The sequence below is a fragment of the Amblyomma maculatum genome, chromosome 10 (assembly GCF_055883805.1).
Source record: "Amblyomma maculatum isolate TAMU_Amacu chromosome 10, ASM5588380v1, whole genome shotgun sequence".
Taxonomy (NCBI): domain Eukaryota; kingdom Metazoa; phylum Arthropoda; class Arachnida; order Ixodida; family Ixodidae; genus Amblyomma; species Amblyomma maculatum.
The window spans coordinates 72,362,072-72,506,250 of record NC_139353.1 but is presented as its reverse complement, the minus strand read 5'-3'; the positions used below and the strand labels follow the sequence as shown (position 1 = coordinate 72,506,250).

Here is a 144,179-nt window from a genome sequence, read left to right as displayed (position 1 = left end):
CATTGCACCTATGCATCACCCGCTTCCTTTTCAATCAGCGCGGCATGGTGCAAAACACAACCGCCCGCCCCCCAGCGCAGCTCATGTTCGCTCGCGAGCTGCAAACCCACCTGAGCGCCATCCTTCCAGAGCCAGCACATAAAACCGGGCAGAAGGGAGACGATCTTCTCCGCGGTAAGACAATGCAAAAGGAGCAAGGCGTTTGCACTCGAAAATTCCACAGACAGCAGGCATGGGCCCAGCTGCAATAGACAGACGCACTGGCAAGCGATTCTGGCTCGTACACATGGAGGGAGGCATTCCCCGCCGACACCTTCACCTACTTCGTCTTCTGAAGACAACTCCGCAAACGACAAATATGCAAAGAAGCAGCTCTTCGGTCTCCGGTACCGTGGCTTGGAATATCGAGGCGGAGAGCGCATTGCTCCAACACGCAAGGTGTACGCCAAATACAGAGACGGCAAGCGCCTATTCTGGTGCCACGGCCGTTCTACAGCGCACATCCACACGTGCACGCTGGCCTCCTGACCGCTACCAGGCCCCTTTCTAAAGACGGAGGAAGTGTTGTGTCTTGCGCGTAGACACGTAGACGGGGGACAATGAAGCGTTCAACCAGTACGCGATTTCCGCCGCGGTGTTGTGTTTGCAAATTTTGCGCGTGTAAACGAAGGACCAAAGACCCTCTCGACGTTCCCTTCCTCCTTTCCTCCAACGCTATCCTGTTTGCGCCGGCCAGCCATGTCTGGGGGAGATGATTCGGACCGCTCTGATAAGCACGCACTGCTAGCGTCGAGTTATAATACGTCGTTTCTTGCGTTCGCAAACGCCTTGGTTCTTCAAGTAAACCGCGGACATAACAGAAAGCGACTGAAGCTCTGACAGACGCCATAGTGAAGTGTTCCGGAAGTTTCGACCACATTTGTCAAACGCAATGCCATCATACAGTGCACCGGTATCTCGTGTTTCGTCTGCCTTAAAACAGGGCCGCCTCGCCCCGGACTGCGTCAAATTAAATGAAAACAGAAGCGTTTTATGTTCGAGATTTTCATGTTACGTAAAAAAACGTACAGGATATCTATAGCCAGAAAAGCCTGGTTTTTTCAACACCTAACGTTTTATTCTATAAAACGTGAGCTAACAATGGTCTCATTTTTGTGGTCACCAATTTTTCGGGTTTTTGTTGACTTAAAATTGCATGGCTAACGAGAAAATCATTTCTTGTTCGAGGAAATAGTGATTTAGAATTAAGCGAATGACGTTTCTTTTTTTAGGGCAGCTCTGTAATGCTATTTCGACTTAGAAATAGAAATTTTACGGCCTCTCTTATGAAAAATGCGCTTGTTCAGAGGTTTTACTTTCTCTATAAAGTGCGTTATGCACTGGAGAATTTATCGGCAGTTTCAAAGCTCTTCTGCGTCGTCGTGTGCTGCGCGCCAATATTGTCGCCGCTGACGAGCAGCTTTCGAAACGGAATATATTGAATGGCAGTATATATATCCGGGAAAAAAATTATCCCTCCCATTGCCCTCCCGCTGCAAACTTTATTGCCCCCGATCGCACCAATGGGGGAATATCGGATATAAATTTAAAATGACGATCAGTAATCAAAAGTTCAACGAAACATCGTCTGGTCAGGTGGTGACATAAAGAAAATTATAGGGTGATTGACCAAGTAAAAGTTTAATAAAAACGAAATGACGTTTCGGAAGCCCTACAGCTTCCTTGTTCACAATGAGAAAACCAGACATAAAGCATGCATTTATAGCTTCTTCAAAATGAATCGTAATGATCTTGCATAATCAGATGGTAGATTCCGTTGCGTCCCATTGAGCGTGCCATGAGTGGTCTGAATCACCAAAGACTCTAGATACAATCGTCTAGCAGCGATCCTTTTTCTGGCAAGCACACGTGCCCCGTCCCAACTGATGGCGTGTCCAGTTTCTTGCACATGTTCGGCCAGAGCGTTAGTAGTACTGTCTCCTTTCGCCACATCATTTTTGTGCTGCTGTATCCGTTTTCACCAGTTTCCTGTTTCTCCGATATACCTGCGGTCGCAATCTGCGCACGGAATCTTGTACACGACCCCACGACCTCTTAAGGGGGAGGGGGTCTTTCACATTGACAAGCTCGTGGCTAAGTTTGCTCGCTGGAACGTGGGCAACTTGCACGCCGTACTTTTGGAATACCCGACCAAGCGCTTCACTAATCTGTGGGATCTAAAGGATGCTTGCTCGTTTTGGCCTAGAGGCATCGGAAACGTCAGAAGGTGCCGGTCGCTGTAGGAGTTTCTTTTTTGTGTTTGCCACAAAGCTTCTTGGATAGCCATTTCTCGTCAAATCTTTTTCGACAGTCTTCAGCTTTTCCTTGAGGGATTGCTCGTTAGAGCACGTGTTTATTGTCTTTTGATCAAGGAGCAGACAACAGATCGCTCGTGTGCCATCGGGTGTACAGAATAAAAGTCAAGATAACGGCCTGAGTGTGTAGGCTTTTTGTACACAGTGAAACGTCATTTCGTTTTTATTAAACTCTGACTTGGTCAGTGACCCTATACTTTTCTTTATAATGATCAGGTATGCATGAGACTGCTTTTTTCTTGTTTGGTGGAATCGCCCGATATTCAGTCTTACTCATCCAAGATTTATTGATTAAAGGATATTGTTCATCCATATTGCCGCGAGCCATTGAAATCTGTATTTTCAGCGACCACCGGCCCACGGTCTTATCACTGTAATTTTGAGCACGAAATCATCTTGCTCAAGATTGTTGTCGCGATACGCGCCTTTATCCCTTCCTTTTTACGCTAGTGAGACGCTGAGGTTTTTCACGCGGGATCGTAGCGACGCAGGACTGTTTTTGCATCGTTCCATGTGTTCCCAGGTTAATTTGGCCGATTATCTAGATTATTCTTCGCCGTCAATAACTTTAGCGCCACCAAATTGTGCGGGAATTGCTAGTTTGGCGACCGCCTAGCACGACTGCTGATATCGATGCTGCCGTGTCTCTTCGATAATGTGGGCGCAAGTCAGCCCAATGAAGAGTTTATTCCATTCCTACACCTGTCTGCACATTTGTCATCTACGGCATTCACACCACCACTTGACATCTAGTGAAGGTGCTGAACTGCGTCGACGTGGAACGGTTCCGCAGATGCCTGACGAACAGAACCCACCCTGGTCTTCGTGCAGCCCGGGAGACACCGATATTCCAAGGGTTGCCAATGAAGGCACAGAAGGCTGGATAGATTTTTCTACCATGTGGCAGGATTCAGTGGCTGGAACGGCACAGTAAAACTCGGGGAAGTTTATTTCGCTCTTCAGGGACCTGTGCTAACCTAGTATGAAAACCATGAGATTTCTTTAAAGGAGTGCGACACATTCAAGAAGACATTTCAACGATCACTAGTGGCTTCAGAAAAGAAAAATTACAGTCCCTCCTGAAATCAAGGATTCAACAGCCCTATGAACCGGTCATTGCTAATATTGAGAAAATCGAGTGCCACTTCCGCTGGGACGACCCTGGCATGACCAAATCAGATAAAGAGCAATTTTCGATGCGAGGCGTTAAAAAGCCGTTTTTTTTTTGGAATCGTCAGATTTACATCGAAAAACGTGGCCGAATTCAAAATGTGAGTGTCCATCATCGAGATAACATTGGACGCCCAGTGCAGTACTGCCATCGAGAAGCAGTGTCCACGAGCCATTGCAGTGGCGTATTTGTGAGTGGATATAATCTGTGAGATCTTATAGGCGATGCCTCCCGAGAAGAACATCACTTATATGGTGGACGAAAGACGAGTGACAACACTGCAATACACCTCCGCTACACACGACAACGTCGGCGACAACGTGATTAGACCCCATGCTATCACCGCTGCCCAACTAAGTGACAACGATGTACCCTGGCCGCTACCTCTGTAAACGGAGCCGAGATCGAACACCATGCAACGCGTCCCCAACAAGTGACCTTGACCTTGCTGTCGACGGTTGCACAGTAACTACCCTAGTAGACACCGGAGCAGATTATTCAGTCATCAGCGGTTTGTTTGCATTTCAGCTCCGGAAAGTAACAACCGCTTGGAATGGCCTGCAGATTCGCACCGCTGGTGGAAACCTCAATACTCCGTCGGAGCGATGCCACACAAGAGTAACCATACGTTTGCGTACTTACCCAACGAGCTTCCTGGTTCTACAGCAGCGTTCTAGCGACCTGATTTAATGCATGGCAATTTCCTAAGGAACATCAGGCTATCTGCTTCCCACAAGCTCTCTACAGGCCCCGCCATGCTTACTACGACAACATCGACACATCAGATCATTCAAAATTGTATGGACGGAAACGTATCCGTGCCACCCCAATCCAAAGTCGCCGCCACTTTGGCAACGCATACATCGAAACCACCGTTGACGTCATCGAGGGAAACACTTAGTTGCTTCTGGATGGATAACTGGCTATTGCGAGCGGCATCATCTGTTTCCGCAATAGACAAACTCAGGCGTTGGTGTAGAACTTCACTTATGAATGTCGCAATCTCAACTAGGGCTCAACGGTCGCTTTCTTCGACAAGCTAGCAGACATTTGAGACGTATTCGTCCTTCCCGACGAACACGCAGAAGACCAACTTGACCAAGCCCATTATCCCAAGTTCGACTTCAACCCAGCCCTACCCGAAATCCGAAAATATCAGTCACGCACACGTTTTCAAAGATACAACGAGTGTTTTTAGCCAGCATTGAAGGTGCGTCAGGCACGGCTCGCCAAACTCGACACTATCGCTGAATACCATGCCCGACACCTTTGTTAAAGCATCTACCGGGTAACGCCACTACAACGCCAAGCCATTCGGGACCAAGTAGAGGAAATGCTGTATGATATTTATAGAAGAAGCAGGAAAAAATATAAGGCCGCCTCTGATGGTTTTTAATTTCCGGTGGTCCACTAAATTCTCCATATGCCAACATGGTACTGCGTCACTACCGCGCACTTCGGTCCAAAACCTCTTTTTCCTCGTCGCTCCGCTTACAGATTTTGCCGAATCTGCAACACGCTCCGCGACCTGAGGTAATAGGTAGCTGGAGGCTTGAACGGTGTCACCTCAGTGGCATGTGATGACCACCATTATGAAGTGGGAACTGATATCTGGCTCGTAAAGCTCGTCCATGATGACACTAGATACTCCACGAAGACGCGCTTCTAACACCCGCAACAGGAGCACAAAAACTGCGGAACATGGAGGAACATGGCAGCACATATTCGAATCGTACACTAGCCCATACTCGGAGTCCATGTTCTTCCGAACCTTCTGCTATACGCGCAGCAAGAGACTGCGCTGATTCGTCGGCTGAGTGACCACAATGCATTAATCCCTTAGTTCATGTCAGAGTCCACTTTGTACTGTGCCACGTGAGTAGACTTGTCGCAGCCGGTGGCACTCCTTATGATGACTACCTGCGAATAATACCTGCCATAGACCAGATGGCGTCCAGGGTGCTGTCGTAAGAGCTGCAGACCCGAAGTTCATAGCGCTCTTCCTGCATCTGCTTCAGCTTCGCGTCATAGTCCACTAGGTGTTTGTAATTGTTCGAGATGCCAGATTCATCGCTGATCTGCTTGAGCGTCATCGTAGCCATGGACCCTCATGACCGTTGCACGATGTATACGGGTTCCGGTTATGTTGGACGATAAACAAAGCACCACCTCTCCAGGTATCGGCTGCCACATAACTTGCCCTCCTTCCAGATGACGTTGTACGCTGAGAGAAAAGAGTTCACTTACTCACTCAGCTGCTTGGATGACATTGCTCGTTAGAGCCCTGCTCTCCGACACGAAGGTCTTGTTCTTGCTTCTTCCCACTTCCCTGTAAACATAATCAGCGTTGCTCTTTTCCTCTGCATAAAATGGTGAGTTCAACACTGGAAGATCACAGTTGCATCTCGAAGTTCTAGACGCAGAGCCTTGATGTCAGCACTCTGACACAACTCACAACACAACAGAACCACACACTCCATATCAAACTTATTAGCACAATCCCCCTCACATGTTCAAAATTCTAGCACACGATTCATCGCGAGCACCTTCTAAGCCATCATGCGCAGCGTCAATCTCAGTCCCTCAGACGTTCTGAATTTCGTCTCGTTGTTCTTCACATTCTGGCACAACTGCGTACACAACGCGATCAGACGCCTCGCCGCTCACAATCTCTGCAATGTTCGCCGAGACCTGGACTTTACTCGGAGCGCTGTGGATATCTACCGGCTTCAGTCTGTCGCGTATTATTCGCACATCTGTCTCATCGCACGGGGCTTCGCTTGTATCTTTTACTCCGGGAGGAAGTGAACGACAATGTTCCTGCTCTGGCGCTATTGCTGTTATTTCTTGCTCGACTGTTGTCTTCATAAAGCGACGGATATCGGCAGCAGGACAAGGCGTCTGAAGGCCCTCGATGCGGTTGCGGAGGAGCGTCAACAATGTGTTGTCTTCTGCACAGACGTCGGCTTTAAAACCAAGCCTTTTCTCGTTTAGTACTCATAGGCCGTCGTTGCACGTTTACAGCCTCGCGTGAATAAGCTTTAACGCAAAAATATCGCCTATTCCGGCATTCAAGACTCCCCTTGCCTCTTGGAACAGCCGAGTCAAAAAAGCGGAACGGAGGTTTGGGCTAGTTGGTGATCATCCATGTTTAGGCAACAGCGCAAAAGGACAGAGACCTCCTTGTGTTCCTCCTTCCACTTGTCTCTGTCCTTTTGCGCTGTTGCCTAAACATGGTCAAAAAAGCGAACTGGAATACGCGCTTCCTTTCGATGCTGTTCTTGGTGTCTCAATGAAGCCCTCTTCATCTCTGTCCACCGGAGTGCGTTAACGGAACCCCTGGTATCTTCCTGCAGGGTCGTTGGCGTTCCTCTTGTAAACTCTTGGAATGATCATTGGATCTCACATTACGCTCCCGGGTTTCGTTACCAAAATATAGAAGCAGCAGGGAAAACCACGAGGCCGCCTCTGACTGTTTTGGATTCCCGGCTATACACTCGATTCTCGGTATGCCAACATGATGCTCAGTCTCTGACGCGCGTGCTTCAGTCCAAAACTTCTTCTTCCTCGTTGTCTTGCTTGCAGATTCTTTCCAAATCTCTAGCAATATCAAGTCCCTGAAGAGTTCCTATGTTGCACCAGTCATTCTAAGAAAGACGGCATACTTCGCTTCTGTCGCTGATTTTGTTCCCGCCGATTACATAACGGAGGATGTTTAGCATCTCTCTCTCGTCAAAGACACACTGAAGAGACTGTGCAACGCAATGTACTTCTCATCGATGGGCTTGAAAAGAAGCTAATGGGGAAGTGGGGTCGACGGAAGAAACGATGAAAAGACCGCGTTCATCAACCGAGACGGGCTCTTCGAGTTCAAGGTGGCATTTCTCCTCAGCTCTGCACCAGCGAGTATTGGATAAGGTAGTGGCAGGCTTGAATTGGCCGATTTGCCTGGTATACTTAGACGTTGTCGTTGTCTTCCCTGCGAACTTTGAAAACTACCTCAAAAGGCTGCGGGCAATACTCAACGAAATCAAGTCGTCAGGCTACAGTTTACAGTGGAGAAATGCAAATTCGCCTACGAGGAACTGTTGTTTCTGGGCTACATAGTGCGCAAGGACAGAGTTCACTCAGACCCACACGAAATAGCTGCGCTCGCGCAATTTCCGCAGTTTGGTAACACGAAAGCTGCACGCTGATGTCTGAGGTGCGCGTGTACTACCCGCGATTTGGGAGGAACTTCGTGCGTATCGTGGAACATTTGACGCAGCTTACAAAGGTTGATGTACATTGTAAATGGAAAGCACCTCAATCAGAAGCCTTTCACGAACTTATAAGCCGCCTACAGTAACCGCCTGGCCTAGGCCACTTTCATAAAACATGCTGAGGCTGAAATTCGCACCAACGCAATCAGTGTGGGCATATGCGCCGTTCTCGTTCAGATCCTTCAGCAGGTCCTTCTCAAACGCCGAAGCAAATTAATCGCAACCGAAGATTGCCTCACAATTGCCAGGGCTACTTCAGTGTTCCGTTGGTATCTATATGGCCGACCATTGGAGATGGTAAGCGATCACCCCGCGCTGTGTTTTCGACCGCCCTTCAACCCTTTCCACTACCTTGCAGATGAAATTTGCATGCTCAATCATTTTGCTTTCTTTAGTCTACAAGTCTGGCTGAAAGCAATTTAACGTAGACTGCTCATGCAGAGGCCCCTTGACGCTTTCCCAAAAGACGACGGCGACACCTTGTGCTGCTGTGCTGCTTAGTTGCTTAGTTAGATGAGAAGATATTCCAATCAGCCCAGTCCCAAGCACTTCTTAACTTTGTCCTGCGTTGTCAGTAGTCGAATATACCCACAAATACTGTGCCGATTAGGGAGGCCAGAAAATAAAAGCAGTTAAATAAAATAAACTGGCTCGCATTCGCATTCGATCCCGGACACTTCGCGGCTCGGGTGTACAAACAACGCCTAGGTCAGGTAGAGCAGCTGGTTCATGCGTATTAGAGGAGCGCCTAGCGAACGCATTGTGGTGCGTGGAAATTACGGACGAGTATTCTGCATGCGTACTGAATAATAATCGTCGAACCTAACAGGGAAGCCTAGTGACTGTACCTGCTCAGTGATTGATGATGGCCTGTCTCGACACATTGAAGTATTGTTCGAAATAAACAAAGCAGAAGCCTGCTCTCTAGAGACGTCCGGAAGTTTCGGAACCCATAGGCTGCACGTGTGGCCTCCTCCAGGACACTAAGTGAGGAGGACCAGGACAGCGCGGTGTGATGTATATGCGTGGGCCAGCGTGCCTTTTCGCCCATGTGGTCGGTGGCGAGGGGAAGCAGCGTAGTGGCCGGGATTGTGCAATTGGATGCGCTTATTTCTGGTTGCTACTGGGCCTTTCCATCTGCGCCGCTTTCTCCGACGTGCGCGCCGAAACGTTTGAGAACAGACCATTGTGGCCTTACACAGAAACCTCATACGCAGTTTGGCTACCTCTAGCTACAACACCATGCAAACTCGGAAACTGGCATTTATTTGTAGCAACAAAGATGTAAAATCACAGAAGGGCTGTCATGTGCATATCGAATATACATGTATCTTCGATACTATGTTTAGATACATTTTGTGTATTGGTATCAGGTATCGTGTACGCAAAATGAAAGTATCGAAGTATCGGTATCAAAAATACATTTTAGAGTATCGTGTATTTTGAAGATACTCGATACCAAAGAATACTTCAAATAATGAAACCACTGTGCGACTTTGGGGTGACGGCGCTCGCTCAAACTGTAGTCAGGCCCTGAGACAGCCCGGCTTGGAGTACCACCTGAGATCCCTACAAATGCCGCGGCCCCTGAGCGGCAACTATTTTTTTTTTTCAGATCCTCTTTCTTTAAAGCTGAAGGAGTCAATGGTAACTAGGTGCTCAAGAGGTGATTTACGTATGAGCACCGAGTGTATACCACGAAGCTGCTAAGCCTTTAACAGACACACAGAGATATGAACGAAGCGGAAACGCAGGGGGGAACATGCAGTAGGGGTCTCGCACACTGCTGTACTCGCTCGTCTCGCCCTTCGCCATCCTCTCCCGTCAATGCGGCGCTTGATTCTCGTCAAACAGTGCCTCAGTGTGCTGTCGGACGCGCTAACTTATGGACAAGTCAAAACTCCTGGGCTCCGCGTGCCGGCTCTGCTTCGCGGCACGACCACAAGCTTCTAAGGCCTCAGTCCACCACGATACAATCGGCTAACCATGTTCTTGTAGTTACGGCGTTTGACGGAAAACAAATTCATCTTTTCTAACTGCACAGAGAATAGGCTTCAATTAGACATTTTCTGGAAAAAATATTACGTCCAAGGTTTTTGAAATGCACGACATGTAATCTATGAATGCAATTTTCCAGCACACTTCGAATAACAATTTATGCGTTGTCAAACATTTTTTTTTTTGCGAAAAACATTTGAGCAATCCTCGAATAAACTTTTAAAGATATCGCTACATTAAAAAAAGAAAAGCTTTACATTTAGAAAAAGCGAATCGACTGACACCATATTAGCCACTTTCTGCAAAAAAAAAAAAAAACACTTCTATCTTTTATCTATAACCAACCGTAGTTCTCCAGCGACGCTAGTGAACCTCGAGTTTCCTGACTACCTCCAGGATGCTTGAGTCAACGCGGCTATGGTTAAATCTTACACGCTGACAAAAGGCATCTTCACCTAATCCAACACTGCGGTGTCCTCGTATGCGTGTTTAGAGAGGCTTTTCTCACTTGTGTCGCTTTTAGCACGCCCACATCCGGACTAAATAGCGTTCAGCCATTTTATTTTTCATGTTTTCCTTCTAGCTTTTAACACTATGCACAGCTTCAAAAGTTTATTATCGTACTAATTGCAGTATAACTGCCCAGTTTTCCAAACGGACGCAGGTTGCACCTTTGTATTTGTATGTATAGCCAAGTGCTCAAAGGTCGGTTCGCATGAGGAGCACTAGTTCAATGCAAAATTTTGCTAGGCTGCTTGTGGAAGCAGTCGCTTAACTGTAACCATAACTTCAATTCGATGTGATGTTCTTACAAGGACAGCTGCTCAAACAATAGTTTCATGCTGTAGTATTCGCTAAGTCCTTTTAGAAAAACTACGCCATAGGAATGCTCCAAAAATTCCAGGATGCGCGGTAAGATTTCCCAACGCCGCTAATCGTATGGCAGCATTTATTATGTTAAGATTTCCATGATGTATCGAAGTATCAGCGTTACAGTAACGAGTATCTGTATCGAAACGTGATTTTGATTCTTTATCTCGCATCGGCATCGGAAATGCCATTTTTCAGAGTATCGAGTATTGGTATCGAAGATACTTTTCCGAAGTATCCTGTACAGCCCGGACCATTAGACGGCAAAACTGCTCGCACTGTCCATTAGTATATTTTTGGTAAAATTTTATCACAAATGTAAAACGTTTTTTCCCTCTAACCTTCCCTACTCTCCACTTGTTTTTTATCGCATGTGCCTTCTTGCTTTTACTGTAGAAATTTATACTGGATAAGAGACCTTGAAAAGCATGCACACGGCGTGGACACACTGGAGTGACTGTCCTTTGTGTAGAACAGTGACTTATTCTCGGGGAACTGCATGTTAATAATGCTTTGGCCAGAGATACGAAAACTGTTTTCAAATCTAGATGGAAAATAAGCATCGGTCAAGTTCATACTTAGAAATGAAATGCTCGTTAAGAATCATCGTTTACCATCGTTGAAAGAACATTCCTTCAGAAGTTCGATTTTCCCATTTTTTATTTAAAGCGAAATTGGTTTCTGGCGTTATACCTTTGTCGAGAAAACTGTAGTCATACGAGGCTTCTTGCTTTTCAAAGCAGTGCGTCGTCTAAAATAAACTGGGTAGAATTCACGCTGAAAAATACAATTTGTCGAAACCAGTGTGTCGAGTCTGCACATAGGCGATTAGAGAAGTGCATTGCACTCGATCTTGAAAAAGACAAATGTCAGGACTGGACAAGAGCGCCAGCGTAGAACATCTGGAAACTGCAGCATAGTACGCTAAAAAATGTCACCACTCGACCGCGCATCAAAGTTCTTTACGACTGCTCCGTGCTTAGTGTCAGCTTCAACAACGCTTCGCCAAGAAATAAAGTTATTTAGCCACGTTGTGGATTGAAGCGTGTATATTCGCGAAATTCATAATTTGTTTCAGCCAGCATTTATTTAATGGTGTCTATATATAGAATACTGGTCAGTTTTCAATAACGCAGTGCTTACTAATGTCGCTCCCTTAATATACATGACGGCCGTTTAGTCTGTGGGCTGTATTATGGCTTCCTCTATTATTAACACACTCCAGGATGCTATGCAATTGTACGAAATGTCATTTCGCGGCATTAGATAGTACAAACGATTGTTATGTTCGATATGGAATGGTATCGCATGGTATGGCATGGTTTGGTATGCTATCGCGTCGAATGGTACGATAGGGTACGGTATGATAAGGTAAGGCGAGAGGCATGGTATGTTATGCTATGACATTATATGGCATAGTATATAACATATATTATTAATGGAGGAACGGCATTGTATATCACCTTTTAATATCGCATATTATTGCACCGTAAAGTTATCGATGCTACAAGATACAATAATAAATTTAGTCGAGAAAGTTGTTCTACTTGAGTCCTTTACCATTTTAGTACAAAATACTTGCGTACATTGCCCAATCGCATAACCGACGTACCATGAAGCTATTAAGTTTCCGATATTGCCGGGCCTAATTTGGTAAATCGTTATAGGCTTCTTTTGGCTTCTAGTGATTTTTGTTTTCCTATTTCTTCGTGGCTATTAATATTAATATTACTGTCATTCGTACCATTGATATTCTACAAAGATTGCTTTTTAAAAGAGTGGATGCATCGCGACATGGTTGTATTTATAGTTAGGAGCGAATATCGGCAGATCATTGATTATTTTCTGGTTCTGTTTTACAATGCAATGTTGTGTTAGCTGGAAACACTTAGTCTTACGGGTTTTACTCATTAGTAGGTGCGAAAATTCATTTTCACGAACACCCCGAAAATACGTAGCTTCGTCGTCCTCATCGTCGTGTATCCGCCTGCAGAAAAACTCCTTCGTCATCCGCAACAGCGTAGCGTAACAATGCTTACAGAGCTTCAGCTTCACAAAACAAGCAGACAGCTTGACAGCCCTCTAAATCGACAGCATTTAAGATTGAAACAGCTTGCATCTCCATTATGATTTTATGCCCTTGTCATCACACGAATGGATTCGCAAATTTTACCATCTAAATTCAAACTTCCTAATGCGCCCTATTTTGGTATGGTGTGTTCGCCTTGAACACCCTTTATGATGTGCCTTACGAACCCTATCAGCTTACACGAAACCTCGACACATTTATTATATGACCGAATGTCCAAGCTATTGACATTTGGCTATAATTTAAATTTCTTCGTCAGCTCTCATCGCGATTTCACCCGAATGATCGCATATTTGTTTGTTTTTTCTCAATCAAATCTTTGCAACAGCTTTAAACGCCTTCCAAGCATAACTGAGCGAACTAAAAAATGAAAATAAGCGCGGCTCTAAGCAGAATATATTTCTCCGTAAGAAATAGGACATTTAGTTACTCCCAGTGCTGTAGCTTTCTTTTGTCATTCTTTGTGAGCCAATTTCACCGCAGTGTCTCGGTCCTTCAGGTTCATTCTAGAAATTTTTGGCAATTTAATGTGGTTTTAGGATTCCATGTTGCCCATCAGTGCGTTGATTCTAAAAAAACGAATACATTTTCTGCAAATGATCATTTACTACGTTTATTTATTTATTTATTTATTTATTTATTTATTTATTTATTTATTTATTTATTTATTTATTTATTTATTTATTTATTTATTTATTTATTTATTTATTTATTCATTTATTTATTCCACTTTTTTGACAGCACACAAATGCAATGCCTAAGGCAGGAACTGGAGATAAAGGCAACTTGTGCCTGACGAGGCCTCTGTTCCTGTACAGTTCGGACTGATGCTGCAGAATATATTTAGATAACAATCTTTTCTTTAACAAGACCACTTATGTACCTGGACGCTCTTCTACAATAAAAATCTTTACACAGGTACAATAGCAAAAACAACAAACCACACATTATATGGTATTAGCTTAATTTTGATCAATATTTTTTGACAAAAGAGCTGCTCTGTAATAGCACAAATTAAGACGCAATGCATTTGTAAATTGTGAAAAAAATATGCACATGACGTAAAATGGACTCAAAAATAAGATCACGCGACAAGATGCATAGCAAACTTTCTGTGTTACACAAGAATCATTTTACAAAAAAAAGGAAGGAAGTTCAGGTCTGTGCATATTTTATACCAGAAGACAACAGCGTATAAATAGTATGGAATATAAAGACACGTGCTGTACATTCAGCATTTAACATTCCTTGAAGTTTATTTCGAGTCGCAGGTGTTTGGTAGGTCATTGTTTGCTTCCCATAGTTTGTCCTTACTTTTAGTGTGCGGAGGTTTCGATTAGTTAAAAGATATTAAGCATTACTGAATTCTTTATTTGCATGAAAAAAACTTCTGGTGTACTCTTTGCAACAGCTTTAAATAAGAGAATTGATCCGCCCTCAGCATGCTGCATACCTTGAACAGAGGAGCTGTTTTTAAGTCCTATACGCTTCTATGAAAAGATTCAAAGCATCGCAGTACTTTGTTTTGAAAGTAGTGAGTTTCGTATATTCTTCTTGCATAGTGGTCCCCCAAACCACTAAAACTATATGTTAATCTGGAGTAGAAAAGGGCATAATAAAAATTCTTTTTTTAGCCAGAGAGACATCATATGAGATATCGTGTGCAGACGTCGAACTGCACAGGCTAATTTTATGCTTATGTTTATATGTCAGTAGACCACCTCAGATCCTCATGAAACCAATCACCGAGAACCTTTTGCTTCGCTACTCGATTTATTAAAGAGTGCACAGATTTTAAAGTCGATTTGTTAGGTAAATTGTTGTTGATATAAAGAAATATTATATATTGTAGCAGTCCTGGAGAAGATGAACCTTAAAGCACAAGCTTCTTACTCGCTTCTCACGAACCTATTGTCTCAGCATTTCTTTGATTTCGCGCAGTCCGACGACTCGCAACGATTTCCTCTCTCTCGCGCATGCCTTAGGATTGGCACGGGATCTGCCGATTCCATCCGTCAAAAGCCGTACCGTGTGTCGCCATCAGAGCATATGGTCATCAGCGAGCAAGTCCAATATATGTTGAACAGAGGCGTATACAGGAATTGTCCAGTCCTTGGGCTGCTCCCGTAATAATAATAAAGAAAAAAGACGGAACATGGAGTTTCTGCATCCACTACCGTCGCCTCAACTCCATCACTAAAAATGATGTGTATCCTCCCCCGCGCGTAGACGATGCCATCGATTGCCTTTTCTGCGCGTCCTATCTCTCTTCGGGTATTCTGCGATCAGGGCATTCGCAGATTCCGATGGACCCTGCTAAGAAAAAAATACTACATTTGTTAAGCCGGTTGGCCTATTTTAGTTTATTGTGATGCCCTTCGGCCTATGTAATGGGCCGGAAACAATTGAAAGATTTATGGACACAATACTTCGTGGCCTCAAGTGGAAAATCTGCATGTTCTATTTTGACTATGTTGTTATTTTTGGAGGACTTTTCTATGATGGTATTCTCTACAAAAAGGCTTTCTCAAGCACCGGCACAAATTTTCAACTTGTGGTTCCCGAGCTCCACCGATCGTGCATCCTGCGTGATGCACGACGACCCCACTTACGGAACCCTGGGCTCTGCACGAACGCTCCACTGTGCCCGCGACTGGTTTTATTGGCTAAAGATGTGCCTGCTGACTGAGCGATATGTGGCGAGCTGCAGTTAGTGCCAACGACACAAACGTCCTACGTCCACGTCACAGAGCCTGCTACATCCTGTGAAATCAACTCGATGCGTTCTAAAAAGTCGGAATCGACCCTACTGGTACCTTCCCGAAATCTTCCAAAGGAAATCGTTGAATCGTAGCTTGTGCCGACTATCTCACCCGCTACTGCAAAGCGACCGCTCTTCCTTCAGCCACAGCTCACCACGTGTCGCGGTCCTTGTTCCGTTCTGTCATCCTCCGCCGCAGATCTCCGCAAGTGATTATCAATGATCGAGTTCGCCAATTTATGGCAGATGTTGTGGAAGGGCCTCTCCGTTTGTGCGCGACGCATTTTCGACATTCCAAACCATAGCATCCCCAAACCAACGGTTTGACCGAGCGCACAAGCCGCACACTCGTCAGCCTGCTGTCTGTGTACATCGTATAAGACCAATAGCACTGGAATACCACACTGCCATTTATAACATTTGAATTCAACACTGCAACACATGAGACAACCGGCTATAGCCCATTCTTTCTTTTATATGCCCGTCCTCCTCGGCATTGCTTAGACACCATTCTTCCTTACTCCGTCCATAACAAAGCGTGCATCGCCGAAACTCTTCGCCGGGCCGAAGAAGCTCGCCGTCGCGCCAGTTTGCGAATTCTCGCTTCGCAAGAGCGTGCCAAAGCTCAGTACGACAGCCGGCATAACCTTGTGTCTACGCCCCTAGAGACTTAGTGTGGCTTTGGCGACCTCTCCGCAAGCGTGGTTTAGCTCAGAAAATGTTGGCTCATTACGGTGGTCTTACGTTGTGCTCGACCACGTCAGTAAAGTGAACTGCCGAATAGCCTGTATGACATCAAATTTTAGGCGCTCAGTCATAAGCGAAGTTGCCCATGTCGCCAGGATGAAGTCGTATCAGTACCATAGGAACGAATAGCTGCCTCGCCCGGAGGGCTTCGTCTGTCCAGGGGAAGAATGTAGCAGTCCTGAAGAAGTTGAAGCTTATAGCACAAGCGAAGGAGAAAGACGTTAGAAAAAGGCTCTCATGCTGGGCGCGCGGCCGTTAGCCAGCTGAGCTCCTTTCACTCTCGGCCTTTTGTTAAGCGCTCCTGACGTCAAACCCCGTCATAAATATATGTTCTCTTAGAGTCATTTAGTCGCAGTCTACCGTTCCTTAACCAGTTTGATAGGTGCCCAAGGTAGGTTTTTACAGAAGCATCTAATGTCCCTAAATTATGAGAAGGAAATGTTAGTGTCATCTGAATTCGTTACAACTTGAGCGGAACGGCAAAGTCGTTATTATAAATTAAAAACTATAATTGACCTAATATAGATCTTTGCCGTACATATTGTTTTAGCTTCTCAAGCCTTGATACTGCGTCGCTTGTCTTACTCACCTGATATCGATCGATCACATATATAGTTAGTAGAGCTGAGGCTGTATCTAGCCCTCCATATCTGTGTAACTTCCCGACTAATAAATCAAATTTATGGAATCAAAAGGTTTTGGAATGTCTATTACAAACCTAGTGTATATTTTCTACCTTCCATGTTTTCAGTTATTTTTTCTTTAATGTTCCATTGACCGGTGCTTCCGAAAGCCATACAGACTGTGTGTTATGACCTAATACTTTTCAAAACATGAAGGTAATCGGCCATGAATAATACTTTCAAATATCTTAGATATTGCAGGAAGTGCTAAAATGTGTCTGTAGTTAAAGAGTTGCCATCTGCACCTTTGAATATTACAGTCACTTCTGCGATATTCAACTGTTTACGAAACATACCTGTTATCAAAGTGAGCTTGATTATACAGCTAAGCACATCACGTATCAAAGGTAATACGAGCTTTATTTTGTGTGACTCCAGTTTGTCGAAACCAGGAGCTACGTTATTCTTTAGTTCGCGAACTTTATTTGAGATTTCATTTGGGTCAGTAGGTCGCAGAAAAAGAGGCTGCTTCAGCGTTGCACCAACAGGCATTGTGCCATCGCACATTTTTATATTGAAATTTGACATAGGAGGAAACAATCACAAAATGTGTGCTTATATTTATTAGCTAGCCTGGTCCCCGTAAGGGCTTCACCATTATCTACGAGTTGAGTCATTTTATTCCCTGCTTTCTCTTTTGAAATTAACGATTTTACGTCTCCAATTTGACATTGATTATTGTATACCCCGTCAAAATGATTCTAGGACTAACACTCTGCTTTCCCTAACTAGGATGTTAAAGTATTTCAGCTCTTCTTGAATACTGCCAATATATTTAGATCTAGAGAACCAATAAAGTCGTGGTGTAACTGGCTTTGTTTTGATACGCTGATAAGGGTGACAATTAATCCATGGCTTCCTCTATTTATACTACGAGATGGCAAGACGTGAATACGTGTTGGTAAAGGAAAAAGGATCGGGTTGCTGAATGAATGTAAAAAGGGGCGAATTAAATGAAGGAGAAAGGGATGATGTGGTCCCGACTTCAAGGCAATGTTTCAGAGCGGATTATTAGGCAGGAGAGCAGCTGCTGACAGATCGTGATCTAACATTGGCTTAAGCGCCAGGCAAACCCACACGAAACGGTGAACATCGGCTCCTGAGTATTGGTACTTGCGTCTTCAGTATCATCTCCACTCGCGATGTAAAGCAGTAGCCATGCAAAGTGGATAAAGCATCCAGAGGATGGCCCGAAAAGCAAGAGCAAAACAGAGGCTTTATGTGAGAACACATGGACATCAATTCAGTTCAGTCGTGTCCGACTCTCCGTGACCCTATGGACCATATCACGCCACGCTTTCCGCACACTCACTATACTCGTAACATCACATAACTTCATCTGCAGCGCCTCGGGGATGCCATCTAACAACCGCGTTCGCGGCCTACCCTTTCTCCGGTGACCCTCAACCTTTCCCAAGATCAAATCTTTTTTTGTACCACTCAAGTGTGATGATGCGAATGTATGTGTTTTAAACTGCGCTGATTTCTTCTCTTTAATGCGTCTGATTCTGCATGTTGTGTGGTGCCATGCTCAAGGAAGAACGAAATCAAAGGGGCAGCACTCACGCCTGAATCGGATGCCCGGCGGTGTCAGAATTGTATATGCGTGAATAATGTGGTTATCTTATCGGTCATGACCGGACGTTACATCACGACAGGATTTTACATTGTGATGAAGTCAATTCCGGTTAATATACGTTACCAGATGGGACATCATGCTGAAGTCATGGTCATGTCCGATAACGTCACAATCTCGCGGTGTCCCCCGGAGTCTCGCGAAAAAGCGTGACACCATTCGCGGACGGATACATGAGCCTATTAAGGCTTTCGCATTAATATTTTTGTCTGTGCCGAAATCGAACCATGAATTCTTTGAAGTCATAACGAGAAGTCAGACGAGAGAAAGTAACAATAATACCAAAGCAATTTATTTGCTTCCCAGATAAGCTGTTGACCTAGTGCTGACTATAGTTGAATTAAGCTTGTATGGTTTCTATTGTAGCGGCTGAGACCATAAGGAAAAGGAAAAAATGTAGCGGGATATCACAAGCCCCAAGTAATGTTCGCCTTTTGGGCCAAAATAGATCAAGGCGAGAAACTAGGAGAGTTATACACTTTTGTCCTTTTCGATCAGTTGATTCACATCTGGAGAGTATTTTGTTACGATGAATGCCATTCATGAGCAAGAACATTTCTTTAATTCAAGTTCTAGCCCTTCTACTTCAAGGCACGTCGCCTGGCAAAAAAGCCCCTCTTCTTTATCTCGATGCAGTGAATCCAGTCCTTCAGAATTAAGGGCAGTATGGCAAACCTCAAGCTTCAAAATTTGCGTCGTAGGACTTCATGCTGGAAAAGTCTGCTTGACAAAATTGTAGTGGTCGATTGCAGAATTCCACCTCGAATTCTCTTGTGCCACTCGCATCTATGTTGAAAAAGCCTTCAAGACAGAAAATTGGGCTGGTTGGTGTATCAACATTAATTAAAAAACTAGCGCTTGTAACAAGGACACAGACAAAAAAGAATGGATGAGCGCTAAAATCAATTAAGGTTTTACTACGACAGAAAGGTACAAAAAAAGAGTTCATTGGCGCATGCGCATACTGGGTTACCACAATACAAGCAAAAACTAATCAAAATTGGACGAACTGCCCACGAGGTAGGACAAGGCAAGTGAAGGCCTGCTGACAAAGTTATCACCTTCCCTGGTAATGAAGTAAGGCTCACATATCTCATTGCCTAACCTTGTGCCACCCCTACCAAGCACGCATGTGGCATCTAACATCGGCACGCACCCCCAACGCTTGCAATGTTTGGCCAAATGGCCACCCCGCCAATTAATCCACCAACGTACAGTCGTGAGCAAAAGTGATGTGCAACACTCAGGCGGTGGCGGAGCTCGAGAAAACTGCGTATAAATGCTATCTAGTGACAACGACAGGGAAAGACAGAGCAGCACTTGCATCTCGATCAAATGGAGCGCTATCACAAGTGTCGTGATCTCAGATAACGATTGCTCAATGGCGTCGAAATGCAGTTTTTCCGAGCTCTGCCAGAAGCTGCCTGTTGTGTATCACTTTTGCTCACGACTGTACATTGCTCTAATAGCCGTTCCTTTAGGAAGTGTCCAGACTGCCCCACGGAGCATCTACTGTAGGAGAGGCTATGCGTATACGACGCCAGCAGTGCAAGGTACAGACTTGCGTTCCTGGTTTATGCTACATATCAGCTTCTTATGTCGGCTTTTCACATGCGCGCCAGCTTTTCAGGGGCACTGAATAAAACGTGCACACCACACCTCTCTACAATTTTGTCAGCCGGTGCGATAGCTGGTGAACGTATGGTATGGCTGTGCGCCTCAGCCATTTGCAGGCTTTGTTGGCTGCCATGACAGGACCGCCACCTGCCCTCTTTTCTTTCATGAGGCATTCCACCACAGCTGTCACTGTATCGTTAGGAGAGCCGACCGTCTGCACTGCGGGCACTGGCCTCTACAAACTACCCTTAATTTCATGACCTCTGAAGTTCTCCATGCAGGCGACGTTTTGCAGTGCCCTGCTTAACCAATTTAGAATGGGCATGAGGCACATGTGGCACGAGCAGATGTGGTACGAGCACACCTGTTAGTCGTAGCAGCCTCTAACAAAAAAAAGAAATTTTGGCGTATAATTTAGACCATTCCCAATGATTTGGCGGGACATTGCAAAACGTTGCCTGCATGGTGTTCTTGAGAGGGCATGTAAGCATAACATTGAAGGGCAGTTCGCAGATGCAACTGCACCGGTTGCAGGAAGCCAGCATAACGTCATTACAAGTCACGCTGTCACGACTAGTCTTATAATGCTCACAATATGTCATGCGGAACAAAAATATTGCTGAAAATGGCTCATATAGCGAGCTATAATTTCTATACAACACTAAACTAATTATGTGTCATCAGGACTCACTCACAAAAGGGCTATGTGATTCTGGGCGAAAAAAAGCATCACCTTTAAGGATGTCTTGGAAAAAGTGATAACATCACACCCTAGTGGCGTGACAACGAGGAATGGTAGGGTTTGAGTTCGTTTGCGAAAATTGGCACCACAATGAAATCGCGGGGCAAAGAAATGATATTTCATGGCAAATGATTTGCAGAAGTGACGACGCACAGTGGAGTGACGTGACTCACTTGATCCAGGATGACTTCGATGACACCATATCAGACTCACGTGGCGAAGTAATACCTGATTCGGAAAAGCTTGCCAAACAGTGATAACATCAAACTGCAGTCCCGAGACAAAAAGTGTCACGGGATTCATGATGACTTGAAATATGTGTTGATTTCATACGAAATTTATCAGAGCGATTCGGCAGGATGGTGATGAAACAACGCAAGGAACAGGACACAGAAACGAGGAAGAGTCTGTGTTTCTGCTCTCTCGTTTGCCTTTGTCCGGTCCCTTGCGCTGTTCTGTCACCGTCGTACGAACTTGAAGTGGCACATGCGACCGGCCCGATATTGGAAAATGATTAGCGTCTGGTCCACCAGTGGCCTGGCGTTGCCAATGTGCTACCAATATTGGTACAGCCATGAGATAACATTGACCACTCCTGGACCAGTGATTTACATGTTCCGCCCATGATTGGCATTCATGAGCTATTAACGGGCAATAATGACCTTGGGTATTGAATTGCTTGTCAACATTGTATACATAATGGTATATGATGGCCAATATTACCCTTCCATTGGCAATGTTTTGCTCATAATTCACGAATCATGGCATAGATTGGTAAATGTTTTCCTGCCAGTATATATAGGTTGTCGACATTGAATATAGCTTGGCATTCATTGGTCAATATCATCCCGCCAGTATTAGTAGCTTGCCAACATTGTATGCATATTCCGTTCCAGTGGCCAATACTGCCCAACGAGTGGTGGCCGCTGGCCTACATTGAACATATCATGGCATGCATTGGTAAATATGTTAGGGACGAAGGAGAAAGAAGAGGGCAGTGGCGCGGGCAGGAGCGCGCGCGCTAGGCCCGCTCACTGATTCATAAAATGTCATCTCACGGTCATCCAACATATTCTCCCTGTTCTCTGTCCTCCTGCTTGCATCGGCTTGCAGCATCATAACATTTGGTTGGAGATGCCGCGTACGTCATCCCCATCCTCGCCTTGGAGCATCGACGCCATCTGTAAGCCGGAACCATCGACCGAGGGCCCAGGGGCATCGCCGAGCAGTTTCTACCCAGCCCTTCAAGCACACACCTGACCAACTACCACCTCCCAGCCCCAGCCCGGACCTGAAGACAAGAACAAACACACCAACCAGAACCGGACGAAGAACACGAAAGACCTAAATGACCCGAAGGACCCGAAGGAACCGATGGACACGAACACGCAACCCCCGCTCAAGCCGCCCGACGTGACCTCGAGCCATCGGTTCCATGGACTTTAGTGACGGATGGTTGACAGCTCCAGGGGAGGCGGATCACCCACGCATCAGACATCGTACCGGCAAGCCGTTCTATTCTGAGCTCTTCCTCTTCTACAAGCATCCAGACACGCCCATCATCATGCCATGGAATCATCATCGGTAAACTTCCTCGTCTACGATCGGGACGATCGCTCGGTGGCCCCGGGTCATGTTACGGACGAAGGAGGAAGAAGAGGGCAGTGGCGCGGGCAGGAGCGCGCGCGCTAGGCTCGCTCACTAATTCACTAAACGTCATCTCACGGTCATCCAAAATCTCCCTATTCTCTGTCCTTCTGTTTTCATCGGCTTGCCGCATCGTAACATTATTGTCTAGCCAGTATTGGCGGCTTGTTAGCATCGCATATATATATATATATATATATATATATATATATATATATATATATATATATATATATATATATATATATATATATATATATATATATATATATATATATATATATATATATATATATATATATATATCTTCAACAGGATATTTAAGCTGACGAGTTGGTGATACATCATCGAAAAACAGCACGAACAAACGGGTTTCTTCCTTTCGTCCCCGTTTGTTCGCGCTGTTTTTTGGATGAATATATCTTGGAGTACATTGGTCAATATTCAGACGGCATCCTTAGCGCAAAAAAACACACGCACACGAGAGAAAAGGCGGGACATTGGTCAATATCCCCCTGCCAATCGTAACGGCTTCCCAAGATTTGTATATCTGCAGATAAAATAGTCCACGATGGCATAGAATGGTAAATATTGTCCTACCAGTATAGCTGGCTTGTCGACATTTATTATATCTTGGCATATAATGGTTATTGTTATCCCACCAGTCTTAGCGGCTTCCCGACAATGTATACTTGTTGGTTGTTGTGAGCAATATTGCCGAGCTGTGGCGAATGGCCAGCATTGCACCTATCATGGCATACATTGGTGAATAATGCAACGCCAGTATTGATTCCTTGTCAGCATCGAATCTATCTTGGCATACATTGGTCAATACCCTCCCGGCAGTCGTCTTGGCTTCCTAGCATTGCATATCGACAATTACAGTGGTCGATGTTGCCTCACGAAGTGTAATGGCGTGCCAAATTACCATACATCTTTACATAGGGTAATCAATATTCTCTTGCCATCATTGATGGCCTGTCAACTCGAAATATTTACTACTATATGATGGTCAATATGTTACAACTAGTTGAGATGGTTTCTCAATACTTTATCCAGCATAGGTTATAGTGGTCGATATTACATGGGCAGCTGCGATGGCTCGCGAAGAATGCACGCATCATTGTATGCATTAATTGACATTATCCTTTTAGTATAGCTGGCTTACCTGTAGCGTGGTGTAGCGGTTAGAGTGTGTTTTTATTGAACGTGAAGTCTGAAGTTCGAATCGTGACTTGTAAATATTTAATTTTTTGCTTTAAGAGATTTTTGTTTCTTTTTCAAATGTAGTTGAGTTATTGCATTGCTCTGCATGCTTTTTCCAGCCTGGCGTCTAGTTTTTTTTTTCTGAAACGAGGTCCACGGACCATATAGAAATTTTCGAAATCAAAGCTCTGCACGGTTTCATGCCGGTTAGGCCTGTAATATTACCCAGAAACCAGACGAACCCGTCATTTCTAGAACTAACACCGGGCAGAGTATTTCCGCTTCCGAACAGAAGATGAAGCTCAACCAGAATGAACATGCAGAAACGCCAGCGCACTGAATAAGCATGAAACCAAACATCATCATCATCATCATCATCAGACTGACTATACCCACTGCAGGGCGAAGGCCTCTCCGATATTTCTCCACTTAACCCGGTTCTGTGCTAGCTGCATCCACTTGACCCCTGCGAACTTCTTAATCTCATCCGCCCACCTAACTTTCTGCCGCCCCCTGCTACGCTTTCTTACCCTTGGAATCCAGTTTGTTACCCTAAGCGACCATCGGTTATCCCCTCTTCGCACTACATGTCCTGCCCATGTCCATTTCTTCTTCTTAATGTCCACTAGAATGTCGGTAACTTGAATTAATTCTCTGACCCACTCTGCACGCTTCCTATCTCTTAATGTTACCCCTACCATTTTTCGTTCCATAGCCCTCTGGGTTGTCCTCAACTTAAGTAGAACTCTCTTGGTTAGCCTCCACGTTTCAGCGCCATAGGTGAGTACAGGTAAGATGCAGTTGTTATATACTTTCCTCTTTAGCGATACCGGTAAGCTGCTAGACATAATCTGCGAGTGCTTGCCAAATGCGCTCCATCCCAATCTTATTCTTCTTGTTATTTCCTTTTCATGGTCCGGATCTGCGGTTACTACCTGTCCTAAGTAGACATATTCGCTTACTACTTCCAGTACTTCGCTACCTAATGTAAATTGCTGTTCCTTCCCGAGGCTGTTGAACATTACCTTAGTCTTCTGCATATTGATGTTCAAGCCTACCTTTCTACTTTTCCTGTCTAGGTCATCAATCATTATTTGTAGTTCATCTCCCGAGTTGCTTAGCAAGGAGCAAGGCAATGTCATCAGCAAATCGCAGATTACTGAGGTATTCTCCATCTACCCTTACCCCTAACTGCTCCCATTCCAAGTCTCTGAATACTTCCTCTAAGCAAGCTGTGAATAGTACTGGGGAGATTGTGTCTCCTTGCCTAACACCTTTCATTATGGGAATTTTGTTGCTTTCTTTATGCAGAACTATGGTTGTTGTGCAGCCACTATATATATCTTCCAGCACTTTCACGTACGGCTCGTCTACCCCCTGAATGCCTGCATCACCGCCGAGGTTTCAACTGAGTCAAATGCTTTTTCGTAATCAATGAATGCTATGTATAAGGGCTAGTTATATTCCGAGCATTTTTCTATCGCCTGATTGATGGTATGGATATAATCGATAGTAGAGTACCGTTTCCGAAACCCTGCTTGATCCTTTGCTTAATTGAAGTCTAAGGTTGTCCTGATTTTATTAGCGATTACCTTAGTAAATACCTTATACGTTACAGACAGTAACCTGATTGGTCTGTAATTTTTAAGGTCCTTAGAGTCCCCCTTCTTATGAATGAGGATAATGTTTGCGTTCTTCCATGGTTCCGGTACCATTGATGACACCAGGCACTGCGTATACAAGGTGGCCAGTTTTTCTAACACGATATCCCCCCCGTCCTTCAGCAAATCCGTAGTTATCTGATCCTCTCCAGCTGATTTCCCCCTTTTCATAGTTTCTAATGCTTTCTTGACCTCGTCCTTCGTCACTGGTGGAGCGTCTGAAACCAAACATATCATACAACTATTCTGTATATGAAGAGCATGCGTCGTTTCACAAATACCTCGGAAATATGAAGGATAATATATGATGGGTATAATATGATGAAATATGAAGGATATACGCGCATTGCGTCGCCGTTGCGCTTGCAACAGTCGCTCCAGCTCGTACGGTTTGTTCAATCGTGCGGTGCATCTTCATATCTGCGACTGACTATCTGCCGCCTTCAACTCGAAAGCGCAGTCACGAACGTATTGTTTCGCTGGCGAGGGCAAATCTATGCTAAAGAAAAAATAAACATCGCTGACCATCGAAAGATGCACAGATAGCCGCACACCTTGCGACGCTTTCTCGAATGTATGCATATTCATACCACTCAGTCGGAAGTGTATTCACTGACGTCGCTCCTCCAATGGTAGCACGTGAAGATAAAACGCGGAGTATTACAAGTATTAGTGCATCAGATATCTCTATATGAAGCAGAACTTGCAAGACAAAACACATCAGCCTAGTAAAGTGTGAAATTTTAAGGTTTGCCTCCAATAAAGCGACGCATTATAAAGATACGGGACATTTGTGAGCCCTCTTAAAGCCTGAAAAAAATATATATTAAACGTGTTTAAAGGGCTATCGGTGAATTACGGCCGCACATTCCACATCTAAGAAAAATATACAAAGTACAAAGGAGAAAAAACCTACCTATACTCAATCAGAACGATTTCAACTATAATCAGCCGTGGAGTGCATTGTCGAGATACTCCACGGATGATTATACTTGAAGCCATTGTCCGACTAAGGATCGCACTCGTATTAAGCAGCTCGGTATATTCAGACATGGACAAGTTTGACTAAGTGGAGTTTTTTTCTTTTTTACGGATGTTTTCTCTTAAACAAAAGAAAGAAGAACAGCCGTGTAGTAGTGGTTTAAGCGTCCGTCTCAAGACCGGCAAGACCGAAGTTCGAATCCAGACTTGTCGCTGAAACTTTTTTTATTTTTTGTTTACATTATTTTTGTTTCTTTTTAACGGTAGTTGTGTTATTTTATATGGCTGCATGTTTTTTCAATCCTGGCACGCGTTTTTGTTTTCGGAAACGAGGGCCATCAACCATAAAGGACATTCCAGTATCAGATCTGCGCGCGCTTTAATTCCTGGCTTTCATGGGCAGTACAAGAATTTCTAGAAATAGCCTACAATCCTGTATCCCAGATCCTGTACAATATATTTAGATACGGTTTTCTGTATGAATTTTATACAGGCGTTTTCGTAGTGAGATATGTGAAAAATAATATTATATTCATTAATAAGAAAGAGGACGATAAGGACATTAAAAATTACATAACCAATCAGCTTACTGTCTCCTGCGTATAAAGTTTTTACCAAGATAATAGCTAATAAAATCAGGACAACCTTACATTGCAATCAAGAGAAAGATAAAGCAAGTTTTGGAAAGGGTACGCTACTATCGATCATATCTATACCATTATTCAGGTGTTCGAAAAATGCTTGGCATATAAGAAGCCCTTATCCATAGCACTCGTTGATTACGAAAAATAATTTGACTCAGTGGAAACCACGGTGGTCATGCAGGCATTGCGAAGTCACGGTGTATACGAGCCGTACGTGAAAGTACTGAAAGATATATATATATATATATATATATATATATATATATATATATATATATATATATAAATATATATATATATATATATATATATATATATATATATATATATATATATATATATATATATATATATATATATATATATATATATATATATATATATATATATATATATATATATATATATATATCGCCCCGCCGGGGTGGCGCAGTGGTTACGGCGCTCGACTGCTGTTCCCAAGGACGCGGGGTCGAATCCCGGCCTCGGCGGCCGCTTTTCGCTGGGGGCGAAAAGCAAGGCGCCCGTGTGCTGTGCGATGTCAGTGCACGTTAAAGAACCCCAGGTGGTCGAAATTTCCGGAGTCCTCAACTACGGCGTCTCTCATAGCCTGAGTCGCTTTGGGAAGTTAAACCCCACAAACCAAATCATATATATATATATATATATATATATTTGTTGCATCGTACCTGTACTTACCTATGGGGCTGTAACGTGGAGGCTAACGAAGAGCGTTAAAATTAATTTGAGGAAAATGCACAGCTTGCTTAGCGGAAGTATTCACAGACTTCGAATTGGAGCAGTTAGGAATAAGGGTAGATGGAGAATACCTCAGTAATCTGCGATTTTCTGATATCATTGCGTTGCTAAGCAACTCGGGGGGATGAACTGCAAATAATGTTTGGTGACGTAGAAAGGTAGGCTTGAAAATCAATATGCAGAAGACTAAGGCAATGTTCAACAGCCTCGGGAAGGAACAGCAGTTTACAGTACGCAGCGAAGTACTGGAAGTATTAGACGAATATGTCTACTTAGGACAGGTAGTAACCGCAGATCCGGACCATGAAAAGGAAAGAACGAGAAGAATAAAAATGGGATGGAACGCATTTGGCAAGCAATCACATTTTATGACTATCAGCTCACCGGTATCGCTAAAGAGGAAAGTATACAATAGTTGGATCTTACCTGTACTCACCTATGGGGCTGAAACGTGGAGGCTAACCAAGAGAGTTCTACTTAAGTTGAGGACAACCCAGAGGGCTATGGAACGAAAAATGGTAGGGGTAACATTAAGAGATAGGAAGCGTGCAGAGTGGGTCAGAGAAATAACTGAAGTTACCGACATTCTAGTAGAAATTAAAAAAAAAAAGAAATGGGCATGGGCAGGATATGTAGTGCAAAGAGAGGATAGTCGATGGTCGCTTAGGGTAAGAAACTGGATTCTAAGGCAAGGAAAGCGTAGCAGGGGGCAGCAGAAAGTTAGGTGGGCGGATCAGGTTAAGTTCGCATGGATCAAGTGGATGCAGCTAGCACAGAACCGGGTTAAGTGGAGAAATACGGGAGAGGCATTCGCCCTGCAGTGGGTATAGTCAGGGTGATGATGATGATGATGATGATGATGATGATGATGATGCAGAGGGGTGTGGAACGAGAAATGTTAGGGGTAACCTTATGAGGTAGGAAGCGTGCAGAGTGGGTCAGAGAAAAAACACATATTACTCACATTCTAATCGAACTGGAAAAGAAATTTGTGTGGGCCGGACATGTATTGCTAAGGGAGGATAACCGATGGTCGGTTAGGGTAAGAAACTGAATTCTGACGGAAGGCAAACACAGCAGGGGATGGGAGAAAGTTGGGTGGGCGGATGAGGTTAAGAGGTTTGCAAGGGTGAAGTAGAGGCAGCTAGCACAGGACCGGGTTATTTGGATAAATATAGAAGAGGCCTTCGCCTTGCAGTGGGTATAGTCAGGCTCAAGATAATGATGATGGCCCTTATTTCTTTTTCAGTGGGCTCAAGGAGCAATTTTTTTCGCACGCTAAATAATATTAAAATACGCTCATGCAACAACGGATACAAGATTTCCCAAACGGTATCTTGCAAGTTATGGCATAACTTGCGCTCCGATGATTTGTCAACAGCATCAGCGACCAGATGCCAATATTTTGTTTCCTGCCTGGCGCACGTCAAAGTTAGGCGCTTGAGTGGAGCAGGTATGGCAAGTTTTTATGACCATTTTTGGCTATCAAAGTTTGGAAGTTATTTTAAATGCTCCAATACCAATGACCAATATAATTTATTCCTGACTGAAGTCAGTATATAATATGGCCAGGCTTCTGTATATACCCATTTTCAGGAAAGCAAACAAATTAGAAAAAAATTTTGGATTACCAATAAAGCCAGTCATGATGAACATCCGAAAGTAAATGTTCAATACATTTATTAAGCTCACAGATGCCGAATAACATTAGAATACATAAGAGAACCGCGAAATACGTTACGTGGTTATCTAATCAAAACCTGTGCGTCCTAATATATGAAGCTTACTTTTGTACACTACTTAGTTTAAAAGGTTTCAGCCTCGTTAAGCTAAATTATTTGCCTGAACATTGACACTTAACTACATTAGTTTGTCTCGGATGGTGTATTTCACAGCACCAAATCATTAGAGAACACGTTTAACAGACATCTGCTTACGTATGGCACACCTAGTAGTTGCTCGACTAAGCTAGGTCTAAATCAAGCAATAATCTGGGTTTTCTATTTCGTCTCGAACCACACCAGTTGAAATTGAAGCAGTGATAACCCTCCACGTTGTCTCTTTAGTTTGGTATTTCAAATGTTGATCTTGAGGACGCCGACTCGGTCCGTGCCGCGGCGGCCGTGTATTGACGGAGAAGAAATTGAAGCCATTAGTCTACTGTGCGAATGGAGTGGTCGAAATTTTCGGAACACTAAACTATGCCCCGAAGAGCTTGAGATTCTTCGAGACGTTAGACCTCGTAAATGAAACGAAGCAGATGTGAAAATTATGAAAGATTTTTCTGCACCTAATCTCGCTGACACTTGTGTCCGTTGAATGAGTAAAATTATAAATACCCTAAAACAAAACTTCACGCGTTGTCTGATTTCAGCATAGTAGATTCGTTTTGAACACCCTACCAAATGTGTCCTATAATATATATATTTACATATATACATATAAGGAACCGAAAGGTCTAAGCGACCTATGCTCAGATGTATACACTTGCATATTCTTAGAGTTCTCCTTATGTCTCCGTGGGCTTAAATTAAAATATCCCAACAAAATAGTATTCCATTTTTTTTCATATCTGATTCTATGCAAACGCTTTGTGTGTAGCTGCTGCACAATCGTCTGGAACGAAAATATGCTATGCAAAAAGGGGGATTTCCATGTTGAGTTGTACTTTCTCCCGCTCATCTGTGAGCCAGCTTCACCACAGGGTGCATCGGTGCTTCGGGTTCATCGTCGAATTAGATGAGCAGCCAAAGATCTTGCTGAATGCTTGCATGTTTTGCATTGGTACGTTGACTCTGGAATAAAAAAAAACTAAATCAGCACCTCAGCGTTTGCTGCATTCACCAGTAGTGCGTTCTGTACAATGTATACTGTTGCTGCTTTAAATTTACATGGCGTTTCCAACTTCAGAATTATATTGACGCAATAAAAGTAAACGAGCAGCTATGTAAGATAGATGAAGCAGCGAAATGGTTAAGAAATAAAGCAAAAAGAAAACTGATTCAATGATAAACAGGACGGAGATTGCATTTATTATTTGACCGCCAGTGTAAATGTCTCACTAAGTATTATTTCAAGTGACAATGAACGATGAACTTCGCCCGTACTCAGACTAGATACCTTGAACAGACCTTTGCGTGTTTTTTTTTTTAAGCTTTAACAACTGCATTTTTTCCTTTTCTGAATTATTGATTCAGTGCCCAAAAAACGCGCTCAAATGCATAAATTGCATTGTAGGGAACAACGAGGTTTAAAGAGTGAATTCGCAAGCATGAACGCAATACTCCAGCCCTGTTCGTCGTGTAAAGAGAGAATAGATAATACATCGGTGCAGGTACACCATTCGTTTGTGATACACTTCTGAAGGGAATGCATTTTTGTTGTCTCATATAGCTCAATAAGCTGGTGGGTGAATAAAAGGTTGAATAGGAAGCTCAGGGCATGTTTATATCTATGAACGGTCAACGGATGGATGGACGGATGAAAAATATTGAGGAGTGCTTTTCGAGAACTAGCAACTCCTTGCTTCGTTTTAGATTGCACAGTGCCTCCAAATGCTGCTGGAACCGTTCACTAAAGAAGTTACATAAGCTGGTCAAAAAAGAATGCTGTTTTTCCGTCGAATTCCTTCCGTCTTGTCAACAGCTATGGTGGTCATAAGTACTTGACATTTCACTGCAATTACTCCGCTCAGATCCTTGCTCGCACTGCCTAACAAAATGCTATGAAAAGACGTCCGGGAAAATACGAACAAGTCGGTAAACCTATGGAAAAAACATTTGTGCAGCTTTGCAAGATAAAAAGACAGTTTTGAAATTATGTCATGGCTAATGGCATCTGTTATTACCCAGACGTGAAGGAAAAATGTTATTTTCACCATTTCGTGTATCACCGCCAACTGGAGAAATATTTTATATCTCGGATAAAGGAGGGTAGCGTATACTGTACACGAATGGAATCACAAAGTTTTAATTGTGTCAACTGTAGGTCCCCTCGCGAGCCTGCATTTTGCCATAGAGCCGTCAAGCCTTACCTGTACTGGTGTGGGCTGTGCGGATCGTACTGGATCACCTGCTTCACATACTCTGGGCGGCTGTTGCTGCACCATACCTGTGCATATAAGCAAACCCGTGTTATATGAGCCTCGGAATTTCATTCTAGAAATAATCAGTACAGTCATTGTGTAATAGTGCTGCGCAAAGAAAATTAGGCCTGAGAAATTATATGCACCATTGCGTTTCCAATGAAGAACAGCTGTTTCGCTGTTATGTTCTCCAGGCCCCATAAGCGGGTGTCGTTTTCACATTGCTCTTCGAGTAGCTTGTCAAAAGCCTGCAAAAGAGTTTCACATGACGTGCTATATGACAAGTTGGATGCTAATGTTTGACAATAAGAGCGCAAAACAGGCATATTGCTGTGTCCGCTTATGGACACAAACATACATACATCCATACACCATGCATACATACGTACATGCATACATACACACACGTGCATACATACATACATGCATACATACATACATACATACATACATACATACATACATACATACATACATACATACATACATACATACATACATACATACATACATACATACATACATACATACATACATACATACATACATACATACATACATACATACATACATACATACATACATACATACATACATACATACATACATACATACATACATGCGTACATGCGTACATGCGTACATGCGTACATGCGTACATACATACATACATACATACATACATACATACATACATACATACATACATACATACATACATACATACATACATACATACATACATACACAGATACACACATACATACATACATCAGCATCATCATCATCAGCCTGATTATACCCACTGCAGGGCGAAGGCCTCTCCCATATTTCTCCCTTAACCCGGTTCTGTGCTAGCTGCATCCACTTGACCCCTGCGAACTTCTTAATCCCATCCGCCCACCTAACTTTCTGCCGCCCCCTGCTACGCTTTCCTTCCCTTGGAATCCAGTTTGTTACCCTCAGCGACCATCGGTTGTCCTCTCTTCGCACTACATGTCCTGCCCATGTCCATTTCTTCTTAATTTCTACTAGAATGTCGGTAACTTGAGTTATTTCTCTGACCCACTCTGCACGCTTTCTATCTCTTAATGTTACCCCTACCATTTTTCGTTCCATAGCCCTCTGGGTTGTCCTCAACTTAAGTAGAACTCTCTTGGTTAGCCTCCACGTTTCAGCCCCATAGCTGAGTACAGGCAAGATGCAACTGTTGTATACTTTCCTCTTGAGCGATACCGGTAAGCTGCTAGTCATAATCTGCGAGTGCTTGCCAAATGCGCTCCATCCCAATCGCTCCATACATACATACATACATACATACATACATACATACATACATACATACATACATACATACATACATACATACATACATACATACATACATACATACATACATACATACATACATACATACATACATACATACATACATACATACATACATACATACATACATACATACATACATACATACATACATACATACATACATACATACATACATACATACATACATACATACATACATACATACATACATACATACATACATACATACATACATACATACATACATACATACATACATACATACATACATACATACATGATCGCCTAGTGAAGCACGTCATGCTTTAAATATGTGATGGATAAGAGTAACCATGGTCGCAAACTGTCAAGTTATTTTATAATTTAGAAAACGTGTCGGGGCTCAGCTATGCGCGTGCGAAGACACTCATGCAGCCTTGCTACATTTGACAAATACTGCAAGTACGTACAGGTAGCTGTGATGATGAAAGAGAACACATTTTTTTTATAAAATAAATAACTGCTCCGCTGGTATGAACGAATAAGATTCTCTCTTCTCTTTTCGAAATAGCGTTCCCCTAGCTGAATAACATCTGCCAAATAATCTGAGATTCGATGCTCGAACTTCAACAAAATTGCTTCTTTGTTGCAAACTGACGGTTTTTATTCCTTATTGGAGGTTCTGGTGTATGAACCTAGTGTGCCCTTTCAATATGGGCTCGTTAGAGTTTCGATAGCAAAATCAGAATTTTTAGACAGTTAGGAAACTTAAAAGTACTTTTCAGAGCGCGAACTCTTAACTGTAGTGTGAGTGTTGATGACGTGTTGAAAAATGCCAAACAAAAACATACCACACACTTGCAGTCTTCAGACTGTAAAGCCAAGAGCGGCATTAACCATCCCTACCACAAGCGTGCTGGCTTTGCCGCATGACAACGGGCTGTGTAGCATAATCGGGAATCAGAAGGTAGGCGTTGAGATTTTCAGCCAGCTCATTATATTGCCGCGAACCCTACAAAACTGTATTTGTTTCCTTGGCAGCCGCCGGCATGTGGCCTTATCACTCTGATTCTGAATAGCGTATCAGTTCTGTATTCTTTCTTTGTTAATGTTCGATGTCGCGAGAAGCACCTTTATCAGTTTCGTTGTCGCGCAAGATGCGCTGAGATCTGTCTCGAAGATTGCAATCACTCGCGTATGTTTCTATAATGTTCCACGTTGTGCCAGTAGCAGTTCGCGTCGTTATCTAGATTCTTCTGAGCAGCCTTTAAATTGAGCGTTGCCGAGTGTGACGAGCATTCTTAGTCCAACGATCGACGAGCACGTTCGTCGCTGTCGCCGCCGCCGAGTTGCTTAGTTCTTTTGCGGGCGCAGGTCAGCCCAATAAAGAGTTTCTTCACTGCAATCACCGACTCTTCATTTGTGTCATCGACCTTGTCACTACGTCACTACCACGTGACATCTGGCTCGGTGACATGCAGGCTGATCCCCCGGGCCACAAGAGCAAGGCTGAGGTCTTCGCTTGACGGATCAAGGGCAGCACGCCCTTGATCCTTCAAGCGAAAACCTCAGCCTTGCTCTTGTCGCCCTGGGGGATCAGCCTGCATGTCACCGAGCTAGCCGCCGATTCAAAGGCCTAGAACCCGAACAAGGTCTGATTCCTGACCCCGTTCGACTCCGAAAGGCATCAACTTTGGCAATGGCCCAGTCAACAGCACCAGTCGTCTTCGTGCAGCCCCGAGAGCCCCCCATCTTCCAAGGACTGCCCAGTGAAAATGCGGAAGACTGGTTGAACCTTTTCGACCATGTGACAGAATTCAATGGCTGGAACGATACTGCAAAACTCTGGCAAGTCTAATTGGTTTTTCAAGGACATGCCCGAGTTTGGTTCGAAAATCACGACACTTCTTTAAAGGATTGGGCGACATTCAAATCAGAGTTTTTCGTGGCCTTTGCAAGTACTGTTCGAAAAGAAAGAGCTCAGGCCCTCCTCCAATCAAAACTTCAGCACCCAAACGAGCCCGTCTTGGTCTACGTCGAGGAAATGAAGCGCCTGTTTCGCCGCATCGACTGTAACATAACGGACAGTGAGGAAGTGAAATGTTTAATGCGAGGCGTTAAAGAGTCTCTTCTTGCAGGGCTGGTCAGAAATCTGCCACAAGCCGTGGAAGAATTTGAAACTGAAGCGTCGACCATCGAGAGGACGATGGACACATGGATGCGCCACTATGAACGACCACTCCAGCCAGTCTACGCAAGCCCGTACAGCAGCGCATCCGCGAGCGGAGAGAGCCTTAGGGACCTCATCCCAGAGATCGTGCGAGAACTCCGCCGATTTGACCGTGTGCAGTTTGGCGGATCGTGATATGCGCGCTTCTAACTCCTTGCGCTTTCCATCTGTGTTGAGGGATTATATTAGCGGTTGTTCCTCTCAGTTTGAAAAGATCATTTATCGGGAGACCTGGGTGCGTAATCCTAGTTTTCTTCGTTATCAAAACTCACTATCTCACCAATCTCGAGCCATCTCTTAGTGAAACACAGCTAACGGATGTCATTTGCTTGTGGTATTGACGTTGCTTTTCAGGGTTACTGATTTCTAGTTTTAGAAATGAGGTCTGCTAAAAATATGTGAGGCATGAGCATGGTTTCACTAACCTTAAAGGCCAGTCGAAGGCCGCCGTTGTCAGCGATATTTTCTCCCACAGTGTTCTGACCGTTGAGCTATAAGAGAGAGAAAGCGAGAAAACAGAGCACTTACTGCTCAAGATACTCAAGACAATTGTTTCAATTTATGTTCCTATGCAAATATATGTGACCTGCAAACAGATGATATTTACGTTACTTATTAGCGCAAATTGTTTGGCTGAATCTATTGCAGTTCAATGTTGTCGATATGAAACGTAACGAATCCAGTCTTCTGCTGTAATGAGTTCGAATCATATGCCTGCGCGCATTCGAGGTTAATAGTTCAACCGATTGTATTATCATGTGTTGATATTCGATAATTTCAGCGATATTTGAAACGACCAGAGCGTGAACTAATATGCCCTAAGGGTAGACGTCTGCTCGACACGTTCACTCTGCTACAGAGCGGTGATTGTAGACGATATCGCTGGAACTGCATGAAGCATGCTGTGTTATTTCCCTTGAATATAACACGGTTGGCAAAGCTGATGCGTCTAAATTCAACTCGGTGGTTGCTTATCTGCGCGTACATTGCCAAGCATAAGACCCAAAAACAAACAAACGCTACTCAGGAGTTTGTATAGATTTGCAAAACAGATATGCGAAATCTTACCGACATGTTGGTCATTGTGTCGGTGATGTTTCCATATTGGCTAATGAAGCACTCAGCCTTCTGTTCAAAATGATCGCGGGTCTCTTTCGACCACCATTGTTTCAGTGCACCGTAGGCATCGAACTGGCTTCCTGCAGGGGTACGGAGACGATAAACAGCGGTCACAATGGTTGACATTTAAATGCAGTAATAGTAATGCTCCAGAAAGGTACACTCGCAAGAGAAATTTTTGTGCTTGTGTCGGGGAAGCATAGTTGTGGGGCTTGAAGATTATTTAACAGATTATGTGTGGCTGTGTCATCCGAGCGACGGAGAGAGAAGTTTTCAGTTGTTCTTAGATTCAGGTGGAAGTACCCTTGCTGACTCTGCAGTGGAAATAGCTCCCCCGTAGCGAGGGCAAAACTATCAATTTGCGTCTACAAGTAAGTTACATACACCCAATAGCATTCAGTAGTGTATGGTCATTCCTCAGTTGTCACCGTCCGCACTCCAGATTCGAGTCCTGCAGGAAGATATAGGAACGGCGCATTCTTTATTTCGACAATTTCGGTCTACGCAGGGGTAGAAAATCTCAACTTAACTCTGCGACACTGCTGCTTCGTCATAGGAAGCAAACAACACACTTTTTGTGCCTTTTAGTTGGACCAGCTTCGGACGGTGTGGTGTCCTGGATAGCACCTAAAGTAATGTCCTATATCTCCGTACAAAAGAACATTTGGAACACATCACAAACAATGCCAGGCCCGTCTTATACAGGGTCTTGAATATTTGGGGGCTGAGATTTAAAAAATGCCATGGTGCGTTATTTTGACATGGTGCGTCATCTGTCGGGCAGCAAGGCAAGCGCGCTAACGGCCGGGATGGAGCTTGCCTCACTGCTCGACAGATGACGTGCCATGTCAAAGCAGCGTTTCGACTCTCTTCTGCGAAAATTGTGCACGCCGCCGAGAGCAGTTTTTCCTCGGTTTCAAAAAATTTAGGCAAGTACTGATGTTGAATCACTTATCAGATAACGCAGACGATATTTTGCTACTTTGTGAACGTTGTTTGAGCTCGAATGGGGTAGTAGATTTTGAATGGGCATTATTTAAATCCGAGCCCCCAAATATTCAAGACCCTGGCTTCCTGCAGGGTCTTGCAGGGTCTTGCAAGGTCATGCAGGGTTAAGAACATAGTCTATGCAAATGCGATGGAGGCAGATAGTGTGGGATCTTTATAGTTATTTGGTACCTCATATCTTGTAGTGCGAAGTAAAAAAGGATTTAAATGAGGACTAAATGCCAGCGTCTGATGACACGTGTAGCCAACAGAACACCACCCTACAGCGCGCAGCTATAGTACGCGGAGAAGGAATTTCTGATTTTACATGAAACGCCGTAAACGTTTCGCTCCAAGTCGACTGCAAGAGGAACGACGTACATAAGAACAGGAAAACCATAATTCATGGCAACGAACAACACATTAGAAGGGACTTCGTTGCAGCCGTCTATAACATTTTTATAAGCTGGAAAAACAATTTGTATGTTCAATGTTATTTCGCTAAATTTTGCTGGGGCATTGCATAGTTTAGGCAATCCAAATGAGCTGTATATGGAAGAATGAATAGCAACAATGACCGGATATCTATGAATGAGCAATTCTCAAATTCATTCCGGCGCCGTAAAAAGTGATGAGTGCTTTTGCAATAAACTCGAGAAGTGCGTGATAATGATTTGAGGAGATTAATCTGGAGCCCACTCACCCTCGTCGTCGAAGCCATGCGTCATTTCGTGCCCCACCACCATGCCAATGGCTCCATAGGTAATTGACCTGCCGAATAAAATATGTTTACTTTTAAATAAGCACTAGAACTCGCACGAATGTCCTATTCGCCCTGTGTGAGGTTTTCGATGTGTATTTATGCAACTTGCTTGGTCGCATGCCAAAGGCCTTTCTATGCCATTCCAGTTTGGTGCATCGCAAAAATGCATCGTTGATATGGAGTCAGTTTGTTTTCGCCAAGCGATTTTTACTGCTTTAGTGTCTACTATTCCAAAATGCTCTGCGCTCGCGTCGTCATTAGCACTGGCGTCTAATGCACCCACTTTTCGTGCATCCTCATTATCAAGAAGGTCCATCTCCTTCCCTTTAGCGTACACACGCTCCTCTTCCATTCCTCCCACCCTCCACTCTTCACCCCCTCTATCATAATTCCAGAGGGCCCACCCAGCTAAAGAAACCTCCCGATAAAAATTACCATACGGTGAAAGCAAATTCAAAGACCAAACCCTGTCGTTCAGCAGGTGAAGCCGAGTACTTAAGAGGCGAACGGCACATATGCATCAGCACACTGTAATGCAAACTCATATACCGAAACCACAATCGCATGATAGTGCGCAACACTGATGAGCATGATTAGAGATAACCGTGCGATACAGGTTCGAGGCGAAATTTCACATCATGCGGCAGTTGCTTCGGTTTCTATATTGCGGTACAGATTTATCGGCGCTCTTTTAAACGCAACCTGAATATAGGGTCCAAAAACTTCTGGCTGATCAGACTCTGAAGCTGACGGCCGCATCATAGCTTGGGCCTACAATATCGTCTTTAAAACAAACACCACTTTGGTCGGTCGGTCGGTCGGTCGGTCGGCTGGCTGGCTGGCTGGCTGGCTGGCTGGCTGGCTGGCTGGCTGGCTGGCTGGCTGGCTGGCTGGCTGGCTGGCTGGCTGGCTGGCTGGCTGGCTGGCTGGCTGGCTGGCTGGCTGGCTGGCTGGCTGGCTGGCTGGCTGGCTGGCTGGCTGGCTGGCTGGCTGGCTGGCTGGCTGGCTGGCTGGCTGGCTGGCTGGCTGGCTGACTGACTGGCTGGCTGGCTGGCTGGCCGGTCGGTCGGTCGGTCGGTCGGTCGGTTGGTCGGTCAGTTGGCTGGTTGGTTGGTTGGTTCACAGGGAGGGAAAGGTGCAGTATCTGTCACACTTGTTTCTGTGGACGCCTGAACCGCGCCGTAAGGGAAGGGAGGAAGGTGGGAGTGAAAGTGATTAAAGAGAAAGAGGAGCCGTAGTGGAGGGCTACGGAGTAATTTCGACCACCTGGGGATCTTTAACGTGCGCTGACACCGCACAGAACACGGACGCCTCTTTGTTTCGCCTCCATCGAAACGCAGCCGCCGAGGTCGGGTTCGAACCCGGGACACCACTTTTGGCAGACAAAGGGATAATGAACACTCATAGGCAGTTCGGTGAGAAGCATGAAGCGATTTTTCTGTAGCATTGAATAAATGCAGCACACAATGTTTTTCATCTTCCATGCATATCCACTGGCTTCCCAACACCTTGACCTTCCAAAAGAGGTGTTGGGAAGCCAGTGGATATGCATGGAAGATGAAAAACATTGTGTGCTGAATTTATTCAATGCTACATTAAAATCGCTTCATGCTTTTCGCCGAACTGCCTATGAGTGTTCATTATCCCTTTGTCTCAACCGCTACAGCAGTGAAATACAACATTTCTCTATACCTTTCAGAGTAGTTGCCTTAGTTGAGCAGGTTCATGGGATGGCTTCAGAAATTACAAACTGTGTAAGTTTGACGAAGCCTTCATTACCATTGACACGTTATGGAAGCTTCTGTGGGGCCGAGGGGCGTCCTCAATTAGCCATACAGGATTATAAGCTGTAGCAGCTTTCAGAAAGTTTTTTTTTTTTCAGAAAAGCAAGTGCGTTGCATTGTGCAGAAAATGAAAGAAACGACTGCTCATCGAGAACAGGCCGGGAGACTCTTCGCCTTTCAGCTTATTTACACAAATTAATCTGCATTCGCAGATTGACTCACAGTAGGTTTTCTATGGGCTACAATTGCATACAGTGTGATCGCGGGGAGATTGAGAACCGCAGACAGCTTAAAATTACGGTGCGGGTAGTTCTGAAACTTGCTTTTGCAAGTTGCAATAAAATGCTGATTTAAAGAGAAGGGTTGGATGAGGGTGCGAGGGAGACTTGAATGATGAGCAAACAAAAGCAGGGTAAATTCTTGAACTATCACATAGTGATAAATCATCTATAATGTCCATTCTAACCTGCTCATCCTCCACTTCTTCGGCCCTATCTTGCGAGCACCGTCACTTTTACACATCGTCATGCTCAGTGAGAGATACTCCAATGGTCGACTGCACTGAATGTTAGCTGCATGACTTCGTCATCGAGGGAACCATCCATTACATTTACGTAAATGCAGCTCGAGATACTGCTGCAAATTGGGCGACATATCCAGCTATAATCACAGCACTATCACAAAACAAAACTGCGCAGTTGCTACACTATGCTTGTGGCGGTGAAACCTTAATTGTGCGAGTTGAGCCTAAAGTGGGCAAACTTTGAATGGATGAAAGGTCTTGGCTGTCTTTAGTGTCCGGCAGCTGGTGCCGCACAGCGAATTCCAGGGTCCAATCCGTGAGCTGGGGTTGTACACCAGATCATGGCTGAACAGCACATGTCCTATCACTCGATTTCAGTGACTTCTCATAGGGAAGGAAGTTTGAAATCAGAGCAGATGTATATAAAGTGTTTGCAATGCGCACGGGGTGCTCCGCAAAGTGCGCTTTGGGACAAACACAGTCCCTTGCGAATTAGGACGAGGTTGGCGGTGTAGAGGAATGTATGACATTGCAGTTAGCCCAGGGTCACCTGCTGTTGTTTAATAATAGACTTGCTGGGCTGGCACTACGTGTTTGGGGATTCAAAGAATTCGGATAGGCATTGTGACAAGGGATCGCGAGCAAAGATACAAGTTGCGTAGCCCAGGAGCGTCCGTGGACGAAATTGCGGATACCAGTTCTGAATCACCAAAATGAGTATGTTAATTGAAGGAGCTAGCTGGTTGCTTGTAGATAGAGGGGTTGAAGACAACGGTTAATGAAAAAGCGTATGTGAGAGCGTAGGAGGCTGCATCGATTTAAACGTTTTGCTGTCGGAATTCATAGCATTTATGTAGTGTTTCTGCTAGGCCAGTGCGGCAGGCAAAGTGTTTTTTGACAGGTGATGTATATTTCCCGAAATTTGTAGATGGGAAGGTGTTGGTTCTAGGGACTGATTCCAAGCAGGACTAGAATGCTACTTCATCTTACGGTAGTGAAGAGAAGGCCTATAATAGATTTGCACCGTTGTGTGAGCTCATCTAGCCTGTTGTGAGCTCCAAAGATTAGCAGGAACTCATTGGATGTGTGTTTAGGAAGGTTGAGTGTAGTTTTTATGCCCTACGTAAGAGTGTGTTTAATTTCTATGCCTTCGCCTTAGAGAGGTATATAAATATGGGATGGAGCAAAAAACTCGGCTGATGACAAAAGCTTTTACTGTGATATTGAATTAGTGAGTGGAAGGTTTGTTAACGATTCCCGAGCATGAGGAAGGTACCCGAATTGAAATTGGTAGAAGACATTACCCTGGCCAAAGCTACTTTTTTAGTATTTTTCAGCAGTAGCGTACTCCGCTGCGTGTCATCGGCTTACCTGGGGAAGCAACAAAATGCACTCTGTGGGCTTTTTAGCGAGAAGGCAAGTAATACTGAAAAAGTCAGATATTTCCAATTACATCTTCTGTTTTCTCACCTTAATGTGGCAGCATTACGGCAAGTCAAAATCCGCCCTACTGAGCCGAGACAATTTTGAAGGTTTTTCACGGAGGTCACTGAGCAGGCGTGAATGTTTTAGTGTTGCTAATAGTGACTTCTGCATTTCTCATTGTGACAGTGTGCCTAACTTGCGCGTGGCCTCGGCCTTTGCATTCGTCTCTTCTCGCCGCAAATCCACACTGTAGCGGCTCATGTGGTTCCACACGGTCAATGTTTATGTTTTGCTTCACCTAAACCTCCTGGCAGCCTCCAGTGTAATGTTTATTTATTCTTTTAGGAAACAACTCGTGCCCTTAGGTAGGCCTAAGCAGGAGGGACAGTAAACGGTCTGAGTGCCTGAAAAAAACGAATGTTATGTATCTCTCTTCACCATCCAAACAAATTTCGAAACACTCAGAACTGCATAGGTGTACCAAGATAGCATGTCCCCAAAGGCATGGGAGGAATAAACGAATGAAGCTGGTTTGTTCTTGTTCTAAAGTGCGTATCTGCTCATGTAATAAAGCCGGATTCCCATGCTTCTCGCTCTGCTGCTAGACACGCCATGACCGGTTTCGGGGTGCCCTTTGTAATATTTCTGTTCTTCTGGCTGCGCGATATCTACTCTTCTCCTCCTTTGACGGCGCCCACTCTACTCCTAGTCTTGAAAAGCCAGTTACGCTAAGTGGCATGGCGTACTGAGATGGTTAGGGCCTACAATGATTGTTTAGGATTAGGGCTTACAAAAAGGCAGAAAGATCGTTTCGAATCCCTACCTCTACCCACAGTAGCCGTTGCATGCTACTTGAGTAACAAAATCCAAACAACAACACCTGACACGTGGACAACACCCGAAACGGTGTCCCCCAGTTTTTCTACGAAATAGATCAAATCTAGATCCGCATGAAGGTCCGTTATTGATGCCTTACAAGACGGCAATCGCGGTCAAGGATATTGTATGGCGCTGCTTTCCACCCTGGGGGTTCAGTGTCCCGCAATTTTTATGCGGGCGAGAGATGACACGATATCCAGTATTTTGTTACTTCTCGTTATGACATACTACTCATTGTTTGATTCATTCATCTCATTCACCTGATAGCAAATTATCCCAATCATTTACTAATCATGAACTCAACTCCTACCAAAAAATATTCGGTACCACTACTTTCGTCAAGTCCTGCGCTGCATGACGCATAGAAGGCTTGCGCCCTAAGACAACCGTTTAGCGCACCAAGTGAGGCGGAGCTTCATGGGAGTGCCTATTGATAGGCGTCTATGAATAGGTATGAAGACCTGCTATGAGGGCACTGAAGAAAAAACTGCTGCTAAAAACATGCCCCCTTCCAATCACGAAAGAATGGGGAAAGCTAGAGCAATAAATTTAAAAGAAAAATAGGCAACAAGCGACATGGGTGCCTATGTAGACGCGGCAGAATACACGTCATGTATTGGAACTGATGAACGTACGCCAGCAGCCATAGGCCTTGGCGTTGGTAGTGGAAAATCTTTGGCAAGAGCTGAAGACGCAGCTGTGGCATTAGTCATAGCTATCATAAACGTTGATCTTTTCTGAATCCTGATTGGCTTTGCGAAAAAGTGCGTGTGCGGGTGGGGGGGCGGGGGGGGAGGCAGTAGCTGAATATCACCTGCGGCGTTCTGACCAGGCAACCTTACAAAGATATTAAGATGATAGGAGTGCTAGATCATTCGGGGAATCTAGAAAACGATGATGCCGACATTACTCCAGGTCTCGACAACAGAGTAGGAATGTATTCCGCTTCCCCGTATCACTCCATGGATGCGGAAGACATGGATGCTAGCCCCTACTGGGCTAGAATCGTTCCACGAAGTCACAAGTTACTACAAACTTGAACGGCACAAATGTGCACGCCGTGACAAAACGTTAGATAAGGTAAAAGAGATTGGCTGGTGGAGACATCAAACGAAGTCTTTTCTTAGCCCTTATCGTTTAGCAAAGCTGTAAGCGGACCTCTATAACTCCGAGTGCAGATTCTATGTCAATGTAGGGCATAAACTCCATCTTAGGTTATAGTACACACTCCTACCTTTAAGCGATTGGAGGCCGTTCTGGTTATCTCGAACATGAACATTAATGCTTTGGCCACTGAGTGAGCCGCTAAGATCGCCGCCAGCTATGGGCTTTATGACAGTCTACGTCTGCATCTTGACAAGATAAGCATTTTCTAGTAAAGAAATCTACATTTTAAGATCTGCATCTTCTTCACGAGACGTGCATTTACTGGTTATGTATAATCGCCTACAGAACAATGAGTTTTATGATGTAATAAAGTTGCTTCCAAATAGCGCATGAAGATGGCTGTCGTTGACTGCATCTAGCTATACTTCTACACCTGCCATATCACTAGTCTACTTCTCATTTGACACTATAGCTCATTGTAAAACATTGTGTGCAAACTTCCAAATTAGTGTGCGTCAGTGGGAAGGTACTCGGTAAAGAAGTACTGAATATAATGTAGTGATTAAAGGCGTACTCTGACGTCGCGTTCCATATTAATAAGTAAGGGCCTCCTTTTTAAAAATTTATTTCAGGTTTATTCGTGGGGCATACCAATGCTAGTTATCAATATATTTCAATATTAGGATACTTTGCATGAAATAACGAATCTGATTAACGAGTCTACTGCCGTCTGTCTGTTAGCACAGAGAGGAGAGTCTAAAACCAAGAGGACATGCTAAATGGAAGAGAAAGAGAACAGCAGACATGGAGAGATGGGGCGCTAAATGAAAAAATTAACGAACGATACTTCTCTCCTGACTCTTTTCTTTCTTCTTCCGAGAAATTCTTTCTCGCTCGTGAGAATCATGAAGACTGGTTTGGTTTGGTATGAAGGGGGGGGGGGGGGGGGGGGGTTAACGTCCCAAAGCGACTCAAGCTACGAGAGACGCCGTAGCGGAGGGCTCCAAAAATTTCGACCACCAGGGGTTCTTTAATGTAATGTGCACTGACATAGAGTACTTTGCAACTGCACGTACACAAACATATACAAGTATCTATCTATTTGCTTCCTTAATATATCGCAAAAACGCTTAAAAAGCTGTGCTCAAATTTGCCTTTAAATAGAAAAGATGTCGGTATTCTACCAGAGCTGTCTAAAGACATTTATTAATTTTGGAAGGATAGAATTTCGCAGGAGGAATCACAGCGCTGCTTCAAATGCGGTCCCTATTTTTTATAATCTGTAAGTAGAAGGTATGTCATTACATGCGCTTGGAAGCGCAGGTAACATCACTTTAGGAATAAATAATTATTGGGAACAAAAACAGCTAACTGTGGGCGTTTCTGGCACAAGGGACATGCGAACGCTATTTGCCGATTATAGTCAAGTTTCGCTAATGCAAGTTACAAGATTTAGGTGGGTGTGTATGAATACAAGTGCACTAATCAGTGCCTCTAGTCACCGCGCTGTCACTGTGAGGCTTTCTGCTCTTCGGTCATAGATATACAATTTTAAAAAAGGGTGAAGGATGCTGCCATATTGGGTAGCTGGGCTGCTATCGCAGCACAGGAAAGTGTTGACGATTTTCTCCTAGCAACCCAGTCAAACCGATTTCTCTAAGGGTCGTAAAATGGTCTTATGTTTCGTTGCCAAACGTGTAGGTAACTGCCGAAGACTGCCGCTACATGAAGAAAAAGGTGCCTTACCGAGGAAGTCCATGCTGATAGAAAACGCCGTGAAGAATTCCGGACGGGTACACTGTAAATAAAAAAGACCTCATGTTATCTTCAGAATATATAATTTTCCAATTAAGTTACACCCCCCCCCCCCTTCTCGCAATATAAATATGATAGCATTACTATGTCGTGTGCAAAATTATGTGTACAGTCTTGTGTCGTTCTCGTATGGGTTTGGATAAAACGAATGGTCGTAATCGAAAAATAATTGTGTCAAGATGTTAAACAGAAATGTTGTCAATAGGATTATTAGTTAATTAATTGCAGCTCAAAAGGTAAAAGTAGACATTCATCAGACCTTCGAAATAGCCATACGAATAATGTAGACGTCACGTCAACCGGAAGGCGACATGTTGCTGACTTATGGGGCCAAATAAATCTACCATACTAATCACAAGAGTGTAATGAGTGTCAATTGATCAAATAAATATAAATTACGGCGTAAACATGCAACAAAATTGCCTGTGGTTTAGTCTAGCGTGAAGAGATAGCTGAAAGTGGTCATCTGGGCTGATCGTCTCTTACGCCTTGTAGCATCATTACGGCGGCGTTTAGCAAGACGCTCCCCACGTTGTTGCGACGTTTCCGCCACTCATTTAGCTTTAGCCCCGTCTTTTCTCTTCCGCAAACTTTCAGCTCCTGCCTCAATGTCCTCCGGATCGTCAGACGCAGCCAACCGAGGATCGTAACGAGCACGGCTGTCCAGCTGCTCTCGAGGCACGTGACGCGCTTTTAAATGTATTCGATACTGACGTCAGCGATCATGTGTCTCGACACACAACTGCTCAGTAGTTAAGCTACTTCCCACGTTGGTTGACATTTGAGTTCGACCTAGAACTTTGGGGGCAACATAGCCATCCAAAGTGTTGTGGCTTAAGTTCCAACTTGACCTCGAAGCTGGTCTTCGGACGCACACAGTAATCTTGACTTTACCTTACGTAGTGATGATATATCGTTTCAAAAATATCCCAGAACAGTGCAGAAACTGCTCCGGAGAAAGGCGTAGCCTGAACGTTGATCTGTTGTCCGCGAGATGTGTCAGCGAGATTCCGCGAGTGACAGATACGGCGCCTTTCCTTTTCTGTAAACCAATTATAGAACGCCGGTGAATTTTGATGCACCAACGAAACGCTCGTTGTGTTCGACAGGAGGCGCGTGACGTACCATGTGTAGCAGCAACACTCACGCTTCCGCATTTATTATATTCATATTCTGCAATTTTCTCGGACTGTTTATATTGTCACGTAGTGGTGACGAGGTCGACGACAATATGAAGCAAGTTAGAGCAGCAGGCCAGCCATGTGGCTGAGACTCATAAAACATTAAGCAACGTTTTCGTTTATTTTATAACTTTGGTACAAAGCAGATAAGGAACATATAAAGGGGGTAACGGTGAATTTATTTCTAAAAAAGTGCGATAGTAAATTTAGACAAAATCTTAACTCTTGTGTGGCATATGGTAGCCTTGGCATATGAAGGCTTGTATGATTTATATGTCACGTATATCGGCCCAAGATAATATATAGTGGCGAAAGAGTAGCATCAAAGGAACAAACAAATTTTCAGTATTGAAAAACAATAATCAAATAAAGAGCACCTGCCTGAGCCCTATTGCAAAAACCAGTGCCACTGGGAGCCAGCGCCCCAGCGCCATACCTAATTATGGTCCCAGTATGACGCTGGACACTGGGCGCACTGGGACGCGGCATACTGGGACGCTCCGCGCTGGCGGCACTTTTCGCCCGGAAAAAAAAGGCGTGGGATAAAAATTAAAAAGTAAAAAGTAACGAAACAAGTTAGGTACATAAAAAACCTAAAAAAGTAAAAAAAAAATAAAAAAATTACTGCACCAAGCGTGCCTCGAACTTAGTCCCTAGGTACATACCAATCACTAGCTCAGCACGCTAACCACTCGGCCCCGCCGAGAACTGGATTTTCGATTAACATTTCTGCATTTTATGTCATGACCCGCATTTATAAGGTTTGGACTTTATGTTTCGCAGTCTACAGGCCATTGCTACCGCTCTAACAATTGCAACTTCTTGATCATTTTAGCTTGCTGCATGCTCTCACGACTTTCAACTAATGTTCTGGGTGCTTATGTGCGCTGTTTTGTGCACTGGAATCATTTTAACATGTGGAGTTTGACATCGCTGGCAAATTTACCAACGCCGGCTCTTGGGTGGTGCTCTGCTACCGTGGGCGTAATTTTCGCTGAACACGGAGCTTTAGTAGAAGCCTTCAAGGAAAAACGTGCGACCAAGCTTCAATACCTGCAAGCGCCGCAGCGCTGACACTAATTGCGTGTAACTAAACCTTATTTGTATGTAAACATTGCGGGAAGCGTTGCGATGACCGAGGGCTCGGCTGCTTGATACGCAGAGTAAGAAGGAGCGCAAAAGCTTGAGAAACACGCCAAATATAATGTATTACAAGCACTGTATGTTGTTGCTTTTTCTCTCATGGACCCCTCGCTTGGTAAACTACTCTTTTCCTCGTTTTAGTTTTTCTTTCTGCTGTTTATACTGGGCCGTGGTGCAGGCTACGCTCGCCTGCGATTGAGCCCGCATTGAACATTTTGGCAGTAATCATTGTGTTAGAGTGCCCTTAAGATCAGCTGCGAAGTTGGTTATGCATGGCAGCCCACATTATTCAATTCCAGCTTTAGTTGTGCGTTAATCGCCAGTGTGTCATGAGATCGAGGCGCGGCGATCGTTGTCGCTCTCGAAACGCTCGAAACGACCTATCGAAACATGGAAACTCTAGAAAAAAGATACTGCCTTTGTTTTTTTACAAATGCGCAACGACTTCGCAGCAAAAAGCGCTTGCATTGAACCATATTTTTCATATGCCCCCCGATGGTCGATTGAAAGTACGCTGTTGCCCTGTTGGCCCCTGAGGGATGCTACTCCGGCTGACGCCACAGGCCGCACTGGCTATACTGGGGCACTGGGACCAGTGCGGCCCCAGCGCACATACAGCGCTTCTCCCAGTGCATCGCGGATGCCAGCGACACACCCAGCGTCAAAAGTCTAATCCCAGCGTTTTTCTCCCATCGCACCAGTGCAGCCAGTGTCTTCCCGTTACTGCTCCAGTGAATATCGCAGACCTCCAGCGTGCCCAGCAGATCCAGTGCAAAACCAGCGCGAAAATCTTACTGGTTTCGCACTGGAGACGCTGGTTTTTGCAATAGGGAGGGCACAAGCCTTTCACATATGACATAAACAAAAATATGTTCCAGCATACGTATACATACAGCTCTCTTAAATAAATATTGTGCAGTTGGTTAGAAAGGTGGCGATGAGGTAATGACGCACTAAATAGTAAGTATTTCTGTTAAAATCTGCAAATTCATCCTAACTAATTAACCCGATCTTCTTGAAAGAATCATTATACATCAAATCGGGCCTCAAAACAACATTTCAAATTTGAACCGAAAAGCTTATATCTCGGTAACGTATAAAATGTGTTCGAAGCTTGAAATAAAATATGAGCGTTTACAAATATGTTTTCACTATAATTTAGGTCAAGTAACAGGCGCAACTTTCCTCTGACATTTCAGGTTTGTAAATCATACAGTTAAAAAGATGTTTATTTCTGCCTCCTTCCTTTGAAGATTGTGGTCTTAGAGATGACAAACCTTCCCGTCATGTATGCAAGATTGTAAGTGCTTAAATAGACGAAAAGGCTTCCAGACATTTACTCAGTTTCATGATGGAGAAGCGGCATCATTAACCCAGACTTAACCCCTGAACCAGACCTGAAATAATTGGCCATCCTAGATCTATGAGCAGAACGTCATCTATAATACCCAGACCATAACGTTTAGAAGATCGCATGTTCTTAAAAGCAACTCCCCCCACCCGCCATCGTTTAGCTATGATAAGATAACACTCTAATTTGCGATGACCTGCACACGAGAGCTTTTTTCTAACTCGTGTGCCTAATCGGTGATGCCATCTAGTTGCCGCAGAGTCATCCGAACCACAACGTGTAACACATTCTCATTGACCTGCTGAAGGACACGACAATGCCACATAGTGACAAGTTCGAAAGTGGCGGTGTGGCAACAGTTCACTGACGTCATTTCTTATCACTTTACAGACACACTATTGATAAGCGCAATGCAAAAAAGCCGCTGCATAATATTTGGTACCTACAATTTATACCAGCTTAAACTTGTCTTCCATACTGAGGCGAAAGCGAAACATTGTAAAGAAAGCGGACATTTAGTAAACAAAAGGATTTGGTTTCAAACATGCGAAACTATGGTGCGAAACGCCCACAGCGTATTTGCATCTTCTTACCCATTTCGTTACTGCTTGGATTATAAAAAGCGTTCACAACAGCAGGGCCGACGAACCAGCTGCAGTGAACGAGAAAAAGAAAATTACACAAATTAAGTACAAATATATCCCAGCAGACCAAGCGTTGATAGCCTCACTTGACCCAGTCTCATGCAAGTCATCCTAAATGGGAAAAGACCAGTTTATCTTCATCCTTGCTTCCAATTATTTATATTTACAACAACATTATGATTATAATACTTGGGGATGTGGTTTAAAAAAGGATGATAATCATTCAAACGCCACATCCTGTGACTTCAGTGAACTAGACCTTGCCATGAAAGAAGTTCCTATGACCACTTGAAAAAAGTACACAACGATTTACTTTCGCGCTTTGCCTGTGTTAATGTGCGCGTTTGTGTTAGTGTTGGAGAGTGAAAAACGATAACTTACTCTTTATCCTGGTCATAAGGTTGTCGCAGCTTACGCATTTCTTGTATCCACCTGTTCCTCACTAGCCAGTAAAGCACTTGCCCGGAAGAACAATTTCTACATAGCTCTGGAACCTGTAGGAAAATATCATTTGCTGCTCTTAATTGCAAATGGCAGATATTAGGCAAAATTAGTCAGATATTAGATATTAGGCAGATATTAGTCAACTAGGCAAAATTGTTATATTTCTCATAGGGAGCAGACTGGCAGCGATTTTGTACAGGAAAGAGTTGTTGTGTTGCTGAGAAAATTGGAAATCATGTCTGCAATTCCGTCCCCATTTGCATCCACATGCCCTGTAGAAGGCATTAGGCCATTCTTATAAGGTGCGCTCTAGAGACATGTGACAATGGGCTTAATCTGTTGACAAATCAGAAAAAAGAACAAAACAAAGACCGCCCTTTCCGCTTATGAGACGACACCATGCTGTTTTCAATGGAACGCACTTCGCCACTTTTCATGCTGTGGACCTACTTTTCCTGGAAATTCCAACGTTTAGAAAGAACTCGAATGACTTTAACAGCATATTCGGCACGTGTGCTTCGGAACTCGGCTGGTGTGCACGGCTGCTGCACGCGGGCCCTACTCTACGGCACCCGAAGCGTGTGGCATTTCGCCTTCTTTTACAGCTACATCGCTCGTGTCGTTGCTTTTCTACGTCAGCTGTACTTCCTGCGAAACGAGAGGCCCTATTCAGCACTGCAAAAGTTTTTTTTCGGTGGGGAATTGCGTGGAAGAAGCGTGCGGAAAATAAAATGACTGAATTGCAACTTCTATGATTCAACTTACCACTGGGTTAAATAGCATTCGAGAATGCGGGATAGGGTGTGGTACGGTATAGAAACAATCGGGAAGGCATTAATAGTAGGCGTATAGATTGAGTTATAAGCAGTTACCTATTAGTGAGGGATGCGTCCGGAACAGGAATTTTACGACGAGTTGCTAAAGTTGCCACAGTGAAGATTTGTTCCTTCTTTGTAGAGGAAAGTAGTTTCCTACGCGGGTGGATAAGGCCAGAGAATCAGAAGAACTAGGTGGTGGAGTTCTTTTTGAAGGCGATGCACTGCCTCAATGCTTCGAATACTAGCGTACGTGGGATCTATCTCAGTGTGACAGTGTAGAGACGTAGTTTCGTTAGAGCTTCTAATAGTTCTGAAGAAATACGTACTTCTGAAGGAATACGAACCTTATAAAAGGCGTGTATAGCCTGGTTTGGTTTTGTTTGGTTTGTGGCGCTTAACCCCACAAAAGCGACTCTGGCTATAAGACACGCCGCAGTAGAGATCTCCGAAAATTTAAACCACGTTGAGCTCTTTTGTATGCACTGACATCTGAGAGCACACGGATACTTTGTGTTTTGCCTCCATCGAAGCAGCCGAGATTCCATCCCGCTTCCGTACAGCCTATCTTAAATCACTCTATACGATATATCCTGAAAGGTTAGGAAGCACTAGAGACAAGTCTTGAACACTGTCAATTATTGATGTGATCTCCACGTTCGCCGTAGAAGAGATCAGAGTAAAACCCAACGGTGTACGTCACTAGCTTGCCGCTGCTCTCCATTGAGTGAGCGATCACCCCAATGTGACTTCTTGAATCAACAGGATGGATCGAGTATTATGCCCCCTCGCTTATTGTCTATCGTCTGTAAATTTATTGGAAGGGGGGCGATTTGGATGTTACCTGGGAAGGGTGAATTCTAATGGCAGTTAGTACGAAAGTTTTAGGTCCTGCTTGCTGTAGTATCCACTGTACTCATTTCGTATCGGAAAGAGGCGTCATTTGTTGTCTCGCTGTGGCTGAATGAGCTGTCCAAGAGACCAGAGTAGCCTCGTAGATTACAAGGACTCAGTGGAGTTAACTATGGAAACATTAGGTAAGATATTGTACAATGTAACAAACGCAACCGGAATACGACACCTTTGGTAACATATTAGAGGTAGGTATGGAATTGTACAGATAATTTTCTCGAATGCAATGCTGCGCAAGTGGTTTGACTGGACACGTGCATATTGTACTTGATGCGAAAGCCTATTGGAAACATCATTGTTCATAGAAATATTGGCTATATTATTTGACTCATGGGCAATAAGTCCAGGGAGTTGGCAGGGCAATAAGCGAAGCAGGATGCAACCCGCCGTTAGGAGAACAGTCGCAATGCTATACTAGCGTTATTAGCTAGTTTTTGCAATAACTTGCAAATCGGATACTTCCTGCCACTGGAGATAGGCTTATTGTGTCAAGGTGAACAGTAGCTGCATCGACGCATCGCCGTAAACTGTGCTCCACTATTCCGGGTGATCAAGAGGGGCCAAAACAAATAAGTTCGTCTGTGTACAATGCATGTGTGAAGTTAGGAATAGTTCTATAATACGATAGATGAGAACCATTTCAAGGTTAGAAATCATGGATGATACAATAGTGTCCTCTCGGTGTCATGTGTAAGAGGTGAAAAGGATTACAGTTAGAATCGGAGGGACTTCGGGACGAAGTGTAATGAGGTTTCGTATGTTATTGGACACCAGCCGCTGGGGGAAAGGATGTTTGGATCGTGGACAAATTTAACGACTCATGGAAGTCAATGGCAAATATGCCATGAATCTGGGAAGAGAGAACGTTGTCAACTGTGTGCTTGAGGAGAAAAATAGATCCTACATGGGCCCGACTTTTCTAAAGCCAGTTTGTTGACGCTAAGGAATTCATGGAGTTAGGGGAGCCTCAAGTGGATTGAGCGCCATACGCTTCCCGGTCTTTCTCGGGCATGAGGTTAGGAAGGCTGGGTGAAGGTCTCGAAGCGCCATTTCTTGCCTAGATTTCGTGGCAGGTTTACAAGGACTTGTTTAAAAGCCCAAGGAAAGATGCCCTTTTCCACGCAGAGAGTTTAGAAGGCTCAGAGCATGTTTTTGTTTTTGTCAAACGGTAAAGTCTGTTATCAAGTAATCATCTCGAGCTCACTTGCTCTTTAACTATATTAGTGCCAACTCGAGATCCTTGAGGGGAAAGAGGCTATGTAGGGTAAGAGAAACATAGATGTTTGGTAATGTGACGCATTTGCAATTGTTCCGCATGGGTCTTTAGAGGCCCGTTCACACTAGGGCGATGCTGCGCCTATGCGACGTCGGTTTTGGTGGTCAGGGCTAGTCGGGTGATCCCGTCGCTGATACATGGGTGTCTCACACTAGGCCTACAACAATGCCAGCACAACGAGTAACCGCATTCCGTCGTAGTTTAACAGGTTTTCAGGCCTGCGACGCCAACAAAACGCTTCGGTAGATGGTCACCTGATTGGTCTTCGGCAAATCGGCGAGCGAGCGAAAATGTAATGCAAAATGAACAGCGTACGCTGAATAGGTGTCGTATTTGTGCGAAAATTATTAGGATACGTATGGCTTTTATATGTTCACATTTTGAAACTACCGAGCGAAGTACATTTTGCTATATTCTTAACTACGTGTCGACGCCGGCACCATTCCAAGGCGAGTGCATCTAGAGAGCCCGCAGCTTTACTGTGTGCGATATCTACGATCGTGGAGAGCAAATTATCACGTTTTAGCGACTGCAAATGGTTATCGAATATACTCCTATCTCAAGTTTCCTGAGATCGACGCTTGCTTTTATCACAGGACGCAGGTACAGAAAGCGGTAAGCGCCAGCGTGAACTTCCCCTCAGAACAATGTCAAAAGCGACTGCAGCTGGCAGCAGTTGTCTCCGTGAGTCATGAGACAAAACTTACACCGTTTTGATGCATGCTAAGAGTACCGGAACTTGTTTCCGAATAGTAAAAAAGACTGAAGAGGAACGTGATCAAAGAAAGCAAATTAGTAGGAAATCTTAGTCTTGTGCGATGTCAACAGCCAAAACACATACGTCTCTCATGCAGTGTGTCGCATACTCGACGCTGCTTGCGGCGTTATCGTATAGTGTGTAAATTCCTAATTGCAACAGAAACGCTAGAAGAGAAAATATTCAACTAAAGTAATCTCAGGTTTGCGCTTTTTCGCCATTTGAACGGGCAGCATGTATTTGTACACAGATGTAAACAGCAGCAACAACGACATGCAGTCAGTGCCATGAGTGTATTGTCGAAAGACTTTTGCGATCACGTGAAAATCGCCAAATACGTTCTGTTGTCTGGAAAAATCTATTTAGTGATCGCACACGCCGATTACGGAACAAGGCCCAGACAAACAGCGAAGCGAATCTCGAAAGCGACAGCTACGAGTTCTGTAGCAAAAGCGCGGCGCTGCTGTGGGAGGAACGAAGTGAAAACTGACAGCGAAAAACATCGCCGGCTGACCGTCCGGCAGGCTGTCGGCTTTGGCGAAGTATGACAAGCACCAAGACCACGCATAAATCGCATCTGCCGATGGTCTGGTGACATAATTCGGACAAGTGTGAATGCGCTTTTAGTGTAGGAGTTAATATAGAAGCACTTTGCGCCCAAGTGCGACCTCCCTGTCTAAGGGTGATAAAATGTCTTGATGCAATGCATGACCAAAACTCGGTTTCGGTATAGCTTCTGAGTTGTTTCGTCATAGGGTAATAATAATAATAATAGTAGTAGTAACAATAATGATAATAATTGGTTCGCAGGAATGGAATGGCGCAGTAACTGTCACTAAGGTCGAAATTATTCCGCAGCCCTCCACTACGGCCCCTTTTTATCTCGTTCCAATTTCACTCCCATCTTTCTCCCTTCCTTTACGGCGGGGCACGGTCATAGGATATCACGATTTTTATTCCCCCTGTGCCCATCCTATCACCACGGTAAACCATGCATGAGATGACAGATCGTTGAAACAGAGGAGGTGGAATACTTCGGTGGTGCTTGCAGGCACCAGACGAGGTTGTTCCCTAGTTGCGGGACCCATATGTTCACAGCAGCGCCTGGCCCCTGTATCGATAGTTGAATCGATAGGTGGGCTGGATATCAAGGTCTCCTATCACTCAAGGGGTTCAGGATTCGGGGTATTGCCGGGAAGGGCAATACGTGCGGCAGGGTGCCCTTCTATTTTTTGAAAAAAGGACAGAGCAAGCATATCGTAGGGTAAATGCGATGCATCAGTACGGGATGCGCAAGCGATCCCACCTGCGCTCGACGCAGGATCGTCTGCTGTTGCCTGGTGAGTTTGGGGTGCGGTTCTGGCAGTCTGCACCTTTCTTGTCAGTACATAAGGGTAATCTCCCGAAAGCTGGTAACCGGATGCAGTAGCTCTTCCGGCTCGTGCTCGCTCTGGATTGATATTTCTTGGGCATGGTAGTCTGCGATGGTGCTGCCTGCTTTCTGCGAGTGAGCCGGGACCCACACGAGCTCTATGGCTCTTCCCGGAGGCTTGCACTTGGATAGAATGGCTCGGGCCGCGGAGGAGATTACCCCCCTACGGAAACTTCTGTAGGCTGTATTTGAGTCGGTGAACATGATGTCTACGCTCGGATGTGCGAGGGCCGCTTCTTCGGCAACTGCGGGTTCTGCTGTCTTTATTGACGCGCTGAATATCAGCCTGTCTATAGACATAACCACCACCGCTGCGCGGCCACTGTGTTTTCGGAGCGAGGCGTCCGCGTAGAGGACCCTGAGGTTCTCTTCCAACTTCCGGGCTATGGCTTTTGCCCGCGCGGTGCGCCTCTCCTTGTCCTTGCCCGGTGTCATGTTCCGGGGAAAGGGTGGTCGTTTTCCAGTCTTCCGGAAGGGCTTCCTTGATGGGTACTGGCTCAATCTGCCATTGCATCTTGCGTAGGATGGCTCGTCCGTGTTCCGTGTGACTAAACCCATTTCTCTGGTTATAGAAATGGGCTTCAATGAACTCCTCCATCGTGTTGTGGGCGCCCATGTCTAGCAGTCTGCGTCGACTAGTATATGGGCATCTTGCTTCGTTGCCTTACGAAGCATCGTGTTAGGGTGTCCCTATTCGCCTTCGTCAGTTGGAGATAAGGGCGGAGTAGGTACCCAGCGATACGAAGAACGCACGCATGACGCATGGAATCTTCTTCTTTGAGGCCTATAGTTTCTATTAGGTACCCTTCTAATCATACTGAGTATCTGTTCAGTTGTAGTCTTGATGTTTGTGACGGCTCCGTGTGCCTTCCCGTCGGTCTGAAGTATTAGGCCGAGGATCCTAATCGGCTGTGTTGGCTTAATGGTCGCTTCGCCAATAGTGACAATCAGGTTCGGCGGCAGCTCTTTCTTGGATTTTCCCGGTTAGATCCTAAGCATCTCTGATTTCTGAGGAGCGGAGCTCACTCCGCACGACTTTGCGTACGCGTGCACGGTGGTTGCCGCCTTCTGCAAGGCTTCCTCCATCCAGGCATCAGACCCGGCTCAAGCTGTCGACACCGTAATATCATCGGCGTAGAACGCGTGGTCTACGCCTTCGATTTGCTTGATTAGATCATGCAGGGGCAAGAGGGCCAGACAAGACCAATATCTGTGGGGTGCCGCTATCACCAAGCTCGACAGGGTCCGACTTCTCCTCCCCTATCCTGGTTGTCGCTGCTCAGTTTGACAGAAAATCTTTGATGTAGCCGAATGCCTTTGGCCACACCTGGTCATATTCAGATTCTGCAACACGCTCGCGTGGGGTACGTTATCAAACGCTGCCTTTAGGTCTAAGACGAGTATCCCGCGCAGCGCTGCCTCGTTGCAGGCTTGACGACCATTTCGTGAAGTTACATAATCCCATCTTGGGTGCTGAGATGTTTCCTGAAGCCGTGCATTGTCTCCGGCATCTGATCCGTTTCTTCGAGGTGCTTCTGCAGCCGGCGAAGGACCCTGCGAACCATCGCCTTCCCCACGCAGGAAGTGGGGTAAATGGGCCGCATGTTGTCTATCGTGAGGGCCTTGCCGAACTTTGGAATGAAGCAGACCTCGACGTCCTTCCATTCCTTCTGCAACCGCGAGCTCTCCCAGGCTTCGTTGATGTTTCCTAGGAGGCGATCCGCTTTACCGCTCATGTTACTGAGTAGTTTGTATCTTATGACATTCCTGCCGCGTGCACTTCTCTTGTTACTTTCATTATTCACTGTCCACAGTTCCGTTGTTTAAAACGGCCGGTCCAAATTTTTGTTGTCGGATCCTTAAAACCCCGACATACCGCACAGACATACATTTCTTTCTAAATCCGGTTTTTTAATTATAGCTGCTCCAACCAGCTGAGGCTGAGGTCGTTTTTCCTGCCATTTTGCGAGGAAGCCGAAATTCCCCAACTGTACCATTATTCTAGCTAGGTTTTGTCGGAACTTTTGCTGGACTTGCTGCTTTAATTTATAGCTGCTCTGGGGCTGAACAGGCAACAATGAAAGCAATTCATGCATATTACACTGAGATCAATGTGAGAGCAAGGTGGTGTCGGGGGGATGTGGAAACAGCTGGCTGCAATGTCGTAAAGTGCGTATGCAAGGAATCTGATGTACTAGTTGCGTACCATAGTCAGAATACCAGTATGAATTGCAAATAGGCTTCAACATCCTTGCAAGCACTGACGTAAGAGCTGATGATGGATTGGTAGAGAAATAGTTATCCCATATACTAATGTTTTTTCGCTATTCTTTAGAGAGTACGTTGTAAAACATCCTGATACTCACAAACTGGTAAAGGTCTTCGAGGTAAGTCGTGTTATAAAGCCAATATGGATATCCAATTTTCGTTCCCATTTTCACCAGCTGAAAAATAAAAAATACGATGTTTCACGTTGTACAGCACGTGTATGGGCCTTGGCCTGTATTCCTTGCTGTTAAACCTCGGTAAAATAAACAGCTAACGTTTCCTATTACGCACTAAAGAATTCAAGGTACACAAAATGAACATTTCGAAGGCGCCCCAGGCGTCGCACCTATAAGATGCGCCGGTATATATTACTGAGCATTAAAGGTTGCAATATCACAAATTCAGAAAACGGATGCACAGTGCGTAATAGTGTAATGCATCAAAAGGGCAAGAAAAATTAGATAAACTGTATATTTGAAATGCCACGAAATGAAGCGAAGTTGAGCGTCCCACCTTTTCTTCTGCAGCTGCCCTGGTTACGTTATCCATCCATGTTGCGTTTTGAAGCGTTTCGTTGAAGACTTCCATGAGCCTTTTAGCAAGGTCTTCGACCTGAAACAAGCCAGTGGAAGCCCCAATGGAAGCACAGAATTTCCTTTTTGTCTTTATATTGGAGGTGTGCAGGAACTAACACGATACAAAGAACATTTATTGGGTACATACATACATACATACATACATACATACATAAAAAACGCACACTCACAGACCAAAGCATTAAACAAAACACTATAGGGTACATATCATAATAAACGCAAAACATAATTCGCCAGAGAGGGGGAAAACAATAGAAGGGGGGGGGGGGGATTCTAGTAAAGGATGACAGGCATCTCAAGTCTGCTCCCCGATACAACATAGAAGCGCGTGTGCCAGCGCCGCAGAAACCGCGTTTCGCAGTCCATTTCTAACTGTCGAGAGAGATACTTCCAGATGACGAGGCGCAGCCTCTGCAAGGCTGGGTGCATTGCGCGGGCGGGAGTTCGCGCGCCTCAGCAAGGCACCTGCGACGCCGCAACTTACACAGAACCACAGTGAACACAAGGTGCTCAAAAAGGTTGCGCCGGCGCCTGACGCAGGGATTCATGCCGACGTTAAATATACCTAATGCGAGCCGCCCCCTTATTCTCGCAACTGCACATTCGAAGAAAACATGCGAGAAGATCTCGGGAGCACCGCAGTTGGCACACGGGTCAGTGGGTACAATATCCCATCTGGCAAGGCGCTGTATCGACAAGAGGGGGGGGGGGGGGGGGGGGGGGTCGCCCCAGCGCCTAAGCCAGTCAAAATCTCACACTTCATTTGGCAGCCGACAAGCTGCCCACGCTCGCCATTTGGGTACAGCGGTCTCTCGTTGCTCATCAGCTGAAAGCATGCTAACGGCAACTAGTTGGCTGATGCGTATGGCTGGTAGGTCGCCTAAGTATGCGTGAGTTTATATACGTGTCTTTAGCGTTCGCTGCTTCGTTGCAATAAGAATACCTAATTTTCAGACGGGTGTAGTTGTGCAGTAGAAGTACATGAAAAGTAAATGTTTTTACATTTCATCTTAGATAGCCAGAGGATACTTTTATGAGGAGGGTTAAAATCTTCCAAAATTTGTAAGTCATAAACGTGGGCTATTACCAGGAACGTTCACTGATTCCTTGCCCCTATCTCACAACCCTCATCATGTATCGACATATAAAGACTTTTTCAAAAATGGCCAAAGGGCGCTGCTATATTGGTGACTAGGCTGAGCTCTTAATACAGGTAAATGCCGAGAATTCTCTCTCCCACCCCCCCCCTCCCCTCCGCCTGCTTCACTGCCCAGTCAAATCGATTTCTTCCAGAGTCGTGAAAGGTCTATAAAAGGGGATGATTGCTCCGCTCAATTTTCTCGTTCTAGGGATGACATCATTTAACCTTGCACCTTAGCAACTTCTGATGTCATATTATTAGCTTGTTCTATTTTAGTGCATATGACAAATGGAAGACGCGCTTCCTGTAGCTTTGTAATTACCTCTTTCTTGGCTTGTTCGCTAAACTTCTGCTGTACGTAGAGAAGGCCGACAACTTCGGGCATAAAGTTGTTCACGGTGCCAACACACTTATCCCACGTTGGCTTGTCCGTGACCACTCCGTCAATCACTTTAGTGAGCTCCAATGAAGCATTTCGGAAACTTTCAGATACTTGCGTTCCGAAACCAAGCATGACTTTCAGGCCAGCGTAATTGTACAGCGTGGTTCTGGAAAAAAAAAAGTTACATAAGGCACTGTGGTTAGAAAAGAAGATTTAACAGCTTTTTTTCCTCGCTGCAATGGAGCAGTAAAGCGACATACTGGAAAGTTCCAAGCGTTCCATCTTGCGAAAGTATAGAGCCACGTGACTTAAAATCTTGGTGGGCATGAAAACCTCTGACTAGTCTCGAATTTTTTTTTAAATTTCGGTAGAACACTGGGATGGTGAGGGACAGCATGAACGCCATATCTCGCGAGTCGTGATGAAACACTTTTCAGGACCTAAACATTATGGCGTTTTGAAAAATCTTGCCCTCTCCGTCATCTGATTCTGTAAGCAAGAAAAGTCGCTATGCGAAGCGCCATTTATCGACAACAAATAATTGCAGCATGATCACTTTAGTACGGAGTATTTTCAGTTATATGCAGGTTGTTCAAGCTTAATGTAACGAAACGTTGAAAAATACGGCTAGCCCTAGCCCCGTAAATGCAACTAACAGCTGTTCACAGTCACCTGTCCTATTTTTTGTGTATAATATCTTCACCAACATAATTATTAGTCATGGATAATAAATTAACGTTTTATTTATTTGCTTAAGAACAAAAGTTTAAGTCATTTCTAAAGAGAGATCCTTAAGTTGTTTTCATCAAGCTACAATTTATTTCGCCTCATTTATTGACCTTCAAGCAAAGCTGCAATGACACGGGCCGCTGCCTTAAATCCTTCGCGCTGTGCATGCACAGTGCAAATACAAAGTTATTTTCGTATATAGAACGTAGCTCGGAAAGTGGCGCCGCTGTCATGAAGAAGCTTTCTTTTGTATTTGCGTGAAGTATCGTTTTGGGCCAATAAAACTACTTTGCGTAAACACTAGCTTAACGGAAACAACGTATCCTGCATTTTTCAAGATCTATTGCTTTTACATTGATACTCTGTTCTTAAGCCAATAATTAAGCAGTAAGCTGCTCAGACTTACTCGTTATTAACTCTGCCAAACGCGAAAATACTACAGAATGGGATAGGTGAGACTTAAAAGCTCTTAGTTGGATTCAAGGGGCTAGGTCTCACCGCATTCTCATAAACATGGTTACATGCAGCTGGCACACGTTTTATATAATTAAGACTTTGATCTGGGCATATAACCATACCTATGATGTACCATATTGCGGCAACCAAGAAGATGCTGATTGATAACAAAATGATTTAATAGGAAGTCTTTACAGAGCAGCTAAATAATCAGTAATCACTGTAATGTTTGTCAAATACATAAATATACATGTTTTCTTCTTGAAGCCCCGAATACGTTATGCTATTCTAAGTGAATGCAGCCCGTTGAGAACACCTGCCGCAATACTGCTTACTTTTTGTTTCGCAGAGACCATAATGAAAGCATGCGCAGTGTTTTTTTATATATACAGCTCTTGTCATGCTGTCTTCAAATCACAACTTAACAGCTTCAAACATTAGTAATGTTTGCAGGTGCAGTGTTTATGTTCTGTTATACGTTGGTGTTTGTATATGAAGTGTAGTGTACAAATTTAACTCAGTATGATGTTTAATGTATTATGCCAAAACTTCTGCCGAACTGTACATAGATGCAGCCGGCTTTTTCAAGCCGCACCTAAGCGGCTTTTACCCGTCACCCTCTTTTCTCCTTGAGAGAACAAATAAAATTTTAATTGATTGATTGATTGATTTGATTGATTGATTGATTGATTGATTGATTGATTGATTGATTGATTGATTGATTGATTGATTGATTGATTGATTGATTGATTGATTGATTGATTGATTGATTGATTGATTGATTGATTGATTGATTGATTGATTGATTGATTGGGCAGAGATCTATGGGACAGAAGCACTAGAAAAATATGTGAACGACCGCCTGCCTTACGTGTTCAGCTGCTAAGGGAACAGGCTATAGCGAGAGGGCATATTGCTACACTGTACAGTTTTGTGTACATCATTGCCCCAGTTATTTCATGTCATCACTCCATTCTGTACTTCTAGCTGTACCCTCCCGGTCCACTCTCGTAAGCTGCTGCTCTGGTGCTCAAGATGCAACAGAAATTGCCACGGCCTGCTGATTCTCATCCGTTTATTTTTGTTACTGAACCACTATCACCTTCACTGAACATATTCTTATAGAATATAATCTGTTTAGAGCTTGAATACGCTAGATAAAAGTTATTTTAAACACTTACGGGTTAGCAGTGTATCGGAGAAAATAGTCTAGTTTCTCGTAGTAACTCAAGGCGTACAATTCTACTGTCTCTTTGTCACTTAGAGTAATATTTGCCTTAGTAAATTCCTTCTGCAGTAAATCAAGGAGTGGAACCTGTCGGAAACGAAGTAAGAAACAAATCGTGAGATGTTACACGCAACAAACACACAGAAGAGTTAAGAATTGTCTCCAAGTGAAGGTAATTCTTTAGTTCACTTTATAGAATTTAACGTCCCAAAAGCGACTCATGCTTTGAGAGCCGCAGTATACAGGTCTCCTTAAATTTCGACGCTTTAGTTTTTTAGCGTGATCTTACGACGCATACCCTCCGTCCTTACATAGATCCTCCTCCTACAACGACTCTCGAGACCCTGCCAACAGCCACCAGTATTCAAGGCCTCGCACAAGCAACAACTAACCCTTCAGGATATATCAGATACACTAATACAATACAGGCTATACGCGCATTTTTACGGGTAGCATTCCTGAAGAACTGCCGGATGATCTAGACAGTGCTCTTACCGAACCACGTCCCCACACTGTCACACTGAGGTGGATTCCTGGCCAGGCTGGAATCCCAGGCAATGAAGTAGTGCATCGCTTCGCCAGCGAACATCAGCACCAGACGCCTGGGATTCCTTGGCCTTATCCAACCGCGTGAGAGCCTGTTCTTCCCTACAAAAAAGATCAATATTCACAATATTCAGCACGAAAACATAAGGGAGACTCTTCGTACACTTCCTCTTCCTGATAAATCTCTCACTACCACGCAATTACGCATTCTGCGACGCATACAACTAAATACACTCTTTACTCCTGCCCGATCATTTCTATACCATATCAGAAATTCTCCCACATGCCTGAATTGTTCTGATTACTATGCAAACTTGCAACACTGTCTTTTCTCGGCCCTGTTGCATTTCAGTCACCTCACTTTCCCACACTCCTCTCCCAACGTGGCGGGCTTGGCTAACATCTGGCAAGCTGAAAGACCAGATGGCCTTGGTGACCCTGGCCCAAGACATTCTCGACATTTTATAAACCGTTAAATAAAGTTGTTTGCTCTATCTCCTTCACATCGCACAGCACAAAGACGACTTGCTTTTCGCCTCAATTGAAAACAATATCTGATGGTTTAGCTTGACTAAACCTAGTGTTTAAGCGAAAGCTTCATTACTCATGGTTACATATGGTAAAGCTCTATAGATTAACATCGGTGCGTTTTTTGGCTATTGCCCATATGACAAGCGAGTGCATGCGTTGCGGCTTTTCACCGCTGCGGAAAGAGCATAGCGCATGCACTGTGAGGTGCGCTGCTGACGTTTGACGCCACGCTAGGCGATGCGGCAGGAGCAATGGCGACTGCTAGCTGTGCACACCTGTGTCTCGTTAGTCGTGCGCCTCCGAGACCTCCGGCTTCAGCTCTTGTTGGAAGCCTGCCTAGGCGGCATTGCGCTTTTCGCGACTAGAAAGCTGGAATACTGACAGCGCTGCTTTGAGTACCGAACGGGCAGGTGGCGCATCTTGGAGTTAAACACTACTCAGCAGCACTCATTCCCAAGGTTACTGCGGCTAAAGGGATAACGGCGACAGATCACTGTTGTCTCCACATAGCGCAAGGGGGAGCCAGCGGCACAGCGCATGGCGTGAACATTACGTGCGTATACGGTGCCAATGACGATTTCTGAGACCATGTGCTAAAGGAATACTAAAGCTATAAATAACCAGCGTTTAAGGCTTTAACTGCTGCATGCAGCTCAGTCAAATTTAAGACAGTTTGGCCGTGCCTCCGTTCCTTACTCTTTCTTTTATTGATTCATTCATATTGTTTTATTTCCTCCATAAATACAAACAATTTGTCTACCTTTGTTTTGCTGTGATTCAGTGATGCGAAAACTTTACAAGCCCTAATACACAAAAACGCGTCTGACACTTTGGGCACCTAATAGTGCCCATAAAAATGGCCGCGATTTTGGTTCCGGGAAATAGCTGTAATTGATTAAAATTAAAATTACAGGTATTCGCCTAAGTATCCTTAAAAGCGGAAGTAGCGAAAGCCACTTTAAGTAACTGTTTTCATTAACTGTATAGTCATCGCAACACTCATCACTATTATCTTTATCATTATGTACTAAATACATGGTCATGTCATTGCTACTATCATGCTTAAGCTAGACAAGGAGCCCGGCGTAGAGTAGATGTTTGCACGTTCAACTGTTGTATTGGAGGGATAGTGCTTGAATTGCCGATGACGATATATTTGTCTTCTTAGGTACCAGGGCGAAGGACGTTTTCTGGGGACCCTTTCTGCTCACACTCTATTGATACTACGCACGAGGCAAGAAAGGCTTTCGCATTAAACTCATCGGAATCGAGATTATAAATGAGGCCCTGTGCAAGCAGAAAGTAGCAAATACGGCACTGGCCACGAAAGGCAGTTGGTTCAAACATGTTAGAGGGTGGCCTTGTGAACGCGTTCTGGCACTTATAGCTTACTAGATTGTGTTTGGAGGCGTACTGTTGATAAAGTTATGGTGTATCATCGAGTGCAACGGGGAGCGTGGTGGCAGCGTCTACGCAGCATTTGATAATGACAGATTTCGAAGCACTGAAGTATTGCGAGAAATAAAGACAAATAAAACCTGAAATGAACTTAAACTACTTCTTGCAACCAGCTCCTGCATACTCAGAAACTCTATTTAGTTTGTAGCTACGATGTCTGAGTATCGCCGGTCTGTTGCGCACCAAACAGAACATAACAAAAGCTGTAGTGAATATGTGAGGAATTGCAGCAAAGCTGTGGTGCAACATAACGATACTTGGGAATTCTGACACGTAGATAGTCTTAGCCGTCTCTGTCGAATTTTATCTTTACAGCGTCTAAGAGATATAAGAGAACGGTTGGCTATGGAGGGGGCACATGATGATGCATGCTGCTTGTGCCATCAGTGTGCTCTAACTACTACAATGTACTATTCGGTGGAACTGGAAAAAGTGACAAATCTTTGTGGCCATGTTGTCATCATTCTTTTCGAAATCGAAAAAATTGCTTTGCGCTGTCAACATTCGTTAAATGCCAGAGCAATATTGATAGAAAGTTATTAGTGCAACAGCTGTGGCAGGCAGCCCTGACCAGCGTCAACCTGGACTACTATTCGGACTTTACAACAAGAAAGACGCACACAGAAGGTAGGGGAATAGGAAGCTCTATAGTCCGGTCCCGCTGCCCTCTGTGTGCGTCTTTCTTGAGCTGTAGCCACAATATCCGCAACTAGCAACAAACTAACCCAATTAAGAGCCCTGGTTGAAATTGCCAACTGAAGAAAACTCTTTTTGGGCAAATTGGTTCATTATGGCTTGAAACAAATTGACCGTGAATACTGTAGCCAGGAGGCGAAATGAAGACAGAACAGGAAAGAGCGTTGTCCTCTTTCCTGTGGCTTATTTACGCCTGTGGACTACTTGATTTAGGCCTAATTTTTTTACTGGATCAACAATGTTGCATTGTCCAGCTATTGCTCAAGTAAGCTGCCGCCAGCATGGGTCACTGATTGTCTAGCTCGTGCAAGTTATATAATATAATAGTACATTCTCTCTCTTTAGGAATAATATTATTTCCGGAAATATGAAATACCAATTCACCGGCACCTTACTCTAGCATAACAGGTATAAATAAAAGCCCTTCGTAAAGCAGTTCTTGCATACGTATACTGATCTGACATCATGCGCAGCTTTGAATGGCCCATAAAATTTACCTACACTCGTGAAATTCTTCTGCAGCTCTCCGATGGTGGTTCTGTTGTAAATTTGCATTATGTCTCTCCTCTCTTCGGGAGGCGCCGTCATCTGCAAGAAAGGCGGCTTATTTGAAAGCAGGTAAACATCAGTGTCCTCTGAATATTTCAATGAAGCAGGTACAGCTCTGGAGCTTTTTTATGATTTGAATTTTTGTGTACACAAGGAAAGGTAAAAGCGGTTGGTGGCGGGGCATGCGCCAAACACAATTTATTAATAACGACGAAAGTCAGTCGGTCGGTTGGCCGGTTCGTTGGTTGGTTTATTGGTCGGTTGGATGCATGAGATGAATGGAATGGAATGGGATGGAAATGAATGGAATGGAATGGATAGGACGAGATGGGATGGAATGTATGTATGTATGTATGTATGTATGTATGTATGTATGTATGTATGTATGTATGTATGTATGTATGTATGTATGTATGTATGTATGTATGTATGTATGTATGTATGTATGTATGTATGTATGTATGTATGTATGTATGTATGTATGTATGTATGTATGTATGTACGCATTACGTTGTTGCGAAAATTTTATCCGAAGAGGCTATCATTTAGGCGCATACCACATCTGAACCCGCCTAATCATCCATGAACTCCACCTGGCGGCCAGCGTGATCGCTAATTTACGGTAGAGCTAAAATATAACAAAACCATTTGGCGCAGGCGAACTCGACCAGCTGCATACAGCAACGGCTGTGTAGTGCTCCATGGATATTTTTAATTAAGACTGTTAATTTAGAAAATTTGTTTGAATGACTAGAATTGACATGCATGGTTTTATCTGAACTCAAAAGAAAGCCCGCGAGTTGCGAATGAATAATCGCGTGACTAGCGCTTATTGACGTGCAGTACCTTTTGTGTGATGAATATCCAATGAGTTGAGCAATACTCAAAGAGAAAAAAATAAACATTTGTCGAGTCATCCGTGTCTTAAACGGCTCGAACTTGGAGACAATGAAAATTCTTGAATTTAAATTGGGAATAGGGGGCGGCAGAAAGTTAGGTGGGCGGATGAGATTAAGAAGTTCGCAGGGGTCAAGTGGATGCAGCTAGCACAGAACCGGGTTAAGTGGAGAGATATGGGAGAGGCCTTCGCCCTGCAGTGGGTATAATCAGGCTGATGATGATGATGATGATGAATATAAGTATGAAAATGAAAACTCTAGGTGCAACGTTAGGCGGCAGCACAGGTGCAGGTTGGGTTAGCGAGGAAACATGTTTTAATTATATCCTTCTCTTAATCAAGAACAGAATGGTGGCGAGGCAGAACGTTTAACCTCAATGAATAAATTCATTATCTTGTTACCAAAGCAAGCTGTTCTTTGCACAACGAAAAAAAAAACAAAGGCACGCGTCTCCGTACTTACGTTGGCCAACTGCCCTTCGAAGTTTACAATTTCTTGCGAAAGACGAGCCATCTCCGCTTCACTGATGTTGGGTCTCATAAATTTGAGTGCTGTTTTGATGAGATGCTTGTAAGCCTCAATTATTTTCTTGTTTCCTTCTTTCTCTGGATGTATGAGCTGGTTTCTGCCCACTGTGCGGAACTTTAACTGATCGAGCTGGGAGAAGCAAGATCATGTGTCAGTTGAGAAACATCAAAACATGCGGCCAATAGATTTTTTTCCTTTTTAAAACAATAGAGTTAAAGGCCTTGTTCACCAGAAAATCCGGCTTCGGCGTGGCGTTGTGAGCGAAAATTTACGGATATATTGCTGTCAGGTGGTATAAGACAGCTACCATAGCCGGACACTCAAGCTTCGCTGATTTGTGCGACTTAACGAGACCACATGATAACAGAACATTGGTACGAACTGCCAACTCAGGTTTCTCTTTTAGGATAGGAAGGTGGAAAAAGAATCAACCTGCCAGGGTTCTTGACTGCCGAGTGAACCACGCTACTCCTAGGCCACGCAGACGCATTCATACCGCTTGCTCACACAGGGCTTTATATTTCGGCTTATCGCCTACGCTATCGCGTCTTACCCTACAAGAGACACTTAAGTTGCCTTTCTTGCCTCATGTATGGCGCCCGTGTAAATTGCAATCAGAAAGAGTTCTTCGCACTGGCGTTTAAAAATGAACTCCAATGAAAAACGAACCACTACCTCTTCAATCTTAAGCCGTCACGCCGGGGTCGTAAAAAACATATCCCATAACTCTTGTCTAGCGTAAGGACGATGGTAGCGGTAAGAGTGCCGATGTAGTTAGTGATAACCATGATAATACCGATGAAAGTGTCGCTGTAGTTAGTAATAATGATAATGGTGATAGTAGCGATGACAGTTCGGGTGCATTGAGTTTCTGTTGATAATTATGATGGCCCCGATATTGCTGATGATTGGATTAGATTGGTTGTGACGTTCCCCTTTCTAAAAGCGGGCCATAGATTCATAGTCAAAACCTGACCTTGGCGGAGTCTGTCGCACAGAGGCAACAATGTCAGAACCATATATACGATAGCCTTCCTCCATTTCCTAAAGCGGCTCTTTCATGTCTATATCCCTTAAGTCCTACTGTGACCCTCCACTGGCAGCCGCATTACTTTCTATGATATGATGATGGTAAGGATGAGAACGACAATGCAGTTATGTAAACAGCCTTGCAAAGTGCCTATAGCCATTTCCTCCCTAAGAACACCTAAGCGCAGTCCAGTATTTTTGTACTGCTAATATTTAGCCGTATTGCAATTATGCTTAGAAATCGTTAAACACTCGTGTGGATTAGCATGCCAGGAGGAGCTTACGATAGAACTAAACAGGTGCTACAGAAACCTATTGCCCTACTGACCAGCGGGAGATTACATAATGGACATGTGTTAGTCGCATGTCAACCACACGACGACATTGTTTTGGTATAGGCACACGACTTGCGGTTGATCGCGACATCCAGCGCATTACGTGGTGGCCACATGGTGACCATATAAGGGGTTGTACTGATAAGGTGCGAACCTTACATGCTGGCTGTATACCGGCCCTATGGGGACCCACTGCTTCGCACATATCCCAGCGCGGGCTGAATACTGACTCTTGCTCCAGCCACTGTGCGTTCGTCACATTCGTCACATGGTAACAGCATACAGTCTTTGTGGAACCATTTCCACGCCAACATGGCAGCAGCACCACCCTCAGGTGGGCCGTGCAAACGGTTAGGACAAAGTTGTCCTCTGTCATCGCTAACATTCATGACTTATATAAGAAATATGAACTAAGGCTAAAAGGACGTCGTCTAGGTTTCATTTATCATATAGTATAAGAAGAAAGGTCGTAGAGTATTCAACTATTGGAGACGTGCATGCTTTAGGTAATTTTTATAAAGTCGAAAGGATGCACTAGGCTTCAAGGTTAGTAATTTTGATTCGACTTCAATAATTTTCAATGTTATAATCAATCAGATGCTTAACAAACAAATCCATGAAATACTCAAAGTGGCAAAATACAAATGCCTCTTGGTATCATTCAGCGAAAAACTCACATACACGGGACAGCACGAACTGTCCGTTCGAGCAAAGAGGCAAACAGCTTACATCGTAATGAAACATATACATTTGAAGGGGCGGGGGGAGTTGCTACAACAGATATGAGGTACTGAATGATATTTGTAAAGTAAAATAAGGAATCAGGCCTTACTTTCGTGAATCTGGTTTTCTAGCTTAAAAAAAAAGAGATACAGGCGAGGTTAGAAATACGTTGGAGACCTGTTGAACGATTAGCATTAAGGGACCTGGGCAAAACACAATCGACACGGTACAGGTAAATATGGCTGTCCATCTTTCGAATCACGGGAAGATAGAAGTAAAATATTATGCAAGGGACGCCTGATATAATTATACAATAGCCGGGGGAGCTAAGGAATTTCCCCCTTGAACGAGGAAAATAATCAGTAATTGTGTAGGACACCAAAACGAAGAAATAAAAACATTTTAGTGTCAGGAAAGAAACAGAGGGGTTAAAGGCTGGTTCAACTCAACAGAGTAGGAACGGAGTGTAGAACTATACCGTATTTGGAAAAGGCAGATAAGCAAAGAACTTTTTTAATAACTGAAGAAGCACTGTCCGACTCTAAAATCTTAGATCAAGGTGGCTTTGCACACATAGCTACGAAATCTTAAACAAAGGAGATGGCACATGTGCTCTGGGGAAAATCGCTTTCGAAGCTAGCGGTCGAAGATAGTAAAATGAATCCTGGGGCGAAAATAGCAAAACGTGACTGAGAAGATTGATGGCTATAAAGCAGAAGGTCAGTTCAGTTTAGTCGTTCAGTCGTGTCCGACACTTCGTCACCCTATGGATCATATCACGCCACGCTTTCCGGTCTCTCTATATCTTCCTAACATCACATAACTTCATCTACAGCGCCTCGAGGATGCCATCTAACCATCACGTTTGCTGCCTACCCCTTCTCCGGTGACCCTCAACCTTTCCCAACATCAAATCTTTCTCCAGCAACTCCTCTCTTCTCATCAGATGGCCCAAAGTAGCTGAGCTTTAACTTTAGAATTTGACCCTCGAATGAGCAGTCAGGGTTTATGGTCGACGATATCAACGAACAGAAGGTGGCGTAAGTTCAGAATTGTATTAAAAGAGCAAAGGAAGCGACAGAATACTCAGTGTATCTATAACAACCTTACAGAAAGCTAAAAAAAATAAACGTAATGGCAACGCCACCACCCCGTTTCCAAGGAAATGGTCTTATGTTCTATCCATCTATCAGCTCCTCATTATGGCACGGCCTCAAAGACGAGCTGTTGTGATGAAGGACCAGTGCCATTAACTCCGGAAATTCCTTCGTCAGCAAGTATAGCCAATCTTTAGTAACTTCTTGGAGTAGCTTTGATGACAGGGAGGTGCGATCCCAACCGGAAATTTGTTCGTCAGCAAGTCAAAGTAATCTCTATAGCGGCTCCTAGGGAAGATGTAAAAACACCCTTTTTAAACGCCAACAACGTGTGCGGAAATTGCTGCACTGCCAGGTGAACTCGTTTGACCCATTATTTTTTTCTGAAGGTTTTCATTCTTTGTTACGCAATATCATGAAATTTCCCCGCTCTTAAGAAAAGGGCTCCTCCACCTACGGTGTTGGAAAAAAGCCCCCTCAGCTTCAATTCCTGCCGGCGCTACGAGAAGAAAGTGCCAGTGGGACCGCAGTGTGGAATTATATCTCTAGCCGTAAAGAAAAGCGTAATGCTGGCAGTCGAAACTCTATCAAGGGCTACCATAAAACGTTTATGAGTCACGTTTCTATGTTTCAATGCAGACTGTATTCACGTGCACGACGAACTAAGTCCACTAAATCCGTTAAGGTGGAAGCGTCGTCCAATCGGGCCCTTTAAAGCCCGATCTGGCAGACTTCAAGGACATGCGATCGTGGCGCTATCGAGCGGAAAAGCATATGAACCGAGAAAATCTGATCAGCAAAAACAACACTTAAAAGTATCTATAAACATCTAAAACCAAATTTGTGTGGTTTCGCTTTCTGGGTGGCTGTTTATACCTTAAGCTCAGTTTCAATGTTGCAATACCAAATAACAGCTTGAGCAGTGAGTTGGTGCTGCATAGTACCCAGGAATGCGGCGCAACATACACAAACTCGTGAATAGAAACATAACACAGACAAACACTACAAACTGTGATATGAAACTGAACACGTACTTCCTCTTCAGCACTCTGCCACAACTTCCTATTGTACATCCAAGTTCATCTCACTGGGACACCTCTTATTTGCCAAGCGGATGTCAAGCCAACAATAATTATTAGCAGCTCAATCATCCGAGTCCATCATTCACATCATCCAAGCATGAGCGTCACACCTTCCGCCACATAGACACACACTAGACAAAACCATCACACATCTGCAGCTGCCACATATAGCGTTCAAGTTCACTCCTCTTCATGTAGGTTAATCTTTCGAAACGTCCTCAGTGAGACAAGGCCATCCAAAATCACCTCTAATAAACACATCCCTCCAACAACTCAGGAGGCTTCCTTAAGAAAGGAAATTTCCTTCTGCGTAAAAACAGTAAGGCTTCACTTACACGTATGCAATCTTTCTTATTCATCGAAAACACCTGTAAAACTTTTGGGGCAATTTTATCCGTACTCTTTCCTAAAATTCTGAACCTACTCAACAACGGATCACAATGTCGGGTTAAACTGACCCCTTCCAATTCTCTATAAATTTCTCATGCTCCCTTGCTTTATCAGAAAATGAAAGGCAAAAGAAGGCTTGCAGCAAATTTGGGAAATAAACGCCCACTAGCAGTTCCTTACATTCAGAATGGCGCAGTGCCTGAAAAAGGTTGCAGGCAGGTTTGATGTTCCGTTTGTTTTTCTGCGCCAAAAAAAAACTTGAGTGGTTTGTGTGCAAGAATAGGGAAGAGTAAGAAACATCAATGTTATAAGAGGCATTTCAAGCGTATTTTAAGCTGTGGTAGGAGTGGTTTATGAGATTCAATTGACGTGACGAAATGTATATATAGGCCAGACTGGGAGGTGTATTAGTGATAGAACATGAGAGCATGAGACATTCATAGAGAATGAAAATGGGTCAAACTTACCACTGAATTGTCAAAAGTGCAAGTGTGAGCCGTTGTTGAGTAGGCTTAGGATTTTAAAGGCCCACTGTCCACCCTCCTGTCGAAAATATTTTCTTCCCCGGTGACTGTGAAACTTCTCCCCCAAAACTCAAGACCGCAAAATGTTTTTGAAATGAGTAACTAATAACACAGTTACAGCCACCGCAATCCCCCGATTCAGTCACGTTTCTCCCCTCCCGCTCCCTCGCAAAGGTTTTTCACTCTCCTGCCAGAGGTCGTCTAGCATCCGAAAGTCAAGTTCTCCTCCCTCCTCCGCGTTTGCCGTGAGGTGGGGCGTGGCACTCCGTGTGCGCGAAAAAAAAAACCGGGCGAGGGAGCGCGTGCCGCTGGATTCAGTCCACGGTGTACTTACACCGTCATTCTGTCCGGCCGTGGTGAGGAAAAAGCGCACAGCGAACGGTAGACACCCATCTTTCTCCCTCAGACAGTGAAACGGACCAATGGAAGTCGTTTTCGACCAAGACGTCATAGCTGCGCCTCGACGAGCCAGCGCAGGGAACGGGAAAGCTGACTTCCCGAAGGAGAGCATGAGAGAGCTTTGATTTGAATTTTCGTTTCTTTGCGGCGCGCGTGTCACTGTAGCATTTTGCACAGACTATCTCCGATACCTGGTCGAAGCACTGGGCTCCTTTGCTTAAAAGGTCCTTCCCTGGACAGAGGCCCTTTGTTGAAGCGTAAAGACAAGAATGCCCGGGACATTTTAGAGGCGTGTTGGATAAATAAGAAAAATGGCACATGTGTTAAGCCTCACTGTCTTTACGAAGAAAAATTTTCTTTCTTGAGGAATCCTCCTTAATTGTTGCAAGAACTTGTGCTCATTAGAGGTGCTTTTGAATGGACTTGTCTTACTGAGGACGTTTCGGAAGAGTGACCCACAGGAAGAGAACGAGTGAACTTGGACGTTATATGTGGCAACTGCAGATATGTAGTGGTCGTTTCGGGTGTGTCTGTGTGGTGGAAGGCCTGACTGCCATGCTTGTACGATGTGAGTAATGGACTGGGATTATTGGGCTGCAAACCTTTATTGTTGGCTAGACATCTGCTTGGCAAAGAAGAGATGTCAGGTTGAGATGTACTTGGGTGTAGAAGAGGTAGTTGTGGTTTAGTCTTGAAGAGAACGTGCGTGTTCAATTTCACATTACAGTTAGTAGTGTGCGCCTGTTTTGTGTTTCTATTCACTTGTTCGTGTACGTTGCGCCGCATATCTGGGTACTTTGCAGTGCCGAAAGCCAAGTGCTTGATAAAACGGGGAAAAACATTTGTACTGCAGACGAATGAAGCTTTCAGATGTTTACTTATGTTGTGAAGAATATGCAACAATTTAGGCTACAAAAATCGCACAGTAGTCCACATCAATTTCAGAATTGCCACGTGATCCACCATATCCACAGTGACAGCTGCGAAATTTCGACGACACTTTCACATCAGAGCTGCATCATGTAGCTGGGGCTCTACTGCTCTGAGGTTTGATTCATTTGGCAAAAGAAGTTGCCATGGCTGGACAGGCATTGAACCAATACCACAGGATAGGCATGAAATGTACAAAAAGCACTGAGGAGATGCTTTAGCGCCAAAATTTAGAGTATGGCGCCAAAATGTGCAAGGCTGCCATCCACGGCTGAAATCGTGCATCCTCATTCTAGCACACATCCTTTTGCACTGGCTTAGTCACTAAACACTGAAATTTAATAATCGCTAATATGATTGTCATACAATTTAGTATACCATTGTGAGCTACCGAATCGGAAAGGCTACCTGACATGGATAGAAAACCCGCTTATCCGCGCCGTGCAGACATATGGTGCATCTGGGGTGTAGGAACAGCATTTATAATTCTGGAAGCTAGAACCCTGGATGGTTCGATTTTTCTCAGCCTCCTATCTGAAAAGAAAAGCCAGACTTCGCAGCTCCTGCCAAATAGGCTAATGCATGCGATCGCATGGCATCACCCAGCCTCAAAACCAACAAGTGTCCGGCCATGTAAGCTGCCACTACCACAAGGCAAGCCTTGAAGGCTGCCACTCAACAGCGTAAACGAAATTAAAGAACCCAGTGCTGGCCTACATGAAAACTATAAGTGACCATGAGCGCGACTTCAACTGCCTGCGAAAAACGTGACCACTGCCATGCTTCCTCTCTGAGCTTCAGTGCTTGCAGTTGCAGGTCTCGACCTTCACGACCTTTCACACTTTAATAATTATCATCACTAAACTTGGACAGGCAGCTACAAACGAACTCGTGTAAGCTTTCAGTGCTCTGACAAGGAAAACTATCGTCACGTTGATTGAGTTAAGTATGGCCACAGTCAGCTTACCCCAATAACGTTAGAATTCAGCATCTTGATGTCCCTTTCAACATTGGTGGAAAGAACTGCGGAGATTCCAGTCATGTGTAGCACTTGGGAGCAATTCTCGAACACCTTTTCAGTTTCGTTTGTTATCGGCCAGCGAACAACTCCCGACGCGTTCATTAATTCTAGCATCACATCACGTCGATCTGGTGAAGATGGAACCGCTGAAAAAGGAGGCGTCTATACATTAGTACACACACCATAAACGCGTGAACATTATGTATGTATCGCAACCTACATACCCAAATACATACATACATACATACCCAAATACATACATACATACATACATACATACATACATACATACATACATACATACATACATACATACATACATACATACATACATACATACATACATACATACATACATACATACATACATACATACATACATACATACATACATACATACATACATACATACATACATACATACATACATATATGCACACATAGCAGCGTAAAAACATAAACTCTGACAGCGAAAAAATGATTGTAAACGTTATTAGCCAGTGGCCCACACCATACACTGAAAGAAATGAATACTTCCAAAACGGAATTAAATTACGAATCACTGCAACAAAATCGCTCCAGTGCAGTAAAGTTGCAATTGCTGCTCTGCGAACTGCGGAGATTCCAGTCATGTGTAGCACTTGGGAGCAATTCTCGAACACCTTTTCAGTTTCGTTTGTTATCGGCCAGCGAACAACTCCCGACGCGTTCATTAATTCTAGCATCACATCACGTCGATCTGGTGAAGATGGAACCGCTGAAAAAGGAGGCGTCTATACATTAGTACACACACCATAAACGCGTGAACATTATGTATGTATCGCAACCTACATACCCAAATACATACATACATACATACCCAAATACATACATACATACATACATACATACATACATACATACATACATACATACCCAACATACATACATACATACATACATACATACATACATACATACATACATACATACATACATACATACATACATACATACATACATACATACATACATACATACATACATACATACATACATACATACATACATACATACATACATACATACATACATACATACATACATACATACATACATACATACATACATACATACATACATACATACATACATACATACATACATACATACATACATACATACATACATACATACATACATACATACATACATACATACATACATACATACATACATACATACATACATACATACATACATACATACATACATACATACATACATATATGCACACATAGCAGCGTAAAAACATAAACTCTGACAGCGAAAAAATGATTGTAAACGTTATTAGCCAGTGGCCCACACCATACACTGAAAGAAATGAATACTTCCAAAACGGAATTAAATTACGAATCACTGCAACAAAATCGCTCCAGTGCAGTAAAGTTGCAATTGCTGCTCTGCAAAAACAAATCATATTACGTTACGATTGCTTCCGAAGAGTGATATAATTACTGTCGAGTTTCTATGCATTCAAACTAGCAAGCTTTCTACAGCCACCGATCCGTGAACTATTTCTTCTTTGCACTCAATTCCGTCCTACGGAAATATTCATTCCGTCTTTCCTATAGCACGCGCTATTACAAATATAAGAAAAATGCAAAAAAAAAAACAAAAAACTAAAATAGAATTATGTTTGTACACTCGCACTCTTCACTCTTCAAACTTTACTCACTGAGATGTCAGATGAGCTCGTGCTGTACTAATAGTTACTTTTAGGGCTAAAGTACGCATACAAAGTATTAAATAAAGGCTTCGAGCGACAGTCAGGAAGGATATACGTGGATATTAACTTAACATTAATTAGCCAACATGAAAAAGAAATGAAAGCGTAAGTTAACACCATGGAGGAAAAAATAGGACCTCACGAAAGACCTGAGTAGACTGTGAAAACAACGTGACACCTTCTTCTCGTGACTAAAAGAGCACGAAATTCAACTTATTCAAAACAAACACCGACATGTTTTCGACGTCGACGTGTCGGCTGCATCGTAGGCTGACAAAGATAGTGTTCTGGAAATAACTAATATTTTTGGCATGGTCCGTGGCCTTTTTCTTGCAAATTCTAACATTCAGGCAAGCCATCGTATTGAAAAAGAAGGCGATTCCCGGCGTCAAACAATGTACACATAGCTGAACGCGACCTTTCTCTTAAAAAGGCCAAAACGTGAATATTTGCATAGCCAAAAAGCAAACTGAATACGTTTCTGCGGCTACAAAAGCATTGTTTGGCGCGGGGAACGTGTAGAAAGGGTTTGGCTGCAGGTATTAGTCGGCGCAGCAAGAAGACATTATCGCCGAAAAAGCAGATGACCCGTCTAAGATTGCTTACGTCGATTTTGAGAGACAGCTTTCAGATATGGATTTCTTTTCCCAATTGTTGCATTTTTTCAATCTGAAGTTGAATCTACCGTAACGGAACAATATCTGACGTAATCCCTGCTCGTCCAAAGTGATCGATCCATAGCCAAAAAGAACGGCAAGTTAGCACACTTGCTTCGCATATCTGTTTCAGTAATAATATTAAGTATACTCTCGCGTATTCATGCTCGTTCGCTATCAGATTTTTATCAAAGTCGCATGGATAGGCGGGCGAGGGAGGGGGGGGGGGGGGGGGCATCATATTGCGATGAAAGAAGGCGTCAAGTGGGGCAGGAATAAGCATCTATTATGCCTTATATCTGCCGCCATGCAGACAATTCCCCGATTTCCTAAAGTTTCTTCCTAGGTGATCAATTCAAAATCATTTCTTGGTTCATGGCATCATAGGCTCTCATGAGAGCGCCACCACCAGGACTGCAACCATCAACCAAACAGGTCAGCTTCCCTGGCCCAGGCACTGGAGAATCATATGCTAGGGCCGAGAGTGTGTTACAGTTTTACCACTGCTATGGTAAAACTGTAACACACTCTCGCGCTGTGAAGTGAATATCATCGTCGTTATAAAGTTCCAGCTCCGCCGCTTCTTGATTTAACCTATGTAAAGGCTCCAAAAATAAGCCATATGGTCGAAGGAGGCCAAAGTTCGCTAGCCTAGCATCAGGCAAATCCGCCAGGGGGCATGACAGAACTCACAATGCTGTCACATCAACCCAATGACGCACACTTAAATTCACTTATGGAATCGTATCGCTCACGTGATAGAGATAGGATAGATGTTTTTTTATGCAGAGACTTAATATCTTTGTACCAACATACTCCGAAAAGAAGCTATGTAATATAATTGATGTAATGGTTTTAGAACGAACCCACTCGCATTCGAACCCATTCATTGCAGAACGCACTCGTGTCACTCTGAACAGTTTCCCATTATTGGATATGTGTATCATAAGTGGTAATGAAACTGCCATATTGGCCATTTCAGAAAAGTTACATCAACCAAAAAATTCTTGAAATCACTTCAAATGTGACGCAGACAAAATATATACCAGAAATTCATGCCAGACATTTTGAGTTTTTTTCTTGCTATGACGAGAAGAAATTGAACTTTATGTAAGATCGAAAACGCATAAGGCATGTTCACTGACTTGTTCAGTGCTCTATATAGCACGCATTTTTGCATCAATATCATAAAATCTCGAAACCTCGTCTAAGTGCAGAATTATCAAACTTTATTAAACATAAAACTGTTATATATACAAAATTTGTAAAAGTCTAAGGATACCCAAGGATAGTTAATGTAAGAGGCAGCAAAAATCGCTTACATTTGATTACGTGAGTAAGAAATACATATTTAAGCAATAAATGTTTACTATCATTACAAGAATTTTCTGCTGTACTTTGGCGAAAACTGAACTCCTGATTGCAACCTGGAACTCAAGCAAATATACATGCTCTATTTAGTACTGAAATAAAACAAAAACGAACAGTGGCCCAATTACTTTAACCTTCAAATAGCTTTTTCCTACGGCGGACTAACCATTGCGATGGTTCTGGCTGTGATTGTGCATACAAATAAAAACGCGCGTACTTTTCTCAGTTTGTAATCAGCTGATTCCTCTATCGGTCTCCTATGGATATTACAGAGGTCCGGTTTTGCAAAGCAACACTAAAATAGCATAGGCTAGGCTGTATGTGTCGTGCAGCTATCTCCCGTGTAGCACGTGCTTAATAATCTTTGACCAGTCGTCAATTTTATTTGTAATTAATTTTTTCTTTGGCTGTGTTTCCTAGGTCAATAGAGATTTTACGGGTGCGTTCAATATTGGGGAAAGCAGTATTTAATAAATGGATCTAAAAAATCTGAGATATCCAAATAACGTGAGCATGGTTTTAAGAAGTAACAGAAACATCTCATCTAATCAAAACCTAAATGATCGTAGAAGCTGTTAGTAAGAAACATACTGTGCTGGGTACTAATAATGAATTTCCTAAGGTGTTTCACCTGGTAATATCGTTTTCTTCCTTAATTTATATAGGTACTCCATTCACGGAACATCAGAAGCATTTCTTGTTTACAATTTATATAGGGGCTGCGTTTACGAAACATTACATGCAATGCTTATTCAACAATAGCAATATCTAGAAATCCATAAAAGTAAATCTTCTTCAAAAAATAATTCACACCTGTTTTCGTCATGTTCCCATACAAGGGCTGCTTTTAAATATTTTTTATAACAATGATAGTGAACATTGAGCTCAGAGCATAAATCTCAACCTTTGTGCTGATCACACCGTTTTCTTGTCAGAGATCCCGGAAGTGGATATTGAGGAACGAGCAAAAACTTGTTACTTGATTTGGATGTTTAAATTAAAGCAAACTGGTTGAACCTTAACACAAGCCAGACAAGCGCAGAGTATGTGGCACTCCCCGAAAGAGAAGGAATTACAAGTTAATATAAACATACGACGACGAACAGAACAGATTGAACTTGTAGACAGCTTGAAAGTCCTTGGAGTGGTCTTCTCGAGAAACATGACTGATCGGACACACTATTTCAAACCTAAAACATCATTGACTGTTGGCACTACGGCTCGACTAAGACATCATCTACCTTCTAAAATAAGACTGCTGTTTTAAAATTCTCTTTTTTTTTACCTTTTTCGCAATGCCGTACATTGTGGCGAATTTGAGTGGGAGAACAGGTGCACTCAAGAGTACTTCGAAAGTGCTCTCAGACAAGCGGGCGCCCTTCAGTTGGAGAGCAGGAGTAGAATCATTGGCTTCCAATGGTAGAGAAGGACGGCTTTTCCTCCGCTTAGAGCAGCCGAGTGCACTCCCGGCTGCTCTCTCGTCTAAAGCGAATGTAGAGGAAGTCACATTGCATAAACCGTCATATCCAAGCCATCTTTTTCTTTCTCTTGAGTGGGCGACGCTCAAAATCGCGGCTGCAATGCGTCGGTGCTCGGCGAGCTCTTCGGAATCAAGCGAATTTTCGTCAGGAGCGGAAAGCACTGCTCAGGTGTTGTATGCATGTTTGAGAGTCGCTGTTGGCGTCGAAAAGGCCAAAGGGGGCAAATCGTCGGGCTGTGAAAACAAAACCATACAAAACAAGCGGTTCTTCACGGAGCGTTGGCCTCTCCTCGGGTTGCAACTGCCGCCACTGTGGGCAGGCGGAGAATGCTGGGAAGAGAAGTGCGGTCGCGTGGTCGTCGCGCGCTGCTCTCGACACGCAGACAGCGTTCCCGTGGGAGGACAGTTACACTCTCGCTCGGCGTGCTCCTGTACTGCTGCGCAATGCCCGGCGCCTATGCTCTCGTCCTCCCAACCGAATACACCTTTAGTTTTGCGTGCCACAGTTGTGGTATACGAATACGTATAGCAGTTTATGATGCTTTAGGTTTAGGATAGTAAGCTCGATGAGATATTGTTGGTACAACAAGCCTGGTTTCTGGTCGCACAGACCATGCCTACTGCAGTTCTGCTTCTAACTCAACAGGTTAACAAAACCAAGAATGTACAAAAATAAGATCGCTGTCGTTGATTTCCAGATATCGAGTATTAGCGTCAAAAATGGTCGTCAAATCGAGGTCAGCCACAACGAAAGGCAGCAGCGGCAGTTGTTACCGGTAAAAATCGCAATTAGGACCTCCTATCCATCTGAAGCGAGATGGTCCTGCCTTAGAGGGACCTATGTTTTCACGCCAAGTACGCAAATGCCGCAACGCTAATTTCTGAAAACTGCTTGAGCTTACTGATGATATTTCTTCGTTAGCGTATTGAGCATGTGCTTTTCAGAACCGTTATTCGGCTGTGAACGCAGTCTCACAAAGCCAGGCAAAGTGACACTGTCTAAATACAGCGAACAAATATTGCGTACAATAACCAAACCATGTGGCATTCCTGAAACTTGTGATTGAATTGAGGACACCAACCCATTCATTGCTACTCGTTTCAGCATGTCGGAAAGGTAGTTTCAAAGAAGTAGATGAAGTTTGCTTCTGAAAGTCTTCGTAATTCGAAAGCCTTCATAAGGACGACAAAGAAGACGACAGCAATGTTATTTTTGTGCAGGCCTGGCGTTCTTAACTTGTACAGTTAGCAGCAAAACATCAGTGGACGTGCATTTGGCGGACCGGAAACGAGGCTGGTTTGTGCGAATAAAATAATGTCTAGATGTTAACGTTCATCTAAGCTAAGAGCTTCTGCTATGACAAAGAAGACCAAATTTCTTAAGTTAATAAGTATAGGAGACGTACGTACCCATGCAAGCGTTGTAAGCAACAGCAGCCTTGTCTGTCACGTTTTGGCACTCATAAACCAGGGTCATATTTTCCAGTATACCTAAATCAACGGAATTAATGAGGTAATGTTAATATTGTAACGAGTACAAGGCAGCGATCACGGATCGGAACAATTCCACGCGCTACACTCAGTTTCGTCCTCTTTGTCCTCTGTTCTCCTTTGTCCTCTTTTCAGAGAGGCACGCGGCATTACCCCCCCCCCCCCCCTCTTCGAAAGCGGCGACTAGACGCTGGGAATATCCTCAGATTATGCACACAGGAGAAGCAGGGAACACAAAGCTGCACACGCGCAAAAGATCACTGCCTCTCATAATACGGTTTCATCCGCATTACATGAACAGTTTCAGCACTTGAGCGCCGCCGTGTTGAAGGTCGTTGGCTCCGAGCAACAACTTAACATCTTAAGTCGCGTTACTAAGACGTCGAATGACCTCGTATGGCCCAAAGTAACGGCGAAGTAGTTTCTCGGAGAGTCCTCGACGGCGCACTGGTGTCCACACCCATACAAGATCGCCAGGTTGGTAGTGAACGTCTCGGTGTCGGAGGTTGTACCGACTGGCATCGCGATGTTGTTGTTGAATACGGCATCGTGCGAGCTGGCGGACTTCTTCGGCCCGCTGTAGAAATATGAGAGAGAGAGAGAGAACAACTTTTATTTAAAATGCCTGCAGAATCGGTTAGGCTCCCTCCAAGCAGGGAGGACAAGCTTTTACCGTGACGCGGCCACGTCAGTCTCGTGCGTTGTGCTCCTTGAGGTCTTGTTACGTCCCTCGCTACTCCCGCGAGTTCGAGAGGGCCGCCGCCCCCTTCTTGGGGGTGCTGCCCCCCCTCTCCTCGGTTTCGCTCGGTCGCTGCCTCTCTAGAGCTACCGAAACCTGCTTGCCGGCCTTGAGTTGTGTCTCTTGATCACAGCTCCTCGTTGCAGCCTCTAGCTGCGGCGGGATCGTCGTCTTCTCGCTGGCTTCGCGCGGATTTACGCTACAGTCCCAAAGGATGTGAGCCGCGGTGGCTCTCTCCTTCGCGCACAGTCTACACATGTCGCTCGCGTGCACACTCGGACACATGTGCTTAGCTAGTACTGGGGTGAATATGTCGACGTCTGCATAGGCGTTGGTGACATCGTCGCCATGACTTATGGGTAGCATAGCGTCCAACATTGTGGTGACGGGACGATCGTAGACTAGCTGGAATGGCGCAACACGCGCCGTCTCCTGTTCAGCCGTATTGTATGCAAAAGTTGCATACGGAAGGACTTCATCCCACGTGCGATGCTCAACGTCGACGTACATGGAAATCATGTCTGCAAGCGTTCTATTGAGGCGTTCAGTCAGTCCGTTTGTTTGCGGATGGTAAGCAGTAGTCCTACGATGACTTGTGCGGGTAAGACTGAAGAGAGCCTGCATTAGTTCAGCCGTAAAGGCTGTACCGCGCTCAGTGATAATAACCGATGGGGCACCGTGGCGCAGTACGATGGTCTTAAGAAAAAACTGGGCTACTTCTGCAGCAGTTGCACGGGAAAGTGCCTGTGTCTCGGCGTATCGCGTTAAGTAGTCCGTCGCCACTACTATCCATCTGTGCCCTGATGCGGACATTGGGAAAGGGCCCAGAAGATCCATACCCACTTGCTGGAAAGGGGCTGTTGGCGGAGTTATCGGCTGAAGGAGCCCTGCAGGCTTCAGCGGAGGTGTCTTTCGCCGCTGGAAATCTCGGCATGTTCTCACGTAGTGCTGGACTGAAAGCAGCAACTTAGGCCAATAGTACTTTTGTCGAATGCGTGCTACTGTTCGCATGACTCCTAAATGTTCAGCCGAAGGCTCATCGTGGCATGCGTGCAAGATTTCTGGCCTGAGGTCGGACGGCACAACGAAAGTTTTCCTTGTTGTGCTGAAAGTTTCGCCTATGTAGAACGCCATTGCGAATGCTATAGGAGGATAAACCCCGTGCAAAAGCACGTGGGACAGCTACATCAAGGCCTTCGAGATGATCAATAAGCGGGCGTAAACCGGGGTCAGCCCGTTGACGCTGGGCCATGTCGGTGGTCGTGACGACAGCAAGAAACGGGAAGTCATCGTCTTCTCGGTCGGGAGGGGCAGCATCAACTGGTGCACGAGACAAGCAACCGGCGTCGCTGTGCTTACGGCCGCTCTTGTATACAACCATAATGTCGTATTCTTGGAGACGGAGGCTCCACATTGCAAGCCGTCCAGAGGGGTCTTTGAGGTTGGCTAGCTAGCATAACGAATGGTGGTCGCTCACAGCCCTAAAAGGTCGGCCGTAAATATAGGGTAGGAACTTAGTTATGGCCCAAACTACCACGAGACATTCCTTTTCCGTGGTTGAGTAGTTTGTCTCTGCTTTTGAAAGAGAGCGACTTGCGTAAGCGATAAGGATAGGATAGGAAATACGTTAGTTTCTCTAGGAGGGTCTTGTGCTAGTAGCAGAAGAGTTCCATCTTCCGCCTTCTCACAGGGTCGGTGCCCCTATTCCAGGGCTCCGCTGAGCTGCGCTGCTCGCTGGGCGTGCTGGATTAGACCTAGTTGGCAATCCAAATCGCCGCTGGAGAGCCGGCTCTCCCACTGTTCCGCACTCGGGTCTTTACGAAAGCTGTCGTTATTTCTACATTGCCACGTGATGTGGTATAACGAAGGTGTGCTACCACACCATGGGCAGGTGTCCCGATATTGTGACGGGTAAATTTTGCTTAGGATATGCAGGTTAGGGAATGTTCCTGTCTGCAGTCTTCGCCAGTACACTGCCTCTTGTTTTAGATCCCGATGAGGCGGCGGATAGCGGATCCGTACCCCCTTATAGTAGTTCAGAATATCTGAGTATGTAGGGCCGACTCGCTGGGGTAGATCGTCCGATTGGGAGGAAGCTCGGCTCGTGTACCCACCAGCTACCTGATCGGCGCGTTCGTTCCCCGCTATGTCGGTGTGTCCTGGCACCCAGTAGATGTTGTGTTTGACTTCTGATGGGGTCGCGCTCTGGAGGAGCCTGAGCGCGGCGTGACCTATGCGGCCGTTCATGTAGTTACGGCACGCTTCTCTAGAATCTGTAAGAATGGTAAGGGACGTGTTGCTTCGATACCCGGCTACCACCGCAAGAGCAACGGCCAGCTCCTCCCCTTCGGTTACCGTGCATTCCCTGACTGAGGCGCTAGCTAGTTCCTTTAGGTTGGAATCAATAGCTATCGCCACTGCGCTTTTATGGGAGCTTCCTGTATACGGAGCCCCGTCCGTGTATACCGTTGTGGATCTTGTAGCTAAATTTAGTTGTACATACTTCGCCCGGGCTGCTCTACAGGCCACATGCAAGTTGGGGTCCATGTTCCGGGGAAGGGAGCTAACCTTTAGCGTCTGGCGAATTGCGTCCGGTATGCTCGCAGTACGATTCTCGATTTCCGCAGTTGCACCTAGCCCTAGTCGCCTAAGAAGCGAGCGCCCCGTAGGAGTCTGCTGGAGCCTGGCTATCTGCGTGACCAGTTGGGCTTCTTTGATCTCTTCGAAGGTGTTGTGAACGCCAAGAGCTAGTTGTTTTGCGTTAGAGGTGTTCATTGGTAGGTGCAGGGCTGTCTTGTAAGCTTTGCGGATGATGATATCTGCACTTTCCACTTCTCCTTTGTTGAGGTTGAAATACGGGAGGGCGTAGCCTACGCGACTGAGTACCAGGCTCTGAACCAGGCGCAGGGTATCCCCCTCTCACATACCGCTCCGTTTCTGCGACACACGCGTGATCATCCTGGCGATAACTTTCTCAGTGCCATTTTTCCACTGAATCAGAACGGCACCGAGTCCAAAATTACTGGCATCGGTATGGATATCCGTAGCGGCGTTTTCGTCAATATGGGCAAGTATCGGGGCGGCCTGCAGTCGCCAGCGCAACTCGTTGAAAGCATCCTCTTGATCATCTTGCCACGCAAAAGGAACATTGTCTCGGGTAAGACGCGTAAGAGGCTCGGCAATCACTGAAAAATTCTCTACGAAACGCCTGTAATAGGCACAAAGCCCCAAAAACCTTCTAACGGACTTTTTGTCGGTTGGGCGCGTAAAATTTTTCACAGCAGCAGTCTTGTCGGGATCTGGTTTCACGCCCTCAGAACTAGTAACATGGCCAAGAAAGCGGAGCTCCTGGAATCCGAAATGGCATTTCTGTGGTTTTATCGTCAGTTGGGCTGAACGCAGTGCCCGTAGTACCATTCGCAGTCGGTCAAGGTGCTCCTCAAAACTAGCCGCGAAAATGACGACATCGTCGAGATACACTAAGCACGTTTGTCACTTCAGTCCAGAGAGAACGGTGTCCATCATTCGCTGGAAGGTTGCTGGTGCAGAACAGAGACCGAAAGGAAGCACTTTAAATTCATAAAGGCCGTCGGGGGTGACGAACGCTGTTTTCTCTCTGTCCCTTTCATCCACTTCTATCTGCCAGTAGCCATTCTTGAGGTCAAGCGACGAGAAATATTTGGCATTGCGTAACCGGTCAAATGCGTCGTCGATACGTGGGAGCGGGTATACGTCCCGTTTCGTTACCTGATTTAACTTACGATAATCGACGCAAAAACGCAAGGTGTTGTCTTTTTTCTTCACCAACACTACAGGCGAAGCCCAGGGGCTGGTAGACGGCTGTACCACGTCATCGATAAGCATTTCCTGCACCTGTCTTCGAATAACCTCTCGTTCTGTTGACGACACTCGGTATGGGTGTTGGGAAATCGGCTTGGTCTCCGCGTCAACCATAATGTGGTGTTTGGCTACTGGGGTACCCCCAACTTTCGAAGACGTTGCAAAGCATCCAGCAAATTCCTGAAGGAGGTCTAGGATTCGCCGCCGCTCAACCACCGACAGATTGGCATTAATGTCCACAGTTGATAGAATGTCGGGTGCATTACATCTGGCTGGTGACGGTGGCGCCAGAGTACAGATGTTCCCTGGCTCAATAAAGTCGGCAACATACGCGATGGCCGTTCCTTTCGCAATGTGCTGAAACTCAGTCCCGAAATTCGTAATCCAGAGCTTCGCACAACCATCCCGTAAGCGAACAAGTCCTCTTGCAGCGCAGATCCCTTTCCCAAGAAGCAAGCCCACGCTAGTCTCTGCCAGTACGTCTCGGTCGCATGGTGAGTCACTTTATACCAAGACCATAATGCTGCACCGCGGCGGGACCGTAACGTCAGCAGCTGTAATACGTAAGGCGGACGTTGATGAACCGTCGACACTAGATCTCGCAATGGCTTGGCTCGGCGAAAATGTCACTCGTGATTCTTGTAAATTAATTATCGCACCATTAGCCTGTAAGACGTCCAAGCCGAGTGTGACGTCTCGCGAACAGTGGGTAAGTACAACGAAGTTGCAAACATAAACAAATCCGTCAATTGCAACTCTCGCAACGCATCTTCCAGCCGGGGTAATAAGGTGTCCCCCTGCAGTGCGGATCTGAGGCCCAGTCCACTCGGTTAAAACTTTCTTCAATTTCCTGGCTAATCCACTGCTCATAACTGAATAGTCCGCCCCCGTATCAACTAAAGCTGTAATGAGACAGTCGTCGATAGAAACTGGTATGTCCGAAACTGCGCACTCAGGATCATCGTTACATGTCGCCGTCTGATAGCCATTATCTTGTACTAAACTTGATGGAGGATGTTCAGCACTTCGCTCGTCAGCGGCCTCACCTCCGCAGGTCGCTGTTCCTAGTTTTCCCGAAGCCTCGGGGAGCGGGGGCTCGTCGAGCGGCTAGTGCGGGATGTAGAGGGCCGTGGACTTGGAGAACGATAACGGGAAGAGGTAATGACGCGAGACCCGTATTGTGGGACGTCCGGAAGATTCGTATGCGTCGACAGGTACTCCTCGATTTCGGGTGGTCGTTCACCACTCCGAGGGCATCGTGCACGCAGATGGAAGCCACGAAGTCCGGCGTGGCGGTACGGACAGAACCTTAACATGTGACCGGCCTCACCACAGTGGTAACAAAGGGGCTGATTGTCAGGAGCACGCCAGACGTCAGTCCTTCGAAATCGTGCCTCGGCTAGAAGAGGAGGATGGCGTAGGCTTGGATCAAGAGCAGGGGGGTTCACTCTCGCTCTGGGAGAGCCGCACCCACTATGGTGCAGGTTTGGATGCAGCACAGTGGGGTTCCCTTTTGGAGGATCACAGAGGTTGTGCTGCTGAAGCAGGGCCGCTACTTTGGCAGACTCGGTGGCGGTGGCCGCACACCAGGCACAGACGGTTCCGGGACGGCTTGCCTCACTTCTTCGCGAACGACCTCAGCGAGTGATGGAAGCCTCGACGACGATGTTAGACCCTGTAGCTGAATATGTCTCAGCTCTTCTCTGACCACAGATCGAATAAGCTCCCTTAAGGCATCATCAGAACCATTGAAGCCGGAGCCGTAGACGACCGGTGACATGGCGGACACGTTACGGTTATAGTGCTGAGCCCTGTGTCGAAGTGTTTGTTCTATCGTGGTGGCCTCCGCTAGAAACTCTGATGCCGTGCCAGGTGGATTGCGCACAAGCCCAGCAAAAAGTTCTTGCTTCACCACGCGCATTAGGTGGCGCACTTTCTTCTCCTCTGACATATTTGGATCAGAACGCCTAAAAAGGCGGATCATGTCCTCGTAGAACATTCCAATGCTCTCGTTTGGGGCTTCGATACGAGATTTCAGCGCCGACTCCGCACGCTCTCTTCGGTCGTTGGCGGTGTAGGTCGCCAACAGCTGGCGACGAAAGAGGTCCCATGTTGATAGTGTCGTTTCGTGGTTCACGAACCACGTCCGCGCTGAATCTTCGAGAGCAAAGTAGACATTATAGAGCTTCCTTTGCTCATCCCAGCCGTTGTAATTGGCGACCCGTTCGAATTGGTCCAGCCAGTCTTCAGCGTCCTCATAAAGCTCGCCATGGAAGGACGGTGGCGTTCGAGACTGGAGGACGACAAACTGGGGTGAAGACTCTCCGTTAGCAGCAATGCTCGTGTTGTATCTATGCATGTTGGCCACAGGCGTGCAGGAAAGAGGCCCGAACTCTGGCGACTGACCTCGAAGGCGGCGGCTGCAACTGCGATGGACCGGTGTCAAATCCGTGGTGGCTCTCGGTTGCCCTTGAGGGGTTGCACTCAGCAAAAAGGGAAATCGTACCCGGCTGCTCCACCAGAAAATGTAACGACTACAAGGCAGCGATCACTGATCGGAACAGTTCCACGCGCTACACTCAGTTTCGTCCTCTTTGTCCTCTGTTCTTCTTTGTCCCCTTTTCAGAGAGGCACGCGGCAATATCGCACAAGCTGACATGCGAAACAGCTTCGTTAATATACTCGAGAAGCTTAAAGTAATAGAAGATGCAGAAGCATGGACAACTGTTGCAGCTGGTTGACACTGCCTGCATAAGAAACAGTGTCCAGCTATGAAAAAGCGGGAACATGGACAGTCGGACAATATGCATGTGCTGTTATGGCGTCAGAGTAAATTGAATCGTATCTGCTGGGTGATAATGTTTCGCCCCCCCCCCCGCCCCAGCATCTTTCAGGACGTTTTTTTCTTGCCATTTGAGTGCTATTGAAATAACTGACGAGCTGAAATAGCTGACTTGATATGTGCTGATAATAATTCTTGATAACAATTTCTGAGGTATTCAAAAATATTGTTTTGATGGGACGCCAACCAATCAATAATATAACGCCCAATGGTTTTGCCATTTTGTAATAACTGCCGCATATCATCGCGACGTTTCGACATCATCGTTCCTAGTTAAAACTTTCCAGAGAGTACTCACTACACTATACAATTATTATGATTTTTGCGATTATATATGACAAGGGGTGAACGCCGTATGGTTTGCGTTGCTGGGCCTATTTGAAGCATACATTTATTTTTTCTAAAAACATTTATTCCTATAAGCAAATAATGGAAGCAACGAAATAGTACTACGTGAACTTAAGGGTAAACAACTAATATAGTGAACTCTTACTTCTAAGCGTCTCCTGCAGCTCATCCCACAGCAAGTCGAAAGTACCCGTCGCAGACTTGCTCGGTGGTATTGTATGGTTTTGTATCCACCCACCACAGGCATAGGAGTAAAAATCTTCGCATGGGTCAATGCAGCGGTCGAGGGAAGCGTTGATAAGCCGGGCTGGACAGAGGGAGTTCGATATATGAATCAATCGAATGGTCACTCAATCATCTCTAAGAAAATGATCAATTATTTATGAGTTAATAAATGCAATATTCCAATTTATTCAATACAAGAAGAAATACATCGCATAACCGATTTGAAATTCAATCAGACACACAATGAATAATTCAGAAACGCCGTTTTTTTAAATTAAGCTTTTCCTACACAGTTATCCTATCTATCGTGCGTATTGTCATTCCCTGAATCGGAAGTGCCAGGTGGCATCACTAAAAAATAAACCACAACAAAATGGAAGTCATTAAAGCTATATGTTTTTTGAGCATACATTAAAGTGCGTTAACTAATTACTGCAAGCATTAACATTGCTTGCAGTAATCCTCTGATCATGGCAGTTGCGTGGCGCAATGGATTCACCATCTTTAGTACGTTGCATCAAAACGAGTAAGAGCGCATTTAAAGACCGCACTACCCATCACTTGGACACTACTTCATCGAGAGCGTGGTATACCTGAGAGAAATTCTGCGTGCACAAGATAGTTCTCCAGAGTGGCTACCTGTACTGGACCAGCTGGCTTCAGTGTAGCCCTTTTAAATCTAGCGCTTTAGGCAGAATCTGCCTAGGGCTTTTAGCATTCCCTTTTGTTTTGTTTTGTTTTGTTTTTGTGTATTCAGAGTGTATGCTGTGTGGTTGAAAATTGGTAATAAAGAAAAAAACGCTTCTGTGGCGCAATAGATTCACAACATGCACCTGATTGTAAGACATGTGTTCAATTCCTGTAGGTGAAATTTTTATTTTTTCAATTAAAAACAATGAAATAAACTACGACCATATTTTTGGGGGTATGTTCCCCTTTAGGTTGCCTAATACTATGTTTTTTGTTGTTAAGAGCAGCAAAACCGAATGCAGCCAGGATGTGACGGTTTGACAACGGTTTCACTATACAATTACCTTCACGGTAATCAATTCCTGTCTTCAGTGAGTGTATGTTACCTTTAGGTCGCGTTCAAAGACAGATCGCAGCAACAATCGCCTTTTAACATGCTTTAAACTCTTTTACAACGATTGTACGCCGCGCCGATTTTTCAAGTTAACAAAGATGGCGCGACGCACGCCACTGATGTATTACGTTTCTTACAGTAAGTAATTTTATTCCATAAAACTATTTTATTAATATTTTATTTCAGTTTCTGTTCAGCGCTTCATGCTCGAAAAAAACGTAAAGTTGCATTTTATTTTTGAGTGACGCACCCGGCACTTCCGTTGCTTCAGTTTTCGGATAACGGCAATAGGCGCCTGAAGTCACTGCTTCTTCTCAGCGCTTATTTCTCAGCGCAAAAGCAGGCATACGCTCACAACCTCCGACCAAGAATCTTATCAGATATTGTGTTGCTTCACGTTTATTGCCTAAGATTTCTCGTGACGTCACAACCACATGGCAAGTCCGCTGCAGCGGTTCGACATGTCGTCCCGACGTATAATTCAACTTCGCGAGACAACACAGCGAAAGAAAGGTGGAGCCTATGACCTATTGCAGTGTTTCAGACTAAACGAAAAGCCATCAAAAAGAATTCGTACCAGCCGGGTTCGAAGCCGGGTATTCGAGGTCAGTCGCCTAGTGTTTAACAGCTAAGACACAGCTTTTATTTCCGTATTGCATGCTTGACCATAAATATACAGTGCAGCCAGTAAAGCGCATATGCACGTGCCAAACGTCTGTTTTCACATAACAATGAAACTTTTTCAATGTGACAATTAGCCATACTGGCTCAACAATTCGGGCGGCACGGGAATAGCTCCATAAACGTTCCACGCGTATGTAACACTGTCACTGAATATGTCACCAGTAGAGAAACATTCTCATCAGTGCGAGTGACCAGCATTCATGTTCTACGAAAGCTGTGGAATCTGTCAGAATATCTTATCTTATGATACTCCACCATCATTTTAACCAGCAGATAGTGAATACCATGGGACGTCATAGAGCACTGAGAAAAGGTTTACCACTAAGCTACCGTGGCGGCCCCCATGTGGCATCGCAAACTAGTGGCCTTAGCGATTAAGTGTTCCGTTGTAGCGGACCTGATCTCTATGGCATCGGATAAATCATCTCAGTGACGGCACCATGTTTACTGCCGAAACTGCATCTTCCCGTGTTTTTGCACTATAGTCGGGTTAAGAAAGATAACCGATGTCATTTGTTCTGGCTACCCTAAAATCTCCCTCTATAATCTTACATGCTAACTTTGTGTCGCCCGGAATGTAAAATTATCGCTTTTCATTGCAAGCAATCGAAAAACAAGTGGTATTGTTGGCCGGCATTTTGTGTTTCGCGCTATTGTAAACTTAGGCGAATATAAATATGCTTACATTTCTCCTGTGGCACGTTTAGAGGGACGAGTACGCAAATCTAACATGTGCTTAATTAAAGTTACGTGTTGAAATCTGTATTAGGTGTATATTGGTTTGCACTAGTCATAAACATGGCCGCATATAAATATAGGTATGCGCTCGATGTCTTAGATGGGAAATTTTCCGAGGAATGACTGCAGTACACTCAAATATTACATACATTTAAGGTGTTTGCATATGCACAAGCGATTTTGAGCAAATTGAATGCATGAATTCATATAGATCACTATAGCTTGAACAGGATATGAAAAACTATGCGCGCGTGGCCGCATTTCGGAAGAGGCATTTCAAACCAGGGTCTGTTGCTGAATTCTCGTCCCGCAGCAATGAGGTACTGGCCTGGCAAATGTGCGCTGTGTACCCACCTCACTGTCTACTTTAAAGGTGCAGCTCTGACAGCGCGGTGAATGCTATGCATTGAAAGCCCTGCTACTTGGGAGCATCATCCCACAAGCCAATGTTTCGAGAAGGGCGTCAGTATTCGTCTCAGCAAGTTCTCTTCTCGAAACAGTGGCTTGAGAGCTGAGGCATCCCCTCCTGAGTCCTTTTCCAGGTTTCTTTGACGTTGTGTAGCCACCTTCTTCACTTTGTTCAGCCTTAATTCGTGGGAGAGATTAGAAGGACACAAAATTTCATCCGTGCGCGCCGGAGCCATACGCGGATTCCACAACTCAGTCATAGATGTTAAGGACACGAATAGCCAAGAATACTTTACCTCGCTGCTTGCACACTTCGGTGTCACAGACTGTGTATTTTTCTATAGATGGGTGTGAAGAAAAACAAATTAATGTTAGAAATAAATTATATTGCCGCGAAGACAGGGGTTTACGAGGAACGGTAACAGGGCAGAGCAGTAACAGAGAAGCGACACACAATGAAATGTCAGCAGTCCTAGCTAGAAGAAGCGCACGAGAGTTTTCAACTTCTTCGTCTCTCAGGCGCTAGCTGAAACCCCCAGGTGGTAATAAATCAAAGTGACGTTAAGAAATTTACTTACTGCATATATCTTTCCAACTTAAAATTCCTTTCGTGCAGCGCTCAGGGTCGCTTTTTCACGGAACGTAGGAGCAAAAAATTAGTTCAGCTTCCATACTTCCCTAGAACGAATTGTCGCCATGACCCTTAGCTCAGCCACAGCATTCAGTTTCACGCCCGGAGAAGAATACTTCACTTTGGCTGTGAAACCTTGACCTCTACTCAACCCTCCCCCCCCCCCCCCCCCCCCCCAATCTCTTGGTTAGCGGGTTTCATTACCTGTCATAAAGCAGCCTTACATTCACCGCACATCATTGAAAGTTAGACTACACCTTTGTGGTAATATTCTAGTCAGGTTTTTTTTCACTTTATCGGCCAGAACTTTTTACACATTAGAACAACTACACGTGGCACGCCACGAGAAAATTGACACTTTTTTCGCACCTGGCTTACGGTTAAATTGAGTGATTTGGCATGGATCTTAATAATAAATTACTGAATGTGTAGTTGCACAATTACTGTACTGGGGAACTCTGAAAGCTGCAAGGGTTGATGGATAAAATAACTAAAAAAACTCAGGAAGAAATGAAGGAAATAAAGAAAAAAGTGTGTGAAAAAAAAAGTTGATGCTGTTTACGACTGCCCCTGTCACGAAGTGGATTTCAGTGTCATGCAAAGATATATGGGTTATTACAAGAAATTCATATGGTTCGTGAAGAAAACTACAGCCAAGCGTAACTAAAAGGCTAATCAGAAAGGGAGATTTGAGTACTCTTTACAGGTTATACAGTATGTCATTTGTAGCCTGGTTGACTTCAAGTATATTGAAATATAACAGAAATAAAGAAATAATGAATTGAAAGATATTAAAATGTGAAATACACACCCGAAGATCTGTACAGGTCTGAAGCGTCAACTGGAACATTCTCTAACAAATTTGAACCTGAAAAAATAGCAGCAAATATCTTGGACGTATGACGGTATATTAATGAAAAAATACAAAAAACAGCGGTGAAATAGTGATATAAAATATTGATCGTACCGAAACATTAAAATTTGGATAATTTAAAAAGTTTAGCACTCTTGTTCTCCGCAGTCGGTACTTTTCGGATACCTCCGGCTATCTGCCCTCTCCATTATATAAATTTTGTCCTCCTTTCAACCTTACCCTGATTTATCTACTCGCCCGTCCAGCCTCTATAAAAGGGAAGTAGATTTTAAAAAACGTATCCTTGAAAAAGATCAGGCCTGTGGTCAGAACATCTAAACAAGCAAAATAATTCCTTTAATGAAGTGTACACCTCGATTAATACTCTTCTCCCTCTCTACATATATATATATATATATATTGTAAGGTAACGCGAAGGTCGGACTTGGGGAATCAGGCTTTATTACAGACCTGAAGCCTTGGTCGCACACTGCAGCCAAACACACTCCGCGATGACGATGGGTATCTACAAGAGGGAGCAGGATGAAGATGAAGCAGCACGTTCAGCAGTGTGGAAGATGAAGCGCCACACAGTGCTCACACTATTTCGCCCGCGCAGTTCAAGCGGCCAGCCTGGCCGCAATTAGTTCGCAGGAATGCGCCGAACAAAAGGTTTCATACGTGAAACGTGGACAACTTCAGTGCCACGGTAACGACAGTCCGGAGGAGGGTAAACAAGGGAGACGCGATAGTTGACCGGGGAGGTTTTTGCAAGAACTGTGTAAGGACCAATGTAACGGTGCTGTAACTTGTCACAAAGGCCAGGAGTGCGTAATGGGGTCCAAAGTAACACCTCGTCGCCGGGACGGAACGAAACTTGGCGATGGGTTGCATCATAGCGGTACTTGCGGTCTTCCTGGCTAGCTTCCGTGTTGACGCGAGCAAGCCGGCGTGATTTGGCCACGCGGTGGTAAGTTTTATGAAAGCCTAAGTGACCGGCTGTAGCATCATCGTGGAAAGCCGCCAGGATACGGGTGCGAAGCGCTCTCGGAATAACGGGGACCCAACGGGTGCCTTCGGAGCAATAAATATAACGGGAGAGCACGCCGTTGTCAAGTTTGAACTTTTGGAGTTGCCTGCGCATCCTAGCGGTAGGAGGGTGAGAAGCACCGGTGAGAAGGTTGATTAGGGAAATACAGTAGGGATCTGCTCGCTGGTTTGAAATAATGGCGTAGCGATCTGGAGCAGCGGCAAGAGTAGCACAGGTTAAGGTTGGGGCTCTGGACGACATTGGGACGTCGAGGGTGCACGCAGGAAGGCTCGAGGAAGCACTAGGTGGCGATTCTGATAGCGGGCAGCGGGAAAGAGCATCGGCATCTCGATGTTTGCGCCCCGATTTGAATATGACATCAAAGTGGTACTCCTGCAAACGCAGAATCCAACGGCCCAGGCGTCCAGTCAAATTTTTGAGGGTTGATAACCAGCACAGAGCGTGGTGATCGGTAACGATCGTGAAATGGCGGCCGTAGAGGTAGGGGCGGAATTTCTGAACTGCCCAAACGACGGCTAGGCACTCTTGCTCAGTGATGGTGTAGTTGCGTTCCGCTAGTGTTAGAGTTCGACTGGCAAACGCAATTACCTTTTCCCGAGAAGCGGTATCACGTTGCAGAAGTATGGCGCCGATACCGAGGCTGCTGGCATCGGTGTGAAGAATGGTGGCAGCAGTGTCGTCGAAGTGAGCGAGAACAGGGTCCGAAGTGAGGGCATTCTTTAGGGTTTGGAAAGCTTTTTCGCATTCTTCGGACCAATTGAAAGTAGTACGGTCTGTAAGGAGGCGGTGGAGCGGTGCAGCAATGGTAGCGAAATTTCGAATGAAACGGCGAAAGTACGAAGACAGGCCAAGGAAACTGCGTAGTTCCTTAGTCCGCTGAGGGCGTGCAAAGTTCAAAACTGCAGCAAGCTTGTCAGGGTCGGGTCGAATGCCATCGCGGCTGACGAGGTGGCCCAGGATCTTGATTTCTTTCTTGGCGAAATTACACTTTTTTGTGTTCAGCTGGAGACCGGCGGATGCCAGGCACGTTAATACTTGATCAAGGCGGCATAAATGATCAGAAAAAGTCGCAGAGAAAATAACTATGTCGTCCAGGTAGCACAAGCATGTTTTCCACTTAAGTCCTCTAAGAACAGTGTCAATCATGCGCTCAAACGTAGCGGGGGCATTACAAAGTCCAAAAGGCATGACATTGAATTCGTAAAGCCCATCGGGAGTAGCGAATGCTGTTTTTTCTTTGTCGGCTTCGTGCATCGGTATCTGCCAGTAACCGGAACGCAAATCCAAAGTGGAGAAATATTCGGCGCCCTGAAGACAGTCGAGGGAGTCGTCAATTCGTGGCATAGGGTAAACATCTTTTCGAGTGACTTTGTTAAGTGCGCGGTAATCAACGCAAAAACGCACGGACCCATCCTTTTTTTTGACCAAGACGACCGGAGATGACCAGGGGCTAGCTGATGGCCGAATAATGTCTCGCCGGAGCATATCATTCACATTATCTTCTATGATTTTACGTTCTGATAAGGAAACACGGTAAGGGCGGCGGCTAACAATAGAAGTACCTTCTGTAATAATGCGGTGCTGTGCAGAAGACGTTCGGCCCAAGGTCGGAGAAGTGACATCAAAGGAGGCTTGGTGTTTTCGAAGTAATTCCTGCAAAGCTTGGCGGTGAGTCGCAGGAAGGTCAGGATTGATGGTGCCAAAGAGAACACAGAGAGAAGCATCGGAAGAAGCTGCTGGTGAGGAAGAGGGGGCGGTAAGGGTGGTGAGGGACACCGGGTGAATGTCCAGGACACAAGGAAAACATGTCCCTTTAGTCAGCACAATGGGCTCTGGGGAAGTGTTCGAAGCAGCGACAAGCGCTGTGCCATGCTCAAACCGAACAAGACTTGGTGGTAGCGCGATTCCGCGGGTCAGATGGCGATCAGAAGGCACGATTAGCACATCTCCGTTATCAATGTCAGCAGAAGTAAGCGCGACAAGTTGTTCGCATCCAGGGGGCAACACTGAGTTAGTAGCGGCAAGCAGGCGATAACGGGGCTCGGGATGTTCAGAAGACGGATCGCTCTCGTTCATGTAAATGATCCTGTCGCGACACGAAATGCTGGCTGATGCGGCAGACAGAAAATCCCAGCCTAAAATAATTGGGTGAGCGCACGGTGACATCACGGCAAATTGTACATGGTGGCGGACACCGTCAACAAAAACTCGCACAGTACACTTAGCAGAAGGCCGAATTATTGCACCATTAGCTCCACGGAGTTCAGGTCCATCATAAGGCGTTTTCACTTTTCGCAAGCGGGAGCACAAGTCAGTGTGTATCACAGAAACAGCGGCGCCCGTGTCAACCAAAGCTTCAACAGATAATCCTTCAACCCGCACTAAAATAATATTCCAGGGACGTTCCGGAGGATTTTTGGGATGGCCGAAGAGTGCAGTTTTCCCTCCTAAAACTGCAGTGGTCAGTTTTCCGACAGGCGGGGGGTCGTCAGAGAAGCTTGACGGAGAGGCGAGGCTGAGCGGCGAAAAGGCGAAAGAGAACGGCGTCTTGAAGGCCTGTAACCAGCAGGCGGAGCGGGGCTTTCTGGCGGGGGTGATGAACGTCGGGGATAATCGGGGAATGAACGGTGGTTAGAGCCGGAAAAGCGAGGAGGGTAGTCTGCTTCAAATGATTCGTAGCCGCGGCGTTCATTCTGGAGCCTGCGACGACAGAAGCGGGAAATATGGCCTCGGTACCCGCAGTAATAACACACAGGGCGGGCTGGGCGCCAGTTGGGGTAGTATGTCGGCGCTGCGGCAGGTGGTGCCAATGCAGCGACATGAGCAGTGGTAGGCGCCGGTGGCGTAGGCGCTCCAACTGCGGGCGGCAAGGACGTGATCTGGGCGTACGTTGGCACCTGACAAATGGTAGGAGCGACCGATGTTGGCGGGGAATAGGTCATTGAGGCCAGCTCTTCTTTAACAATGCTACGCAGGCCGGCACTTGAATTATGTGGCTCAGATGCAGGGCGGCACAAATTACCTTGAGCCGAGAGCTCTTCACGAATTAATTCGCGAATAAGCACACGGAGGTCAGCTTCGGCAGTGAAACCAAATGAAGTGGGATCAGGCTGCAGGCGTATTGACTGTAGTTCGTCAAGGCGTTGACAAGTGGATATGATGGCATCGATTGTGGTAGGGTTCTGCACGGCCAGGGCGTTGTAGGCGAGTGGCCCAATACCTTTAAGGACGTGCCGAACCCGCTCGGCCTCTGGCATTGTGTCATTGATGCGCCGACAAAGTGAAAGTACATCTTCTATATAAGAGGTGTAGGTCTCATTAGGCCGCTGAAGTCGGGCTTCTAGCTTCTTCTTGGCGGACTCCGTGCGAACAGTAGGAGCGCAGAAAATCTGGCGTAACTTTTGTTTAAAGGTAGCCCAGTCCGGAATCGTCGACTCATGATTTAGAAACCACGTTTTGGCCACATCCGTCAAATAAAAGGACACATTAATTAATTTAAGAGAATCGTCCCATCGGTTGAAAGCACTGACCCGGTCGTAGCTGTCGAGCCAGTCATCAGCGTCGTCGCCGCGGAGACCGGCGAACATCTGCGGGTCGCGCTGACGGCTACTGACAGTCCAAGTGGCAAGGGGAGCTGGAGTCGAGTTGGTAGCAGCCGGAATAGCGGAGTGGCCCTCTTGTGTCATGACGATGGTGGTCGGGGTCAAACGGCGGCCAGAACGAAGCTCCCGGTGGATGCAGGTGACGAAGCAGCGGGGAAATCAAGGCGCACCTCCACCACGTGTAAGGTAACGCGAAGGTCGGACTTGGGGAATCAGGCTTTATTACAGACCTGAAGCCTTGGTCGCACACTGCAGCCAAACACACTCCGCGATGACGATGGGTATCTACAAGAGGGAGCAGGATGAAGATGAAGCAGCACGTTCAGCAGTGTGGAAGATGAAGCGCCACACAGTGCTCACAATATATATATATATATATATATATATATATATATATATATATATATATATATATGTGTGTGTGTGTGTATATATATATATATGTATATATATATATATATATATATATATATATATATATATATATATATATATATATATATATATATATATATATATATATAGGTTAAGAATTAAATACCATCCTGTTCTGCCCCTGCGTTCTTGAGGAGATTGAGGATGATTTAGGGGGCCATTGCTCCTTCTACCAATATCAAGATTTAGGTTAGTTTACACATTCTTTTGGGTCTTACAGAGCGTGAGGAGGCATAGAGATCAAGGGCACTCTAAAAGCAAAACAAGTGTCGCCTACCAACAGATGTTCTGGCAGTGGGATATCCACCTATTTGTTCTTAATAATAGTATGTCTTGTATCACGCATTTAACTATTTCATTTTAGGGCTTCACTGAAGAGTGGAGCTCCCCTGACTGACTTTTATTGTTCTTTTCATCAGAGCTGCTTTTTCGGTCGAATTGCCTAACCGTATCTAAGACGCGTTCATTACGGCAGAGAAAGTTCAGGAAATATTATAAGCGATAAAAGCGAGACACAAATCAGGCAGGTAGAATATGTGCTTTACGCATTTGTCCTCATCTTGTAAAACGTTTTAAGGACAATCACGATACTCGCTAAATCGAAAATTACCCCGCTTTTTAAGCGTTTTGTTTATAGATTGAGGCAAATAGTGTGATTTATGCTTCTATTTGTAGGTGGGCAGTTCCAATGTACTGTTAATATTTGACTCGAGGAAAAAAGCACCTCTCAGAAAAAGATATATTTAAGAAGGTCTACGCGCGAGCTGCGGATGTCGAGGATCTTGTTTCTCTCTTTTCAGATAAAGAGCTGATTATATCTTTCGCTTTTGAGAATTTGTCTTCGGCTTTTGACTCGCTCGTGGTTCCTCACTTTCTTTTATCTAATTACACCGAAAACAGCATGAATCACGACGCGGCCCATCCACCGAACAGGTGCTTAATGCCGCGCTCTAAAGAATACTTTGGTTTGGTTTGGTTTGGTTTGTGGCGTTTAACGTCTACATAATGAACACACGCTCTTGGGCAGTGTTCCTGTACACAAGAGCTCGTCAGCAACTTTAATTCAAAACCATGCACGTACACCTGCTTAGTCCTTCATACTGCTAAAAAGAACGAGGACAAATCTATTTCGTTCTAAGCGTGAAGGGTACGCAGCGAAGTTTCAACACATTACTCTGTGGCTATGTTTAGCTCTGGTGATTTTCGGACTGCTGGTGGTATGTTGCTATAGGCGGTCCCTCCCGCGGGGTGATGCGTAAACCATACATTTTACAGATGACTTTGCAAAGCACTGAGCAGGTACTTTACCCGCCGCAGTGGTGGAGTGCTTACAACGCTGGACTACTGTGCCCGGCGGCCGCTTATTGTTAGAGACGAAAATTAAGGCGCCCGTTGAATCTGGGATGTCAGTGCGTGTTAAAGAAGCCCAGGCGGCCGAAATTTCTGGAGACCTTCACCATGGCGTCTTTCATAGCCTGAGTCGTTTCGGGACATTGAGCCCTATTAATCAAAACAAACCAATGGCGCCCATTGGGATTAAATAACATTTTCAGTTAACTTCGCACCAAGAATAGGTGTTGCTTCCTTATGCGGTTAAATATGATGTTTTTGAAGCACACGAAGCATGCATAGTTTTAAATAGCTGGCTTCTTTATTCCGAATCTCAATGTAAGATTTGCGATGCTGCACTGTTTTTCCTCTCATCATACAGGAAGCTTTGAAAGCCTCCCAACATAACTGCGTAGCTAACTTCGAAAATAAGCTGCAGTTAAACACTCAACTCCCAGCGCTTTTGGTGTTTCCTGAGCATTCGTACATCCCCTTTTAAGCTGGCATCACGTATAATTTTGTTCAATGTCACCAGCTACCTCTGCTGTACAGACCTTACGATAATCTCAAACCGCCCCTGGTACAATTAAGCCTCCTCACTGAGTCTCCGTCGCTCACTGGTACGTGTACCTTCTCTTGAAATCTAGTCTGCTGGCCGAGGACTGTCCGTTAATTTTTCTTCGGATCAGTAGGTAAAAACTTTCTATTAGAATACATGTAATCTACTTACTAGTTAACGATAATTATTTCTTTTCTAGCGTCTCCCAATACTGCCATGAGTCGATCCACCTTGAGCTAAATCCGTATACAAAAGACGTCCCTCTATGGCAATATGTTCATATGGCAAGTTTTCTAGTCATTTTTTGCGAAAACAGTTTATATGAAGGTTAATTTTCGTGCGGGATATAATGCGACGTTCTTTCTCAATACTTTCATAAGAGGCAAAAGAGCAATAAGTAACAATAAAATTGATGGTTTTTTGTGCAACATAATTGCATAGCGTGCATTAACCTTTTCAGTACAGGCATTCAACGTTCGTGCAAACCGTACTTTCCTTTGTTAATAAACTGCGGAAGTACTCACTAAACATCAAAAGTGTTGATTTACCGTTTACACGTAAGCCTTGTAAAAGCACTCATTCAAGTGAGTAGCGCTTCTTACAATGATGCCAGTAAGACGCACTCTCAATGCCCATGATCATTTCTTTCGCTGCAGAGACGTACAGTCTTTGTCAAAAATATACAGCCCGCGGGGTTCGCTTCTAAGCCCTGTAAAGAGGCTCCTGGAAGCAATACTGGAATGTATGGGTAAACTAGAGAAGAGCAAGGGTAAAATTTGTCATCTACGAGGTTTCGAACGCTGCAGATGTTAACGAGCTCTGTTACGGTGCTTAGAAGCAAAACACTTGGGCTATATATTTTTGACAAAGGCTGTACATTTCTACCCACCCTCTAATTCGACCATGCCGTGAAAAACAAGTCTAAACAATATTTTAGAATCATCCATAATGAAAAGCAACTAAACAATTATTGAGGGCATTTGTGTTTACGCCGTTTCGACTATAGGACTTGTATTCGTCACGGCAAAACGTCACCATATGGAGGGAGGCGGTCGAGGAGGCTTCCATTGTTCGTTTGACTTTCTGTTTCCAAGAAATACATTCCCTGCCCTTTTTTTACCAGGAACATAAACTCATGAGTTATTTCAAATCATTCCTCCACACAAAAGCAAGATACTCGCCAATTTTTCTGCGTGAGTGTTCAACTTTGTGCACTGTAAAACCGTGTATACAATATCTGGGAGGTTCCAATTAAGGTAGGAATCGGGCCTGGCACAATGGTTGAGAAATCTTGTATGGTTGAGAGGGTCAGACCAAAACAAGTGAACAAAGGGTGCTAAGCATACCAATCTGGCTACCGTTTCTGCATTTGACACTCCGCAAGACGTCATTGTAAAATACATCTGATACGCGAATCATAAGACATAGTGAAGGCTTGTGCAAATCTTATGAACTTTAATGTAATGGGGACGCCGAACTCATTAGTATTGCTAGATATCTTGGTAGCTTAGAAACCTCCAGAAATCTCCGGCCCTCAGCCATGAAAGCGACACACATCATTTGCTGCATTTGCATCAAGACAATAGAAATGGGAGAAGAGACAGGAGAAGCTTGCGTTCGTACCTTCCACTTCAGCCAGTACTGAAATTACCAAGGTGTACCAAGTTGACAGGCAAGCTGTTATCACGAGATTTGGGATCGCCATAGCTTCTGTCTAGAAAATATCAGGAAAAAAAGAAAAGCGCGTCTCACGACCTGAAATGTCACACAACAAATAGGCTACCGTGACGTCAACCATGACATTCTGTTTAAAGAGAAAGTAGATGGCCACACAGTATCTTCACCAGTATATACGAATACAAATCCTGTTTGCTCTAGACGTTGCTACGTGCTTGTACATTTACATAGAGGCATGTGTATACGTAGGGGCTGCAGCGAATTCTGAGGTGTCGGAGGAGTGCTTACTAACTGTATAATAACGTGTGGACAATGATAAGCTAAAAACAAAGAGATGCAGATCACAACGTAGGGCAGTGTGGTTTAGCTTGGTACTCACTGTGTATTTTGTTTCTTTGATTTCAGGCTGTCATGCACCTCGAACGTCCTCAATTGGGAATGTATCGAAGACTGTCCCACTTTGCATAGTCATATGTCAGGCTAACCTGCACGACTACTCCATCCAACCTCTATATGTAAAAAGGAATTGGAATGCTCGGTTTGAACCAAGATAAAAAAAATAAAAGAACACTGAGACCAATTTTTGATATTCGAATTAAACAAGCAAAAATTTGAGTACCCGTGACTTTCCCGCCACAGCTGTAGCTGGCTACTGACCACGACATAAACTTAGTCAATGGCGAAAATTACCAAAGCAAAAAAGCCTGCGGCATGGTAACTAATCCGTACCTTTAGCATAATGAAGCTTTGAGTTTTCATACAATGTTCGCAATGCACAATTTTGTACATTGGAAGGTTCGTCGAATGCTAGCGTCACTGTCATAACCTGCATTTTAGGGCATTTATATAAGTTGTGCAGCTTTCAGAACAGCATGCAAGCGCCCTGCCGTGGAAGCCCAATGCTCATAACACAGGGTCGCGTTCTAGAATAAGGGCTGCCATTACAAAGAGCCGGAAATGACGTAGAAATTGGCACAATCAGAGATTAGAGTATTCCAGTTGTTGCACTTTCACAGCTCGCTGCTTATTTTAGAAACCTCAGCGACTAATCACGTGTTACATTCGTGAACCGTAGACAGAATCAACGCCGATAGCGTGAGTTTGTAGCAACGCGAACGAACCCGTGCCAACGTGAATTACTTATTCTTGTTTTGCTCGACGATTTCCTGCTACGGAAACATGTGCGATGCGCGCGCCTTCTTTTCAGTCGCGCCGTGCGTTTGTATCCACCATGACTATATGGAGTTTGGGCACGGTAATTGCGTCTGAAATCATGATTCAAATACTCTAGCAAACCTAGGGCTTGCAACAAGAATTTCAGCCTCCAGCATTTTAGTGCACACCATCCTTAGTACTTCACTCAAAGTCGGCCCGGCTTAATGAGAGCTCACAATTACCAGTTTCTACTCCATAGCCGGCAAATTTTCCAGTTCTATCATAGCCCACCTCATACATGTGTTGTCTGCTACATAAGACTTCAAAACCTTTATATGCGCAGTTTTTGATAAGCAGCAATAAACGTTGTTGGCATTAGGTTGACGGCATAACATCCCCATTCAGTGCATTACCTCCAAAGAAACATTTCTTTCCAGATAACCAAAGACAAAGTACTGCTCACAATAATCAATGACAGCGACCTCAGATGTTTGAATACGAACTACGGGGCATGCATTGGTGACCCGCTAGGTCTAATTGCGTGCATGCGTTACCATTGCTATCTTATCAGCGCTTTAAACTCTGCCCCCTTGTAGAGGAGGCCCGAATAATAATTCTACGGGGTTTCAGATTTCTAGAATTTACGTGCCAGAAATATTGTTAAAGAAAATGGTGTGTAGAAAACGCGAAGAGGTCAAGTGTGTTCCCCACATTTGCTGCTGCTGCAGCAGATGTCATAACGCATGCTCTTCTGATTAATGTGGACTAATCCCTGCAAACCATCAGCTGCATCGGAGACACCAAGAGAATGGATCCCTAAACATGTGCGGCTAATTGTTTTTATCCACTCTTTATAGTGCGCATGATACACAGGGGAGTATACATGGCAATAAACAGCTCGGGATGCCTCGGAAACCACTTGCCCCCCCCCCCCCCCCATTCCGATTTGTGAAAAATAATAATATTAGCGTTTGACCTCGGCCCAACAATTTATTTGTAAAGCAGTGATTACACATTCAGAAGCGCAGCGATGTGGGTACAAAGGTAAGCTATAATTTTGTAATGAATATATCAAAGTTAAGTAATTCGTCATGATTTGCGATTTGAACTCGGAAACAACTGATGAGGTCGGTTGCTCTACCAAATAGGCTATACAAGATGTCTAGCAGATCAGATGGCGCAGCCAGGTCTAACGTATCGAGAAGTGTAGGTGTGAATGAAGTTGATCAAAATAAGAGAAACCCATAAACTTGAAATACATTTAAAAACGAAACTATTTGCTTAGCATTAATCAAAACAAACCCTACAGAAAGACTACCTACCTGAGCATTCGGAACGTATCGTCATGCTTGCAAACTTGCCAGTTTGTACCAATCCAATGACATAAACTCTCAGCAGATGGTAAACAAAAACAACCTCAACTCAGCCTCAAAACATGCTTTGCACATATTGCTTTGTCCCTCACCATGACGGATAAGAATGCTCGTTCACTCTTCTCTCGATTGGCGCTCTGCTTCGCTTCGACGACTCTGCACCTGCGGCAATCGACGCTGGCGTGATATTAAGGGCTGTTAGCACAGCGGAGCCGCACACAGGCGCGAATACAAGCAACGGAGCAAATAATTACTTCCTAATTGCAATCACACTTTAGAATCACACATGCTAAAAATGCATTTGTCCAAGCTAAAGCGCGCTAGCGTCTACTAACAGCGCGCCTATACTATTACAAGAGAATAACGGAATATCAAGCTCTATTTATGTTTGTCCCCATTGGTACAACAGCAATCGTAAGCCGGGTTACCGCCCGCGCAGTGGCACCCCTTGCTCTACACTTGCTACAGAGCCTTCATTGGAGGGAGGGGTCGGGTAAATCGGGCTCGGTATGTTAAATGTCGCCACAATAAAACGAAAATTGGAAAGGGTCTACGCTCTACGCACACATACATTGCAAAAGCTTCGTCGGCGCAGCTTTAGAACTATGTCCATCGTCGAAGGCCACCATGCCCACCTAATTACGGTTGCCACTAACGTCTCAATCGCTATCGCATTACTGCGTCCGTACCCAGGCCAATGCGCAACCCGGTTTTTGGACAGCGCAAAATCACTGGTCAAATAAACTTAAATGTGATAAGATTTCTGTGAAGAAGCAGATGTAGCTAACAAACCTTTTTAGCTGAAATGTAGGCTGTATTTTGCTCGCCAGCTCATATAAGGCAAGTCAACTTACTATAACTTCGCACAGGAGTGTCAGGTTCGTTATAAGTAGGCTTGCGTGCACCTCATCAAATGCGCAAAGTTTCTTTGAGCTGCACTTAAATTTCTTGGTTTTCTTCTGTCGAAACCAATCAGCATAACAAAGACACAGCTCTCGGTGGCTTTGGCACTCAGAATCCAAAGCTGCGGGACTAATTTAGCACTTAGTAGCCTGAATTTACCCATCTATAATCTACCCTTTTCAATGTAATGCTGCTTTGATCTTCAAAGTTCCTTTCACCTGCTGTGGATCCTTTTAATTGCTACCCATTGTTCATCACCTCTCAGGCTGCAAAAATGCATTTATCTTTTTGAGTAAAAACTTTTTTCTACATAACAAGCTCGGAGCCAAAAGAGCTCCCTCAAGACCAACAAAATATATGACAGATGGGTGTACAAGCTCTCTACCAAAGGTTTAATTGGGCGCTGAACAGAAGAGTAATTTCAAGAAGAAACATTTTTTTTTTTTCTGCTTGCAGCCTTTATGTACTTTTTCTAAGCACTTTGCTTCGCTGAATCAGCGGCGACACTTACAAAGCAGCAAGTTAGGCTTTAACTTTTGATTATTCTCAACATGCGATTGTGTACAGTTCACAAAAATGTCAGCGAAGCTCCAACAATATCCTTTTTTGTTATACGGCGTAAATCATCCGTCAAACACTTTTCCAGTGTATGCGCTGCACGACTTTATTCAGAACTTGTCTATGTATGAAAAATGCAACAGATTACTCGTAACCGCATATTGAAGAAAGCACTCCACTTTTTGAATAACACTATTCCGTAAATGAAATAGTAATTGAGTTAAAAATTCAAGAGGAAGTCAATTTACTACCTGTACTTGATTAAATTCTATAGCGCGTTACCTGCAAGTGTGCAGTATACACTTCGAACGGGGAGCTGTCCCCCATCTTTAAAGCTGACGCTCACAATGCATCACTAACTTTTAGAAGTTGTGCAATATAATAACCCACACATTTATTTATCAGAAAGATGAAGCGTGCGAAGTGAAAAAGCTTGAGATTTTTGACGAGCCCTCGGCCATTACATTTAGAAAGGCATAAGGGTAACATTAGATACTAATCAGCCAGCGATGTCAAAATAACAACGATATTTACAAAACCTTGTGATGTACACATTATAAAAAAAATAAAAATGGAATATAAAGCCAGGAAATTTTAAAGCGTGGAAAATGCTTACGCAGATCGTAGATTGGTGTACTAATTATATCAATATTTTCATGTCGTAACGTGTTTCGGTAGCAGGGAAGGAATCACTTGTAACCCGTACTCTGTTCTTGGAGAAGAAATTCTTTGTCATCCGCCGCCGAGATGGGCACCAGCTTCGAACACGTGCAGTGGATGGCGACAATTAGCGCGGCACACGTCTCTGCTAGAGGATCGGCATGCAAGATGTGCGGTTCAAATGTCAAAGTCTCCGAGGTACAGCACAGCAAGCTAGTTTTTGCAATCTACTCTCTAATAAAAGGATAATAAAAACTGCTACTCTCAGTAAAGATGGGCTACGAGGGTCAGCAGCAAAGCTAAAAACAGCAAAACAATAGATGCGCTGGAAACTATAGGGCGGACTAAATGGCAAACAGCAGGTGCACAAAGCTAATAGGATTAACGAAACAAACTGTGAAAAGAGCTCTTCCTTCAGTTGGATATAATGGAGAATGGAACATAACGCTGAAATGCACTTCAACGTATACCCCTCCAACTATGCTACTGCGTCAACATATTGTTACCCCACCATGGCAAACACCTGGCAAACACCATGGCAAACACCAGGATGGAAGCCAATGTAACTGGCTTATACAGAGCGATTTAACATGACACCTTTGGTACAGCCGTATCCTCCTTACATGCTCCGTTGTGCAAAAATACTAAGGCTGTATCATATCAAGTACTAAAATCAAGATGTTCTCCTGGTCGCTTTTTCTAGCCCCGGAAAGAGAAACAGCTGGACAGCGTGGCACGGTAAGCATCGAAAACGGTTGGGAATTCCCCGAGACCGATTTCCAGTAGGTAATGAATAAGTCACTCATGAGAGCAGGTTCTGGAGCAGCGTAATCAGTAAGAGCCATTGATCACACGATTGCCGGCTATTTAATTCGATCTTCGCTATCATCGCGGAACCGATAAGCGATTTTCTGCTTGAGCTACTCTCTCCTCCGCCACTAGGGGTGCAACGACTTCGGTTCGTTCCGGCCTGCTTCTGCGATAGTAAGCTCTGGTTTCTATAGTTTCGCAAAGTTGCCCGTAGGTTTCGTCAACAGTGGAGCAAAGCAATGAAACGAAACTTCAGGTATTTTCTTTAACTTTCATATTGGAAGAGCACAGCGCAAAAAAAAAAGACACGGGCTGAAAGGAAGACGTACATACGTACACTCTCGTCCCGTGTCTTTTTTTGCGCTGTGCCGTTCCAATATGAATCGATTCCAACTCGCTCAATTGTCTATCCTCCTTCTCTAACTTTGTCTCCAGCGAACTCCACACGTGAACGAAATCTTTGGAAAGAAAATTTGATGATGGGGCCAGGAATGAGGAATCACTCTATTTTGTGAAATGTACAACGAGCATGTCACCGGTAATACGGTCTATAGGCGAGGTATGATCTACGTATGACCTAATCCTTGCCCAGACGAAGACAAGTCCACTTGTTGGAACGCTGGCTCGGCTTGAAAACTGAAGGTCTCTCTTGTTCAGTGCTCTCTTATACAGTGTACCCATCTTATTTTTTTCGTTCTACCCTATCCCTTGCAAATGTTTTGTATTCCATATCAGTCGTACAAGTGCTAGAAGCAAGCTTGAAAGTTATTGAGAAGTTGGCATGGGTTGGTGTGCCCACGTTTGTTGAACCTTCCAAAGTGTTGTGTCTTGCGCGTAGACGCGTAGATGCGGGAACAAAGAACCGCTCAACCAGTGCGTGATTTCCGCCATGGTGTCGTGTTCACAAGGCTTTCGCGTGAGAACGAAAGACCAATGACCTGGATCCTTGTTCCTTACCGTCCTTACAGGGAACATCGAGAGACCTCTGGACATTTCCTTCCTGCTTTCCCCCAGCCCTCTCCTTTCTGCCCCGGCCAGCCGTGTCTACGATAGATGACTTCGGGCCGCGCCGATGAGCGGCCACCAGCCAACACCGCCCACGATGAGTTACAATAAATAGTTTCTTGTGTTTGCAAACGCTTTGGTTCTTAAGTCAACTGCGGACATAACAGTGGCGACGAGGAAGTAGATCCGAGCACAGCGTTAAGCTACGCCGTAAACAATGATGGCTACGTTCATGCTTCCTAGACGGATACCGGAGTTCAGCGGTTCCTCATGGACATCGTGGTTTGGACTCCTTCAATTATTGTTTGAGGCAAACAACATCGCGGAGATTAACCGGAACAGGGCCCACCTGCTTAAGCTGTGTGGGGAGGACACGTACGACACCGTTTGCCCTCTAGTCCAGCCATGTACTCCAGCTACCGTGGCCTAGTGCTACCGGGTCAAAGTGCTTCTGCAGGGCTGCTACGATGTCGTCATAGCTACGACGGCATCGTAGCAGCACTGCAGAAGTACTTTGACCCGCGGCCATCCGAAGTCTACAGCCGGGCTCACATCCAACGACGTGACCAGTTGGAAGGACAAACTGCAAGTGCCTACGTAGCGGCACTAAAGAAACTGGTTGCCGACTGCAACTTTGGGATGCTGCCTGCGAGCACAGCAGCCACCGAACAGTCAGTCGGAGCAACGTCATCTCTGTCACTAGATAACTCCAAAAATCTCCACTTAGACATAATGCGTAGTGATCGATTCTTGCGTGCACTGCGCGACGAGGCCTTGCAACTTCGTCTGTTCGCGAAGAAGTACCTGGCGTTCACAAATGCACATGGCATCGTCTTGTGAACGGAAAGTGCGGGGTGGCAGCAGCGACAAATGCCGCGATCTATCGAGCCATTGCACCAGACAAGCCATTGGATAAACCAGAGCCATAACATGAAGGCAAGTTCGAAAAACCTTCCAAAGGTCCAACGCTGTTGGCGCTGTGACAAAAGCATAATCCGCAGACGTGCCGCTTCCAACCAACTACATGCAACTTTTGCCACAACCGTGGACACATCGATAAAGCTTGTATAACGAAACATAAGCAGGGTAAATCGTAGCAGTCACGCAACCATAACGCAGACGCTTCTAAAGTCGCGGCACAAGTTGAGAATCAAGAGCGTCAATCCCCTCCGTCACCGATGTACGACCAAAACACCGTTGCCAACATCGGCACGCGTCAGAAAATATTGGCCTTCTTGACCATCCACAATAAGCTTATCCAGTTCGACGTCGGCTCCGGAGCTGCATGCACCCTTATCAGCAAACAACGTGGTCAGACCAGGCGGCCACACTAAAATACGACGGCACGCGCCTTAGAACGTGGTCAGGTCAAAGCCTGCCGCTACTTGATAGTGCCGACGCCGGCGTTGTATTCAACGGGAAGAAAGTCAAGCAGCCACTATTGAATGTCGAAAGCATTGGATCCAGCCTCCTGGGAAGGAACTAGCTTGATGCAGTTGGGATCACCACCGACGACGTCCACCAGACTGGAACGAAGTCAGTGGTGGAATGCCTTCAAGAGAAGCACAAGACAGTTCTTCGGTGACATCCTAGGACACGAGGAACCTCCTGTTGACCTGGAGTTCCTCAGCAATGCCAGCCCTAAATTCTCCAAAGCAAGGCCAATACCGTTTCCCTAAAAGATTTGCAGTAGAGGAGGAACTTGATAAATAGCAAGAACAAGGCGTCATTATACCAACAAAAGACTGAATGGGCAACGCCACTCGTCGTAGTTCGGAAGAATAATGGCACCCTACGACTATGCTGAGACTACCGGAGCACAGTGAACAGGTTTACCTAGCCGTTCTCCTACCCACTACCAACACCAAAGGAGGTCTTCTGCACACTTCGCGGAGGAACAATTTTTACCATCGTGGGCCTTCCACAAGCACACCAGCAGTTGAAGGCGAGCTAATCAACATCTCAGTAGCTTACCATCAATACACTGAAGGGCCTCTACAAAGTCATACTACCATTTGGCGTAACGGCAGCCCTAAGAATTTCCCAGATGTATATGAATGCAATACTTCAAGGCATTCCTGGAACATGCGTTTATCTCGATTATGTAATCGTCACAGCAGAATCAGGCGAGGAGCATGCCGTACGTTTGAAACAAGTGTTCGAAAGGCTAGCGAACGCAAACTTGCGCGTCCGGTGATGCGCATGGGCCGAGCTAACGCATTGCACTTTGCCTGACTACAACTGGGAACCGAACCTTTACGCTATCCACATCGACAAGATTTGAAGCTGCGGATGCCCTTTCCCTGCGTGGCCTGACAGGATCCTGCTGACAATGCCACATGTTTCGACAGCGTGGCAAGGAACTATATCATACAGGGAGCAGCGAACTAAATTCTTCAACTAGGCTCAGTTCAGTTCAGTCGTTCAGTCGTGTCCGACTCTTCGTGACCCTATGGACCATGTCACGCTACGTTTTCCGGTCTCTCACTATCTTCCTAACATCACATAACTTCATCTGCAGTGCCTCGAGGATACCATCTAACCATCGCGTTCGCTGCCTACCCCTTCTCCGGCGACCCTCAACCTTTCCCAACATCAAATATTTCTCCAGCGACTCCTCTGTTCTCATCAGATGACCAAAGTAGCTAAGCTTTAACTTTAGAATTTGACCCTCCAATGAGCAGTCTGGGTTTATGGTCGACAATATCGACTGATTTGATCTTCTGGCAATCCAAGGAACTCTCAAGAGTCTCCGCCAGCACCACAATTCAAACGCGTCAATTCTTCGGCGGTCAGCCTTCTTCACAGTCCGACTCTCGCATCCCTGCATCACAACTGGAAAGACCATAGCACGGTTGGCAGATTAATGTATCTGCTCTTTAATAGGCGGTGAAGGCTAACCAGGCTCCCTTTCCCAAAAGCAGGCGTATCCTAACTTCATGGCTGCAGTCTCCTTCCGAGGTGATCTTGGAGCCCAAGAAGAGAAAATCTGTCACAGCTTCCACTTCTTGTCCATTGATGCTCCAGGACTTGGTAGTGCAACGCGCCATGATCTTTGACTTTTTAATGTTCAGTTTAAGCCCAAACTTATCACTCTCTTCTTGTACGCGCATCAGAAGTCTCTTGAGTTCCACTGCACTTTCTGCCATTAAAGTGGTATCGTCCGCATATCTAAGGTTGTTGATACGTTTTCCAGCAATCTTCACTCCAGCTGAAGACTCGTCCAGACCGGCCTTCCTCCTGATGCACTCTGCATATAGGTTAAATAGGCAGGGCGACAGTATGCAGCCTTGCCTCACTCTTTTCTCAATTGGAAACCAATCAGTAAGACCATGCCCAATTCTGACTGTGGCCTCTTGTCCTTCATACAGGTTCCTGAGGAGACAGATGAGGTGAATTAGAACTCCCATCTCTTGGAGAGCTTGCCAAAATCTGCTGTGATCTACGCAGTCAAACGCTTTCGCATAATCAATAAAGCAGAAGTAGATGGGTTTCTGGAACTCTCTTGCTTTTTCCATGATCCATCGAAGGTTGGCAATTTGGTCTCTAGTTCCTCAGCTCTTGCGAAACCCAGCTTGCACGTCCGGAAGCTCCCGATCCACATACTGCTGCAGCCTACCTTGGAGGATTTTCAACATCACCTTTCTAGCATGCGAAATAAGCGCGATCGTGCGGTAGTTGGAACAATCTTTGGCACTGCCTTTCTTCGGAATGGGGATGTAAACTGACCTCCTCCAATCCTGTGGCCACTGCAGGGTCATCCACATCTTCTGACATAATGTATGCAGAATGTTAACAACGTCGTCATGGTTGAGATTGTGAAGCAACTCAGCTGGAATGCCATCAATTCCGCTAGCTTTGTTCTTAGCAAGGCTGGCTAAGGCCCATTCAACTTCTCTCTTCAGGATACCCGGCTCGAGATCAATAATTACAACCGTCTTATGTTGGGTTTGCACATTCGGGTCCTTCTTGTACACTTCTTCTGTGTATTCCAGCCACCTCTTCTTCATCTCTGAGGCTTCAGTGAGGTCCTTGCCTCGTTTGTCCTTTATCACGCCCAGCTTAGCACAGAAGCTTCCTTTGATATCTTTGATTGTCTTATACAAAGCTCTTGTGTTCCTTAATTGGCTGTTGTCCTCAACTCCTTGGCACTGTATATTCAGGAAGGCATTCTTATCTTTCCTTGCTATTTTCTTAAAATCCGAATTGAGAACCTTGTATCTTTCTCTTTCCCCCATAACTTTTGCTTTCCTCCTTTCCTCAGCTATTTGCAAAGCCTCTTCAGATAACCAGTTTGCTTTCTTGCATGTTTAGGCAACAGCGCAAAAGGACATAGACAAATGGAAGGAGGTACACAACGACGACGCTGAACTTACAACTGTCTTTATTAGGAAAAACACAGATCAATATATACTCTACTCAATCAGCGCACATGCGCCAAGTCAAAAACATGCGTCAAACCCAGAAGTACTTATCAGGATAAAATCAATTTCAAATCGACATGCGTGTGCAATGAGCCTTTAACCTAAGTGAAGTAGGCTCATTTCTCTGGCTGATAAAGACAATGATGGTGTGCTGACACACCCGTCTGTTTTTCTGATGATATGGAAAGCCTCAGCCAGCTCTCTTGTGCGCCGGTCATTATGCGCAAACAACGCTTCTGTATCTACAAAAAATGGAACACATTTACATGAAAAGCAATGTTTGGCTAGGTTTGTGGCTTGTTTGCCTAATGCATTACAATGCTCCATGAGCCTAACGTTGATACATCGGCCAGTTTGGCCGATGTACGTTCGGCCACATGAGAGCGGTATTTGGTACACAACACCCTTTTGACACGGAACGTACTTACTCAAATGATTAATATTACACTTATGTCTATTGCGTCCTTCACTCTTCCTTTGAACGGCAGCCCCCAATTTTTCTAGTTTGTTAGGGGCTGAGAATAACACATCCACTCTGTGCTTAGCTCCCACTTTCTTTAACCAGTGTGATAAGGCATGCACATATGGCATAACCGCCACCTTCTTGCGTTCTCTAGGAACCTTTTGCAGCTCCGAACCACGTTCTGAATATTTTAACTTTCGGATAACTTTGTCTGCACAAGATACTAGAACGGCGTCAGGGTACCCCGCATCCTTACATCTCTTAATCTGAGTGGCGATACTAGTGCTCATTTGATGAGGGCAAGACTTTTGAACTGCCATCCTTAAACAACTATTAACTATAGCGGTTTTCACAAGCTTAGAGTGAAAGGATTTATAATTCAGCAAGGCCTTCTCACTTCTGGGAGAATACTGCTAACAGATATGGTCCGGCTGAAACGTCAATTTTAAATCAAGAAACTGAAGAACACCTCCCTGAGGAATTTCGTGCGCGAATTTCAGTCCCGACCCATTTCTTGTGAACACTTCAAGAACTCGTGTCACATCCTCAGGTTCCAGGGACCCTCCAACCACTAGGAAATCATCCACATAGCGGAAAATGCGGGATACAGCTCCATCTAGATCAGTCTCTATTTTCTTGTCAACCTTGCTTAGGAAAATGTTGCTTAGGATAGGGGCTACTTTTGCGCCTATGTACACCTCCGATTTCTGCATAAAAATCTTACCATCCCACATAACATAGGTATTATCGAGATAAAAAGACAGCAATTCCAAGAATGATTCCGTTGAAATTCCACAGTTATTTTGAAACAAGCATTCGTCACTGTGTTCCGTAATACATTGTCGCACATACCGCATCAGTTGGCTATGTGGAAGCGAATAATACAAATCAACTACGTCCACACTAAACCCGGTGTGAGGAACAGATTTGTTGTCCATTAGAAATCTTGTCACTGCTTCCGAGTTAGGTACCTGGAAAGGGTCGGCTACTTGTAATGAAGACAAATGTTTTGAAAGGTATGAGGACACAACGAACTGCCAAGTGTAGTGCTCTGAAACAATAGCTCTGAACGGAATATTGGGCTTATGTGTTTTAGCTGAAAAGAAAATTTCCAGAACAAAGGCCTCAGCATCTTTAACTTTCTTAGCCAGTCCTTCGAGGTTTAGCCTTTGCAGTAAACCTACAGCCTTCTGCTTGCACCTCATTGGGTTCCTTCTAACACTTTTAAAATTCTTTATGACCGCTTCACGTGCTTTGCCAGCGAACTGATCCTCAGAAAGTACGACAAAAAATCTTTCTTTATCTGACTGTACGACGCGTAAGTGATTGTCGTACATGTAGTTCACTAGGGAGCGAAACTGATTACGCTGCCCGCCTGTCTGACCACAAGTAGCAATCGCATCAACGCATTCCGACTCGCATCTGGCTCTATCATCAGCCGGAGCTTTACACGATACACCGCGAGCAAATGCAAGCTTTTCAATAATTTGCATACCAGATTCAAGGCAAAACTTTCAAATAAAGACAGTTGTAAGTTCAGCGTCGTCGTTGTGTACCTCCTTCCACTTGTCTCTGTCCTTTTGCGCTGTTGCCTAAACATGGATGATCACCAACTAGCCCAAACCTCCGTTCTGCTGCTTTCTTGCATTTCTTTTGCTTTGGAACCACCTTAGTAGCAACTTCTTGTATTATATCACGAACATCAGTCCACATCTACTCGGGCTCTCTGTCTTCTAGATCTAATTCTTGAAATCGATTCCTCACTTCCACAGCATATTCTAATGGAATTTGATCCAGATCGTACCTGAAAGGCCTTCTAGTTTTCTGCGTTTTCCTCAATCGAAGCTTCATTTTGGCAACAAGAAGCTGATGATCGGTGCCACAATCGGCCCCAGGCCTTGTTTTTACTGCTTGTATAGCGCTTCTCCATCTCTGCCGGCAAAGAATATATTAGATCTGATTCCAGCCATGTGTACAGGCGCCTCTTGTGCTGTTGAAAATGAGTATTCGCTATGGTCAGGTTGTTTTCTTGACAAAACTCTGCTAGCCTCTGCCCAACTTCATTTGGCTCGCCAAGACCGAACTTGTCTATAATTCCGGATATTTCTTCACTCCCGACCTTAGCATTCCAGTCTCCTATGAGAAAAACGACGTCTGATGATGGGGTGCGGTCTCAAAGGCATTGTAGGTCCGCATAAAATCTCTCAACGTCAGCTTCTTCAGCAAAAGTGGTCGGTGCATTGACTTGGATAACTGTTATGTTGAAAGGGTGACTTGGATCCGAAGTGAAATCATTCGGTCGTTTTTGGGGTTGTACCCTAGCACTGCTTTCCCCATTCTTCTGTTTACTATGAGAGCGACCCCATTCCTTCTCTTGGATTCGTGCCCACAATAAATAACATAATGGTCGCCTTAATTGAATTCTCCCATTCCGGTCCACTTGAGCTCGCTGATACCCAAAATGTCAATGTTCAATCTGTCCATTTCTCGCTTGACGACATCCAGTTTACCTTGCGTCATAGATCTTACATTCCATGTTGCTATGTGATACATCTCCTTGCAACATCGGACTTTCCGGTCGCTTCCCGACACATCCACAACTGAGCGTCCTTTTGGCTTTAGCCCAGCCGCTTAATTCGTCCTGGAGCTACTAGGAATCGCCCTTTGTTCATCCCCAGTAACATATTGGACGCCTTCCAACCTGGGGGGCTCATCTTCCGGCGCCATATCATTAATGGTATTGTGACTGGCCATAGGGTTTTCTTGGCAGGAAATACTGGAGTGGGTTGCCATTACCTTCTCCAGTGAATCACATTTTGTCAGAACTCTCTGCCGTGACCTGTCTATCTTGGGTGGCCCTACACAGCAGAGCTCACGACTTCATCGAGTTTCGCAAGCCCCTCCGCCACGACAAGGCAGGGATCCATGAAGGGGTTCAACCAGGCTCAGTTACGCTTAAAAGCGACAGGCTTCAGGGCACCAGTTGCAGTCCGGCGGAGTGCATGGGCCGAGCTAACGCATTCTGGTTTGCCTGTCTAGGTGAGACAATTCTCCATTTTGTATTTTTATTCTATTTTTATTCCGCCGGACTGCACCTGTGTCCTGTCGAATGTCTGATCGTGATTGCCTTGCTTGTAGGACATTGCTTTTGCCTGATAGCCAGTACCTAAAATTTGCTAAATGCAAGCACGCTTATCACCCAGGAAAGTGCACGGGCGTATCTGAAACTAACTTGAAACAGATGAACCATGATAAACTACAGTCCTAGTTGTGTGAAGCGCGTGGTGCCAGCCATAAAAGTGACGAAGAAAACAATGATAATAAAGGAAGTACGAGAGAACACTCGCTGGTAAGCATAAGGGATAAGTTGGATACTATCCTGCGACGTATAGATGCTATGGGAAACAAACAAAAACAGGAAGCACAACTGGCGAAACACGAGGCTGCGAACAGTAAGCTTGAAGGAAGAGGAGTAACAATTCTGGGAATGGAATCCCCCCTTAATCCGCTGTCATCAAAATACGATGATATTGTTACATTAAGTACATCCCCGTAACAATATTTTAAAAACTCTTGAAACCCAAAGCAGTGATTTGCATGAACTAAAGTAATACACTACTGATCTACGCAAACAGTTGATGGCAAAAACAGTGTTCGCCTCTTGTCTGTAGAACAGTATTTAAACCTATTAGACATGCATTCTAGGCGGAAGAACCTTGAAATACATGGTTTCAAAAAGAGTGATCGTGAAGACTTAGGAGTAGTTTTGCGGCCGATAGCCGTTCGACGGCAGTGCACCAAGCACACTGGTCTAAGGAACGTTCTCTGCTTTTGCAGATCTTCTACAAGGCGTATTTCTACCTCGCAAAGAAAGCCGCCGTGTTCCTGAGCAGCCAGCATTTTGGAAGCAAGATCATCGACTACAACGCAGTGCCTATGACACGAAAATCTACACGGGGTGAGGTTATCAGCGCTACCGGAGCCATCCAGGGCATAAAAAGGCGTCCTCAACGAATTCACCACGCATTTCGACGGCAGTGCACCAAGCACACTGGTCTAAGGAACGTTCTCTGCTTTTGCAGGTGGGAATTATTGTGTACAACCATTTCTAGTTAGCGTACATTTATTTTTTCTCTCTCTCATTGTACACTGCTGTTGAAAACTTCCTGAGTTACGTGATGTGTTGATGGGGGAAAAGGGAACGTGAAGAATACTGGGAACGAATCTGAAAAAGAAACAGAAATGAAGGACTTGCAAGAGTTGGTGACCGCATTTGTGTATTTTAAACTTGACTTCAGGGCAGAAATGCGTGAATTAAAAGACAGCGTTTCATTCTGCACCGATGTTTGTACGGATGGGAAAAACACAGCAGGTGAAATAAAGCAGCTCAGACAAGAAATGCAAGAAATGTTAAGACAGAACCAGGAACTGAAAACAGAAAACGAGCGCCTAGCTCTAAAATGCGAAGACCTTGAGCAGTATCAACGGTTAAATAACCTCGAGATAAAAGGTGTCAGCCCTTGGATCGATCCTTTCACTGTAGTTCAAAAGATAGGCGAGTTTGTTAACGAATTGGTTGACACTGATGACATCGATGCATGCCACTGGGTTCGCACGCAGAAGGCTGATGTGCAAAACGTGATCGTGCGGTTTGTGAGTAGGAGCAAGCGTAAAGACATTGTGAACAAATGTAGGAAAAAGAGAATTGATTGCACTTTACTGGCCAATGAAACAGGAGAGCCAATTTTTGTGAATGAGCACTTAACCCAGGCGAACAAGGTATTGCTTGATGCTACAATCAAGAAAAGGAAAGAAAACGGATGGAAGTTTGTCTGGACTTCCGGCGGAAAAATACTTGCCCGTAAAGAAGAACGTTCAACGGCTATTCTAATCGCTTGTCATGCTGACTTGACCCTGATCACTTCGTAACAGTTCCAATGAGAAAAATCAGTAGACACACCAGCACTCATCAATTCAAAACATGTGTAGCTATTACAGCTCCCAAGAATTCAATAACCGACACAGCAATAAGGATAGCGTACTCTGAGCAATTCATTTCAACATTAGAAGTATTAAAAGCAAAGGTGATGATATAAATACATTCCTGGAAACCTTCAAAATCAGTTATGATATATTGGCGTAACTGATAGCATAAGAGAGGTGGAGGAATTTCAGTTCATTTTAAGGAAACACTCACGAAGTATTACAAGAGTTCTCATTTGTATCACCAGATATCGAATCGAATGCCTAGGAGCACGAGTTGGAAAATTTGTCATATTAGTCGTGTACCGGCCATCTCAGGGACACAAAAGAAAACTTTTTCCACTTTCTTGACAAGTTTTTCTTCTTTGGTGGCCCAAAGCAGCATTCATGCGTAATTCTGGGTGACATAAACGTTGACCTATCCTCTAATGATGTATACGCAAATGAGCTAAAAACGCTGTTTTCCTCCTACTATTCTGAAAATACTGTACGCTTGCCAACAAGAATAACTACATACAGTGCAACATTACTAGATATATGCGTAACAAATTTACAGGGGCATGAATTTTATTCTAGCGTGCTCTTGTCAGACTTGAGCGATCACTTACCATTATTCTTTTAGCAGTGTCCCAAAAGAAAAGTAAAAAAGATCCAGATGCGCGGCAAAAATCACTGATGCAACACTGCAGTACTTTGTACGCTTAATCGAAGGAGTTTATTGCAGGGAAACCTACAAACAAAAAGACGCTGACATAGCTTTTGACATATTTTTAGCCTTGTTACGTTTCTTCTTTGATGCAGCATTTCCAGAAGAAAACGTCACTTCTCGCAGAATCAAAAAATTCCGGAAACCATGGATGACTTCACTCCTTTACAGTCGCATACAAATAAAGGATAAAATGTATCATGAGTTTATAAAGAAACGAGACCCAGCTGCACTCTTGAAATTTTAAAAAATACCAAAACAACTGACATCTGATCTGAAGAAAGCCAAGGAAGAATATTTCCATAGTAAATTCTAAAGCATAAGGGAGGAGCCTCGAAAGGTGTGGGATGCAATAAATGCGCTCACTGGAAGAAAAAATAACAGTCCAAACATTACAGAAATCACAATTGATGGCAATGCCGTGCGCGGCAGCGATCTCGCCAATGCTATGAACATGCATTTTATAACCACTGGCTCGAATAATTGTGCAGCATTGAACATTGCAGAGGAGTCAATATCGGACGTAACACCGTTACGTGAGCCTATTTATATGCATCCAACAACTCCCCATAAGTAGAGCTCTTAATAAACAAGCTAAAAAATAATGCTGCCCCTGGAATCGATAGAGTTGGTCTATATCTACAGTGATATCTCATTGTTTGGCCCATGTTATGATTCTTAAGCTATCCACAGGAATGTTTCCACTAAAATTGAAGATAGCAAGAGTCACTCCAGTATATAAAGGTGGGGGAACTGAGAACCTGGCAAATTATCGCCCTATATCTGTGCTCTCAACGCTATCAAAAATATTTGAAGGTGTCATTCATAGTCGGCTAATATCATTTTTTGACAAGCACAACCTAATTACAGAAAGTCAATATGGTTTTCGAAAAGGAAAATCCACCGAGCAGGCTTTATTATACATCAAGGATAAAATACTTTTCAACATAGAGGATAAAAAATACACAGTGGGACTTTTCTGGATATCAAAAAAGCATTCGATTCCATCCAGTACAGCATCTAACTAAATACATTATCTACGTATGGTGTACGTGGTTTGCTCTGCAGCTTTCCTCTTCGTATTTTTATGATCGCTATCAGATTGTACGCATAAATGGCTCGAGTTCATCACAACTAAAGCTAACTCAGGGTGTTCTACAGGGATCTATATTGAGACCGCTGCTCTTCCTAAATTATATAAATGATATCGTAAAAATACCCGAATCACCAGAAGTTATCATATATGCAGATGATACTAATATCTTTTTCACATCATAGAATATAACAATACTCGAAACCAAAGTGAACAACTACTTTATGCACCTTTCCCGGCGGCTCAGGGAAAATATGCTAGAACTGAATTCAAAAAAGGCAACCTATATCGTATTTCGTCCAGTAATTAAACCATTACAGACTACAATAACACTGAAGTTTGTTGATCAGTGCCTTTCCTCGGTTAAAGAACAAAAATTCCTAGGCGTTTGGTTCCAGGAAGAATTATCATGGACGTCCCACGTAAACCATTTAATAAATGAACTGGCACGAACCTTTGGTTGCTTATACAAAGTAGCTCTTATAGTCCCCCTATGGATAAGTTAACTTTTGTATGATACACTTTTCTATTCAAAGTTGTTCTATGGTATCATGATGTGGGGAACCACAACATATACTAATTACAATCAGATTATAATACCACCGAAGAAAATATTGCGTTGCTATGAAAATTATGGGTCTTTGCAGCTATTGCGAACTTCTGCTTTGTTCTTAAATTACAAAATGTTAAGAGCCGACCAGCTTTACAACTACAAACTATTATTGTTCATAAAACACCGAAAACTGTACGTCTGCGACAGGAAAGCGAATTCTGTTTATCCATTCCAACATAATAAAAGACGTACACCTAAAACGAGAACGAACTATGGAAAACAAACATTCACATAAAAAAACTTGTTATTCTTAATAAATTATAAATGCAATAAATTTCGAAATCAGTATAGGTAAGTTCAAAAAGCACATTAAAGATGTCCTAATAACATCTGGAGTCCTGTATGGGGACTGATAATCATCTTAGTCATGTTTATGCGGAACATTTCTAGTATTGTATACTGACCTGGTATTTGATCTATTTTGCCTTGTGTTGTGTTCCAGTGTATATTATCTCTATTATCTTTATTTTATCGCAAGTGACTACCTATGAATTGTAGAGTTGTACTACAGATCTCCTTTGGATATCATTTCATTGTTGTATATATTGATATGGTGTTATATAGTGTCATGTGATTCTGTTGGTTTTGCTTATGCACATTTTTTTGTACTTTACGTTCTGTTATGCGGTAATATGACTGCACTTCAGTCGACTGCGGAGGGACAAAGGCCTTCGTCAGGCGCCCCAGCATTTAGCTTCTGCCACTGCCACTGCAGCAGATGCTCCATTCGCTCTGCTGAAATGACAATAAAGAAATAAAAAAGCTTAATCTTTCAGAGCCGAATGATGAGGACATAGATGTAGTGCACAGAATTAAAACCAAACCAAACACTATTCCCCTAATTTTGACACGCTTTGCACGGAGAGAGGTGAAAGATGAATGGGTTGCAAAACGAACGATTATAAGGAACGAAGACATTTTTTAATGAAATTTTGACAGCACGCATGAAAAACCTGCTCAGGATGGCCAAAAGGAGCGAAAACGAGAAGCAATACAAGTTTATTTGGGCTTGAAATGGGCGAATATTTTTAAGAAAGCAAGAGGGTGATTTTGCAATCCGAATTGACAGCGAAGAGGCTTTAATTAAATTGATGCGAGATGGCTGATAGCGTAAATACTATAAGCGAATGGGTGAAGTGGAAGGAAGAATGGGCCTGTGAAAAGTCGAATAATGTCGTCTTTGAACTTATACACATAAATGTGGCATGTGTACGAAAGAATTGGGATGCCTTGCAGGTATTCTTGCAAAATGCTTTATCATCCCTACAGGTTCTAATCTTGACTGAAATTAATGTTTCCGAACCCGAATGTTCCCAGTTCTTCCATCCAAGCTTTCAGTCATTCTCACTGCGCTAAGTTAGCCGGAAGAGTGGTGACCAATTCATGGTATTGCGTAGCGATTGGCCATGCGAACAGGTGAAGGTAAACTTCAAGGAAGCGGAAGGTATTGCTTTAAGTGTCGTAAAAGATGAAGAATTGTTAGTGTGTGCACTATACAGGCCGCCGAACAAATACATAGACGTTTTTTTTTTGGAAGAATTGTCATGGTTTTCTTCATATTAGTGGATCAAAAAAGCAAATTATACTAGCTGGTGACCTCAACTTGGATGTCTCTAATGTAAACAAAAATACAGGAATAACAGAATACCTAACTTTACTAGAGAGCTTTGAACTTGGAAATCAAATCGATGGTTACACCCGTGAAGAAATTCTAGGCAATTATTTTACTCAAAGCTGTATTAACCACATTGTTACTAAGTTATGAAGGAACAATGTGTTCGGGTGTGTGATTAGGGAAAAAGTAGCGGATCGCTATTTTGTTTCTCTTGTCGTTTTTGGAGACTCTGACCCGTCTGTCAAACAGCTCCTAGAAAATCTGTGTTTGAACAATGACTTAGTAGATAAACAAATTAGGTATTTTGCATGGGACTCGCATATCTGTGTGGATCATTTGGAATATTACGCGTTGTTGGCACAGAGGTTTCCAGATATTTATTACAAGTCGCAAAGAAACATTAGGCTCAGAACCTCAGGCGTAGAAACTGTCACAGTCCTTGGGTTGACGAAGAAATACTTGACCTTTGTTATATTAAGAGCAAATCGTAGAAGAACCTGCTGCAAAAACCAAATCATCTTACGATGAAAGAAGAATTTATAAAAATTAGAAATATAATAACCGCAAAAATGAGACTAGCTAAGAAACGCTATAATTTGCAAAACTTTCCTGCTTCTCGCTACGATTCTGGAAAGAACTGGAATTTAGTAAGCTCGGTTTTAAGAAGACCACCAAGGAGGATGATAATTCAATAACACAAGCCTTCCCGAATGTTTAATGTTTACAGCTTAGGGCTGGCTGAAGATTTTAATAAGCACTTCGTAGAATCTGTTAGCAAGATACGTCCGCTTGATGCATCTTCTTCCAGTAGCGTCACACCTAATACATCAAATATTTCTCCTTATTTTCCTTCCATCTCGGAAACAGAACTTTGGAATATCGTGAAAACGATACGTATCACAAGGTCGCCTGGTCACGATAGCATTAGGATCAGGGATATCGTTGTAAACGTTTATAAACTGAAAGCAGTCCTCCATATCAGTAATGAAACACTGAGAACAGGCTTGATTCATGTTGAACTGAAAACTAGTGTAGTGAGCCCCTTTTTAAGAAAGGATCACGAAATATTTACAATAACTATAGACCAGTGGCCATCCTTTTTCAGTTGCCTGTATACTTGAAAAAGCTTCTCGCGCCCATATGGTGGCATTATGTCAAAAGTGGGACTTAAACCACGTTCAATACAGTTTTCGTTCAGCTGACAGCACTATTCACCTTTTAGAAGATCTTAATGACCTCGCGTGCTCTAAAATTGATAGAAATAGTATTTTTCACACACTTTTTATTGACCTTCAGAAGGCGTTTGATACAATTAATCATCAACGTTTGCTAGACAAAAAAGAAAATATTAGCTTCAGAGGGCCATACCGAACATTTTTTTATAATTACTTCACAGATCGACAACAATGCGCCAAAAGAGGAGATTTTTACAGTACGTTAATAGATATTGAATCTGGAATACCCAAAGGCTCTATTCTAGGTCCCTTCCTATTTAATACTTATATCGATGATTTCGCCACTTTGCCACTGAAATCCAAACTATACTTGTATGCAGAAGAGACTGCCCTTGTACTGCCTGGAACATCATATAGCGATCATGGGGATATATTACAAACTGATATCATACAAGTGCTTTCATGTTTGGATACAATACAATAGTTATTCAGTTCAGTCGTTCAGTCGTGTCCGACTCTTCGTGACCCTATGGACCATGTCCCGCCACGCTTCCGATCTCTCACTATATTCCTAGCATCACATAACTTCATCTGCAGCGCCTCGAGGATGACATCTAACCACCGCGTTCGTTCCCTACCCCTTCTCCGGTGACCCTCAACCTTTCCCAACATCAAATCATTCTCCAGCGACTCCTCTCTTCTCATCAGATGACCAAAGTAGCTGAGCTTCAACTTTAGAATTTGGCCCTCCAATGAGCAGTCTGGGTTTATGGTCGACAATATTGACTGATTTGATATTCTGGCAGTCCAAGGAACTCTCAAGAGTCTCCGCCAGCACCACATTTCAAACGCGTCAATTCTTCGGCGGTCAGCCTTCTTCACAGTCAGACTCTCGCATCCCTGCATCACAACTGGAAAGACCATAGCACGGTTGACAGATTAATGTATCTGCTCTTTACTAGGCGGTCAAGGCTAACCATGGCTCCCTTTCCCAAAAGCAGGCGTCTCCTAATTTCATGGCTGCAGTCTCTTTCCGGGGTACTCTTGGAGCCCGAGAAGAAAAAATCTGTCACAGCTTCCACTTCTTGTCCCTTGATGCTCCAGGACTTGACAGGGCAAGACGCCATGATCTTTGTCTTTTTAATATTCAGTTTAAGCCCAAACTTCTCACTCTCTTTTTGTACGCGCATCAGAAGTCTCTTGAGTTCGATTTCACTTTCTGTCATTAAAGTGGTATGATCCGCATATCTAAGGTTGTTGATACGTTTTTCAGCAATCTTCACTCCAGCTGAAAACTAGTCCAGACCGGCCTTCCTCATGATGCATTCTGCATATAGGTTAAATAGGCAGGGTGACAGTATGCAGCTTTGTCTCATTCCTTTCTCAATCGGAAACCAATCAGCAAGACCATGCCCAGTTCTGACTGTGGCCTCTCGCCCTTAATAGAGGTTTCTGAGGAGACAGATGAGGTGAATTGGAACTCTCCTCTCTTGGAGAGCTTGCCACAATCTGCTGTGATCTACGCAGTCAAACGCTTTCGCATAATCAATAAAACAGAAGTAGATGAGTTTCTTGAACTCTCTTACTTTTTCCATGATCAAGCGAAGGTTGGCAATCTGGTCTCTAGTTCCTCTGCCCTGGCGAAACCCAGCTTGCACGTCCGGAAGCTCCCGATCCACATACTGCTGCAGCCTACCTTGGAGGATTTTCAACATCACCTTGCTAGCATGCGAAACAAGCTTGATCGTGAGGTAGTTGGAACAATCTTTGGCACTGCCTTTCTTTGGAATGGGGATGTAAACTGACCTCCTCCAATCCTGTGGCCGCTGCAGGGTTGTCCAAATCTTCTGACATATAATGTATTTAGAATGTTAACAGCGTCGTGGTTGAGGTTTTGAAGAAACTCAGCTGGAATGCCGTAAATTCCGCTTGCTTTGTTCTTAGCAAGGCTGGCTAAGGCCCATTCAACTTCACTCTTCAGGATGCCCGGCCCGAGATCAGTAATCACAACTGTCTTATGTTGGGTTTGCACATCCGGGTCCTTCTTGTACAGTTCTTCTGTGTATTCCTGTCACCTCTTCTTTATCTCTGAGTCTTCAGTGAGGTCCTTGCCTCGTTTGTCCTTTATCATGCCCAGCTTAGCACAAAAGCTTCCCTAGATATCTTTGATTGTCTGATACAGTTATTAGCAGCAGCCAAAACAAATTTTATATGTTTCCACAACCCGCATAAAATCACTTCAAACTACTAACCAATTTTTTGCATTACAATTGCTCTGGAAATTGGCATGACGTTCGAGAGTACACTATTATGAAATGTTCATATCGTGGAAGTAGCCAAACCTTTGAGAAAGGTTCGTGCATACCTATTCTTCCTTAGATCGCTTTGTGATGCACGTATAAGAAAAATGGTATACAAGAGCTTAGGCAGTCGGTGCTCAGTTATGATTTCCTATATACGCTGATGACGTCGTCGAGGGAAACACCCAGTTGCTACTGGATGGATGACTGGCTATTGCAAGTGGGGTCGCCTCTTTCCGCAGTGCACATACTAAGGCGTTCGTGTCGAACTTCAATATGAATGTCACAATCTCAAATAGGGCACAAAGGTCGCTTTCCTTGACGAGCTAGCAGACATTCGAGACGTATTCGCCCTTCCCGACGAACACGCAGAAGACCACCTTGACCAAGGCCATTATCCCACATTCGACATCAACCCAGCCCTACCCCAAACCCTGAAAAATGAGATACGCACACGTTTTGAAAGACACAACGGGCGTTTTTCGCCAGCATTGAAGGTGCGTCAGACACTGTACATCAAGCTCCACATTATCACTGAAGACCACGCCCGAACTCTTCGTCAAAGCGTCTACAGTGTAACGCCACTACAACGCCAAGCCATTCGGGAATAAGTAGAGGAAATGCTTTGTGATGGTTATATCTATAGAAGAAGCAGGACAAAATATAAGTCCGCCTCTGACGGTTTTTAATTCCCGGCGGTCACCTCGATTCTTCATATGCCAGCATGGCGCTCAGTCTCTACCGCGCGCGCTTTGGTCCAAACCCTCTTCTTCCCCGTCGCTCCGCTTACAGATTTGTCGAATATGCAACATGCTCCGCGACCTGAAGTAACAGGTAACTGGAGGCTTTATAGGTGTCACCTCAGTAGCCTCTGATGACCACCATTATGAAGTGGGAGCTGACATCTCGCTCGTGAAGCTCTTCCATGATGACACTAGACACTCCACTAAGACGGGCTTCTAACTCAAGCAACAGGAGCACCAAACCAGCGGATCAAGGAGGAACGTGGCAGCACAAATTCTAATTGTACACTGTATCCCATACTCGGAGTCTATATTCTTCCGCACCTTCTGCTATACGCGCAGCAAGAGACTGCGCTGATTCGTCGCCTGAGTGACCACTTTGGTTTATGTAAAAGTCCACTTTGTACTGTGGCACCTGAGTAGACGTGTCGCAGCCTGTGGCACTCCTTATGATGACTACCTGCGACTAATACCTGCCAGATGGCGTCCAGGGTGCTGTCGTGAAAGCTGTAGACCCGAAGCTCTAGACGCATAGCCTTGATGTCACCACACTGACACACCTCACAACACAATGCTCTTCCTGCATCTGCACAAGTGCTGCACCTGCACAAGTGCTCTTCCTGCATCTGCTTCAGTTTCATATCATGGTCCACTTAGTGTTTCTAATTGTTCGAGATACCAGATTCATCGCTGATCTGCTTGAGCGTCATCGAAGCCATGGACCATCATGACTGCTGCACGATGTAAACGGGTTCCGGTTCGGTTGGGCGATAACCAGAGCATCGCTTCTCCAGGTATTGGCTACCACAACACTTTCCCTCCTTCCAGTTGACGTTGTACGCTAAGAGAAAGGGTTCACGTACTCACTCAGCTGCTTTGATCTCATTGCTCGTTGGAGCCCTGCTCTCCGACACGAAGGTCTTGTTCTTGCTTCGTCCCACTTGACTGTAAACATAATCGGCGTTTATTTTGTTCATCTGCATAAACGGGTGGGTTCAACACTGGTAGGTCACAGTTGTATCTCGAAGCTCTAGACGCATAGCCTTGATGTCACCACACTGACACACCTCACAACACAATAAAACCACACTCCATATGAAACTTATTAGCACAATCCCACTCACATGTTCAAACTTCGAGCATACGATTCATCGTGAGCACCTTCCAGGCCGTCATGCGCAGCGTCAACCTCAGTCGCCCTGACGTTCTGAACTTCGTCTCGTTCTTCACATTCTGGCACAAATGCGTACACAACAGTATCTGCAATATTCGCCGCGACCAGCACTTCCGTCGGGACGCTCTGACTATCAACCGGCTTCACTTTGTCGCACTTTATCCGCGCATCTGTCTCATTTCACAGTGCTCGCTTGCATCTTTTACTCCGGGAGGAAGCGAGCGACAATGTTTCTGCTCTGGCACTACTGCTGTTATTTCTTGCTCAGCTGTTGTCTTTATAAAACGGCGGATTTTGGCAGCAAGACTAGGCGTCTGAAGGCCCTCGATGTGGTGGCGGAGGAGCGTCAACATTGTGTGGTCTTCTGCACAGACGTCGGCTCTAAAGTCATGCATTTTCTCGTTTAGTACTCATAGGCCGTCGTTTCATGTTTCCAACCTCCCCTGAATAAGCTTTATTGCAAGAATATCGCCTGTTCCCGAATTCAAGGCCGCTTGCCTCATGGAACAGTCAAGTAAAAAAAAGCGCGCTGGATTACGTGCTTCCTTTCGATGCTGTTCATGGTGTCTCGATGAAGCCCTCTTCATCTCTGTCCGGCGGGGTTTGCTAGCGAATCTCCTGGTATCTTCCTGTAGGGTCGTAACCGTTCCTCTTGCAAACTTCAGGAATGACCTTTGAAGCCCACATTACGCCCCCGCGTTTCGGTATCAAACTATAGAAGAAGCAGGGAAAAACACCAAGCCGCCTTGACAGTTTATTTTTGAGGTTTTATTTTGTGTTCTGGACCTAGACAAAGATATACACTCACCCTAAAATGTGTGACGGATAATGAGGTACACTGCAGAGCTGCAGCGCATTTTATCGCGGTTTGATTTCTGACACCTGCTGTCTTTTATATAGAGATCCTTTTTGCTTTACTCGGAGCGGCAGGTTAAGTTACAGCAGTCTTGATGGAGTTTATATTCGTGGCTCGCTTTTGACTACAGTTGTCGAATGCCGCAACTGTATATTCCAGCAGATGCTGGTTACTTGTCCGACCCCCGCTCACGTTCTGTGGCGTTTTATCTACCCAGCGACTGAGAAAACGAAGCGATACTTTTCGTCTTGATGTTCCTGTTCTGCAAGATTTTCAGGCTTCGAATGAGGCTGGAGACGTGATCACGAAGTCACTTACAAAACGTATACTAGGACCGCGTCACTGGGACCCGCTCAAGGAAGAGTGGCGTGGCTGATGCGTCAGGGTGGGCCTACGCAAACGCGAATACGAAGTGGTCGTTCTCCAGGATTGTTTACTGCGCGTCCGCATGGTTAAGTTAGGTGGTTCAAGGACTCCAGAGATTCAGGCCTACTTGCAGTTCCAATCCGGACTCGCGCCTGCTGTGCGTGTATACACGTACCACAGAACGCATGGCAATGCAAAAGCGGCCCGGGTGTGACCCTGAAGTATTGAGGCTAGCACGGGACGCAAACGCGACCAGAAAGCAGCCGACATACGTTGCTAGCGCGTACGTAAAGAATGCCCGGGAAATCACTGAACGGTGTGGCGTTGAGGGCATGTTTTGGAATTACTTTTCAGATCTCTTGATTTTCGAACTACACACTACAAGACCGCAATATGACATGCGTGTCAACGAGTTTAGTGCAATCTCCCTAGACTTACAGATGAAGACTCGGACTCTCCCATGCACACGCACACCACCGTCCAGGCGCTATCCGTTCTCCTGGGCATGAATACGGGTACATCTCCAGGCACTAATGGTATACCCGTTGGATATTACAGCACTTTCTAGTCAGAAATACACCCTACGCTAATCAATCCTCCTAACGACGCACTTCCTCGGGACTTCATCCCGCTTTCATGTCGAAAAGGGCAGATCATATCGCTCCCTAAACCGTACAGGGACGGGCGACAGCCATCCATCTGGCGTCCCATTACGGTCCCGAAAACTTATTACAAAATGCTGATAAATAATATTGTTCAGCAAATTACACCCCCCCCCCCCCCCCCGGAGTAGTCTTGCTCAGTTCCCCGACTTAGCAGTTTCACATGTCAGTAACAATATTTCGTTACATTTTTCAGTTTACTAATTCCCGCTAAGCTATCGGAATAGTAGCTAGCCACGATCAGGAAAAGCCGTTCGAGTGCTTGATACCCTCGTACCTAGAAGGAATCCTACGCTGTTAAAATTTTCCAGAAACCTTCACTGAACTCAATCACTCCTAGACAGCAACATGACTCCTGACCTACTTTTGAGTCTGATTGCTACAGCGCCCGGTACTGGTACTGTTAGTGCTCTCGCTAAAGACCTTCGACTGCGGCGTGTGGAGCGTTCGGCTTCGGCGTGGGGCCTAACCTTGCCTGGCTTCTCGCGGGTGAAGGTTACAGCATACGCGGACGACGTATCCTTTCTCTTTCATGACTCAGGTAGCCTGGCAAGTTTTTCCTGATTGTACACCGGGTATGCCTCTCTCTATCGTAAAGTTGAACGAAAGCAAACGTCAAAGCAAACGAAAGGTGGCGATTGCCCTTGCGATATTAGGGACAATGGCTACTACAGTTATAAGTGATTCGAAAACAGCATTATGCAATTTTATTAGGGGAAGGGTCTCTCCCCAGGCAAAAAGCATACTGAGAACATATCAGGGTGACAGAATAATCCAGCTAATAAGGGCACCAGCCCACTCCCAGCTTCATGGAAATGAGGGAGCTCATAAGCTTGCCCGCTGTCTCATCTTCCGGGTACGCTCTGATCCTCAGTACACTCTTAGCAGGGACAAGCAAGTTAGTTACAAACAGATTACAGAGAACTTTCAGCTAAACAGGTTAGAATACCCACCAGCAGATAGGACACTAAATAAGATCTAAGAAAGCATCTGGAGGCGCTTACAAACAAGGACTTTTCCGAACCCAGCTACCCTAAGTCAGGGGAACCTGGAACGGTACATATGATATGGACGTGTCCAGAAATTAAAAACTATAAGTGAACTGTCAAATACGGAAGAATTGTGGGAGACTCTACTGCTAAGCTCAAACCCCGAGGCTCAGCTAGGTGTAATCCGACTGGCCGAACACGCCGCCTTGTTCTAAGGACTCCAGGCCGTTGTGTAGGCGAACAGGTTGACACCTATCATGTATCTGTTGGAGATTAAAGTTTTGCCACCACCACCACCCGCCATGACACTGAGGTAGGCTTATTTATTCTCAATATGTATAGCCCTTAAAAACCCACTCCAGCCGCTCTCCTCCTTGTCCTTCATAAAGCGCTCTCTTGCGCTGGCCGCAACACTTCAGATGTTGTTGGAACCCTCAGTGCCCCCCAGCAGATTGGGGTGCTCCCAAAACAACTCGGGTTGAACTCACTATTGATCTTCATCCAAAATCAATGTATTTCATTACCTAATGACTTCGCTGGCCACATAAGGATCACATCTAGCGTCCAACAAGAGGTTGATCCAGACATGTTTCCTATCCGACTATGACTAATACAGGGTAGCAATTACAATATCATATATAACACTTTCCCACTCCTCTCCCTTTCACGCCACTCTAATCCTCTGACCCAGATAGCTGATTGTGACCGCTTTCGCTTCACTCGTCTTGCTAATTCTTCCTCGCTCCTATCACCGACCTCTCTGCCTGGACTGAGATCCTTCTGGCGGACGTCCGCACTGCCCCATCCACACTCCCCAGCAGCATAGAGCACTACTCCAGACAGCCGGCTGCTGCACTTTTTGGAGGCCTATCACGTTGCCTACCGCCACTGGCAGGGCCAGAAACATAATCGCCGCTTGTGCCTCCGTTTAGCCGAGCTGTCGTCGGATATGGACGAGCATTGTTCTTCCCATTGCCAACAGTGGGGTGAGACTTTCGCGATACGTTATCGCTTCTGAGGTTTCTGCTACACTTTAAACACACCAAAGCGTACCAACGCAGGAGTATCTCCGAACTCTTTCACTCATCCCCCCTCATCGACATAGAGTTTCAGGGGCCCCATCGGGACTGCTACCCTGCACCGACCCCCTAACACCTCTTTCCGCTAACTCAGGATCCCCCTTCCCACACTTGGTGCAGATGTCTCCCTAGGTGAGATAAGTGTGGCTCTATTGATGCTCTGCACCACCTAGGCCCGGGGGCGTATTTGGGTTTGCTCGGTACGGTGGCTCCGCAAGGGACAAAACGGCAGAAGAGCCGAAGAAAGCGTGCTGTTCCGACTAGCATCTACCGCCCCCAGGAGCTGAGCAGCCTAGCGATTAGCAGCGCATGCTTTTTCAATGGGCGTCATGCTGGACGCGGCACTAGCTTGAGAAAGCCTATAATACTACTAATAATAATATTATTATTATTATTATTATTATTATTATTATTATTATTAGTAGTAGTAGTAGTAGTAGTAGTAGTAGTAGTAGTAGTAGTAGTAGTAGTAGTAGTAGTAGTATAGAGGAAGACTCGTTTCACGAGGTTGGCACTGAATTGTCTGTATGTAACGGGCGAATTAACTGGCTAAATATTATCATCACAGTTTTAATTAATAATAATAATAGTAATTGATTCACAGGAAAGGAAAGGCGCAGTATCTGTCACACTTGTGTCTGTGGACACCTGAACCGCGCCGTAAGAGAAGGGATGAAAGTGGGAGTTAACGTGGAAAGAGAGAAAGAGGAGCCGTAGTGGAGGGCTTCGGAGTAGTTCAGGTTTCCCTTCCTGTGAACCAAATATTATTATTACTATTAATGAAAACTGTGAAGATATTTAGCCAGTTAATTCGGCCGTCTACTACTACTACTACTACTACTAATAATAATAATAATAATCATTAGCAGAGAAATATTACTTTGTGTATTATTATTATTATTATTATTATTATTATTATTTAGTAGTAGTAGTAGTAGTAATAGTAGTAGTAGTAGTAGTAGTAGCAGTAGTAGTAGTAGTAGTAGTAGTAGTAGTAGTAGTAGTAGTAGTAGTAGTAGTAGTAGTAGTAGTAGTAGTAGTAGTATAGGCTCTCAAGCTAGTGCCGCGTCTAACATGACTCCCATTGAAAAAGCATGCGCCGCTAATCGCTAGGCTGCTCGGCTCCTGGGGGCGGTAGATGCTAGTCGGAACAGCCCGCTTTCTTCGTCTCTTCTGTCGTTTTGTCCCTTGCGGAGCCACCGTACCGAGCAAACCCAAATACGCGGCCCGGGGTGGTGCGTCACCGCGTCACTAACAAGGCACGCCGCAACCTCCATACTCCCTCTATAGAAGCCCTTACTGACCTTTTCAATGCACACTGGCAAGCTGGCACTCTGCCGGCCTCATGGACATATGCATGTGCCTCATTTATCACCATACCCTGCAAACCTATTGCCCTGTAACACATAGCCCCCTCTCTCACCTCCTGTCTCGGCAATCTATTCAAGCTCGTTGTTGATGTCGCCGTAGGAAGAAGGAAAAGAAAATGCACGGGCCTGCTACTGGCTCTCTAGCTAGATCACTATACTGTAGTTAAGCCACCTCCATGGCCTCGTGCGTACAGAAGAGAAAATAGAGAAGAAAAAAAAGAGGAGGGAGATAGACGCGCGCCCCAACAGCCGTCGTCAGCCATCGAAACTGTGGCGGGTACAATAACGACCTAACAGAGAAACGATGGAGTCAAAACGACGAGGCGTACGTGTGCTGTGCGATGTCAGTGCACGTTAAAAATCCTCAGGTGGCCGAAATTACTTCAAAACCCTCCACTGCGGCATCCATGCTTCTCGCTTTCACTCCCCCCCCCCCCATCCCTTCCCTTGCGGCGCAATACAGGTGTCCACAGAGCAAGAGTGAGAGATACTGCGGGCTTCCTTCCAGTAAGTATTATTAATAATAATAGTATTCTTACTATTATTATTGGTGCTGCACAACTAAAACGCGATTTAAACACATTTCGCGTCTACTCGATAAGGCGAAGCTGCAACGCCTGCCTAATGTTTAACCACGTTTCAACCCTGCCATTTTCCTAATTAATCTTTAGGATGTGCGAATTCCCAAAACTTTTTTCATATACATTTATAATACGAATTAAATGCTGCGTCCTTAAAAATTAGATGCGGAAAATTGGACAATATGCTTTCTTTGCGATATGCAGAGCCTTGGTATCGAGCAAGTTTGTTCGAAAGTAACAAGCAATTATTTGCGCGTTACTCTTATTGCGGCGCTGGCTACGTATGGTATATATAAAAGCTTGTCAGTTGTCGAGAACTGCCCCCTTTCTATTGTTTTGCCCTCTTCGAGGAATCATGTTTTGAAGTAAAAAGCTTCACCAGGCTAGTCAGCGCCTGGTCTGGCGTGTGTGTGATCACTTTTAGCCACAGCTGTGCATGCGCGAATGAAATTCTGATTAGGCCTACAATTTAGGAAGTCAGATTTTTACGGAACGATATCCACGGGCTCAACAGGTGTCTCAAGCAGATTGACCCCCATCCGGGCCATGATCATTCTCGGGCGTGAGGTCAGAAACACTGAGCGGAGGTTGCGAAGCGCGATTTTAAGGCAAGTCTTTATAGACTCATGAGTCTTCATCCTCGAAAAGCGTTACACTTTAGCAAGATTCCGTCGGATACCACGAGGTCATGACGTCATCACCTAGTGACGTCAACAATCATAACCAGATATGAGTTCATCCTGATGTCACGCGACGTAACATCAGGTCATCACTGGTAACTGGAACTAATATCAACATGACGTCACGTCCGGCTAGGACCTTAGTTTGCGAGGCTCCTGAGTAGGGCTCCCTTAGGCCTGCGTGCCGGGGGGTCCAAAACGGAGTCTCATTTCAGTGGAACTAAAACGTTTTGATGATGATAATGGTAACTTCACTAACTGGTTCACGTAATACGAAGCTGACTCCGCCTGGCGCCCGATCGAGGCTTTCATCTGGCGCTTCCATACAGAAACATATTATGTAAAGGGAGCACATTCCCGCAAGGCCTTGCGGCCGAGCTACTGCACTGGCGCCAGCGCCCTGAGCGGCTGGTTAGGTCGCTAATTTCGTACTCGGAGATTTTAGGCACGTGCTTTAGCTCTGAGTAGGCTTCAATTTGGAGAGCAATGTGTTCGATTCTCATCTACCTTTGGCTAATAAAATATTCTACTATGTCATCTTAGTGGAGCGCAAGTATTTTAATTCTTCTTTTTAAGCATGCAACATGCGTAATAAAGTGCCGGATCGAAGCCTTTTTACTGGTAATACAGTGCAGCTTCTCTAAGATCCTAAGCACGGCTGACTTAATTCATGCCGCTCGAAAAAATGTGATTGGAGCTGTTCTTATTGTAATGCTTTGCCGTTATTGACCCCTTTTGTCAGTGGTACACAGTAGAAGGCGACGGTTCCATACAAAAAGATTTTTTTTTCCTTGTTTACATTCTTAATTGCAGAAACATAATAATGAATCACACAGCTTATAAAATGCGCCATATTACAAAAAATAGCAAGAAAGAAGGTATGGTAAAGCACGTAGCACAGTGTCACGAAGAAAGGTAAAAGATTTTGCATACCCGCTGCGTGTTTTTATTCTAAATATCACCCGTGAGAACAACGCAAAAGGAGTCCTCAACGGCAGAAATGCACGTAGAGCCTGCGTGAAATGTCTGTACAGTATCACCCTTGACTATAGGCTGTTCAGAAATTTAAACACAACACTGAATACACAGTAGTATGTACTATCGCGATCAAAACTGCCCGTTATTCGTGTCACAAAAATAATACAGCGAGCCTACTGCACGCAACTAATGCCCTCAAAAATGCAGGCCACGAACAGGAAGCAGCCCTTTTTCGACGTCAACGAGAATGTTTCCTCCACGACAACGACTGCGGCATGTAAAATTGGTGATTATGAACCGGCATTGTGTCTATACAGTGAGGTAAGCATAATTCACAAAACGATCCAAATGCGCATATAAGTGTTCTTGTTTGGGTTATGATACTGGGGCACCACCGATAAATGGTGTGTTTTAAACCATACGCGTTGCGAGTGACATTTAGAAATTTACGCATTAGAAGTCAATAAATAATTTCACCATCAACACCTGGGCTTCGGTGAACTGAGCGAACAACCAACAACAAGCCTTTCCGCGTGTCTTGACACTCCTGTCATCTTTCATTCATGTTTACTCCCAGAATAGTAAACGCAGGAAACTTCTCGCGTCACCCCTAAAACCTACAGCTAACCGATAGATTCCTGAAGGCCATGCACACACGTGACAAGACAAGGAAAACGTTTAATATCAAGCTACGTGCTTGCTACAAATGTTCTGCATTTGCCTATAAACAGTGGATTCATACAATTCATAACTGCTAAAAGGTGCTTCCTTCCACCGCAAATTATAGCATCTGGTAGCAACACTAAAAGAAAGTGGAAAGTAAAAAACTTGTCATAAGCAAAGGCAGGCAGTAGGCGCCGATAACAGCCGTAACCCATGCAAATGTTTATTCTCACCCTGAAGAACTTGCTGATGCTTTCTGTAATTACTTTTCGCTGTATATTTTTCTGCCAGAACTCCATGGAAAGTTCAACACAAATCATGCCCCTTATTCATATTTTGATTCCCAACTTTTTCATATTTTCTTCCCAATTATACTTAACGAGGTTATTTCCCTCATTTTCTATTTTCTCCCTAAAAATAAGCAGTCAAGGTCTTAATGATGTTCAGCATAGTTGTATAAACTTTATTCGCCTAACTCATATCTCTGTTCTTTTTAATATCATTAGTTAGCATGTTTAACACCGGAATTTTCCTCGCGAGCTAAAGCACGGCATATTTACTCCAGTGTTAAGAAATCTGACCACCCGTTGCTAACAAATTATATACGAACCTGTATACTCCCCTCTTTCAACAAAAACGCAAACTTAATTACAAAAATGCTTGACCGCTTATTTCAATAAATTCCTTTCAACAATTCCTTGCCGATATGTCATTCGTCTAGACTTTTCTACTGACCTAACAGTTTTATCTTTAACGAATACACTTTAAAAAGAACGTCTTGCAAGAAAGCAGCACAGCAGGCAGCAAGACCGAAGACGCACACAGAAACACACACAAAAAAAATTCAGTACTGCACTAACAATATTAGCCTGAACACGCGCACCTCCTTATCCCTTCACTTTACTTCTGCAACTAACTTTCTCAACTTTAACGTCCTGCCGGTAAGCATAGAAAATCTATTTCCTTCTTCAACAGTACCTCCGAAGGCATGCTAAAGCATCGATCTTCCGACATCCTGATCGTACATGCTTCTAAAATTCCCCTTGACAATCTGTCCTTATTCCTTTCTTAAAAACTGCACATTGTGAATGTCAGCTGGACATTTTTGGTCTTTGCAAATCACAGTCCTTGTAGTGCACCGCGAGGTTAGTGCCCGACTTCAGCGATGTTGCCACAGTGTGCTCTCTAATTCTGTCATTAATAGATATCCCTGTTGTATTGCTTCCTACAATGTAAGGGAATCTGATTTACAATGCCCTGGATACAATCAGAGCACCTTGTTCAGTGCGCAGTTTGAATCAAAGCTTTCCTCCTTCTCCTGATTATTCACCCACGCATACATGCCTTTTGCTCTGTTTGGTGCCGCAGCAACAATCCGGATGCCGTTTGTGTCCAATCATCATAACATTTATATGTTTATCAGTTAATATATGGTACCAATGAACACTCATTCGTTTGTGTAATGTTTTTTTGTTTTGTTTTTGCTCTCCTCCACATTTTCGGTAGCACACGTTTTTCTGCTATGATGCACAGCAAGTACTCTGAAAACCCTACCTCCAGAAGCTTCTCAGTCTGGCGTAAAAGCTTTCTCTGACACGGTGGTGGCAGGACGTGTTAAGAATCAACGTCAGCACAGCCCTCACAATGCCTCATTTTACTGTCTTTGAATGCTCGGATGTATAGGAAACAAACTGCTTACCGACATGACGTTAAAATTGGGGAAGTTAGCTGCAGAGGTGAAGCGAAAGGAGATGAAGGTTGTCAGTGTAGCATTGTCCTTGTGTCTGTGTGTGCTTCTTCGGCCTGCTGCCTGCTCTGCTGCTTGTTTTCAAGATGCTCGACCAACCAGCTCAACGTTCGACTGTAATAAAAAGGAAATTGACGCAGGAAATCGCGCTGGTGCAGTATGATGCAGTATGGTGCAGTATCATATACCGGACAGTACCCACTGCAGGGCGAAGGCCTCTTTCATACTACTCTACTTAGCCTATTCTTGTGCTAGCTGCATCCACTTGAACCATGCGAACTTCGTAACCTCATTCGCCCACCTAACATTGTACCGCCCCCTGGCTGCGCATTTTTTCCTTTGGAATCCAATTTGTTACCCTAAGCGACCACCGGTTGTCCATCTAAGCACTACATGCCCTACTCACTCTCATTGCTTCTTCTTGATTTCCACCAGAATGTCATTAACTCCTGATATTTCTCTGGACCCACTCCGCAGGCTTCCTATCTCTTAACGTTACACCTACCATTTTTCTTTCCATAGCTCTCTGCGTTGTCCTAAACTTAGGTAGAACCCTTTTCGTTAGCCACCACGTTTCATCACCATAGGTGAGTACAGGTAAGATAGAACTGTTGCTTATATTCCGGGTAATTTTCTACTACCTGGTTGATATTATGGACATGATCTATAGTAGAGCACACATTCCGAAAACCTGCTTGATCTTTTGCATGATTTAAAACTAAGAATTTCTTGATTTTGTTAGCGATTACCTTAGTAAACAATGTCTAAGTAACAGATAGTAAATTGATTGCCCTACAAATTTTATGTCCTTAGCATCCCGTCTCTTATGAATTAAGATGATTTACTGTTCTCCCATGACTCCGGTACCATCGATGACACCAGATATTGTATATTGCCGCGAAACCTTGAAAACTTTTTTTGTTGTTTTTTTAACAGTCCCCGGCATACGGCCTTATCACTCTCATTCTATATCGCGTATCAGTTCTGTATTCTTTGTTTGGTAATGCTCGATGTCACGTATCAGTGTTGTCGCGCAAGATACGCCGAGATCTGTCACGAAGATTCTGATCACGCGCGTGTTTCTACAATGTTCCAGGTTGTGCTAGTAGCAGTTTGCGACGTTATCTAGATAGTTCTGAGCAGCCTTTAAATTAAACGTTGACAAGTGCGAAGGGTAGTCTCAGTTAGACGATCGACGAGCCCGTTTGTTGCTATCGCAGCCGTCAAGTTGCTTAGTACTTTTGCGGGCGCAAGTCACCCCAATAAAAAGTTTGTTCAGTGCAATCCCCGACTCTTCATTGGTGTTATCGACCTTGTCATCACCACGTGACATCTGGTGGAGCTACTGCCTTTGATTTTCAAGCGAAGACCTCAGCCATGTTCCTGTCGCCCTGGGAGAGCAGCCTACAGGTCACTGAGCCAGCCGCCAACTCCAAGGCCTGCAAACCGAACATGGTCTGCTGCCTGACCCCATTCGACGCCGGAAGGTATCAACTTTGGAAATGGCCCAGTCAACAGCACCAGTCGTCTTCATGCAGCCCCGGGAGCCCCCCATCTTCCAAAGACTTCCCAGTGAAGATACGGAAGACTCAATGAATATTTTTGACCATGTGGCAGAATTCAACGGCTGGAACGACGCCGAAAAACTCAGGCAAGTCTGAGCTTGGTTCCAAAATCGCGAGACTTCTTTAAAAGACTTGGAACCATTCAAAGCAGAGTTTTTTATTGCCTTTGCAAGCTAGTTTTCACCTTTTCATAGCTTATAAAGCTTTTTTGAACTCGTCCTTCGTCACTGGCGGAGCGTTTTACTGCTTTTAATACTTGTGGGAGTGGCCAAGATATTTGTATGGACGCTGCCATACCTCAGTGCTGTTTTCTTCAAGCATGTTTTTCAAGCTTCAGACGATGACCTACATTATTTTTCTAGTTTATTTTTGAAAACCTCAGTTAATAGGTTGTGCGAAGGTCTGCACAGCAATAATTGCTCCGGAAACAGATCACAGCTGAATATGCCATCAAATCCCTCGAAGGAATGATTTGCCTTCTCATTTTCTAAGCCATGAATTGAAATTCCGACCCCGACCAGACGAGTTTTTGTCACACGCTCCGACGGTCGTACCAACAACCTTTCGTCACTCAAATGCACCAGTACATTTCGCTATACAAGCGACTCTCTGCATTCAAAGCCCTTCTAGATTTTAACCTCATAGGCAAGTCCAGGAGCCTTATTCCCAAATCCCTCCATTTTCTGTGACCTGTTGACACGGCCATTGGCCACAGCCTGGTATCACGAGCGGAGCGGCAGCTGCTTCAAGCCAGGATCCTGGAATGCAAAGACTCCACCAAGCGCCTCCAGCCCCGCCAACAAGAGTTCCATCAAAAGGAGCTATCAAGGCTGCTGCCTCACGACCAAAATGGGCGCGCCTCACCCTACCACTTCGACAGTCCACAACCTGACTTTATGCAGGCCTTCCCAATGCAGAGATCGCCGTAATTGAGCTCGCTTTGAACTTTAACACCTGACCTGTGCTGGAAGCAACAAATATGATATGTGCTTTCGAACTCACAATTGAACAAGTATATAACCATCGAGATGAGGCCAGAACTCGTGCAGTCATCAATCTTTCCTAGCTTCCCGGACATCCTCTAACCCCCCCTTTTTTCTACGAAGCGTGCTACTACCAAATGTCTTGCGTAGAACCAGGGACATTGTAACGCTACCGTCATCTTGGGCAACAGCGACTGCGTTGAAAATATAAGACCTACAGGACAACAATGCATGCTTAACTCTGGAAAGGAACCTTACGCTGAAGGTAAAAAGAAGCTTGCAGATGTTTTTGGCTGACGTCTTCTGATTTGTTCCACCCTAACCACAAATCGTATTAATTCATTCTCCTCTGCCGTAATAGATTAACTCCGGCCCTGTGTGGTCTGCCACAGATCAATAAGCAAAACTTCCCTCCACATCCAATAATTGACTCTACATGGTCGCCCTTACACTGCTTATCGGCCTGCTTGTACAAGAATTTTACGCCACTCATTCGAAAGGGCACAATTTTTTCATGTAACTGTTTTCACTTTTTGAAAACGTATGTGGCATCCCGGTGTAGCACCACGAGATATGGTGTTCTTTGATGCGAAGTCAATGTTCACCAACGTACGCGTCGATCTAGCTCTGCAGGTGTGCCGCTCAGCGCTGCAGAATGACGAAGATCTGTGCAAAAGAACCCCTATTGAAGCCTTGGACCTTCTGATTCTGTTGCAGTTCTAACTTGAGAACACTTCTTTTTCGCTGTGTATTCTACAGACAGGGCCATGGGACCGCTATGCGCATATGCGTATATCGGTGTCCACCGCAAACCTTACTATGGAGGCAATAGAAGCTCGCGCACTGGCTGTTTTCGAACTGCGTCAAAAGGTCTTTCTATGTTGCATCGAAGACTACTTCTGCATTATCAAAAGGATACAAAAGGTGCTTTCAAAGAGCACATCAATAAAGTGAAAGATTCCATTCAATTCACTCTAGAGGACGAGGCTGCTGGCCATCTCTCTTTTCTGGGCGTATTGGTTGAACGCCCTCGCAACCGCCTCTCTTTCAAATTAAAAAAATACCCACACCTGGCGATACCCTATTTTTTATGTTCACCCGGTTTGCCACAAACGCTCCGTCGTGGCATCCCTTGACCGAGGTACAAACAACATCTGCTCAAAACCAGAACATCGGGATGCTTAACTATGCCAAGAGCGCCGAGACCTCAGTGAGTGCGGCTACCCTCAGCACTTCGTGAAATCCCTGCAACGACGGTCATCACGTCCACCGGGAACCAGTTCGCAATCCTTGCCGAGCCCATATATGTCGGGCGTGAGCGAGTCTTCGGCTCGCATTTTGCGTACTTATAGTATGCACGTTACTCACGTCCCTGCTTGCAAGCTAAGGAACGAGCTGGAGGCCGTTAAAGACAAAATAAATAAACAGAAGTTTCCTGGCGTTCAATAAGATTCTCTCCGCAGACTATGACTACTGCTATATCGGTGACAGCGGGAACTACGAAAGACGACTGTGCGACCCAAAGAACGATGTTAGCAACAAGATTGCATCTAACGCACTTGCGGAACAAGCGGCAGCCGCAATGAACAAAATAGCCTAGGAAGAAGCATCGACCATCGCAAGAGAAGATAATTGGCTGTCATGTCGATGTGTGTGTGCGTTTGTTTGGGTTGGTTAGTTGGTTGGTTTGTGGTGTTTAACGTCCCAAAGTTTAACGTCCCAAAGTGACCAAGGCTATGCGAGACACTGTAGTGGAAGACTCCGGAAATTTCGAGCCCCTGGGGTTGTTAACGTGCACTGACAACGCACAGTACATGGGCACCTTGCTTTTTGCCTCCACCGAAAAGCGGCCGCCGAGGCCAAGATTAGATCCCGTGTGTGTGTGTGTGTGTGTGTGTGTGTGTGTGTGTGTGTGTGTGTGTGTGTGTGTGTGTGTGTGTGTGTGTGTGTGTGTGTGTGTGTGTGTGTGTGTGTGTGTGTGTGTGTGTGTGTGTGTGTGTGTGTGTGTGTGTGTGTGTGTGTGTGTGTGTGTGTGTGTGTGTGTGTGTGTGTGTGTGTGTGTGTGTGTGTGTGTGTGTGTGTGTGTGTGTGTGTGTGTGTGTGTGTGTGTGTGTGTGTGTGTGTGTGTGTGTGTGTGTGTGTGTGTGTGTGTGTGTGTGTGTGTGTGTGTGTGTGTGTGTGTGTGTGTGTGTGTGTGTGTGTGTGTGTGTGTGTGTGTGTGTGTGTGTGTGTGTGTGTGTGTGTGTGTGTGTGTGTGTGTGTGTGTGTGTGTGGGTGCGTGCGTGCGTGCGTGCGCGCGCGCGCGCATTATATAAGCCGTTTTCCCGGTGAGGTGGACAATAGCCCCGAACCAAAGCGCGCAGCGCCACCCCTCCTTTCTGGTATGTGGGGACGCGGTGAAAGCAGCTGGAGCGCCAGGGCATTCTACGGAGAAAGCGCACGCTTTGAGCAGTCCTTTGCACTCAAAGTGCCTTCAATAGCTGAAAAGTGTCTAAACTGGTTAGCTGAGGCGAGCGATGCGCTGCAGTCGAGCTGATAAGATATGCCGGGCCTAGCAAAATACCTTTCTTTACTCTGTTTAAATTAACACGAAAATAACAACCGAACGGAGTATATTAGCAGGGGATGAAAGATTAACAGCGGTGGTATGCGCGTGTGTCGCTTTATACGCAGTTCTAGTTGCAACTCTTTCATTTGGGTGAAGGGAAGTAGCCATTTCAAGCTCCAGCCGAAAGTGCTCCTCGTTAGC

General features: G+C 44.7%; 2 protein-coding genes and 1 pseudogene across 2 annotated transcripts; all 3 read right to left on the bottom strand.

Moving 5' to 3' along the window:
• Nucleotides 1-30,073: 30,073 nt before the first annotated feature.
• Nucleotides 30,074-50,142, bottom strand: LOC146176783 (neprilysin-1-like). Its single transcript, XM_084582958.1, has 8 exons — nucleotides 50,124-50,142; nucleotides 45,787-45,838; nucleotides 38,263-38,330; nucleotides 36,522-36,652; nucleotides 35,879-35,944; nucleotides 32,059-32,160; nucleotides 31,862-31,938; nucleotides 30,074-30,623 (listed from the first exon to the last, which is right to left on the bottom strand). The coding sequence occupies exons 1-8, from the start codon at nucleotides 50,125-50,127 to the stop codon at nucleotides 30,524-30,526; spliced, it is 600 nt and encodes a 199-aa protein (XP_084439084.1). The 5' UTR covers nucleotides 50,128-50,142; the 3' UTR covers nucleotides 30,074-30,523.
• Nucleotides 50,143-55,449: 5,307 nt separating this feature from the next.
• LOC146176782 (uncharacterized) lies at nucleotides 55,450-59,222 on the bottom strand (annotated as a pseudogene).
• Nucleotides 59,223-59,257: 35 nt separating this feature from the next.
• On the bottom strand, nucleotides 59,258-105,660 carry LOC146176781 (neprilysin-1-like). The gene is made up of 10 exons (XM_084581387.1): nucleotides 105,636-105,660; nucleotides 93,318-93,359; nucleotides 90,028-90,189; nucleotides 82,033-82,113; nucleotides 75,962-76,104; nucleotides 67,752-67,946; nucleotides 66,343-66,429; nucleotides 62,564-62,697; nucleotides 60,138-60,363; nucleotides 59,258-59,269 (listed from the first exon to the last, which is right to left on the bottom strand). The coding sequence occupies exons 1-10, from the start codon at nucleotides 105,658-105,660 to the stop codon at nucleotides 59,258-59,260; spliced, it is 1,107 nt and encodes a 368-aa protein (XP_084437513.1).
• Nucleotides 105,661-144,179: the final 38,519 nt, after the last annotated feature.

What these genes read in the sequence shown, in the direction of transcription:
- LOC146176783 (XM_084582958.1), bottom strand. An exon ending in GCCTTCGACTGGCCTTTAAG is followed by an intron (nt 32,161 to 35,878) that starts GTTAGTGAAACC and finishes ACTCTTTTGCAG; the next exon opens with GCTTTTGACAAGCTACTCGA. An exon ending in TCTTCATTGGAAACGCAATG is followed by an intron (nt 31,939 to 32,058) that starts GTGCATATAATT and finishes TTATATGCACAG; the next exon opens with GTATGGTGCAGCAACAGCCG.
- LOC146176781 (XM_084581387.1), bottom strand. Translation starts at nt 105,660, where the DNA reads ATGACGATACGTTCCGAATGCTCAG. An exon ending in CGAAGTGTGCAAGCAGCGAG is followed by an intron (nt 90,190 to 93,317) that starts GTAAAGTATTCT and finishes CCCTCTGTCCAG; the next exon opens with CCCGGCTTATCAACGCTTCC. An exon ending in TCGAAGGGCAGTTGGCCAAC is followed by an intron (nt 66,430 to 67,751) that starts GTAAGTACGGAG and finishes CCTTTCTTGCAG; the next exon opens with ATGACGGCGCCTCCCGAAGA.